This window comes from Xiphophorus hellerii, chromosome 13 (genome assembly GCF_003331165.1).
Source record: "Xiphophorus hellerii strain 12219 chromosome 13, Xiphophorus_hellerii-4.1, whole genome shotgun sequence".
NCBI classification, from domain to species: domain Eukaryota; kingdom Metazoa; phylum Chordata; class Actinopteri; order Cyprinodontiformes; family Poeciliidae; genus Xiphophorus; species Xiphophorus hellerii.
The window spans coordinates 16,891,680-17,034,987 of record NC_045684.1 but is presented as its reverse complement, the minus strand read 5'-3'; the positions used below and the strand labels follow the sequence as shown (position 1 = coordinate 17,034,987).

The window sequence follows — 143,308 nt, the reverse complement described above, 5'->3', positions numbered from 1 at the left end:
CTCTGAACAACAACACACATACAAAACCATACAAGGGATTTCCTTCTGAGTTTACTGTGGTTTTATCCAATTAGGCTGGATTCTGTCAGGAAAGGTTCTGCCTTCGCCCGCAGCTACAGATTAGAAATAAATTTGTGCTTTATACAAGTCCATTCATCTCAGAAAGAGAAGCCAGTGTAGAGTGAAATATTTCAAGTCTTTATGGGTTGTATGATTATGATGGCTGATGGATAATGAAAACAATAAATTTGGTGTTTCAAAAAATGAAAGTATTATTTTTTTTAAATCTAAAACCGCTGGTGTCTAATCAGCTAATTAATAAAACGCTGTAAAAGATTTCCAATCATGAAGACTGCTGACTTGACAAGTGTCTAGAAGTCCATTGACGCCCTCAACAAGAAAGGTAATCGGCAGATGGTTATCGCTAAGAAAGCTGGTTGTTCACCGCGTACTGAAACAAGCATGTGTGGAAGGAAAATGGGCATATTCACAGCCTTGAAGGGATTATCAAGTAAAATCCATTCATGAGTTTACAGGAGTTTATTTGAAGGAGTATATTTGAATCTTATAGGTCAACCAAGAGGACTTCCAGACAAATTCAAAGCACATGAACTTGTTGCAGGATTTGAGTCTATCTTACCTTGGATTACAATAACAAAAATGTTGAATGGATTAACTATGTTTATTACAACCAACAGAGAATGGTGAACTTCACTGTTGAAAGATTTATGGCCCTAGGAGATGAACTCCATGAAACGAGTAGAATCAGAAGACAAAACAGACAAGCATTAGATTGGATTTTGGCCAACATGTTTGCAAAGCAGTGCTGCTCGTACATTCCTATGCATATCTCACCAAAAGGCACATTTGGAGCAGTAATGACCAAGCAAAGTAAACTGAAAGGGGAAGTAAAAGAAAATGCGGGAAAGAACACCCAGTCATGGAAAGGCCTGGAGGACATTTTATGTGAATAGAGGGAGCCTTTGCAGTCAAGACAAGTTTAACTCTAGTAGTAAAACTAATTGTTATTTTACTGCTTGTGTGTTGTGTGGTCCCTATCATGAAGAGATGAACCTTGGGACTACATACAGATGGACAACCAAGGACGGTGGACATCAAATGGACTAACCACATGGCCTTTTAGATGTGTTCATTCTCCAACACATCCGAATCAAATGACTGAATTACCTCACCAGCAGTCAGCTCTGCAGATGCCTGCTAACGAGCTAGCCATTTGATTCAGCTGTTATTGTTCAGACATTTATTTAAATCTGCCTGAGTATAAGCCCATTTTATTAAATTGAAAGGCACCCTTATTTGAAATCCTTGGGCTGACAGTAAATCTACCAGTTTATTTTATAACTATTTCATTAAAGTGCTCTCTGCAAACCTGTGTTTCTGTTCATATGCCATGTTTATCATTTGATGGATCTGCAAGCTGGTGGCTTGCTAGCACTAGCAGAGACTGGTGAGAAGTGATTTATGCCCTCTTGGTGATTTCTTATGTTTTTGTATGCTTGTCACATGTGAAAGTTTCAAATCATCAAACTAATTTGAATAAACCAGACAAAGGACGTCTGAAATGCTGAACTAATTTATTTCACATTTGCAACTGGTGAGAGGAAACCTCTTACAATGAAACCTCTGCAGGAGGACACAGAAACTCTGTAGGGAAAGAGTCCAGTTTGGTGCAGACATATGTTGTGGAAGAATTATTTTTTTTTTTGCATCTGAGCATGTTCTTGCCAGACGGAAAATTAATTGAATCATTTTGTCCAAGTTCTCTAATAACTTAGATCTGGCAAATGTTAAAAGATTAATTATTGTTTGAAACAGTCACATAGACCTATATGGTATACTGCAGATGTGGTGTTGCATAATTCTGGGACTCTTTGGAAAAATTCAGTGTTAGTTTGGCACAGGATTGTGTATGTCACAGTCAGATTGAGTTGGTTAGAAATTTTCAAACACACACCAATGTTATTAATCACTAAAATGCCTGGTATGGGCAGCAAATGGACACAGCTCTGGAAAACAAATACAAGCCATTTCTGCAGAGCAGCCATACTCCCACACAGAGAAAAATGTTCATCTAAGGCAAGGGTGTCAAACCCCAGTCCTCAAGGGCCACTGCCCTGCAACTTTTAGACAGTGCAAAGATGTTCCCCCTGGCTCTGATTGGTTGTTTCTGACAGGAAAAAGGCAGAGGAGCTTCAATTTTTATTTATTTATCTCAAATAATCTGTCTCATACTGTATGTGACAGATTGATTACTTGTCTCATACTGTGAACAAAAATATTTGATTTTGAATTCTTCAACTAGCGTGCTTTTATTTTGAAGGCGCAACCCAGCGTCACGTCACTGCGCTCCCGCTTTGAACGACCGGAGACAACTCACGCGCTTGAAAGAGGCTGTAGGGACGAATATAACGTGCCTATGAGGTCTTGTTGTTAGCTTACTTTCATAATATAGAAAGAAACTAAACATTTTTGGTCCAGTCACCCTAATCCTCGGGTGGTGACACGTTCATGCTGACTTTGTCTAAAAGTTAGCTACACTAGCCAAAATGTTTTATTTCGTTTCACGCGCACCTCCGTCCTCCCTCCATCGTTGACACAGGTGTTTCTGCAGGTAATACACACAACACACGAGAAGACAGCAACAATATTTATTCTTTTTTTTTTTTTTTTTACTAAGGAAAATGACATAAAATAAATAGCGACTCGGACGAGTATCTTCAATCTGAGTTAGATGACTCGCTACTGAAAAAGGCGGTCTTCTTGACGTCACTGTTTTTCACAAGCTAATTACAGATCTGTTAGGTTTCAGATGTGTACCCGCCCCAATATTAAACTCATTCCTACCATACTGTGGATAGAGAGGATTTTAACTAATAAAAAAGGTAAAAGTTACACACTGCTGCTTTAGCTTTGAACGAGTGATAACAGAACAACACAACCTGGCAGCCATAGTTTGGTTTGCTGTCTTTTGTTGTTGTTGTTGTTGTTAACAATCCTCGCTGTAATCTAACTTGTCCTGCAGCTACATGAATGCTTGATGAAATCATAATTAATTTCACCTGTGTCGCAATCTGCTCATGTCTATTTATTGCAGTTGCGTCCTCACTTTTTTCTTTCTGTCCTTGAATTTGGTGTTATCAGGACTTCATTTTGCACCTGGCTAAGCTAGTTTCTGACTTTTTCATTTAGACTCCTGCAGGCGTTAGTTTTTCAGATATTGGCAGAGAATAATAAAAAACAAAAAAAACAACTTTCTTTGTTTACCTTTATATTTACCGATTTTGTCGCAGTGTAATTCCAGAATTGAATTGTGGGGCCGAGCTGACTGCATACTATGTGGCGAGAAGGTGAGGATTGTTTTTTTGTTTATGTTTAGCATTAGATCAGGGCAATGCAGGAAGAGTAAGATCTTGTTTAAAAATGAAAAATTATACATATTATTACTCTTTGGCCATTGATTGCTACCTTGTGCTGTTTGATTAATCTACCCTCAGCAGGTTAGCTTCAGATTCCTGTTTGACAATGTCCCACAAATCGTGTTCTTGATGTAACCGAGGCTTTTGTCAAGCTGATATTTGAGTGATAATGGTGCAACAGTCCAAGGTTTTTATTCACCTGAAGACTGATTCTTTTTTTTTAACCCAGTCTCTTTCGTAATACTGTTCATAGATTGAACACCTGTCATGATCCTTCATGAAAGCTTCCCCCCCTCTTTCTTTAATCCATTTTATCTTTTTTTATATATATTGGTTTTTAGACTGATTTGCCTTAGTATTTGCTCTGATTCCAGAGTCTACTGAAGCCTAACGGGCTACTCTGACTATGCCCTGTCTGCTGTGATTTTTCTGTCTGATTTATTTATTTTTCTCTAAAATTGCAGTCAATCTGAATATTCTGAACTCTGACACTCTATTTCTGTCCTGTCTCTTCAAAACGGTCGCTTTGCCTAATCACCAGGGTAGATTTACATCTTTTCACTTGTTATATTCTTTGTTTTATTCCTTTCACTGAAGGACATTTCAGCTGTCTGGTTATTTAGGCGTGCTTGGAAAATAAAAAGAAATTGCATTATCCTGGATTTAGTGTAGTTATAACCCGTTCAGTGTATATTTCCTCATTTCCATTTTTTCATTTTATTTATTTATTCAGGTATGCTTTTATTTCTATTCCATCCGACATCTTTTAAGTTATTTCCTGTGCATGTCGGTGCCTATTTTTGTGCAGTTTTACTTTCGCACCTTCAGAGTTTTATGCAGACTATTCCTCAGCTCATACCTACTGAGGGAGCACTTTCACAATCACCTTTTTTTCTTTGTGCCCATTGTGTACTGTAAGGAAATGAATTTACATTATTTCAATAAATATTGACTGTCATCAATACTTTGCATAGTAGTTTTGCATTACACTCAAAATATTGTCATATTTTCTTCAGCTTGCCTATATGGAGACAGGAATCAGAAAGACTAGAAATGGGGATTAGTACAATTTTTCTTTTTTATAATAATGACTGGGAAAAAATTATAATTTTTATCCACAATCTATTGAAATACTTGGCTAAGAGGAAAAAAGTGACCTGCAGTTGTTTGGGGGACATATGTCAAACTCCAGACTTGCATCCTGAAACTTTTAGATGAGTCTTTCTGTCAACACACCTGAAGCACATAATTGGTCATTACCAAGGCTCTGTGCAACCTGAACGCATGAGGAAATTCAGTCCTTTGAGTCAGGAGTGTTGGACTTGGACACGTCAAAGTTGTAGGACATCAGCCCTAATGGACTGGAGTTTGGCCCCCTTTGTTTAGGGCAGGGGTCTCAAACTCCAGTCCTCGAGGGCCACAGTCCTGTAGTTTTTAGATGTGCCACAGGTACAAAACACTGGAATGAAATGGCTTAATTACCTCCTGCTTGTGTAGATCAGTTCTCCCAGCCTTGCTAATGATCTAATTATTCTTTTCAGGTGTGGTGCAGCAGAGGCACATCTAAAAGTTGCAGGACATCAGCCCTAATGGACTGGAGTTTGGCCCCCTTTGTTTAGGGCCTTGTCTAAGAAATGGTTTGTCTTCCGAAAAGATACCATGGAAATGTGGGGTTGCAAATTGAAGGGCTAAATTAACATGGAACCTGTTGTATTTAAACACTGCATGTCTCAATGCAACTATTTTCCCTTAAAACAGGTTGAAACCAATCCAGAGCATCCAACACATGTCCAAGATGACGAAACGTAAAACTACTCAAATCTTGTTTTCATTAAATGAAGATGGAATGGTGCCTTTGAAAGCATCACAGACTAACTCTAAACAGAACCAGGTTTCTATCTTAAAAAAGTAAGTAGCTTCCACATTTTGGTTGGCAGTCTCGTTTACATAGGCCACTTTCACCCCACTGACGAAAACCTCTCCATTCCCAGGACTGCCAATCATAACCCAGCAGTTGCAAAACCTGCAGCAAAGTCCACAGTCTTGAAAAGCGATGGAACTGTTTCTAAAAAGCCTTTGTCAAGTCGTGCAGCAGGATCCAAAGTGTTGCGTAAAGTGTGCCTCGGTATCAGAACTAGTTCTACAACTGCAAGTGGTTCTGGATGCAGTGAAGTGAAATCCAGTGCCGTCAAAGCATTACCCAAGACTAAGGTGACGTGTTTAGCCTCTGCTAGCACCCCGGGACAACCAGTTAAACCTACGAGTAAAGCTAGTTCTGCTATGACTGGGCCTGTTGAGAAGTTGGCTGGAGTAAACACTGAAGTGTGCCCCCATCAGAGAAATTTACCACTTTCTACCCAACCGAGCACCATATCTGAAAACAAGATGCTACTGAAAGAGCCCTCCAACCTTCCTGTAAGCGGAGTGACGCAAAGCAGAAACCTTCCTAAAATCGGCGAGTATTAACTTTTTTGATTAAGTTTATCTGTGTGAGGCTGCTTTTGATTAACATGCATCTTCTCTTGTGTTAGGATTAAATCAGCTGATTATTGTGTCATGTCAAGAAAAACAGCAAGTCTATTGTCGGGTTTGTTCAGTCAGGCTGAGAACATCCACTCACTCCACCAACTTCACTCACTGCTGGAACTATGTGGTAAGTGACTGAGTTGGTCTTTCAGAGATTAAAGGTTAACCTTTCCAATGAAACAACATTCTTTCTCTGACTAGGAAAATGTTTTTGTGTCCAAACTTGTAGCCATTATGCAGGTTTAAGTAGTCTGCAGAAAACCCAGGGCCTGTCTTCTCAAAGATTCTCAGAGCTCCTATCTTAGCCTGACCATTCCTACACAACTTAATTTCAGTCTTATTTTAAGAACGATTCAGTCAGATGCTGAGTGACTCTGAAACATTACTCCCACCAACTGGGTGTTGGCCAAATGTTGTCAAAAACGTCTTGTATCACATCATGCCAATTAAATTCTTAAAAATAGAATATGGCCTGGTAGCTTTTACTTTGTCTTTCTGAAATAAATCATGTCTAGTTTTGACTGAGATCGATTGATGCGTGAAACAAAAAGATACAAATATGCCTCCAATAACACTGGGTTAAAAAACTTTGGAAGTTGTCTGTTTTGTTTTTTTTCCCCCCCAATTGAATTGGGACCATTTTGCACCGCTGAATCCAAAAATGACATACATTGTTCTCAATCAGTTCAGGTTGTTCTAATTTGATTAAGAGAAATCTGATCTTCTGACTAGATGACATCATCAGTTTATTTCCGTTAATATTTCCCATCCAAAAAGTTTTAGGAGAAAAAAATATGTTTTCTAGCAGAATGAATTAATTAATTGTTACTAGGCCTGTCGCGATAAACGATAAATCGATTAATCGTACGATAAATTAAAACTATCGACGTCATTTCAATTATCGGCATTATCGTCTCTCCCGACCTTTTTTTCTTTCTGTTGATGACACCGAATGAAAAAAGGCTTAACTCCGGTGCTCTCCACTGACTCCTTCCTTCCTCATTTCCTTAGTGTAAAGCCCAGCGCACACTACACAATCTTAGAGCTGGCGGCCGATTGTCGGCCCATTTTCAAAACCTGACAGACCACACATGAGCCGACAGAAATCCTAGGTATATCGGTTCGATCGGGTTCATTCCTGCCGTGTGGTGTCCAACAATGGGCACAAAATAATGGCTACAAGTCCAGTGAACTAATTCAATGCTTTACTACAATCTACCTGCAATGCATGTGGCTAGTGTCAGCGTAAAGTCCTGACTGAATGAAAATCATTAGAACCTATTTACGTCACCTTAACGAAGAACAACTGAAAAGTTACCGGGTTTATCAACTGCGGTAGCAATTTCGCTCCAACTCCTCCTCTTGTCATTTCTATATTCTTTGCATGTTGAATAAACATTAATGTTGTTTCCAAGGCGGCTGGACTTCGGGTTGCGCCGTGTCAGCTGTTTGGGATTCCCCGACGTAATTTCCCCTCAGAAAACACGGAGGAGAATCCTCGCTTTCTGATTGGCTACCTGTCACTTTCAATAGGCTGCGTTAAGATCCCAGTCGGGGAAAACCCCTGATTTAGATCGGAGCGGCAACGAGGATCTACCATAACACACCACACAATCTTAGAAAGACCAAAGGTCTAAGATTGTTGTATGGGGAAAAATAGGAGCAAAAAATCATGTAGTGTGAACTATTGCATCAGGTAGTCGATGTGCCCATCTTCTCTATTTAAATCTAATTATTACTGAAGGGCAACATGGTATACAGACTTCATAATCTGCACTCTTTGGGTTGAATGCAGTATTTATTTCCACTTTGGCTTTATGTTGTTTAGTTTTTATCAAGTACATTTTTTGTTAATGGAGACTGAGAATCCATTTTGTTTTTGGTTGCTTTGTTTATTTTGTTTATCAGCTCCAGTGTTAAATATTCTCTTGAAAATAAAGTGTATCTATCTTTGGCAGGAAATCACATGCATTATTACGTCATTTCCATTAAATCAGTGTAAAAAGGTCTTCAGACAATATTATCGTTTATCGCAATAATTTTTTGAGACAATTAATCGCTCAGCAAAATTTGCTATCGTGACAGGCCTAAATGTTACAAACTTGGATTTCTGTAAATTGAATAATAAACACTAATAAGGGTAAGTACATGTAAATTGAACATTACGTCTTCCTTGTGCATAATTCTCCATCTCTTTTCGGTCCTGATGGCGTCTCTCCTCCTGCTCATCACTCATTGATCCCAGATTCTCAGGAAACCAATAAGTGAGAACAAGTAATTCCCTTTGACTCTGGTTGCATTCATAGTTCAGAAAGTTGACTTGATTGATCAAAACAATGTGATTTTTGGATTCTGCACATCAAAATTTCCCTAAAACAGTTGGAAAACCCCAGACAATTGTTATTTTTTTGCTGTTGACCAGTGTTATCAGTTGATAGAAATGTATTTATCATAGAATCTAGACAGGATTAAATGTGTTGTCACGAAGATGAAACTATGCTAAATTAATTTGACACACAGAATCGATATGTTTGCTCGCACATTATTTCCATCCTCGTCATGATTGATTTGCCATGACTTCTTGCCATGTTGGTCATTTTACTAAGTTATCTAGCGTATTACTGTGGATGCTCAGATGTAAGATATTCACTGGGAATACCGAGGAAGGGGAATAATTATGTTTGAACTTTCAGTCTTTGGAAATTTCCAGGCCATAATGACGTTGGGGAAAAAAACCAACTTGCATGACACTGCAAATCACTCTGACCTGGAGAGTCAGGAAGGAATTCAGATTTGGAGAGATATGGACAATAACGACTGCAAAAGTGCTGTCTAAGTCACGTAGGTTAGGCTTGAAATATCCCAGCTGTTTACGTTTCCTGGAAATGTTTGAACTAAACGGGCCAAGAAATTTATGTAATCTGAAGAAAAGGACCTTATTGGTTAAAACACCCAGATAGACACCCATTGATATGAAATCCTATACAGGCTATTGTAATCATTAAAAAAGGGGGATATTTTCTGATTGTTGAAAGTGTAATGTGTAAGCAGATATGCTGAATAAGTTTCCTTCCTCTTGGCATGATTGGAGTAGTGACATGGATGTGAAAACCAAACTGGCCTGGAGGAGTGCCAGCTGTTGGCACAGCTCTGTCCATTTTATGGACACTCATTTCCTTTGACTCTTTTGGCCATCTTCCCTACTGAAGACACTTTTAGGCTCAATGAAAGTCCTCTCTACTCCTAACATTTTGTCATAATGTCAGGAGCCCCCTTTGGGTGATTTTGTAGTTTTTTTTGTTTTGTTTGTTTTTTTTAAATCTTGTCGAAGTAAAATTCTAAGAAAAATTGTAGAATTCCAGATATTTTGAGTTTTCATAATTTACATCACAGTGTATCTTATTTCTGCCCCAACAGTCCTGTAGCTCAAAGAATATTGATCATTTTAATCCATTAGAACAAAGGTGCCCAAGTCCAGTCCTACAATCTTGCAACCTTTAGATGCGTCTTTAACACACCTGAGTCAAATGAACTGCTCGTTACCAGGTGAATGACTGCTGAAGAAAATTCTTTCATTTGATTCATTTGAAAGTTGCAGGATGGGACTGAACTTGGGCATGCCTGTAATAGAAGTTAAGTTGGTTAACCTAAACTTTGAATCTTTGCCTATAACATTTTACCCTTCCTAGCATTTCAACTAATATGATTTCCCAGGTATTATTCTGTTATTGTGCTTTTCTTTTTCTCTAGACAATGACGTATCCTGGATGGACTGCAAATTTATCAAAGATTGGGGACAAATTCAAAGACATTGTGGCCCATTTAGCTGAGATTGAGAAAAGCATAGGATCACAGAAGCCACAGGTGACAAGCTCTTGCACAGTTACCATTGTTTCTGATATTGTTTAAGTCCTACAATTTTGATGTTACCTGTCCTGTTTTTATGTGTAACCATTTACAAATGCTTCTAATCATTTGTAAATGGTTGGACACATCAAAGAAACTAAAGTCAAAGAGTGCAGGTTGGAGACCATAAGTCACTCCTGCAGAAGGAAGCCATGCAAGTAGGAGACTATTCCCAAGGGCTTGCATACTTAGCAAAATTGTGTTTATATTAATGTTGTGTAAGCTGCTATTATTCAGTGAGCTTGTGAAGTGGGAAACATCCAAGACCCAAAAGTCAAAGGTAGAGAACAAAACGGCTTTAATTCACCTGCAGGTGGAGAGCAACTGTCAGAGAGGCTCTGACTACAGCATACAGGATGTTAGATTTTATGCACATCTTGTCACACACCATAGGTGGAGCGAACAATTCCTAGAAGCTTAAACACATCTAAGAAAAGAACATCTGGTTTCTGTCAAATAGGTGACGAGGCAGAACATTGTGACACAGTTTCCAATTGCAACCCATTCTATGCACGTCAGCACTAAATTAATTGTAAGAACTTTGATCGTGAATTTGTTTCCTCGAGCCCAGGGGTCAAAAAGTTAAACCACGTGGTGCGAAAACTATTTGTCTGTTGCCAGGTTTCTGACGTGCAGAGAAGAGCTGTAGAAGGAACAATCGCTTCTGCAGGCAGTCTGAGCTAAACACTGGTTAAGCACATCTTGTCAGGCTGATTTCCGTTCCTAGCCGAGACATGCAGCTTCAACAGAAAAACATCTTTTACTCATGCAATCATATATGACACTTTTGTATTAACATAATAAAAGAATAAAACAACTTCAAATAAGCATTTTGATTATTTTTACTTCACAAGCTGATTACAAAAAATGTGATGTGGTTGTAAGCCTTTTTCCATGTAGTTTTACCTTTGTAAAACAAATTGTAGAAAAAATTTGCATCTTATTATTATAGATGGTTAATTACAGGCTAGATTGGGCAATGCAGCAAGTAACGTTTCTAGCACCAACACATTCAACCAAGCAGTTGGGTGTTTAAAATTTTAGGACTTAACGTAGTCTGTTAACTTGCACACCTTGTTTAGAGAATCTATTTTAAATGCATTTTTTTCATTTATTTCTTTTCCCTAGAGAATAGAGGTGAAGAAGGCGTTCTACCTAAAGCTTGCTGCTCTTTCAGAAAGAGAAGGTAGTAAAAAATTAAATATTTAAAATATTTAAATTTCAGAAAGCCACATAGTCAGTCCTTTTTTTTTTTTAATTTTTTTTTTTTTAACCTAAACTAGTTTTTTTTGTTTCCACTGTAACATATCATCTCTTACTGCCTGGTGAAGCTGGCACCCTGACATTTCCTATTATTGTCTGTAGTAATCCTTGACCAGTTGGCCTGTCTACAGTAAAGTTTGGGTAGGAATAAATGATGTAATTGGTTAAAATTAGCCTTGATACCCAAAATGTACTTAATGGAGAATTTAAACTTGGTTCAATTAAGATGGCTGAATTAGCAGTTTAATAATGCAACATAGCATGAATTTTTCATTTTAAAATTTAAAAGTGTGTTCTACTGATAAATAACTGGGAAATAATTCATTAAAATGTTGCATGCATATTTGGAACTGCCTTTCTGACTTGTTTCTTGTTTCTCAGCTATTGAGGAACTAAAAACAATGGAACGACAAGACCCTCGAGACTCGTCCTCTGTAGCTGGAACTCTGCAAATGTCCCGACAGGAAGCTCAAAGCCCATGTGAAGTTTCAAGCTCAAATGATGGTAACTTGTAAACAAACATTTTAAGAGCTTATGACTTTTTGCACGATTGAAGACAGAATTTTTTCTTCAGATTTATTACTGTTTATTTTAGCTTGCTCCGACTTGATTAGGATTTATTTTTCAATATTTTATCCAAGGTGAAGATTGTAAAGCTGGTAATCCAACTCAGGACCATCTCCAGACATCTGCACGTTGCAACAAAATGGATCCAGATCATGTTCCAAGCAGCGAAACTAAAGATGCTTCTGGTTTGACTTTATTTATTTGTCAGGTTTTACCAAGAAAATTGCCATTTTACAACTTCTTTCAGCATATATACTTTTTATTTCAGAAACTGTTAAACAGGATCCATTTATGCCAGCTATTGATGCTCAGCCTCAAAGTCTCATGGGTAGTTCCAGTAAGTAATTTATTTAATTTACTGATATCCGCGTTTAACTATCGGCAAGTTGGTGCATTCCTTAGATAAGGAATAAGATGGTAAATCTTTCAATTGCACAAATTCTTCACTCAAATTTGGCAGGAGTGAAAGTGGACTCCATTTTACCTCCAGAAAGAATACTTTCAAAGAGTCTGTCACCATCACAAGATGCACCACAAGCTGGTAATTGTCGACCAAAAGTCAAAATCTGCAAGCCCCAGACAAGAGTAGAGCCGCTTCAAATAAGAAGGACTGGACTGAGCCACAAAGTGAGAGAAGCTCCAATGCATGACAGACCACCTAAAGGACATGATGAATTACCAGCACCCATAACTTGCTTTGGTTAGTGTTCAGCTTTCAAGTTGAACTTTTTATCATTTACGAGTTGACGTATAATAATGGATGGCTGTTACAGGGAGAAAAGCTCCAGGCTGCAGTAATTTGGTCCTTTTCTTGCATGCAAGACAAGTGGACATTAAACAGGTTATTGGTGAGTACCCCTCTCACATCTGTCAGCGTTTTCCTGCCACTTTACAGAAACTTGCAGCCTAGCTGAATAGTTTGCCCTTATCAGGTATGGAGTTTTTGTGGGAGTGCAGAGGGATTTGTCTGGACACTTTCTATCTGTGTGAAAGCTGTGAGGAAACCGTCCCAAACGGTGACATCTGTCTACATATGACCAGTCACAATCACCAACTCAAATACATGGTGAGTGTTTGGTTAAATGGATGACCATAGGCCTGCATGTATGTATTCTATGCTGAGGAAGAGAAGTATTTTTATGAAAGGAATTTTCAAGTTTCTTCACTTTTTTTAATCATAAGTACACCTCAACCGTGACAGTAAAATCCCAATAAAAATCCAGAGAATCGCATGATTTTTAAATAATTAGCATTTTTTGCATGAAATAAGTATTTGAAACAATAGAAAAATAGAACTTAATGTTTGGTACAGAAATCTTTGTTTACAATTACAGATGTTGGATGTTTCCTGTAGTTGCAGCAGAGATTTTGTCCCACTCCTATTTGTAGATCTTTTCCAGATCTTTTGGGTTTTTTGGTTTATCACCGGCAACAGAGTTTTGTCTCCAAAGATTTTCTATAGGGTTCAGGTCTGTAGCCTGGCTAGGACACTCCAGGACTTTGACATGATTCTTATGGACCCACTCTTTAGTTGACCTGGCTGTCTGTTTAAGGTCATGGTCATCCTGGAAAACCCAGCCACAGCCCATCTTCAATTATCTTAAGGGGAACCTCTAATTTTTCCACTCTTTGAGTGGAACAAGCTTACTTATCGGAGCTGTGCCAAATACTTACTATCCCCACTTTGTTTCAGTGGAAAAGGCACCCCGAGTTTCTGAAGATATTCTGGCAGGAGGAAGACTTGCCTCAATCCTTGAAAATCTACATTTTGCGAGAAGTTATCAGGAGGCTGGCAGAACGTGACCGTTTCCAAAAAATCGACGCAAAGGTAATTATCCACTAATAATTGGATCAAACATGATTATTAAAATTATATGTACATGAGCTCACTACTGATTTAATAACAGTTTTTCTTTTTTCTCTCAGTGCGTAATACTTAAACAAAAATTGCATCAGTTTGTCAGGATGGCTCAATTCAGTGAAGGTAACATCTTTCTTTAAGCTTACAAACGGGTTGTATACCACAGTTTGTATAATTTTTAAAAAATATATATTTTTTAAGCTTTAAAAATTGTGCAGAACATCCTTAATGAAGAAGAGAAATCAACCGTCCATCTGCTGTGCAGTGCTGCATGCCAGCGGAGTAAGTCTGTAGTTTTTATTTTTATTCTCTTCAGGCTAGCACCCCTTGTTGCTAGCCTGGTCATTTCATCTCTTCATTTCAAATTATTGTATGTGTGAATGTCTGGAATCTGACTTCTGCATTAGCAAGTGGAGGGGGACTTCTTTCAACTTTCAAAGATGACTTCGTTAAAAAAAAAAAAATCTTGTTTCTCAAAGCAAGAGCCATGCATGACCTTCAGGGCTGCTTTTGAGTCTGTCGTACAAAACAGTTTCATGAATGTTAATACTGTCTTCTTGTTTAAGACATGTAAGAGGAAGAAAGTAAAATTGAACATGCAAACTTCTGATTGCAATACAACTTCTCTACCCACCTCAAATTGAAGATTTATCACAACATCAGTCTGGCAAGTTTGTTCTGGCTTTGTGATTGAGTTCAGTTAAGATTCCTGGTTGGACAAAGTTTAAAATAAAAGATACTTTCTTCCTGTGACAGCCAAAGTTTAAAAGGTTAGTCTCAGAGCAGTAATATCCATCCTTTACACTATCCTTTTTATTTTTACCTGCTAAATAAAAATAAACAAAACACACTATTTTAATGTGCAGAGCCGTCACATTTCTGTAGACGAGATGTGTAATTTATTGATTTAAAATAAAAAAGGTTTGCCAGATTTTTTTTTTTTAATCTGCAAAACATACAATAAATTTAATCTCCAGGACTTTTTTGATTTTTCTTTAGTAACAAGAACATGGTGTGGCTCTGTCTAGCTTCATTTTGACATGTTTTTAGCTTCATGTGGTTTTTTTGTCTTCTTTTACTACTAAAAGAAGTTAAATTCAAAGCAAAAACATGGATGAGTACTTTGTCAGTGAAAACTTCACCTTCATTTAAAAAAAAACAAACAAACTCCATCAACTGGCTGGACTGTGACCAAAGGCCGGTCAGAATTGGTCCAAGGGCCGCAGATGGCCCCCAGGCCGCGCTTTGGACACCTCTTATCCTTGTAGGGTCCCAGGGGGCTGGTGCCCATGTCCAACGGTCAATGGGCGAGAGGCGGTGTACACCCTACACAGGTCGCCAGTTCATCACAGGGCAACATGAAGATGCACAGGAAAAACATACCTACACACGCATAACGACAGTTTAGAGAGACCATTTAACCTAACGGTCATATTTTGGGACTGTGGGAGGAAGCTGGAATCAACTCATTCACAAAGAGAACATGCAAACTTCCAGCAGAAAGACCCCAAGCCAGGATTCAAACCATGTATTTCGTCTTAATTGAAATGGATAAAAAAGAAATTACACGATGGCAGCCTGGAAGGTCAGACTGTTAAGTTTTGAGGGAGCTTCTTTTTTTTGGGTGTGTTTTGGTTCTTATCTCAAGTAGCAGACAAACGGTTGGTAGAATGTTTTGGCATTGATTGGTGAAGGGGTAGTTGAATATGGTGGGGAGGAGATGCTTTTTTTAATCTGTATTAGATATGAGCAACTGCTTTTCCTAGTTTGTCTGCAGTTCAAGTACTTTTGGGTTTTTTGGTGCATGCACTTGTTAAGGTATTACTGATTCTCTCTCCTTTTCATGTAGGCCTGTAGCACCCCCTATCTGTCACTGGAGCATACTGACTGGTTCAATGCTATCAGACCCCATAGATTGACTAAAGTGCCCCACACCCTAATATTTTCTAACACCCCCAACACTTCCCTATCTTTAAATTTTTTTTTTTCCTGTTTTCATTTCAGATGATGAAGAAATTACAAAAAGCACAGTTTTAGAAAAAATGTCCAATGTAGGAACATCAGATGTAATAACAAAAATGGACTTCAGTCCTGTGGATTTGAACTGCTCTTCATCAAAGACTGATTTGGTGGGCTCTTGTGTCCTTAATCGAAGAGCAGATTTAGCTAAAGATGCCAAACCTGATCTTTTTCAAAAGCCAGTGTTAACATCAGCTCTTGCTTTTCCTCAAAGCTCTGGTCAGAAACTACTTCCAGAAGAGACATCTTGCACATCTGTCAGAACAAAACTGCACGTGTCGGTCAGTGGCCCACTTAAAAAAAGATCAGCTGTTAAAACCCTGCACAAAACCAGCAGCCCATCGACAGACCCTCTGCCAGCTAAACGTACACTCTTCATGCAGAAGATGAAGAGTGAGCCCACTTCTCCAAATTCAGTGTCTTCTCCAGTCAACCTTCCTGCAGGCCCTTCTTTACTTGGTATCAAAGATGAAGACTCTGGACCCAAGCAACTTAAATCCACCGTGGATCAGGATTTGTTTTCAAAACCAACTTCTCATTTGAAACAGATCACCCCCAAGTTGATTAAGGATAATATTACAACCATTAACTCCTGTGCAACCAGTGCTCCGGCGATGCCTCAAACTACTTGGGATTCAAAAATTGATGACTCTGGAAGTGTGTCGTACAACTGGGACTCAAAGTGTCACCTGATTGAAGCTCCTTGGAGGAAGAATCCACCCACCAACTCGTTAGAAGGGACTAAGATGGTGACGTCTGATTTGGGGTGTAAGAATGAACTTGTCACCATAGGTCATGACTCTGCTCCTAAAATCGTCTCGTCCTTTGAAAACCCACAGAGGAGCGTTGCAGATAATGTCACTGAAGACGAGCCTGTTACTGCTCTAGCTCCTACTGCTGACCTCTTTAAACTACAGGATCAGCAATTCTTCAGTGTTCAAAACATCTGTAGAAATGAGAGTAGACTTCCATTTGGTTGTGCTGCTACCAACCCTGACTCAGAACAAGTACCAGAGCCAAAATGTGACCCAGAACCTGACAGGACTGTGATTGGTTCATCGCTCTTTAGCACTACTGGAGCTGACCAGCCAGAGCCCATAAAGCACATGTTTCAGTGCAGCTCCACTGAACAGGCTCACCCTGACATTAACAAAAAGAATCAAATCAGCTTCCACGTTGATCCACCACTAAGACCCGCTTGCACTGTGGCAGCTTCAGGAGGCTGTGATCCACATGTCCAAGCTGCCTGCGGCCAAATGGGGAATTCAGGTTATCCTTCTTATCAGGCTGCTGCTGGTCAAAAACGGGCGGATGCTTCATTTAGAACTGAAAGCTCACATCAACCGTTCATCTATTCAAGCTTGATCTACCCACAGCAGATGGTAAACCCCTTCAGCCTTTCTCCTTTCAGTTATCATTTAACATCCCAACTACCTCCAGGGACGGGGTCTTTCAACACGCTCTATTACCCATGGCCGGCAAGGATGGGAATGTGATCCACGAATCTTCTCTGGACTTGTATTCATAGTTGTTGTTTTTTTTTCTGCCTTCTTGCATTTTTGTCCTAGAATTGTTCAAACAATTTTACATACGTTATTCTTGTGAAGTGATTTGTTTGCAAGCTGTTATGTTTTCCATGTTTAACGTACACAGGACTTGAGGGGGGAAAATGTTAAAATATAAAAGGTTCTTGTTTGGTTTGTTTTTAATCAAATTCTACATTGCATGGATTTTAGCTGTGGAACTGTTTATGAATGTAAGTTTAGTTTTTAGTAAAAATGTTTGTTTAAAAGAAGCCAAATGTATCCTAATTGTTCAATTGTCTTTGTTCTGTGAGTTGGAATACAGATTTGCTAATGATTGTCTATCAGATGTGATAGTTAGACCCCACTAGCATTATCTTAGTTTTAAAGTTTTTATTGTTTTGTTGTTGTAACATGGCAATACAACTTTGCTATCCTCTGTTGGCCTAACGATGCTCATTCTTTAAATGAACCATCTATAGTGTCTTGCAAGATGTGACTACACAATTATATAAACTATAAAAAGATGAATAAATATACTTAGTTATACTTGTATACCTGGCATGGATAGAAGGATATTTGTAATTGGTCATTTAGTTCTTCAATTCTTCTTGTAAAGAAATCTGTTATTGTTGGAAAACCTGTTTCAAATTAAAAGTTCTCACATTTGTGAATAACTTTTTGTTGAGAATGTAGGTTGCCCCTATAAAAACTAACCCAAATCCTCTCTGATATTGATAAACAGCTGATTCTACTATTAAGTGTCGTTTTGTGTGATTATTGGGCTGGATGCTTAAAGTTTAAATAAAAAAAAAAAAGACATATTGCCAGTTAAATTTCAGTCCCAAATGTGATTCCTAAACTTTCCTCTGCTTTTGAATGGACTCCCTCACTGTAAAGTTGAGTCTGCACAAGGTAAGAAACTGATTTAAATGAACGTTAGTAGATTGTCTTTTTTTTCTTTTTTGGGGGTCATGACCCTGAAGTTTAAGAAAAGGTCAGCCATTTTAAATAAACATCTCGGCCTGTCCCACTATTTCCTTTGACAGACAAACACCAGTTTGATCTTTGTGGTTAAATTTCTTTATTTCGCCATAAAACAAACTTGAACATGAAAACCACTTCTTATTCCCCGAGAAAAGAATTCAACACATAACCATGGCAACAGCAGAAAAGGGAGGCTAGCATAAACAACTTGGCCATGTTTCATTTCACGGCCAAGTTGTGGCTGGCTGTGAATGTTATGCTCCCTCACAGCACTCAGGGTCTTGCGATAACTCGATGATATGAGATCAAGACATTCTTTTGAAGGTTATCACAGGCGCCGTTCAAGGCAAAATCAGAGATAGATGGCCTACAAATGTTTGTTTCAAGGAGTTTTACTTGCACATTGCGAACGTACATTGCGTTATCGGATCTGCAGGATCAAGGACATTCTCTGTCTGCATAGAAAGATCTTGCAGACCTCCAAAGACATCTGCAAAAGCATTAGACCTACAACACAGGAAATGATTTTCTGCAAATGCTGTGTCAAAAAGGTCACAGCTGGTGAAAAGTTATGTATCCTGCTTAGATACAAAGAAGTATAAAAAGATGAACAAAGAATGAACTCAGAAAAGCAGAAGAGAAACAGGGTTTTTGCATTTCTATCCTCTGCAGTTTCACACTGTGACCCTGGGTGCCTCCGTCTTGCACTTTATGCTTGACACATGCCTGCATGTACGAACTGAGTAAAGGAAGCTAAACAGACACATTCAATATTTTCCACTAGTCATCGAAAGGTTACAGAGACAAAAGTTATCTTTTCAACAATCGATCGATCAAGTTTATTTGCATAGCAAATTTCAGTGTCAAGGCAGTTCAAAGTGCTTATAAAAACACAAATATACATAAAACCATCATACAATTGGGAAACCAGTAGCAAATATTACATTTTGTTGAGTTCCATGATCAATGCATATCAGATATGTTGGTCAATGTTCCAGTGATTATGGGTCAAAAGCAGCTGTAGACAGGTGGATTTTTAAACTAGATTTAAAGGAATTCAGTGTTTCAGATGTTTTGCAGTTTTCTGGAAGTTTGTTCTGGATTTGTGGTGTATAGAAGCTGAATGCTGCCTTAGTTCTGGTTCTGAGGAAGCAGAGCAGATAGATCTGGAAGGTTGGTACATTTGGTAACTGATCAAATTATTTATAATTTAATATTTAAAAATTATATAATCAGATGGACCAAAAATATAAAGTGAAGTGGAATGTTTTGGTATTTTAAAGATGAAAATGACAATAACACATATGAATTAAAAAAAAAGTTTACAAATTAGTTTGTTTCAATAAATGAAACTTCCCGCCCCCCAAAAAAAAACAAAAACGCAGGTGTGTGTCTGGTGAATTTTTGGCTTAAACACGTTTGTTCTTCATATAGAAATTACTCACAGTGGGTAGAGAATACAGACATTTTTACTCAAGTAAGAACAGCAATACTTAATAAGAAATTACTCAAGTAAAAGTTAAAAGTACAGCGTAATAAAAATATATATATTTTAAGTTACTCAAGTAAATGCAACAGAGTCAATGTAAGTAGTTACTGTGTGACCTTAACTTAAACCTAACCTGAACTCAACAAGTCCTAACTGTTTCTTATGGGGCCCCGGTTTTGGGTCCAATAAGGAGCAGTAGGTCCTCACGGCGTAGTAATTGCTGGAAACATTAGCCTTACAAGGCTAGAAACACTGAAACACACACACACACCAACACACACACATGAACACACGAGGGCTTGCCTGATGGGGGCGTTCCTCAGAACAACTTAGCGCTACACGAAAGACATTGGTTGCTAAACTTTCAGAGCGCCATTGTTATCTCTTCTTCCCGTTTCCCGCGGTTGCTACACGACAACTACAAGCTGTGCTACAAACGACTGCTCCTGGTCCAGGTGAGAACAGGTATGTTTCAGGGAGCCAAAAATGTCTGGAGGACTGAGTCGGGTTAGCCGAGGGTCACATGCCGCTGTTGCAGACACCTGGACGGTTAGGATTTTCTACACTGAAAATGGCTGTTGAACAAAGTTACCGTCGCTTTACTGAAACTGCTCCCGCCTTCACTTACTTCGGGGAATATATTTATTTATTTTTTTGTGCTGTTGCTGAATGTGAGTTTGAATCGCTGTTTTGTACGATACTTAACGTATTCACAGTGACGGATATCCGGAGGAGAATCGGTCAAATTGAGCCATTTATGGATGGGGAGAAATGCTACAATTTACGCTGGATGTTGTTAGAGAATATTTATGATGTCAGTAGGGCTCGACTACAGGAAATACCAAGACCGCTGGGTGTTTCCTGGTCCACAAAAGTCGTTTCTATGAGAGTTGTTGGTCTACATTCCTCCGCAAATTGTCAGCATTTCATGACGAGAGGCCAAAAAACGATGTTAAACCAGAAACTGTATGTTTGTTAGATTTAAAATGGCTTCAGAATGTTGTCAATGAAAGCAAATCAAAAATAATTTAGCATTTTAGTTCTGTTTTCAGTTGCTAAAGTTTGAAACTGCTGCGCCATCTCGTGGTTACATTTGAAACAACAGATACCTGAACCCTGGCTTAGCCAGACACCGAAATAGTAAAAACTTATTTAAGCAAATTTCTGCCTGAATCATATTTCAGCTAAACTGTTAGGAATTAATTTATGTATCCTATGTTAGAAGAGATGCAAAAGTTAACCTTTTTTTTGTCTGTTTTTATTTATTTTAATTTTATTCTACTTTTACACTTTATTTCAATGTAAGCTTTTTCAAATGTTGGCACATCTACAAATGACATTGTGTTTCAGGATTATGGAATTTTATATGAAACACCTGCACAAAGTACTATTTTGAAGTGGGAAGAAAACAGGATACATGATTTTCAAAATACTTTTTTTTTTTTTTTTTTAGCAATTAAGCTCTTTACAACCACATGTGATATTTTTTAGTCATCCCTTCAAAGTCAGTGTTTTATAGTTTCTTCTCGTGTCCTTTGCAAACTCCAACAAGGTTTTTTTTTAAAAGATTAATCTGCTTGTTGTTCCATTCTTCTTTCGACTGACTATGACCAAAAAGCATCCCCACTGCATAATAATGCCACGTTATTTTTATATGTTCACATCTTCACATCTATCTGTTTCAGATGGTAAATAATGTGTATACAATAAGCTTGTGCTATATATGGTGGATTTTTTTGCTGATTCTTCTGAGGTAAGCTTTAAAAAGTATAATTACTAATCTTCCGCACACAGGTGGTGTTACGTTGAACCTTCAGGATGGATCCAGGTGGGGTTCAAAAAGACATGCTGCACCATCTGTTCTGTAAAACACATTTATTCTGCCTTTGTTTTTTTGACACACATTTTTCACACCATCAAGTACATTTTAATATCAGATATGACCAGAGTAAATATAAAAACTAAGTTTTCAAATGGTGATTTAATTTATTTAGTGGAAAAAAAGCTACAAACAGCAACTCAGCCAGACATTGTGTATGGACAGGAAGGGCTTTTCCTATTATTATGGTTTATTACTTCCACATAAGGTCAGGTTGGTTTGTATAGCTTTCTTCCCCATGAAAGGAAACACTTTTAAATTATTTTTGTTATTAAAATGAGTTTGATTATTTGAAACATGGAAAAAGGCACAAACAGAAGAAATTTTAAGGATCCAAATACTTATATTCTATACACATGAGTTTCGGTGTAAAATGTTTTTGGAAAAATATGTTATTTTGATGCTTTCAGGCAAGAGCGAGCTGCTGAACTCTCTGGAGGCGTATCTGAACAACAAAGCCAGACTACAACCCATCATAGGTTTGTAGAAACAAGTCAAAGTTTGTTGAAGTGTGGCCTTTTCTTGTTTTTCCTTCCATAATTCTGCTGTTTTGTGCATATTTAGGCCTGGGCACCATTATAGAGTGTGTGAATGTGACTTCACGGGTCAGAGAGACATTGTACCTGTGTGAGGTGTGTGCATGCAGACTCACCAAAGCTGATATGCGGAACCACATAATGGGGAGCCACCACCGATTCAACTACATTGTAAGTTCTGCTGAAGAAAAGTCATGTTGCGTATTTGTGATCTGCTCGGGGTTGTTGTTTGTTTAGCATGTGCTATTCTGCTCATCAGAAAGCCTGTCACCCCCACTCTGTGTCTAAGTGGCTGGGCAGCCCTGACCTGTCTAAGATGGCTTGGCCTTTAATGGAGTTGGCTAAAGTGTTGGAGAAGAAAGAAGGACCAGGAAATGTTCAAGTATGCTATTTTACTCTGTTTGTTTTTAGTTTTTAGCTACATGTGTTTTGACGTGTTCATATCTTCTTGTCTTTTATATAAAGTTGTTTGAAGTTCAAGATGAGCTTTACCAGATGATGGTGACACAGAGTGAAAATCATGGTTAGTTTTTTTTTTCTGAATTTACACTCTTATGTTATTCTTGTACATACAGGGTTTCCCCCAGTGTATCATAAGCCTGGCGGGCCACCAGGCTTTGCTTGTGCCTCCACCAGGCTAAGCATTGTTTATCTGTGTTATGGAAATGTCATTTATCAAAGAATGAGAAGCTGTTTCAATAATAAGAGAAAGATTAGTCTTTAAGTTTCTTTATTCGAAGGCAAAAGCGTTCAAAGACCCGTCTCACTGAACGCAGTCAGGAGAACAGCCCTGAACGACACGCATCACATCATTATATAGTCACAGCAAGGCAGAGACCCACCCAAAGTCTGATCTTATCTCTATTGCCAGATGGACCACAGAGACAATCCTTACCCCCACCTCATGAACTAACCCTCACCTCTTGGGGGGGATGTTTTATGGCAGGAAAGAGAGCAGGAGAAACTTCTAGTTCTTCTTTGTCAGTTACTCATGGGTGCAGGGTCAAACAAGGGTACAAACTACATTCCACACGTCAGTCCTTTAAGACAATTGCCAGGTTAAGCATTTTACCCAAGATGTCTTCAGGTCTCTTATACTATTACAGCTACGGAAACATCTAACATTATCTGGAAACTTCTTTAATGGAAAACACATCTTGCAGAAATATAAAAACACAGCAGATATAATCAGTAAATAAATGGTAAAAACGTATCATCAGTTCCATCAAAGATGAAATGAGGCAAAAGATGAAATTTTCTATTACATCTGTTTTAGTTTTTTTTTTTTTTAATGATTGCTTTTTTTAAAGACTTTATAGTTGGTGTTTAGGTATTTATCTCCCAGTCTACCAATAACACGCAATTATCAAGTGATATTTTCAAATTTCCTGTCAACTCTAAACATTTTCTAACCCAAAAACAATGCGGACCACTGGATGACTGCCCCAGGCATCGGGCTTAGCAAGTTTTCTGGGGGAAACCTTGACATGTATACGTATTGTCAACGAGACATGCCTCTCTCTTCAACACCACAGCAGTGACTCTGATGAAGACCTTAAAACAAAAGCAGGCTGAGGTGGAGAGCTTTTCCGAAACAAAACCTTTGCATTATCCGGTCGCGTCTCAGAGGGTCGTTTTGCCTGCACGCAACCAGTGGGAACATCCAGAGACATCCGACAGGGGTGACATGAAATTATTTCAAGTCTCACAACAAACAGAGCAGCAGACACCCTTACAAAACGTATCAGCCCCACAGCTGGAGAGGGTCCAGATGTCGGCTGAGGCCTCTGTGGTATCGGAGAGCGGCGACGGGTTTCTGGAGGATTTCCCTAGAGCCAAGCCTGTCATTGGTAAGCACAGATTAACTGTCGCAACAAAGCAGTAATTACAAAGCTAACCTTGTGTAAATGGCAGCATGATTTCAGTACACAGTCATATTTTAGCATGTGATTAATTATACATGAATATAATCACTGATATTGGCTGAGAAGAAGTTCTGGTACATGGAAATGTACACATCCAGCTCCATGTTTATGTTCACATGTCATGGGCTTGGATCAAATAAATTTAGGTTTTTTGTGATATATTTGTTTTGTTTTTTTTGTAGTTTAAGATCTAGAATTAGGTGTAAATGTCTGAATCCACAGTTGTCTTTCTCACCGATGGTTAAAATGGCAATTAAATGCTTAATTTACATATATACACCCCCTCCTGGTTTCATGTTCCTAGCCTTTCACATATTGTTGTTGCAGAACTGCAGGCTTTTTATTGCCATCACAAAGGCCTTAGTTTAATTCCATATGAATATTTAAACTCTACTGTTAGAGTTTACTGAAGTCACTTTGCTTGAGCATCTCGACTCATTCCAAAACCAGTTAAATGTTCAAATGTGTTGTTGATGATTTGATTTGAGGTTGAAAAATGTGACAATGTTCCATTTTCAGTGTCACTGCGAGCAAAACAGACCCTCAGCATGATAATGCCACAGTTCACAGGGACACTGTTTCTACATCATTTTTGTTTCATGGTGGTTCCTGAGTCCTGAATCCATTCAAATGACTGAAACTTGGACACAGCTGGTTGTTGCAACAGGACCATCATCCTAAACACAAAGAAAAACAAGTTTGGAAGGACTTGCTTTAAGCTTCCTGAGTGGTCTCTCCAAAAAGCCCTGTGTTTAATTTTATAAAAAGTTTGTAAACTGTATTTAAAATTCAAGTCTGTGCCATAAAGTCTGCTCATTTAAGAGTTTACTAAAAAGTATGTGGTTGAGGAGCAACTTGCTAAGAGACATTTAGCCTGATCTTAATGGGGGTGCAGGTATAGATTTGAACATTAATGGATTGAAGAAAATCCTTTAGAAATTCGAACTAGCGAACCAATACAAACAGCTCTAAAGCATCTTTAAAAGTCCAAAATTTGTGCCCTTGATCAATATATTTAAACTTCTTCACTTATTATTCATCTCTTGACCTCCCAAAAATCAACTTTAATGAAAGCAAATCTTCTCCTCTTCAGAGTTTTTGTATATTCTAAGTGAAGTGAGTATATTTCCATGTGTATATTTACAAATCGAATTGTTTTCCTAACCTAAAATGTTAAGCTAGTTAGTTAAAAACAACTCCATCTCATGTTTTTCTCAGGTCTCATCCGTGTGGTTGAGTTTAGAAGTGAAGATGGCTGCTCATGTTGTTTCTTATGCCACTGCTGTCGCATAAGATCCACCAAAAATGACCTGATTGATCACCTCACCAGCTCCTCCCATCTAGTTAACTACCTGGTAGGTTTGCTTCAGACTCTTAACATTCCTCACATATGTATGATTACATGTGTATGTATTATTCCAGGAGGTAAAATAAATATTTGATTGTGTAGATGGAAATTTATCCTGACCAAATACAAGCTTTGGGGGAAGTTAGTGAAGATGACTTCCAGCTTCAGTCACTGGCTGCCAAAGTGGAGGAGGAGGAGGGCAGAGGAGAGATGAAGGTATTTTTGCTTCTTCAAAGTGCAGGTTATTCTGTTGGGGGGTTTTTTTGCTCTATGTTGAAAACTTTTAAGAAATGAACTTGTACTAAGATAGTAGATTTTAACAATAGTTGTCAAAGTGGATAAGGACAACAAAACAAGTGAGATAAGAAAAACTACCGATCTTTAAGTCTGTTTGTTTGTATGTAAAATATCTGTGAGTAGCAAAATCTGTGAAGCTTAAGCACAAAAGAAATAAATCTTTAAGATGACATTTTAGTTTCAGAAGTGTTTTAAAAATATAGTTTTTTGCAATGTATGTATTTAATGAAAAATGCACGTATCTTTAAAGTTTAGGTTCCACCAATCTCAAAAATTAGGCTTTGAAAAGAATAATGAAATGACTTATTATTATTATCAGCCTTTCTAAAGTCTCTGACTTAGATAAGGTGTACCATAGAAAGTCAGTACAGAGAGAAAATGTTCTGTTATTATTCTAGTTTTCCTTCATGAGACAAGTGTCAGGTGAAAGCTGAACACCAATGTTGTTACAAAAGCTCTTTCCTATAAGGCAAAAAGCCTTAAAAGAATGATACGGTTGAAGGCGGGTTCTCCAAATACTGAAAGAAAAGGCTCACATATTTGTGGCACTCATAGATAATCTAATACTGATTCTTTTTTTTTTTAATGACAAGTTAAAGTGATTATTCTTCACTGGTTGAAAGGTATTCTATATATCTACTTGTACGAATTTGATATTGTTTAAAAAAAAAAGAGAAAAGAAAATGGCCTCATGTAATGCACTGAAGTTGTGATTGCACTCAACCAATATCTCATGTTCCCAGATAGTAAATGTACCAGAGTCCATCTGTAGTCAACTCACTGGCAAAAGTTACCACTGGTGTAAGTAAAGATGACTTTCATTTCTTTGCTGGGCCATAAACCTTCCATCTCTTTCGCTCCATCCTTGCTCTCAAAGTCTGACTTGTAAGTATCAGTCTGTCTTTTTGTCTAGGATGCGAAAATGTGCTTTGTCATAACCCTGTGCGCTTACAGGTTTACAAAATGGATGCCATGCAGCATGTTTTTTTTACATCCAGGGTGAAACTGACCTTCTCCATAGAATAGTTTGCAGGGCCAGGAGGCATTTTTGATTACAGTGATGTTTTTATACAAACATTTCTATTTTCTTTTCTTTATTTGTGAAGCCGTTGCTCTTCTTTTGTAGCTTCCAGTTTTATTTTTTTTTACACAAGTCAGAGCTCTTTACAAAACTATCATATATGCAGTTATAGGCAGTGCCTTTCAAAAATATTCATACCTCTCTAACTTAAAAGTAAAACTGCAGGCTTCCTTGTAATCCCTCTGGATTTTACGTGTTTGATCAACAAAAAGTAGCTCAAAACAGAAATGGAAGCGACATTAAGAATGTTTAGTGTTACGGGTTGAAAAGCAAACAAATTCAGTGAAATCATCTGAGTTCAAAAGTCACTCATTTATTATACTGTGATTTAAGTTCAGTTTAAGTGCATCTGTTCTCTGAATTTCTCAGAGGTTTGTTAGAGAACAAACGGCTTCAGAAAGACCAAGGAGCGCAGCAGACAGGTCTGGTAACTATGGATGACATGCCAAGATTCTCAACTTAGGTGGAATTACCTGTTGATAGGACAGCTATTAGTCATGCACTCTGCAATTCTTCTATTGTTCAAAGTAACCCTTAAGAAGTTGCATTTTGCTATAAAGTGTTGATAAGGAGATTTATTAATTAATCTTAGTTTTATATGAGACACTGTTCCAATTAACAGCGAATCAAGAATAACAGAATGCACTCTGTCATTATTTTACTCAAGGGTCAAAGAAAAGAAAATGACCGCTGAGACTCTCGGCAAATCCAAGAGTAAAGAGACAAATAGATACACTGCTTATTAATATCCACCACTTCCGTAAAGCACGGGACTTCCCATCAGCTTAACAAAGAAGACAGTCTTTCCCCATCTCCAACGCAACAGCTGAGTGACCTTGGACAATGGTTCATCAGTTCAAAAAGAAAACTAACAACTTCTCAGAAAACTTCTGTTATCAGCTTCTGCTTGCCCAGTGAATAAGCCAAAGTTTTTTGTCGCCACACCACGCATGTAAGAATGACCTAGTCAAAGGCCCGATTCCACAAAATGTGGAATCTTGTTGCAAGACTTGGGATAAATTAACGATCTCAAATGTTCTTCTTCCAATCTTACTAAGCTCAAACTGCAACAGAGAAGATTTGAGCTTTTAAAGACATACTCCAGAAGTTTTGGAGATGTAATTGAAGTAAGTGGTGGTTCTACAAGTTGTGGACTCAGAGGAGCTGAATACGAATGTACAGTACAGACCAAAAGTTTGGACACCACTGTGTGTCCAAACTTTTGGTCTGTATTAAGTACAGACCAAAAGTTTGGACACACAGTGGTGTCCAAACTTTTGGTCTGTATTGAGTACAGACCAAAAGTTTGGACACACAGTGGTGTCCAAACTTTTGGTCTGTACTGTATATCAGGGTGTTTTTATTTGTGAGAGAAATTGGGGGGGAAACTCATCGCTTTTTTTCTTCCGCTTCACTATTAGGCACTACATGTGCCCTGTGCCGATGTAGGTAATGTGACAAAATGTGGAAAACTTCCAAGGGGTGTGAATATTTTTACAAGGCACTTAGCCATCTGAGAACAAATTAAGTGAATCCATCGTTATGCAGTTTGAACATTTTGTTTGTAAAGTTTTGAATGAATTTTGAATTACAATTTCTTTTTCAGGCTTTTTGTAGTTTTCTCTCATTTTGCTAACTCACTATTTTTCTTTTTAAAAGTCTTTTTATGTGCATTTTTTTCCTGTATATCCTTGGTGTTTTTCTCATTTTCAAGGTTTAAAGATGCTTTCAAGAGGAGGGGAACATTCCAACCTTCAACAAAAAAGACAAGCTGTCATAGGCGAGTCTTTCCTCTGATATTTTGAAAGGAAAAAACAAAACAAAACGTCTGTTCCCTCTTACATAATTCGCATTGCCCGTTTCAGGTCTGAACAAGATTACACCTCGACATTTGCCCAAAAAAGGCTTTGTAGCGATGCCAGAACAAGCAAAAAGAATGAAACCGATGAAGAAGAAAAGGAAAAGGACTAATACCATGTTTAATGTGAGCCTGCCTATAGGTGAAGGTGAACTTCTGCTGGAGAGAAGATCCTTTGACACGGATCATCTTTATGAGTCACCTGCATCACCTTCATCTAAATCGGATGTAGCTACATCACCCTCTGAGGTTTTAGAGACCAAGTCTCCTATAGATAGCCCTGTAGACATTATTGATATACAGTTAGAGCTTCAAACATCTCAACTAGAGCAACAGCTCTACCAAGAAGATACAGATTCTGGTGATTATATGTCAGAAAAGCACATCACAGTCACAGTATTTCAGGGCGAAGATGGTTATGTTGGTGACAACCTGCCTGGACTAAATAAGTTAAGGGGATCTCAGGAATGTTCAAGTAAAGATTGGACATATGACGATTTGCAGGCCCAGAATGGGGGACATTTTGCTGCTGGAGCCCACTCTGAGGAGTTTTCACCTTTTGACTCCTACTACAGAGAGGGGAGCTGTGGCACCAATATTTGGTACAGTTCAGCATCAGCTGGAGCAGAAAGGGAAGCATTGAGGCTAGAGAGAGAAAGCAATGAGATAATCTCAAGTTATGAAAAGCAGCGTCAAAACCAGCAGCCATCATGGAGCGATGCAGGTTTTCACACAGGTAGGGTGTGGGAACAACAAGTCCCCTATTTAAAGGATGCCAGGATAAACGTGGAAACTCACTCAGGAGATATTCCTGTGTACAGGGGCAGCTTTCTATTGGATCCTAGAGGACAAGTTCATGAGACTGAACAGAGACAAGCCCAGACATACACAAAATTCACTACTGACTATCACCAAACAGCTTCACAGCTTTACACGCCTCCGTCTACAGCGTTAGAATTCAATCCAATACAACAGAGGCTGATGTTTCATGCCTGTTACGATGCTTCATCCAGAGCCAGCCAGGGTCCTTTACTCCGCACCACCCAGGGGGCTTTACTCCGCACCAACCCAAACTTTATGTATCCAGTCACAGATGGAGCTGGTTGGGGATGGACTCAGGCTGATGCCTTCATTCAGCCAGGACAATCTGCGTGCTATACTCCCAGTCCTGAAGTTTATTTCAGCGCTGGCATTCCAAACTGAATAAAAACAAACTTCATGACTCACATGGTTAAGTGTTAAAAATTAGACTAGCTCAAAAATATGCCCTACCATTAATACAAGTTGGAGTCTCCTAATGTAAAATGAAATAATTTGGCTGTTGTATTTGTTTTTTCTTATGTTTTTTTTCTTTTCAAATAATTCCTGAATTTGAAATGAATGTTGAAGGAATTAAGGGATCACATTATGAAAGATGCCATTGGATGTGACTAGGTGTAAACAAACACCAGAACATGAGCAAAATCTTACATGAAGTGTAAGACCGAGTCCAAACCAACATGAAATTTTATTCTTTCAAGCTCTACTTTTATTTTGCCAAACTGATGCATTGTTGTTGTTGTTTTTGTTTTGTTTTTTTAAAATGCTGCTGTTTATATTTGTTCAGACGTATTAAAGTCCCGTAAGGCTAGGGATTGTTCTTCTAGATTAGTTCTTTGCATTGTCTGAGCCATTGTTTTTTCTTTCTTTTCTTTTCTTTTTTTTTTTACGGTTAAAGCACAACTGCATTTATTATGTGTAGCTTTGCAAATCTAACCCTGCAACAATATGCTGAGATTTGTTGCATTTTGTTTTTAGGGCTGTCAGATTAAGTTTGTTCTGTCAATGCTACTGTCATTCACTTCAATTTAAAGGGAAATGAAAGACCAATTCTCATGGTCTGTGTTACAATGCTGCATCTCAAGAAGCCTCTGACTAACACACACTCTGGAGAAGATCATACTCTGGTTTGTCCATTATGTTTTTCACATTATCAGGCAACCGTTTTTGCACAGTCGTCTCTAGATTTGGTTTTATCAAAGAAGATGGTCGTGATCCCAGTTTTTTGCATTTGAATTTCCACCACTGTATATTTTGAATGTGCATCAGTGGAGTTATTCTTAATCAAACTTTACTTATAGATTATTTTTCATACTGTCAGATGTAACAAAAGCGTCTTTTATAGGTGCTGAAATCCTAGAGTTTCAGATCCATAAAGCAAAAATAACTAGATTAATTAAAATTGAGAAGTGGCTTGTTTTTCCAGAAACAGGAATTGAACAGATCTACTATGTCAGTTCTTGTTTTGGATCTGTTGTGTTTCACTCAAACTTATGACTTTCCTAAACCTTTGTAATGAAAGTACTAATTGAACTATTGGAAAATGTGTTCACCTTATGTAGTGTGGTATGAATTGATGAAATACTCTGGTATGGAATATAAAATGTTACGTTTCAGTTTTGAATAAATTGCGGTGCCTTCTGAACCTTACATTGAAACGTTAAGGTTTTCTAATAATAAAACACATTTGAATAGTTTTTTGTTTTTGTCTTTGTAATATAAAGTCATTATTAAGTGGGTTCTGATCAGGTTTGGGGACCTCAGAATTGGAGAAATAGTTTCCCCCCCAGTACTCTGCAATCCGATCCTGCTTCTCTGAGAGAAGTTGCTGTTTTTGATGCAACGCAAGCCTGCAAACATCTCCACCTCACTATCCATGCAGAAACACTCAAACCTTCCTGCCGCTTTACAAAGCTTTACACGAATGGCAACCTGATCCTATAGATGCAACATCTTTTGAAGGTAGTCCTAGCACTTACATTTGACTCTTTTGGGCTTTTTCTTTTGAAACTGGAGCTCTTTCTTTCAAAATTGTGTCAAATAATTAGTTTTTATCTTCTCGTCTATGAAGCTCTTTTGATGTAAAGCAGAAATTACAGCATGTGTCCTCAGATAACCAATGGTGAACAAAGAAGAATGACTACAAGCACAACTTTCCCGATTAAAAGCTGCCAATCTTCTATGAGAATATCACCTGCCCTGTCAAAACACCAAGTTTCTTTAAAATCAAGGCTAAAATCTCTTTTTCAGTTGCCTTCGATAACTTGAACATCACTAACTGCAGTCTGTAATCCAACTCTTCACTTTTTTTAGCTACTGCAGTTTAATATTTTATATTTTTTGCTAAATATACACTCACCTGTCTTCATGAACAATTAGCAATTAAAATCTGAACTGATTCTATAAAGCAATATTTTCATTTCTTTAGCTATCTGATGGTATTTAAAGTGTTTAGCTGAATCATTTTTCTGCAAGAGGGCAACTACTTTTTCCACAACATTGTAGGTCTACGTGTGTTATTACCAAATTTTCATAATTTGCAACTAGTATTTAATTTGGTGTCTTTTAGAAACCAAAACAATGTGAATTGCCACGATATGAACTGAAGCTGCATTTGTATAACGTCACTTTCCTAAAATAATGGCCTGACTTTTTTTTTTTTGTTGTTGCCAAAAGTAACTTTTTTTTTTTTTTTTGCCTAAAACATCTTTTGAAAAGAAAAATGTGTGATTTTTTTTAAAAAAAAGTATTAAAACTAAAATCACTGGCAAAAAAAAAAAAAAACTTACTTATTTTAGGAAGATGACGGCAGAAGATTCATGAAAAAAAGTGTAATTTCCTCTAGACTTCAACGCAACATTTAAACAACTCGGAAGCGTGTCTGCAGAGCCTCCCCGCCCCCCACCGGAGGCAGTAACCCCAGAGAGCTCCGTCAAGAGGGCGGCGGTGACTGGCTAGCATGAACAACTGCTCAGATAGTCACCGCAGCGCATAAGCTTTCATGTGCATGGCAACAACTCACAAACTGGCCTCCTAATTTGCAGCAGAAGACCTTTTCCAGTGGACCCTGAAGCTGCCTCCTGCAGTGGTCTCGACTCGCTCCTGTTTACCTCGTCGAGATGTCTGCTTTCTCCGAGGCGGCATTAGAGAAAAAACTATCCGAGCTTAGCAACTCTCAGCAAAGTGTGCAAACGCTGTCGCTGTGGCTCATCCACCACAGAAAACACTCGAAGACTATTGTCACGGTGTGGTTCACCGAACTGAAGAAAGGTAAGGTCGACACGGGGCTCGAAGTAAACAACAGCAGACCACGCTTCACGTCCTCAACACTTTACATGTGGCTGCAGGGAGCAGGCTAGCTCAGGCTAACTCTTAGCTGGACTATTTAAACTACTTTAGCTTCCTATGTTCATATCAAAAGGCAGATTTAATAGTTAGCCTTGTTGCTACTAGCAGGCCAATTTTCAAGCAAAGTGCAGTTAGTTTTCTGAGTTAGCTTTGCATGTTGAAGCTAGTCAGGATACTTTGTCTGTAAATCTTAATTCAGTAAATATTTAGTTGAATGCATTTCTTTATATGTTAAAGAAGATTCCCGAATTAGCCAAAAACCTACTAATCTATCCTCATAGATCCTCATCTATTCTTTTTAACTAACATATAATCAAATAATATACGTTTTTGTTAATGAATACACTTTCTGCCTGATATTTAGGTGCACTGTTACCAAGAGTTGTTGTGCAAATACCACAGTAATTAGAATAATTGGTAGTAATAAACCAATACATGTATTTTTATATACACATAAAAGGTGTAGTTGTTTTGTTTCCAATAATAATGTATTTTATTTATCAACAAATATGGTTTCCTACTAGATTAATGTGTGAAATGTTGCTACCATAAGTAATATTACACGTAAAAATACAATATTAATGGTAATAATAAGAAATGTGTAACTCCAATTATTATTTTTTTATTGCTAATAGTTAAAAAAAAATAATGTGATCATTTTTAATCTAATCTGTTTTCCCCTGTGATCAAACTATGCTACATTGTTATCATGTGTACTAACAATAGTAATAACAATATTTATTAAGTTGCACTGCAACAGCCCTGGTAACAATTATGAGGACAAAAAAATCACCTCAAAAGATAAGATTTCAAAAACAAAACAGAGAAAAGGTTCCAATCAAGATTTGAAAACATAAAATACAATTTTATATATTTATATGTAATACACATACTAAAATTTATGTGTAAACAAGTCACTTCATGTCTTTACAAAATTTACTTGTATAAGTAAATGTGATTTAAAATAATTTGAGCAGAAAATATAAGTAGAAGTCAATTTTCAGGCACAGAAAATAGGCCTCCTTTTTTGGTTTTAAGAGGATAATCAGCTGGAATTTGCCTGCTACTTGTGGAAGATTCGTAGTTGATGAATTAAATTCATCCAATTACCTTGAAAAACTTCAGTAAAAGCAACAAGGCTACAGAATCTTCAATATCATTTCTAATAATAACTAATTGTGTCACTGATGAAAGCAAACTACTTCTAGTTTTATGGAGTAATTTGGTTGTCATGGTGTCTAAATCAAGACAAAGAAAGGGTTGCAGACATGTTAGGCGCTGCTATTAATGGCGGACTTATTAGCAGGGGACTAGTCGAGCATCCTAATGACATCTCAGGTGGATGTTTTAGTTTAGGGTTCTGCGTCTGGGGGAAACAGACAGCTGTGTCTGGAAAGCTCTGGGGGATAAAGGTGGTTTTCTCTCAAGATTTATGCTCACCTCAGTCCAACAACACCCAAAACATCATTAGTCCAGAAATAGAAACCCTTTGCCCCTTTTAATCGTTCAAGTTGTCTGAATTTAAGAAAAAAAAAAGAAATATAACCAAAATACAAGATTTAAAATAGTAATGAAATTAGTCAACATCTTGTCCTTGTGATTTATGATTTAATTGATAATATGTGCTACTCAAAAATAATGCTAAGACATTATATAGGGTTTTACTATTCTTTATTTGAATAGGAATTAAATCTGGTATTTATACTAGAGTGAACAGATCCATAAGATGCATTTAGATTGTATTTTATTCTAATTGTAACACATTTCTTTTACTTTTTTCTATTGTTTAGTTGAAAAAGTCAAAATACTTAATTCCCCCTTTTTGAATTGGCTGTTACTGTTTTGTCTCACTCTCAACCTGTTTCCAATATGTACCAAAAACCAAGTAATAAATCAGAAGATTTTACGCTGCACGTCATTTCCCTCGATTGTGGTTACGATCCCCATTTGGGCCAACCGACTTCGGAAGATTAGGTTAGGAGCCGCGATTCAATCAAAATCACTGAGTGGTCTTTCGCTGGTGGATAATAATTGGAGGCGGATGATCAGTAAGAAATCTCCTTGCTGACTGCGAAGCGATAAACAGCGAGAGTAGCAAATGTCAAAGGAGCGAAAGTGATCAGCCCTTCTGTCGGTTTTGTTCGTCACATCCACATTCTCCACTGTGTGTGTTGTGTGCAGCTCAGGTATCGCGCAAGCTGACCTTCCTCTACTTGGCCAACGACGTCATTCAGAACAGCAAGAGAAAAGGACCGGAGTTCACTCAGGACTTTGCGCCGGTCATCGTTGAAGCATTCAAACATGTCAACAGGTCAGGTTTGATTTTTACGAAGCAGAATTAGCAGAATATTGAAGGCTTATCGGTCCTGTATTGTGCTGTGTTTAAAAGCGAATGTGCGTGTTTCGGGTGTTTTCCCCGTTCAGGGAAGGCGAGGAGGGCTGCAAGAAACAGCTAGGGCGGGTTTTATCCATCTGGCAGGAGAGAGCGGTGTATGAGAACAACCTGCTGGAGCAGCTCTCAGAGGTCCTCTGTAAGTTCAACACCAACCTGTTTGGGTTCAGCAGCAACGTAGGTTTTAAATCGCAACATTATCTAGACACGTTCTTGCGGGATAGTGTGATGCTACAACGTTCAGGTGTAGTTGAATACGGAGCAACCGCGGAGTATGATATTTTCTGTCTTTCTTGTCTAAAAATTCTAGATGGAGAAAAGAAACCGAAGAAAAGATCTTATGAGGAGATCCACCCTGATGATGAGGGCTTCGCCTCCCGTAGCTCCCCAGCTGATCCTCCACAGGTGATGTCTTTGAAAATCGCAGCATTAAATACAGGAGGTTGACAAAACTAAACTGTATATGTACTACTGTTTGTTTATAAATCTGACTTTCATTATTTCTCATCATTGTCTCTTAAATAGCCCATTCATGCTCCTTTTCCCTCACTTTTTTCCTGATTTGTATCGTTCTTCACCCACAGACAGCAGATTTAATTCGAGCCCTGCAGGAACTCGAAAACGCCGCCTCCAGCGACTCGGTGCTGCGGCAGCGCATCTCCTCTCTTCCTGCCGAGGTCCAGGACACGTCCCTCCTTCACAGGATCACAGGTAGACATGGAGACATAAAGTTTGGCTCTGCTTTTACAGTGGGGGAAATAATTATTTGATTGATATTTGCCCTCCAGCGCTGTGCGCATGTGCAAAATTTCTAGACGTAATAATAACGATGCAATATAGATACGGACATCCATTTCACAAATATGCACCACTTTGTGTCGTTCTGTCACATGAAATCCAAATAAAAATAGATTTAAGTTTGTGTGGAAAAGCACCATAATGTTTCTGATTTTCATAATGATGAATTGCAGCATACATAGAAATTTAAACTCCTGATAGTTCAGGAGACTGACTTTACCCACCATAAAATTATAAGACTGAATGACTGCCTGCCTGCTGAACTTTGTGTCTTTGTTTCTGAATGTTTTGTTTGATTCAGACAAAGAGTCGGGCGAGCGGCTCTCCCGGATGGTCGAGGAAGCCTGCATGCTTTTAGCCGACTACAGCGGTCGCTTGGCCGCGGAGATTGACGACAGGAGGCAGCTCACACGTACGCTAACGACCTTCCTGCAGAGCCAGAAGGACGGCTTGACCCAGAACGAGCAGAAACTCGAAGTGCGTACATCACTTTTCTGTTTTCCTTGTAAATAATTCACCATTTATGTCTTGTCTGAGTCACAGTTGTGTTCCTCTTATTCGGCTTTAGGCTTCATCTGTCCTAACAGTGAGATCAAAGTTTTACATCTTAAAGGAAACTAATATATTTCTGCTATTTATTTAAAGCAAGGATATGTCTAAGTTATCAAGTAATGCTAGCAAGGCTCTTGGCTGATGGGAAACCAAAATAAGGTTGACCATGACATTTTACCTCTAAAAAAAACTTTTCTTTTAGCTCAGATTCCGAATCCATACGGTAAGTATTTAACATTCGGTGATCTCTAAAAATAAAGACTGACGGTTTTCCCATGAACATGGTCCTTTGTGTAGTGACAGCTGTGTGCAGCCTTTATCCACAGGAATCCAGGAGAAAACCAAAGCATATCAAGTGTCTTCACTGAGGTGTTTAATAAAAAAATAAAATTAAAGACTGAAATGGTTGTTGTGTGCTTTTATTTTGCCCTGAGGCTTTCCGCTCCTGATAAACCTGCATTCTTACATGACGAACATTTTCTAACTCTATGGCAGAGTTAAGGTATTGCAAATAACTTTTTAGTAACAAAATGTAAATTAGGTTGAGTTCAGTTCAAATGTGAATTCTGAGTTGACTAAGAACAATAAAAGCATTTATTTTAGGGATGAGTTATGAAAAGATGCATGTTATTTGATGGGACAAACCAGTTGTTCATAATGATCTAAAAATTCATGTACACAACAAAAACAGCAGAGATTAAAACATTTGTAAAGACCTACGATAACCTGAAATGGTGCATTTGCAAGTTTATTCAAATGTTTCCTATTTATTTAATCCCATGTAAGCTGGCAAGCCAACTTCACTTCATAAATATTTAAATTAAGACTTTATTTTGCCGAAGTATTCCTCCACAAGCACTACAACTGGTGGATTTTGTGTACACAAAGTATATAATGTAAGGCACTAGTGAAGTCAAAGCAAATGGTGACATTTTAAAATGCTGGTGCAGAGATTAGTAATTGCTGAAGTTGAAGCAACTATAAACCATCACATCACAAAACCTGAGATAAATAAACTTGTTTCACAGAATTTAAATGCAACACATTTGTACAAATTTGTTTCATGCAGAACGTGGTACTTGTGGCGCTTATGAGCTTCAAATAAGTTCAGACTAAAAACAACTCAAATGTACAATATTATTCCAGAAAAAAACTCTTATTTTATCTTCTTTCGGGACACTTTTCAGGAATACAAGAGGAAACTGACGATGGTGTCGCAGGTCCGGAAAGAACTGCGGTCGCGCCTCAGTAACCTTTCAGAAGGACATCGCAACTCTTCCAAATGACGGCCAATACTCGCCTTCTCACCAGTTCCCAACACAGACCGAAGCAGCATCTGTTCTCACCTGTCTTCACTGAACTATTTATCCATGTCTCTTGAGCCCCAAGTGTCCACATCTCCATTTACAAGCTCATGTTTTTAATTTAAGGATACGTTAAGATTGTATCACAGGACTTTCATGTGGTGACACCTGCAGACTGACTTTTAAAGCTTTAAAGTGGTGTGACTGGTATGATTTTTTTTTTTTTTGGCAACTTGAGGCATCAGAGTGTAGGTCCTTTTAAGTGTTGATGATTCAGGAGTTCCAGTATTGGGATGTTTTTGTAATATGCCTCGCATTGTTTCGACATATTCACGTAGCTTTTTTGCTAGAGATCACTGTGGCAGTCACTCGAGCTGGAATCACTGATTTTATAAAGTGTATTGGGAAAAAAAATGTATATTTTGAGATTGTCAGAAAACGTTGGAAACCCAGGTTCCATAAAGCAAACTACGTGTTTACTCTTTTCGTGAACCCTGTTTTGTGAAAGGATTGTCTGAAAACCTTGCTCAGTGTACACACATTTGCATGTAAACCAGATGGAAATCATAAGTGTTTATGATTTGTATACATCATCCAGATCAAGAAACAAGTAGGACAAGTGTTTGTTTTTTTACTTATGGTGTGCTTACACAGTGAGTGACTTTTGTGTTGTGTTGTTTACTGTGATGCTTTATAGTTTCCAATCAAATGCGTCATGCAGCCTGAAAAGTGCCCCGGTTTCCAAAGTTAGAATAAAACCAGCTTTGTTTTTGTCACTTTCAAGCAAATGCTTTACAAAACAGAATAAACAGAATATATACAAAATGTCTGAAGGATATATGATCAACAGAGGGCGCAAAAGGGAACGTTTTCCTGCGTGTGGGCTCATTTTTAACACGGGCGCACCGCTTTTGTAGCAGTAGCGCTCGATGTCAATTAACCCGCCCCTCCGGACCGTTCCGTAGAAGCCCCACAAACATACAGGAAGTAGTTACATTTCAAAAGGATTGTTTCTTTAACTGCAGTTGTTGCTTTATTACAAGTCCTTTGTAACGTAAAGTTCAGTTTTCAGGAGCAACTCAACATTAATAAATTCGTCTTAAACAAGAAAAACGTCGTCACTTCTTGTTAAAGTGCCATACAAATTATTGCATCTATCGTTGCAGGAAAAACTAGCTAGGGTAAACCGTTGCTAAGCTAACATTAGCTTGTTGGTGGCACGTAAAAAAGTAAAGAAAATGGATAACTTGGAAACACCATACGATGAGGACGATGGTTTCATCGAATGCACGGTAAGTTGGCCAGCATGGATTAGCCGCTGAATGTAAAATCTTGAAGGAATCGGAAACAGCGTGGGTCATGCAGGGGTAGCCAGGCAAGGCTAGCTTTAGTCCATTTACTGCAGTGTAAGGTTGGCGCCGTTTATCTACGTTTATACAACATATTACTCTTCCCGCATACAATATGTTATAAAATGTATATTACACTAGAGGTATACCAATGATTAATATAATGTATGCATTTCTACGTTTATTATTCCGTCATTATGGTGACACTTCGATCATGCAAACATGCAATATATGATTTATTAGATGACTGAGGTATTACCGTTAGAATTTGCGTTTTATGATGCATTGATTAAATATCGTTGCTAACCAGATATATTTTTCTTATATCGAAAAGTGTAAATATATGCTGAACGATAGGGATTTATAAGAATTTTATTACATGACTTTGACATCAAATCAGTATTAAACTCATTATTAAACAGACTAGGATATTTCACAGTTACATTCAGTAATGCATCAACTAACCTTACTATATACTCCATCTTGAAACGTGAATACATCAATTAATGAGGCGCTAATGTGACCAAGTATATAATAAATGGTATTAACAGTTACCGGTTTCAATTTGGTACTTGTTTTGTGGTTTACACACATCGTCAATTGGAGTAAATTGTTATTCTCACAAGTTAGCTAATTATTCTAATTGTATTTTCATCATGATGGTGATAAATGATATGATAATTACCCATCCAATTTAAAAGACTTTTGGATAAGCCACATTTTTATTCGATTTAGATGTTTATTTTTTCATCCATTTAGAATTGATGCATTTTTATTTTCGTTGTTTTTTCACTTAGAACTCAATTTTAAAAATCTACGTAGAGCGCATTAGTTGTATATTGACTTCCAGCATTTGAATGTTTGTGTAAGGAATAAGGAAAGCATTCAAATGAGTGTTTGGGTTGAAAAGCAACAAAAATCTCTGTAAAGTTTGCTCTGTAATACTGTTTATACTCACTGACTTTTCTATTTAACCCAGGTCTGTGAAAAATCTCTTAGAGGTAACACCCTCTACAAGATACACCTGACCACACCGGGACATTTAAAGGTACAGTTTACTTGGGAAAGGTTTTGTAGTCATGGAAATGTGCCTTGAGTGTAGATAATTGTCAAACTACAACATTGTTTTTGTTGTTTCACAACACTTTTTTTTTTTCAAAAGAACAACAACAACAGTCTTGTTGTTCCTGCAGACCAGAGAATAGGTGCTATTTTGTTTGAAAAAAGAAAAAAAAAAAAGAAGCTCTTCAACACCGATATAAAATTTAGGTGCTTTATTGTTGATAATGGATTTCCTGTGATCTGTTTTTCCTTATTTGGCTTGATTGATCTTTGGTTTTGCCACAAGAACTTAGCTGGAAGACTGGACGGATTCCTGCTTGGTCTGGAGAATCCTGTTGCCTCTATCTTTTAAAGCCCTCAACAGGACGCCACTCAGTAATGCAGCTGGCTCTGATAATGAGCCAGTCATTTCATTCAGGTGTGTTGGATGCATCTAAAAGTTGCAGAATAATAGCCTTTGAGGACTGGACTTGGCTTCCTCTTTTCTAAATTCACTGTGGTTTTTCCAAGACAAAAAACCCCCCGGAAAAAGTGGGTTCCATCTCTTGAGTCACTTTTACTTTCTAGATGTGATTGCAACACTGGAAATATTTCTTCTTGCGGAGCACATTCAACCGGAGCAGAGTAAGACTTTTGTCTCAACAGTGCTTGCAGGTTTGTTTTGTTCCAGGCATGAAGGTATTATTTGGATACATTTAGGTAAGACTGGCACTTTAAACCTGAAATGTTTCTTCCTTGTGATTCAATGGGACTTAAAGAAAAATCAACCTAAAGAGGTAATTTGTGATGGCCTCTAACTTCAGATGAAATTAGATTCATCCTGTTCCTCAATATGGACTCCAGCAGGAAACCATGTGTTTCACTTGTCATTCGTCTGGCGGTCACCTATCTGATGCCGGGGTTATTGGTTAATCCCAAACATCTTTTACACCGTAGTCCCCACAAGAGAACAATCTCTCTTTATCAGTTTGTTGAACCTTTGTAAGTCCCTCGCTCTGGTGCTGCCTCCACAACTGATGATTGCAGAAGATGGTATAATCTCAACAATAGACTTACAGAAGATATACAGCATCTTTTTCCAAACCTAGAAGGTCCTAAACTTCCTCAAGAAGGAAAGTCTGCTCCATTTCTTTTTGTAAACAAATTCATTGTTGCGTCTCCAGGTGAACACTAAGGTATTTATATTCCTCAACCACCTTCACTTCTTCACCCACGATAGAAATAGTGTTTGACCTGATCCTGTTTCAAGGTCCATCTTATCGGCTATGACCAAGACTGTTGAGGAGCCGGTCTAAATGACATCAAAAGGATTTTTGGTTGTTATAATTTCCTTAGCTATCTTTTAAGCAAGCTTAATTAATTTTCACCTGGAAGTCTTTTTCTGACAGGTGATCACAATTTTCATGGTGGGTATTCAGCTAAGTAAGGATTATCCAACCACCCTTTGTCTTGTGGCAATATCAGTGACTTGTCAGCATCTTCAGCTACACTTTTGGCTACAGTGGATGTTTTGGATTGCTCTTCTGCTGCTTTTTGAAGTTGTTTGGAATTTACATGTTCCTCTTGAGCTATAGAAATCTAATTACAGCTTCTCAGGAAATGGATTTGCCTTGGTACGGCAGATTTGATGTCTTGTGGCTTAATACATCTTGTAAAAGAAAAGCCAACTACATTTCTTCAAAACAACACTTGCATTTTTGACAGTGCCTGAAGAATGAAGGACATCTGCACATCTCTTACCCGAACATTTAATTTGTAGGTATAGGGGTGGAAATCGTCGACCCCAAAGGAGATGGATCTTTAGTCGGGCCACTGAGTGTTGGAGAAAGCGATCTTGAATCAACATGTCTTTTTTACTGCGAGCTGACACAGTGGAACCCTATATCAAGTACTCTTGCTTGGCGGAGATATTTCATCAGGAATTAATTGATTCTACAACTACACTGCTGCTGTTTGTATGACAGAAATCTTCTCATCAGTTTATAGAAAAACCTGTGTGCAGGTTCTTCTGTAATGAAGAAAAATTTCTTAATTATAGAATTTATTCACTCTTCATTTCTTCTTGTCCACAAACCTGATTTGACCTGAGCATGTAGGGTGTACATGTTTCCACAGACTTGAATCTGCTGCAACAAATACTGGCCGGTGAGTATAATTGGGCTCTGCATGACTAGGCAAGAGTACATGAGTCCTCCTCTGGTAAGCTTGATTCTGAATATTTGTAATTACTTAATTTCCTTGTTTTTTTGTTGTTGTTTTTTGAGAGAAGTTGGAGTTGTGCTGTTTATTCAGCATCAGTTCACCTAACATTTATTGTTCTCCTTTTATTCCTGGCAGAAAGAGGATGCCCTTGTTGCTGAGGGTAAGTAGGCCTAATCTTCAAACAAATCTCTAAACTTTAAACCACATTAAATATAATTTTGAAGAAAGGGCATCGAGTTTTAATTTAAGGACAGAATTTAAGCCTAAAGATGTCGGTAGCGTTGTACAGCCAAACAAAACTTCTGCCTTATACACTGTGTGCACAATTATTAGGCAAGTTGTATTGTTAAGAATTTTATTACTGAACAAATGCAGTACTAAAATGTTAATTTTCAGACTACTTAACTCTACTGCGACACTTAGAAGGAGCGTGGCTGATGTCACAGTCAGGAATCGGGGAAGGTATCCGGTCAGACCGTCAGTTCCCAAAACCATACCCACCCCGTCACGCCCCCACCGTTTTTTCTTTTTTTTTTAAAGTTTACACGGGGTCAATATGACACCACTGCACTGCACAGAGGGTAAAATGTTTGTGGGACGGTTAAGAAAGTGATGTTTCAGCGTTCTTAGGACATATTGGTGTGTCCACAATTATTGGGTAACCACTGTGCAGTAACATCATGCATCTAAGTGAAACAATTCCCAAGAACACATTTATGACAATAAAAATTACTAACATAGTAACCCTTTTTAAATAACTGTCACAACCTTTCCATTCACAGAATCTGTTGGTTTTTTGATCTGCTGATGGTAAACCTTTGGTGCAGCAGCAACCACAGACTCTAAAGCCTCTTGTCCATTGCCAAGTCTCACTCTAGCTGGTTTGGTTCTAGCCAAGTTGTGTGTCTCCGTTAGTGGTATATTCCTCACTATTATGGGTACAGATGGAACCTGGGTGGGCCTTGAGCGCGCAGGAGCTGTGGTCGACGCTAAAATGACGCCATTTTCAGTGACTCAGCAGTGGAGAACCTTGGGTTTCTGGTTTTGATGGACTCAGCTTTTTGGATGTAGGTAATGCAGTCAAAAGATGTACACCACTTTACTGAGAGGAAAGGCATGTTGTGCACTCCATAAAAAAAATCCAAACAAAGAATAATATTCAAGTCATGCCAAACTAATGTTATGTAGTTGCGGTGATTCACACCAGCTGGCATAAAACTGTAAGTAGCCCTGACAGAACGTGGAGCAGACCGTTACTTGCTTCTTCATTGCATGCCTGTTCTACGGAGAGATGTGCTGCTTGCAGGGTTGTGAAATCTTGCACCTTATACAGCGAGGGGCGGCTTGTGCCACCCCTGAGGTGGTTTTGAAAAACAGGGAGGACGCACGCAAGATCTGTAAATGGAGATGAATATGGCCGGGGTGGACTGTGGAAGAATCGGTTGAAGAATGGGCTTAAGAATGGTCGACTGTTTTCCTTCACCGTAAAGCTCGTGTTTAAGAAGGACCCACAAGTTCTCAATAAGGTTTAGATCATGTCAGGAGCTCGCCTATGTTGTTATTTCTACTCTAAGGACTTAACTGGCTTGCCACATACTTGAATGCAAGTGATGAAGCTCTGTTTTCTCCTAAAAAATCCTGGTTTTCCTAAAAGATGGAGACTTTCTTGTCTTATGGGTGGATGAATGTCTCCTAAAAACTGTCTGTAGATTTTGGAATCGATTTAAGACTCCATTATCAACCTGAAAAAGGTCCAATTAGTCATCTTTAATAAAAGCTGTACAGGTACTCTATTCCACCCTGCTTGTGTCTGGGTTGAAGTGAAGCTCTGTTCCTGTTCCTGATCCAGCCATGGTCTCGTCCATAGGGACCATCAAGGGTCACTCTGATCACATCAGCTCATAAAATCTGTGAAAAACACATATTTCTTCAGTGGTGGTCGGGTTTCAGCTTTCGTTACCTTGGCTTTGTATCTGTACTCCAGGTAGGTTGCACATTCGGACTATGAAGACACTGGAGGAGAAAGAAATTCTGGAAGCTGATTATCCTAAACTCTTTGGCTGTTATTTTGTGTTTGCTTTCCTCTTTTTCTCAGTAAGTTACTCGCGAGATTGTTGCAGCAGAATATTTAATCCCCCGAGCCTGTTTTGCAATTTGTTTTATAATTCAGAGTAAATCTTTTTGGCCCATTTTTCCTGAAGGATAAAAACTGCCCAATATTTATGCACACTGTGATATATGCAGTTTTCCTTTAGCCGCATCTCCTCTTATTACAAAAGAGACAAACCTGTACACATGAAAAATTGTGCTCGTTTGCCTAATACTTGCGCACACAATGTTTATTTCAATTGTTTGTCAGATTCATCAGAACTCGTGGTAAGCAACCGAAGCAGCAACTTTGCAGCAGCTTCAACCAAGTGCTGTACTCAATCTGCTTTGGCTTTCAAAGCGGCACTGATACTACTAACCGGTTTTCAGTTGATTTTCAGCACCATAACAACAACTTTTTATTTATGAGGCACAAACCGGTTTCACAAGCATCTTTCAAAAATACGAGCCAAGACTTGAACGCTTTTTCTCCTTCGGTCAGTTTGTCCAGAATGACCGAAGGCGTCACACTCCAACAATATGATTAAACCTTTACAATGGGAGATATGTGATGCATATTTTATATGCGAGGCCCTAAATTAACTGTCCTTTGGCCCGAAGCCACTGTAGCTGACTTGTGAAGTAAAAACAATCAGATGCATCTCATTGAAAATACTTTAACTGTAGCAACTGTATGATGTAAAATTGTAACCACTCTTAAGTTATTCTCGTTATTTTTTTAATCAACCTAATACTGTCGCCACTAAAGACCAAGCTTACTATTAAGCTTGTACGGGTACTTGCAAGTACCTGTACCTGTACACCTTCTCCTTAGGAGGAGAAGGTGAATCACCTTAATGTTAATGAGAGAAGATATATTTTCTAGTTGCAGAAATAGTTTGGCATGTTTCTGCAATTATACATTTTTTTTCTGGTATGTTGCTTCATTTTAAGTTTTAAAAATGTCAGTCTTATGATTGCAGAAACCACTGCAACTGATTTTTTTCCTTTTACTTCAATGACAATTACCCCACAGGACTTTTTTTTTTCCATCGACTTTCTGTCAAAAGCTGCCTCTAGCATCTGTGGAAGTCCCCTAATTTGTTCCCTGTGTGTTAATACAGGCAACCTGATTTTAAATCTCAAAAAAGGCCAAATCCCCCCACTTGTTTCTCTCAAGAACCATATTTTCATTGGATTTCATATTTTAAAGGTATTGTGGACTTAGAGCTTTGGTCTGTGGACTGGATAGCTAGAGACTGCACAACATTTTGCAATCCGGCCTCATCTGGTCCGGCCAATCCGGCCTCCTTACAAAGACGAGTGAGGAGCTGAGCAGCGAAGATCTTAAGGAAGAGGAAGCAATATTAAACATTTATTTGTCAGTCAAAGCCTGAAATCGGATGGTGGTGTAAGAATTTTACGGTTGTACCTTTTAGGTGTGTTGGTTAAACAAAGAAAATATAGTAACAGCTGATGGAACTTAAGCTGCAATGTCCCAGGAAATAAATGGACTCGCACTCTGCTGCTCTTCCAGGATTACATGACTAGATGGAAATCGGAAAATATTGCTACAGAGCAACTTGTCTGTTTTTTGTCTCTATTTACCTGAAGTAAGGCCTTGCAATAACAGCTCCGAGGGGAAAATCTGTACTTCGTCTTTGTTGCTCATTCCAACATGGTCCCAGGCTCGAAGCCTGAACTACCTTATTTGACCTCTGGCGATGTGGAGAAGCAGATGGGAGATGACATGGTAGGACATGGATTTACAGAAATCATCTGCATGACTTTAGTGTGTCATGGCACAGAAAGGACTGGGCTGAAAGGTGAAGCTCTCGATTTATCAGTCCATTTACATTCTGACCTTTGCCTCTGGTCATGACATGGATCATCACCATAAGTACAAATCATTGGATACAAGTGATCTCAATGGTAATCTTCCACAAGGTGGAAGCTCAACCCTCTAAAAAAGAAAATGTGTCCATTATCTATCGTTTCGTTCGCAACAAACTAAAACGGCTCCAGAAGGTGAGACATGACACCTGTGCACGTTTGCTAACCTGCACCAGGTAGAGGACAGATTCCAGCTTCCTAATGGATCCGTTTAACCGAATGTTTGGTTAAATGGTAAGCATTTTAATCGCTTAAAAAAAATTTCTGCACGCGTTTCTAATACTCAAATAATTAGCTGAATCCATCAACCAACACAGAATTTATTGCGTGGTTTTTGGTTTAAAGGTTTTTGGAACCAAAGAATAAGTCTAAAACAATATTCCAAACTCAACCTTAGTCTAAACCAGCTGGCTCAAAACTAAAAAAAATACTTCAAACAAAAAAACGTGTTAGCTGCGACAATGGTTTGTACATAGGTTAAAATGTGATACTGTGCCCAGTTTTGAGCTGTAATTGAACAAAGCATTTGGACGACTAAACCGCTTCTCCTTCTGTGATTTCTTTGCCTAATTGTTTGTGTTTGGTTTCTCAGGGAAGGCTGTCAGAGAACATATCATGCCAAAGTTTAAGGACATTTTGCACTATCTGGAATACCTGAATCTCGATGAGCCCATCATTGGTAATTACATTGGTACAAACATTTTCTGTTGTTGTGGTATTGCGTAAAAAAAGATTAATAGGTTTTTTTTCTGCTTTTATCTTAGGTTTGAATTTTTTGGAAGAAGTGGCCAATTTTGAGCCACAGTTGGGTGCTAGATACACCTGCAAGTTATGCAGTCAGACATCCAACCTTGCAGAAATGGTCTGCCATGTGATTGGGCGTAAACACCGGCAAAAATATGTGGTAAAGCATCACCGCTGTATTCAAAAAAACTTTGATGATTTGTTTTGCTTTTTCCCTACACACGAACAAATCGTTTGCATTCATAGGAGTTAAAACGGCCGGACTTGGTTACCTGGGACAGTCACACCATAAATACCCAAGGAGGGAAGATAATGCGAGCCAAAGCGGAGATAGTTGAAAGACAAAATGGACGAGGAGTTCCAGAAGTTAGACATTCATATATATATCTTTCTTTTTTCTTTTAAAATCATATTTCTTTTGTAACTTCTGTCCTCACATTTGTATTTCAGCCATTGTTGAGAAAGGGGGTTGAAGGAAGACTGAACATCACAAGAGGTACAGTCAAATTAGCTGTTGTGGGAAATCCTTTATTGAATAATTTTGTCTACTAATCATGTACTTTTTAAAAAAAATATAGCTCATGAAGTGAGTTGAGTAATAGTTCATATAAAATTAAAAGCTCCAGAACTTGATAGTTTATATTATTCTAACACTTTATCTAAAACTTATTTGGACTTATTTCTTTCAGGAGGTTTCTGAAATGCTGCGCTAAATCTAGCTCACATCCTGTCGTTTTAATACGACATAATCAATTTTTGTTACTCTTGCAGTTCCAGCTGATTGTGTGTTTTTTTTTTTCTGAACTTAGTCATTTTTAATGAATAGTGATTTAGTGGGGTCCTATGTTGTGTTGCATTTTAAAGTGGATTAGGTTTTAGCATTCAGATTCTGCATTCGGTGTGTTTTCTAGAGATCATATGGTTATGGATAGATTGTACCATGATTTCTCTGCTTCTGTAGATCGTTAACTTGTTTTATTCCTCACAGTCTAATATCATGCCACCCTTCCTAGATGTCAGTATACATATTACATATTTAACACAAAGCCTCTACTGTTGTCAAGGGAATTTAATTTAATATTCTTCTCTTTGATGATCAGACTTGCCAGTGTTAGTCACATTTGATTAAGTAATTTTCTATTCCCCAAAAATAAAGGAGTGTGTTTTGTTTTTATAGTTCCAAAGCACAGACAAAGATTCGTACCTGATGTGCCTCCCCTCTTACCTGAATTGCGGGAGTATCGCCAAAATAAGGATTTTTCTGGGATCTATCCAGACCATCTCAGCCGCGGTCGCTTTGAAGAGGGACGGAGAGGAGCGGATTACATGGAAGGTCCAACTTACCGAGAGGATCGCATGAACCTTGATTGCTACACCAGGCCACTTCTGGAATATGCCGACGATCCACTGCAGTCAGCAATGCTTGACCCACGAGACGTTTCCAGGTACGATCACAGGCCCACTGTGCCGCAGTCGCTGGATTATCTACCTGAAGCTTCTGCTCATAAAAGACCCTACTCAGAACGAGACCCACTGGAGGAGTTCTACTCTGAGGAAATTCGCCGTGGTCAAGTTCGTTCTCAAGGATACCAGCCTTCCCCGAAGATGATGTATACAGAAGACGAAAAGCTGCGAAGGTCTCTGGAGAGGGAACCTGGTAGACTTGACAATATGAGAAGACATGGGTCAAGTGAACCAGAGGCTAAGAGGAGAAACCTGTCCGCTCCTTTCGAAGGTGATCGCTCACGCGAGTCTTCGTTTGACATACTTAAAGATTATCATCATGAAAGGAAAGACCCGTATCAAGAGGAGGTGTTTAAGAGGGGGAGACCCACTTTAGCTCAGACACACGGAGAAGGTCCCAGTGCCATGTCTAACATACCAGAGCCGTTCAGGCGCTTCCTTAAAGGTAATAGAGCTGAGGAAGGTATGAGCAGGCGAAAAAGCCGCTTTTCTGATGCCACACCAGACGAAGTAAAGATGGCAAAGGAGATGTGAGTGTAAAAGCTGATCAGATTTCCGTCCATGAAAGTCCCTGCACGACACTTGTTTCTATTTTTTTGGGGACAAAAATTCTTATGTTTTTTTTAAATTCTGCTTTAGGTACAGAGATGATTATGGACTTCCATACACTCAAACTGGTGCAAATGTTCGACCAGGTGATGCACCAATGAGGCCGGACATCCACTACGGAGAACCTCAGGTAAGCTGATTGTTTAGGTATTGCAGATCTATATCTTCTTAATTAAGGTCCAAGATTTACTGAAGTGAATCAATGTGACTCATTGTCTCATTTTGATACTTTATTTTTTTTTAAGCCTCCACATCATGGAGCAGGGGAAGGCTACAGTAGAGGAGGCTTTGATGGGCCAAGCATTTTTGACCTTCTGGTAAGATTACACATCCCTGGCACATGCACAACAACCTCTGTTCCATTTACTAACCTGGAACATCATGGATGTAATCATGAAATTGGTGTTTAATTTTTGCTTTTTTATCTTTTCCCATAGAAAAATGTTGAAATTGATAATGCAGAAGAGGCCAACTTCCTGAAGAGCAAAATTTCCAAACTTTTGGAAGAATTTAAGAGCAAAAAGATGGAGAAAGCTGGGGTATGTTTTCACCTGAAGCTGTACTTTATGCCTAAGAGATCATAACAAACACTGATCTGGTAGAAAGAATGAGTTGTGTTGTTCCTATTCATCATTTAAATTAAAGAGTTGAAGTATCTCTAGAAAAAAGTAAACATTATTTCCAAACTTTGTTCACTATTTCATCTATCTGTCCATTTGTTTTTTTCTGTCTATCCATGTGTTTCTGTTCATCATCCATCCGTCCACTGTTTGTCTCTCCATCCATCGATAATCCATTGTTCTGTTTGTCCATTTTTCAATCTGTCTGTTTGTGTTCATCAATAGATCCATTTGTGCATCCACCCATCATTAGTTTAACTGTCCAGCCTTACTCATCTCCTTAATTACTGTGTAATTTTTGCCATCTTCATATTTAAAGGCTGACCAGTGTAAAAATATTTGCTATAAATTCAGAACTTTGTATCTTAAAAACTGGCTAAAAAATTACTGAGGAGTTTTGGACAATATGTAGAGAAATTTAAAATTGTATAGGAAACTGGAACTAACAGAGCATATTTATTTCGTTATAGCAGTATGACCCCGGTCAAGCCGAAGTCCCCAAAAATTACAGTGACCTAAACCCGAACCCACAGCTTCCTCAGGTGTACCTGTATGATAGACCCGCAAGAGAGGAGTCTGACCTCAGACGATCCGAAGAGCTCGGTTTCAACAATGGTAACAGACTTGGTTGGGAGCAGCGTGATCAGACACCTGCACAGCGGTTCCATGAATACAACCATGGGGAACCCAGACACTCCAGCAGGAGTCGTTTTGAAGGTATGTCATTGACACGAAACTTGATGCAGACCATGATTTAAAGAGATGCTTCAAGTAGAAGTAGGATTCATAAGAAACACCACACATTTGCAGCTATCTGGCACAAGTTTAACCTGTTTTTAGTTTAGCGGGTTATCCCTAAGATCATTTTTAAAGGTGGAAAATATGACACTGCAGTCAATTTAGAGCTTGAAAATGTGGCCATTTAATTGGTGACATGGCCTTCATCCAGCTGCCAGATCAGAGGCAGCAGTTTTATGAGCTGAAGCCATCTTGAGCTCATAAAACCGCTAAACATGTTAAGTGAATCTGGAACTAAAGGAAATGTTGGAAAGATTAACATGCAACCCTTTTCATAACGCAAGTAATTATTAAGTAGCAAAGAGGAAACAAAATATTGAGTCAATTTAAAAACATGTTTATCTACTTTGAATCAGCTTATCATGGTGTGTTTGTAAGACCAAAAGCTGATTGTTTTATGCTGCCAATGTGTAATTACCCTGCAATAATGAGTACAAACCACGGTTTTATTCATATGGTAATAGAACAATAACAAAGACACTGACTGTGCACCCAATGAATGAAAACCAAAATCTTGACAAAAATTAACTTAAATGTAAAGAATTGAAGCAGTTTTGAAGATTAACTGAACTGTCTATCCCCAAATGTGACTCTTTCTTCTTTTATCTGAGTTGATTTGATTAGACTGCTGATGATGTTCTCCAGGCCTTGATGAGTGTGGAAAAAGAAAATGGAGTCTGGCAGATGTGTTTTTCCAAACTTTGTTCCTTATCCCATTATGTAAATGTTGAATGGATATTCATCCATCTGCTTGTCCACCCACCTCTTTGTCCATGAGTCTTCAATAAACAAAAAACATCTGTGGTGAATTTATAGTGATCTTTTGGATTTATACATGGGACTGAGAACTTTAATGATATGGATTTAAGGAATTGTTACAAAAATTTGTAGGCACCCGAACATTGAACAGGGGAGCAGCTCTTATATCATACTTAATATCTCAATTTATTTTTTCACAGGCTAATATGACATCCATCTGACAAGACAAATATTTTGATTTGTGAAATGTTTTAATGGCTACTTTTCACCTGTGAAACAAGAACATTTAGGCTATGTTGTTAATAATAGTAATAATCCACATTTTGTCTTGTCTAGATAACCAACCTCAATATCCTGAGTCCATGCGTCCTCATGACTACAAAGCTCCTTCTGAGAACTATTTTGACCCTCACTCCTCTGCACCGCCGCTCCAAATGGAACAAGACAGCAGGATGCATCGTGATCCTCGCTACTCTTCCAATATGGATAAAATCACCTGTGCCCTCATGGATCTTGTCGCAAGAAAATAGCCTAAAATGTTTGAATCTGATTTAGATTTTTTTTTGTACTTTAGATACCCAAGTTCAGTTCTTGAAATGTTAGAATCTTACCATTTTGTGTAAACAATAAAGAGTTTCTCTGTTGCTGTACTTATTTTTTCTTTCATTGACAAAAGAAAGTGTAATGATTGAATTAATGTTATCCATTTAATGTTTAGTGCAGGTTTTAATTGGTTTACAACTCAGTATTCAGATTATAGGTTTAGATCAACCCAGTCTCAATTTTGTGTTAATTTGCAAAGGACTTTTTTTATTCCACATCTATGAAGAAATTCCATGTGTAGATTAAATTAATTTACATGATTTTTAAATAAAATTCCTTTTTTTTTTGCAACTGTTAGCGAATTTTTTTAGAACTGCTTCAAAACATAGTGTAGAAAAAAAATCTAATTGATCTTCTTGTAGTTGTAAAGAATGCTTCTCTCAGCTTTGGTTTATAATAGAATAGTTTCTTTTGTCTGGAAATTAGGTGTACCAGCAGCAAACCGACAGTCAAAGCATGTAGATTTACATAAATACGGAAAACAGAACTAACAAAAACATGCTTTACAGAAAGGACAAATTCACAATAGAAATAAATCTTGTGCAATTATTAAAAACTGCGTACTCCGATCCAAAGAAATGTACAACTGAGTCGGATAATATAAAAGAAATGGCAGTTTTTTTTTTACATTTGTGTTCTGTTTTATCATCACAATAATTATAATTTAGTGAGTACTCTTATCAAAAACAAAAGTTATTTTATATCTCAATGAATATTCTTTTTCTTATAAAACCACCTTGAAGAAATAAGTATTCAAAAGATAGTTTTAATTTTTGTAGGCATAAATGATGTGAATGATGCGAACAACCCGTATTAAACTCCGCCGGTCTTTTTGTACGTAGCTCCTACGTCATCGCGTAAATGTCTTTCCGGTTAGAGTCAGCAGCCATCTTGTTTCCCTTTGCTAGCTAAATAAAATAAATAATACGCTGAGCCGGACTTCACTTCGAACGAACCCGTAAAAGAAAGTGAGTAAGAACCTGAAATAAATTTACGTGTGTAGTGATATCACGAAAGCTGTCTGTGATGTACGAAAGTGGGGGCAATTACTTGGCTTAATTTCATTTGCTGTTCTTGACCAATAGACGATTGTTTTGGAAGATGAACACAGGCGCCATTTCCCTCCCCGCTCTCTGAGGCGCTTATTGGTGGCCCGCTCAAAGGATCACGGGCGGTCACGAAACTGATGTTCTGTGTGCGCCATTTTGGTTCTCGCAACAGGCATTAATGAACGCAGTGGCCAGCTCAAGGAGAGCTCGAATGGCGTCAGTTGCAGAACGAACTTAGCCTTAAAAACCTTGATTGGTGGAATCTAGTCCGAGGTTTGATTGGTCTGAAGGACAGATCCAAACGTTGTCTTTATTGGTTAGGCTGTTTCTTCCAAGCTTTGCAAACTTTCATATGGTGGCAGGACTCGTTCGTAATTAGTGACTATAATCGCACAGTCGGCGAATAGATATTTGTGCTGCACAACCAACCAGTGAACATCTCCAGCAAACTAACGTAAACTTCAGTAATATATTGTACAATAGCACCGAAACTGACCACCCGAGGTTAACCACTAGCGGAAAATGTACCCTGTATTGGTTGGTGTTTAGCATATAAGTTGACTAAGTTAAACACCGCACTTTGATTTGATATTTGTGGAATCAAACTGCTAGCGTTTGCTACCGTGCTTGCTGCTCCTGTGTGCTGATTTAGCATTGTTTACAGTGTCATTGATGCTAAAAATGTACACAGCATTCAGATAATGTATCAAATTAAAGCGAGAACTTCAATATGCTTATACAATAGGCCTGGTTTTCTTCTTTTAAGTAGCATTTATTTTTAAAACTTATTTCTTAATTGATAAAAAAAAAAAATTGCACGTTTCATATTAATGTGCCAAGTCAACAACCTTGTTTCTGCTTTTACCTCATAATACATTGTTGCAGTTGGAGGAACAATGCAATCTCTTGTCTCATAAACTAGGATACAGTATTACATGAACAATGCCTTTATACAGTAAATATTTCTAAAACCCAACAGCTAACATATTCAACCTTCAGGATACAACAAAGTTCAGGTACTAATACAAAAAACTGAAATCAGATTGTCAAAAATATTGTGTTGTGTGTGATATTTTCTGGTTATTTTTCACTGAACAAATTTGTTTACTTTTTTACTACTCTTACATAGCAGTTTTATGCTGAATTTTGTGAATTTGATGAAAGTGGCACCTGTTTCGTGGATTCCTGTGAATGTTCCCTGTAGATCTAAAGAACTTGAGTTTCTATAGTTTCCACTGACATTGTTCAGAAAACCTTCAGTCCTGCAGACTTTCCCACAACTTATCTTACCTAGGAGCTGGTTTCCTATTTCTATTGTGCTTGTGAAGGAGTTCATACCCTTTGCACAACAAATGTCAGCGTATTTACTTGGGATTTTATGTACTACACTTTAGAGAAAGACAGATTCCTACATAGTTAAGCTTAGAATGTAAAAATGGAAGGAAAATAAAATGCATTTCCATTCCTTTTCTTCTTCAAATAACTATTGTGAACGATGGCACCCATGCATATTCATCCGCCCACCACCTCCGAATCAATGCTTTGTAAAAGTACCTTTTGTTGCCATTACAGCTGCAAGTCTTGCGGGGTGTGTCAACATACCTGTCTGCAGCCTCTAGCGTGTTTTCTTTCAGGTTTTCTTTGTATTTACTTTCATGCGTCCTCACAACATCTCTGATTACCTTCTCTGTCCCTCTCGAGGAGAAACATCCCCACTTTCCCCACAGCATTGTGCAGCCACCACTGTGTTTCACAATAGGGATGGAGTATTCAGGGCATTAGTAAAATTCTGGTCTGGTTTGACCAGAGCGCCTTCTAGCAGATGCTAGCTGTGTCAAAGTGCAAACCTAATTTTTTATGCTTTTCTTTCAAAAATGGCTTTCTTCTTGCCACTCGTCCATAAAAGCCAGATTTGTGGACTGTATGATAAATAGTTGCTGTTGTGTTATCCCCAAATATTTGAATGTACTAACCTCCCATATTGCTCACGCTGGGAGTATTCCTTTAGTAGAGGAGATGGTAGTGATCATAGAGCAGTAGGGACAGTGTTTAATAGCAAATAAAGTCATCTGAAGACATTGTTATCCTATTTTTCAGCAATTTTATCACATTTAAATATTTTCCTCTGTTTTGCCATAAAAAGCATTTGAGCTTGTACTAAGTTTAAACTTCACATTGTGAGAGTATATTTTCTCATTAGGAGACTTCTGAAAACAATTTGTGACACTTAATTTTGTTTAAAGGTTCTACAATAAAAGTCACATACAAATGCATTCCAAATGTAACACTTTTCATTTGCAAAAAAGTTTTGAATACCATGACTCATTTTTCTTCCACATAACATTTATGTGCTACTTTGTGTTGATCTGTCACATAAAATTATGAAAACAAATGTTGAAGGTTTGTGGTTGTAGTGTGACAAAATGATTACATGTGCAAGCTACTGCATATTTAATCCAAACACTCACAATCTCTTGATGTGAATAACCTTTGAGCAAATCAGCCTGCTAACCATTTAATTCTGCAGGTGGTTCTGTGTTTGTACGTTTGTGGTGAACGCATGGCTTGCCTCGGCACCCTGAGGGTTCTGCGTGTTTATGAAACCTAACGTCTAACGTCTTTACTGACTCTGTTTAGCTCTAAACAGAGTCAGTACAAACAAACACGGCCATGCTACGGGCAGAATGGGTCATGGGAAGGTTTCGTTGGTATGGTGACCTTGTTAGGTGTCATTACTGAGGCCTTTTGGGTAGCCCAGCGCTCGGGTCAGCTGAAAAGCGCTGTAGCATGTCGTCCACGGTTGGGAGAGATTGATTTTTATGCAGCTCCGATGCAATCATTAACCTGATGCCTGCAGTACCTGTTCCAGTCCCCATGTTCCCTGCAAAAATAGAAAAGGGAACATTTAGCTTTGTGTCTCTTGAGTTTCTATTTTGTTCCCTCTCCCTCCCTTCACTTGTTCTACCCCTCCCATCCCATAACAGCTCTCCTCTCTGTCCTTCTCCATCCTTCCGGTTCCCCTCCCCCCCAGGCTGTTCATTGATGGGACAGGTTAGCTTTCTTTTTTCTCTATCCTCACCTTTCTGTGCTTCACATTTCTGTCTAGATTTGCAGTCACATGTAGCTGCTTCCCAAAACTTTACTGTCTGACATGTCTCTCTCTCTCTCTCTCTCTCTCTCTCATTAAGTTTACATATGACTTATCTCATTGGTGGTTTCAAAATTCATTACTAGTTGTGCACATGAGCAGGAATACCCTGCTTTGGTACATCAAACTTAAGTCCTCTCCATAGAAAGTTTGCACATCAAAGCAGTGATTGTTTAGCAAAAAGGGCATTGTGTGTGACATTGCTGATGTGGCTTTTCTGATGACGTTTTAATTGTGGAAGTTGCCTTGGGCAAAGGTCTTTGGGGTCAAAACAATAATGTCTTTGTTTACAGGGTTTCACCCGTGTCTTTTGAGTCTTGTTTAACCACAAATAAAACGAGAATCATATTCTGTCTTATCCCCTCCATCTCCCACAACTGCTGTCCAGTCAGCTGATTTATCTCCAGGACTTTTTTGTGCAAAGCTCCTTAAATGATCGGTTTTAGAGAAAATCTTTTCCGTTGATAAAATTACTGTATGAGTCTTCATCCATGTAGACAAATATTCTTTTATATATTATCATCAGTGCATGCCATTACAACAAACAGGCTGGTTTTAGGGTAAACGATTGCAGTATGTACCTGCGCCTCTGAGCAAGGATAAATGAGGAGGCAAGGACAAAATGTGCATTTGTGTGGATGTGCATGTGAGCCTGTGTACACGCATGAGACGGGGAGGCTGGTTTTAGTATGCTTTTGTACTTTAAATCATGTGGATGCAACATGCGGCATCAGTTCTGGCATTTCTCTCGGCCAATGAGGGGCGAGCTCCTCCGCCTGCATCACCGACGTGCCGACCTGTAACGTCGGACCGGAGGCGGGGCCGACGGAGACATTTAGTTTGACATTGTAAATAAGCAGAAAGCAGTTGTCAGAGAGCAGCCCGCGAAGCCTTTCTCATCCGACCAGCAGCTGGAGGGACGGAGACCGCCAGAGAAAAGACGATGCCAAGGCAAGCGGCCACGACACACACCCTCACACACTCCCCACGGAGTTTCCCGCAACTTTATTTGCTGTTTTCCACCGTCGCTCAGCTGCACTCTCTTCTTCTTTTCTTTTCCCTGACCCCTATCCTGCAGCTCAAGGTAACTTAGAGCAGGAAGTTGGCTGTCAGTGAAAGGGGGTTGGGCAGAGGAAAGCAGTGGAGCGGGGGGGGGGGACGTGTCACAGCTGATGGGTGCGTGCACCGACCAATGGCGTGTGAGCACCCGGCCCTCCCATTGGCCGGTTTCACCAGAGTGAGGTGGGAGCAGCGTTGGGGGCGGGGCTTGAGTGTCATGTAGCATGCTAGATTGATTACGCTTGAATGTTAAAGGGGAAGGAGGCTGGAGATTTTTGCCTGTGTGTCAGAAGTGCCGATCTACTGTTTGCGTGCCGCCGCGCCGCTTTTCTGTTTTCTTTTCGTCCTTTTTCTGAACCGAGCCGGTGGGGTCAGCTCAAAGACAAACTCATGGGTCACTGACCAAACGGAGGGAGAAAGGTTAAAAAGAACAAAGACAGAGGGAGGGGGGTGGAGGGGAGGAGATGGTCAGCAAGTTGAGGAGACTTGGTAAGAAGAGAATTAGAGATTTTTAGAAGGACCTTGGGGACCGCTGAAGGAGACGGAGCAATGTGTAAAAGAAAAGGGGGAGGGGGAGGAGATACAGAGGGGGTCCTTGCTCCTTACTCTGTGTCCGGGTTTAGAGCTTTTCAAAGCTGTCCCGTGGAGCCAGAGTGCCTTTTGTCTGCTGATACGATCAGGGAGCTGCAGGAAGTGGAGGAGCATGAGAGAGTTTTTCTGTCAGCCTCGGCGCTCGGTGCTGCTCCCCTCAAGGAGACTTGAGCTGGGCTATTTGTTTCCATCTCTTCTGCTGCACTCCAACAGGCCAGGCTGTTCACCATGAAGGGCACGGGGGTAAGTCCTAGTCTTACAGGCTAACATGCTCACAGAGAGAGATCCGTCAGCTGAAGTTGCTTTAAGTTTCTCAGTAAATTCTTTATCTTAAGTGACTTCAGTCTGTCTCCATCACTCTGTAGGGAAGAGAGTGAGTCTGTCCTTTACAGCTGTCCTCAGTCCCCCTCCCTCCTCCCTCCTTCTCCTGATTTCCTAGATTAGTATTATGGTTCTCATCCATGCCCTTCACCTGTCACTTTGCTGCACCACTGATGGTTTTACTAAATTATGTCAGGCTGGAGTAATTTAAATCATTTTAATAAGTGAAATGTCATCTTTGCGCGTCACTAGCTTTGACTTTGGGCCGCTGTGTACACAAACATGCACTCTGTGTCCTGATATTGACTGAACTGAAGAGTTGCTGCTGCCAAAATCGGACTTAGTGTTCAGATGGACTTCTCTGTCTTATTGGCGCTGATATTGAGGGTGCCTCCTAAAGTGCTGCTTTGCTTTCTCACTCTGACCTTCTTGTTAACTTGTTATTGCCAGACTGTGCTGCTGCAAGGAAGGCATCTCCAAGGAGAGGAGGTTTGCTTTAAGTTAGTTGAATCCAACTTAAAATTAGAGATTTTTATGATTATTTCCAATTTATGTATCACATTTCCCTCATCTCTTATCTTGTATCAGATTTTGTTTTTATTAAACTCAAAAAAAAGTGCAGTGGATCATGCTGTTGCTCTTGTTTAATATTCGGGAGAAATTCCGATTTTTCAGAAAATCCTCCGATTCTGATCTGTTGCCAATTGATTGGCAAAACTCTACTTTAACTGGACACCTCTCAGTGTTGTCACATTGTGAGAGGTCCCCAGGGGTGGAGGTGCAGCTGGTCGCAGTGACCTCAGGACCCCCGGGCCCCCCTCCCCGACAGTGCCAGACACACAGATGGGACAGACTGTGTGTCTGTCAGCTTGTCAGCTTCAGGGGCGAAGCAGGCTAATAGTTTGATCTGATCCTTTCTGATGGAGTCTTCGGAGGATGCGTCTTCTCTCACTCGCCTCCGACTCTTTCTTGCCTCCTCTCGTGCTCTCGGATTCAAAGTTCCCCATTGGTGCCTTTGACAAAACAGAGTCCTGTCGGGGTGTGTGTGGGGAGGGGGTGGGGGGGGGGGGGGGGGGGGGGATTGAGAGAGGCAGTCTAAAAATAACTCTTAAGTTGGAGCCCTTGTTGCCAAATCCCAGGGTTGGCTGCTGTCTGAATAAGATTTGAATATTGTTTGTAGCCCTACACTAAACTACAGGCCTACAGAGTGCAGAAAACCCAAACAAACCTTGTTAATGAAACGTTAAGATGGCCACGGCCGCTGCAACCTTACGGCACTCTTTTGCCCTTGCCCTGTCCATGTGTACACCATCACTAAAGACGGTGTGTGGGTTTGTTGCATGCAGGTACGTTAAGCCCTGCCTTCTTCGATGCCAGAGACCAGGCCTAGCGATTGGATGAAGGTCACTGGAATGTGAGACGGACTCCTGCGGTATCTCTGTCTGCAAGCGAGCGGTAGACATGTGGAGACAGATGAGAAGAAGAAGTGAAATTCACAGAGAAATGCCAAACGCAGCTAATGCGTGCGGTATGCTATGTTTTCATTAAGCTTCTTAGAAAGTGGAAAGCCTGAACTGCTGGGGTCACTAAGCCACTGCAGCGAAAGTTGGAAAAACCTGTCCTTTTTTCCACCCCCACCCCCCCTTCTCCATTTCATCTCCCTTTTCTCCCTCCTCCCTCTCTGGTTTCTCTCGCTCCTCTGGTGAATGACCTTGGGAGATCACTGACTAGCACTTCCTGGAGTTCGCATGAAGCAGAACCAAGGGCAAAGTTTGCAGGGCCGTTCGGTCAGCTAGTTTGATCAGAAGAGGTCGAATGGATCAGGTGGACGGACACTGTATGTGTTCATCATTAATACCCTAACTCTTTTTTTTTTTTTTTTTTTTTTGTAATCAACAAACATTTGCACCAGTATATGAGTCGTTAATATGTAACTCCTGGCTGAAAACTTCTTGTTTTTGTTTTTTCTGTTTTTTCTGACCAGGTAGATTATTTACCCTGCAGGTTGTACCCATGCCAGTTTTCTTTTGTGTGCTGTTTGTGGTGGTGGTTGGGGGGTAGAGGGTGCATAAGTGGAAGTGCTTTGATAGTTCATAGTTTGCATGCTCAACCCTCCTTTATTCAGGGCTATGCTTCAAAATAAATGTCAGCTTGACACTCGATATTTACACTGTGCTTCATTCATCAGAGTAAAGCTGTCTTATAAAACGTTAGGTTGTTTCTCAGCTAAACTGTGAGATAAAACACAGTTGTATTTTTTTCTGTTCAGCAAGTTGGCTAGTTAAAGCTTCATTTTTTTTGTAAACCTGCTTCGTCTTCATCAGTTTGTTAGGATTTGACCTCTTGCTCAAGACGTGCCAGCGGAGCTTGTAATCCCACAGGAGGCGGTGTCACATTAGAGAGAAAATGTCTTTCAAGTGATTTAATCATTTACAGTAAAATGGGCAGCGCTCTGTTATTGTGGCGGCTTTATATTTACTCTTTGATTACTTGTGTTTGATCACCTTACTTTCCAAGAAGAAAAACCGTCCAGAGCTTCAGTAAGTTTTACTTTGAGAGAATCTAAACTTATTAGAGATGCACCAATCAGTTGGCGAACTGGGTTTTTCCTTGACCAGCCAGACTGGTCAAAAACTATGAAGTACCAAAATAATTTGGTCTATGAATGCATCATCCAAACTATTTTGAACTTAATAATTTCTAACAAGTCGGAGTTTAGTAGTAGTTTAGATATGTTTTGCTGCAAAAATGTGAATTGTTTTGTAATTGCTTTATTTTATAACCTGTCATAGAACACAGACTTTTTTTTTAAACTTGTGTGGAGTTTAGTCTTTGGGAAACAAATAATCTGAATCAATCAAAATTAGAATGGACAAGTTGTAACAAAGAAAATGGAAAGTCGGTGCAACATATTATACTTTTAAAAAGGAAGGCCTCTGCTTGTCAGTGTCTGGGGTTTTATGGTGTTACAATGATCAGATATTTAAGATATTTATGAGGTTTATTAGACTGGGCTTAAAGTTTCATTTAAAACATTGACATGTCAGGTTTGAAGTGAGTCGACAACTTTCCCATGAGCGGCCACTTAAAGGGAAGTTCCAGAAAGCGAGAGTAAAAAAGAGAGATGAGGTTGAGGTGGAAAGAGGAGGGATGCAGGTACTGGGGCTGGAAGACCAACGTTAGCGCTGATTCAGCTGCTGCAAGCAGAGCAGCATTGACTTTCTCTGAGAGGATGGAGGAGGGCGATCAGGTGAACGAAAGTAAGACGGAGGAAGCGAGGAACACTTAGCTGCGGGTCGAGGCGTGCCAGAGAAGAAATGGGAGTAGAGATCTGGAAGACACAAGGGAGGAAGATCAAGTTGCTGCGTCGAACAAAGTTTGTAACGGGACAAACGTTTTGCACTCAAAAACTCAGACCCGGGGCTTTGCTTTTCAGGAAACCAAACAGTCATTTTTCTCTCCCTGTGACCTGAAGAAGGACAACAACATTGCAGGGAAGAGTTCAGCATTTTCTGTCCTAATGTAGCATAAGGTAGCAGCCTAGAACAAAGCAGTGCAGATCAGTGTGTCTGTTCTGTCCCTGTACAGTGGAATAATGGCGGCGCATCTGGAGGGAGAAGTTTAAAATAAGTTAAATGTGCTGAAAGATTTCTCTAAGGGTGATTTTCATTAGCAATATAAGGGATGAGTGACTATGATTAATAAGCTTTGTCATTTCTATAATACAAGCTTCCATCCAAGTAATACTAGAGTCATCAATCAGTCGACAAAAGATTTCTTTATAGACTGTACTATGTGATTGGCAGATCAGATACTCAAATTAAAGTAGTTTTTCTCCTGATTCATTAAAAAGCTCTTGTAAACTTGTAATTGCATCCTATGGTTAAGTATTGCAACGATGATATCAGCTACGATTAACTGATAAGTCTAACGTTTTTTTTAACGTTAGAATCATCAGTACGTTTTGTTCTTGTACTTCATCATCCTCAGCATTTTGAAAATGCTCATGGGAAAAACACACAGGAGGCAGGAATTGAACCCGTGACAGATGTGTCAAGAACTATCGCCTCCATATATGGTGCGCCTGCACCACCGCTGAGCCACAAAACCCATATATGCATTTTCACTTGAATGTGTTTAGAGTTCTTAAGAAATTGAACCACAGACTCAGACATTCAAGAAACCGGAGATCTATATGTGCAAGGAAAATTTTTAATTGATTCACCTGTACTTTGGAAAAAAAAACCTTAAATTTAAAGTGCTAATTGCTGGAAAGAAAATATTTTTCTTTTCCTGTAACTGTTTGCATCAACCTCCGACCTACTACAGTATGACACACTGGCTCCCACGTAAAATTTCCATTGATGCAAAACATAAGAAAATCATGTTAATAATCGTTTACTGCGGGAGGAATCCACTAACTAGAAAAGCTAAATGCTAAAAGGGCATGTTGATACTTTGCTCCGCTCCTCTTTCTCTCACGTTTTAGCCTTCCTCTCGTCACACTTGCTTTCTCCTCTCTTCTCGCATGTTGACTTGACTTCGCCCTCCTGCAGCTGTGGTTAGTGTGTGGTTGTTTATTTACATTGAAGGTTATACAGTTAGAAAAAGGTCGGGGGAGGTCGCTTCTGGGTGCTTTTTAGTTCATGTTTTACTCTTGAAGTTTTTAAAAGAGAACTTTAGAGGATCTGCAGATTAAAGAGAACAGAAAAGCGAACTGGGAAGATGCGCGTTTAGTGGCGCGGTGTTATCATGGTTGACAGCCTGACGGTCATCTTTATTGTTAAACAAATAGTCTAATTATTGTTCCTTATCAGGCTACCAGCTGGAGAAAGCCACACAAGCTGACAGACTGTACATGTGTGGAAACACAAGAATGTGTTGTTTACCATTATCACCATATCGAGTGCTGCTACGGACAGCGCAAAGAACCTTTGGAGGTCAGTCCATTCACCTGTTGTGAGCATGATCGCAAAATAAAACTACAATTCCCATTAGTCATCCTTGTCCCGTGGAATGCTGGGATTGTTCTGGAGACTGCGGGTCTTCAATCAACCTTGAAATGCAACTGGACACTAGAGCGTCAGCGAGGGAAGGGGAGACACTGCCAAGGTCAATCACTAGCCTGGCTTGCATAGCTTCAAGCGGCCCGATTGATTTATATAAACCCTCCCCCTCCTCACCCGCCGTTATGTCGTATTGATTTAGGCTACTGTCTGTTGAAAAACTGAATGACAGAGCAGGATGCAGCAGTGCTTCTTCTGTATTATTCAGTAACCTGTACTACTGCCAGAGAGACTCATCTCTCCTGTCAGAAATCAACCAGCTGAAGGGCCCACGTTTTCAATCAGTGACATATTAGTGTAAAATATTTACAGCTGCTCTTAGGTAAGCATGAAGAAAGAAGCTGATGCAGAACTCGGGTCACTGAGTGAAAGGGTGGATTTTGTATCGTATCCTGTTTGCTGGACCAGGAATAGAGTCTCATGTTTGTTGACCTGCAATAAAAATGTAGTGAGCCTATAGCCAAATTTAGTAAGTACATTGAGACTGTTGTGCTTTTACTAGCAAAGAGGATATTATTGCAAGTTAATTTTGAATATGTTGAGGTGCAGTGTATTGTGAAGGGCTGAAGTAAGTTGTAATCTGCTGTATTAGTAGCAAACATACTAATTTCCTTAAGTAACAATTTTTTTTATAGTTTGGCAACTAATTAGTCAAAGCAGACCAGTCTGTTTTGACTAATTAGTCAAAGCAGACCAGTCTGAAGAGCGCAGACATTCAGCTAAATGTTAACTTAGCAAAACAAAATTTTTGCGATGTCTTAAAAAGTCTTCTCAATCTAATCATCGCATTTTGCCTGAATTTTAGCCTCTCAAATACATCCAAATTTGAAGAGTTTGTATCATTTCTTCAGATTTCAGATTTGTAAGTTTATTCATTCATTTCTTTCTCCATATTTTTTGCCCATAGAATAAATTGTTTTCTTCTGAAACTGGTGTTCTGTATCCTAAGTCAAATACTTGTTACATAATCCTCTACTTGTTCATGAGAATGTTTACATTTGACAGGTTTTTACTTGAAAATGGGAGCTTTGGGGGTAAAACCCGCTATCAGTCTTGCTGCATGAGGGTGTTGATGTTGCTTAACCAGGGTGCAAAAGTACAAGATTTCTTCTGAAAAACATCAGCTTAAGTTGACAGTTATAATTAACTATTAATTTACCTAGTACAGCTATTGAGTTGATGTATTTTCTGTAATTTATGTCTTTAATTCAACATATTACATTTTAAGTTACTGATGCTTCCAAAAACTCTAAGCTAGCCTCTGAAGCAGTTGGAGGCAGCAGACAGCGCTCTTGTTTCTTTTTGCAAGAAGTGAGAATAAAAAATGTCTTCAAACGCCAAAATGCTCTTGTGTTTAAGACTTGTTGATCTTTTAAATATGTCTGTTTTACCTTAACACCATCTGCATACATCTATTTGTCAAATAACCCAAAATTAATAAAATTTTAAAATGGTAATGCTAATAAAATGCCTCGTAGTAAATATCACGATCTATCTGCTTTGGTAGATTGCTGATATGTTGTAATCCTTCATGATCTAATATCGTTATATCCCCCACGTCTAGCGCAGGCTTTCCTTTGTTGCGTCATGTCCCTCTGTCTCTCCCAATTTGTCCCGCTTTCTGTCTCATTTGACCCACAATTCTTGCTTGCGCAGCATTTCATCTGTGGCCCTGTATGTCTCTCACCTCCCTTAGTTAAAACTGCTGGCACTTTGTCTTTAATGCTAGATTAATACTGAACTTTTGACAAGACTTGACAAGACGCCTTTTCTCCCTTATAGACTCTAAAACACGTCTTAATACCTCCATAATCGTCTCTTCATTTCCATGATTTCTCCCCCTGAGCCGAGTCTTTTCATAAAGTTAAAGAGAAAAGGGAGAGTGTCTCTGATCAACGCACTCTAAGCTCTACAAGCTCAGACAGGCACGCCAGTATTCCCAAACCAGATTCCTGGCATGCCATAGTAACCTGCTGGATCCTCTTTCAAACTGGCCGACCCCTTTTCAAGACTTTCTTTATGCAAGAGGCTGAATCATGAATTTCTCCTCTCTGGATTTGTTTAAATTGCTCCTTTTTGTCACAAAGAGGTTTTTCTATCCCCCAAACGCTCTTACATCAGAGGTTTAGCGTCATCCCTGCTGCTGAGGTCATAAGCTGCATTTAATTGCACATGAAATGTTCGTGTTTGTTGAGGAGCCTCAGTTGAGTGGCGAAGTCGAAAGAGCCATTGACAGTCCGGGTGCGCACAGCTGCTCTGTTTGTGTGTTGTTGTTTTTTTTCTTTATCATTTATCATGTCACCATCTTAAAACCACAAGAATAGAAGCCTGTTACGGCTCTCTTTTGATTTCAATATGTTGTAATTACAGGTTGTGATAAGATATAATGTGTTGACAAAGTCTGAGAACTCTCTGCAGCTCAAGACTGGTTTGGACTGACATGTCTTGTGTCCTCTGTCGTCACCATTTGTTTTTCTCATATTGTTAGCGTTTCTTTTCCTCAATGGTGATTTGCTCAAATCAGTCTCATTTTCCCTCTGCGCAGCCAATTAGAAGATGTCGGTAGATGCGTTTGGAGCTGGACCCTGCGATGCCCAGCAGACCCTGCAGTCCTTTTGGCCTCGAGTCATGGAGGAGATCAGGAACCTGACCATAGTACGTTGAAGCTGCTTACAGACTAACACATCTTATGTGGTCAACTGTTTCTGAAATGTGTAGTAACCAAGTAACTATTGGGGATTTTTTCCAGAAGGATTTTCGTGTGCAGGAGCTTCCCCTGGCTCGAATCAAGAAAATCATGAAGCTGGATGAGGATGTCAAGGTAACAGGAGAAGCTAAGTGATGAGCTGTTTGGAGGAAATAACTATAATTTGCAGAAGTTTGTTACAGTTACTGGACTTTGAAGGGATTTAGTGAAACTATAATATATGTTGTGTAAATGCTATTATAATCCTTTTGAAAACATAGCATTAAGTACCTCAGTAAAGTTTATTTATGTAGCACTTTTCACAGATGGCGACAAACAGCTTTGCAGGAACACAAAGAATAAAATGACATATAGATGAATAAAAATATAAAATCTCAGATGTACAGAATGAGCATTTTTTTAAATTTAGCATGTTGTGAGACACACAAAATACATTAATTAATCCGAGCCTCCAATTCATTAAATGTGAAATATCTTGTGTATTTTATTTATATGATCTGCCAAACCGTCCAGCTTCGACACCTTTTGCCATTAGGACAGATTCTTCATGAGCTTAAAAAGCTTCCAAGAGTATATTGGATTATTGGATTGATTACAGTTTTAACAAATTGTTTTGAATGAGACAAAATGTGATACTAAATCATCTTTAGGGTTAACCAATCCATTCAAAACAATAGAAGAACTGGACCAAACAACCCTCAGGGGTCTCTATGGGTGTGTATGTTAACCACAGAAGAACAAATATTAAAGGACAGTTTCTCTGCTTGTTTTGCTATCACAGATGGAAACCCTAAAGTGACTCGGTAGATTTCCATCTGATCAGTTCGTCACATCGTAATCTCCCATAACCAAGATACTACTATGCACCAGTTATTGTTGTCCATAACTTTCTTAATTTTAATATGCAAAGAAGGAATCCTCATAAATTCAAGAAAGTTATGGATAACCCTGACCAGCCTCTACACGAGACTGTCTTGAGAAAACAGAGTATCTTCAGTCAGAGGCTTCTTCAGATTTGCTGTAATACAGACCGCTACAAGAGATCATTCCTGCCAACAGCCATCATCATCTTCAATAACTCTTTGAAGAATCTGAATTAATGAGCTAAAACATCATTTAATTTCCCTTTGGGATTAATAATTAAATTTAATTTTAATCAATCTGCCAGAAATAAAAATGAGTTCTTTGTAGTAGAGAATTACATTTTCTACCTCTGTTAATCAAATCCATAAAACTTCCACAAACCTGACGAACCACAATGACACTAGAAAAGTTTGATCATTAAACCTTTTGCTACCTATTCTCCTGTATAAGTAGTCATGGGTGTGTTTTTGTTTTTCCCCAGTTGTGACCAATAGATGTAAAATGTTTTTGAACTGACCTTCTGTGTTTTTGTGCTCTCGCTATGCATTCCTCTAAAAACGAAAACTGCCCAATATAATCAAATTACAGCCCTTTTAAAATCACAATATTGCGATTTTAAAGGGCTGCACGAGTCCAATATCTGAAAGGATAATATATTTCAAGTGTAAAACATTAACTCTCTTCATATAAGTGATATTTTTAGCTAGCTAAATGAACCTGAGCAGCCCTTAATCGATCACACCTCATGGAGACTTCAGAGGCGGATGCTGAAGCTCACAGAAAATGGTGAAGACGTTTTGTTACGAAAGTAAAGAGACAGAAATGGGGGTAATCATGTTCAGTACTCTCATTGCAATTTTCAGCAATGCTATGGCTAGTATTTATTTTCCTAATTCGGTGCAGCGCTACTGACGACTCATCCATTGACAGCTGGAGGTAGACACAGCCTCCCATGACCCTGCAAGGATTAAGCGGATATAGACGATGGATGGATGAATTAAAGTGTCTAGAAACAAAGCAGTATACAAAAGGGCAAACTTCATTAAGTGGCTAACAAAGTTTCTACAGTCCTCTAATCTTGATACCATTACCTCACTCCTTGGATCTGCTTAGGTCATCTCTAACTCTATTGGCTATGGCAGACATATTAGATCTTCTGACGTCTTCAGTTGTATTCAGTCATGACTCATGAAAGTGAGATTATTTTGCTCCCGTAACAAAAAGTTTGGTCTCCTGCAGAAAGCTTAGAAAACATGCATGTGCTTTCAATGTGCCGTGTCAAGAGTGGCGTCCTATCCTCTTAGTAAAGCAGGAGCTTAAAGCAGTAAAGAGATCAGCAGATGACTAACATATCTGGGAGAGACCCTTCTGTCTGCTCTGACACAGCAGCTTTTATTGCATTTATGCAGCGCGTGTGATTAATATAGCACATGATCTACATTAAGACTATATGTGAATGTCCATTAGTTTGATTTCCCTGACTTACTCAAATGAAATGCATGCTTTTAATAAGAAGCAATCTGTTAGGAAATATCTCTCAGCTTTAATGAGAGTACATAGATGTTCTCTTTCAGTATATTGTAGTAGTGTTCCATCTCTGTGCATTTGGTATTTCCTCCTTAACTCGGGGTTATTCACGTTGGGGTGTACAGGCATGTTTAATCAGGTGTGACACTGTCCTCTCTACAGATGATCAGCGCCGAAGCTCCGGTCCTGTTTGCCAAAGCCGCTCAGATCTTTATCACGGAGCTCACCCTGAGAGCGTGGATCCACACCGAGGACAACAAGAGGCGTACACTACAGGTCAGACGCTCATTGAGTGGCGTGACATCTGCTTTCCTGTTTTTACTTCCTCTTCCTCTTGATAACCAGAGCTTTGAAAGTTTTAGTCCCAGGAACAAATTTAACCCTTTGACTACTTCTTAATTTATGTTTTTACCTTTTTTTTTTTTTTATAAATGATTATTGTTTGAAGATATTTTCTGTTGTCGCTTTCTGTTCACTTAGTGCCTTTGTCACTCCATACCAATCTCCACTTAAAGACTGTCTCTGTTAAGTTCTTTCATCCTCCATTGAGATAAAGAGTGTGGGGATGGTAACTCATTGTTTCTGATCTGCTTTATGAAAACTTTAGAACATGAATGAACACAAGAGAAAAACGGAGTTAGAGTAAAATCAGCCTGTATCTTCTCATCTGGTTGTCGTGCATTATATCCCTTCCACTCGTCCATTACATCAATCCCAATAAAACACGTTTAAAGTTGTGGTTGTTATCAAAACCTTTTGATCTTTTTCAAGTGGTTTAACGTCTTTGTTTTTATAAATCTGCATAGTTTACATTTAATTAAACCCCCAAACAACAAAAAATCTAATCTACTGTGTCTATATACTTGTCAATAGGCCTGTTATGGCCATTTTTACTGGACGATAAATTGTCCCAATAATTATTGTGATAAACGATAATATTGCTTCTTTTGAGACCATTTTGAAGTAATATATCGATAATGACATAATAATACAAGTTTGTCTTCTCAAAGACTATTAAACATTAATTTTGTAAAGAACATTTAACACTGGAACTGGAAGATATTTTAAATATCCAAAATAAAACAGAACAACCAAAACCATGAAGAAAATGGATTACTCAGTCTCTGTAAACAAAGTTGCCCTTCAAAAAAATATTAATCATCAGAATGGGAATTGTCAAGCTCATTTTAATTTATCATGTGATTAATTGCCCTATTGCGATAAACTTGCATGTCAATGCAATTTTACAATGAATATGAGGCGTTAGCTGGGTCGTACTCATGAATCTGTTATCGGACTTTGACTTAACTGAGGAAAAAAAGCAATGTCCTCCATTTACTCACACATATGCAGATTCCTGGTGTGCGGAGAGGCCACGCCAACTGGGTCACCATAACAACTCTCATCAATAGAGCAAGTGTAGATGTGACCTGATGTTACCAGATATTAATCAAGGTACTATAAATAGCCTGCATTACAAGGAAGGCCACAATGGGGGGGTCCTGACAGCCAATATCCTGTGGAAAATTCCACAGAGATAAAACACCGCTGTGGATGTAGGAAAGGGTATATAAGCTGAGCATGTGCCCTGGAGGAAAATGTCATTCCTGTTCTTTCCCACTTATCTCGGACACATTTCTGGCAGGACTGTTATAGTGACTGGCTGGCCTTTATTCACTAAAAGTTGAACGTTCATCTCACTGATCTAGGCTAGCAGTAGTTATACATTTGTTCTTGTTTTTAGTCTGTTCTCGTATGCTACAATTACAACCAACACTTACTAATTGAAGCTTTAACAAGTTTTTTTTTTCTCAAGTCTCGTTAATGATTAATATATGAATAAAATTATTTGTATTTAAACTCATGTTCACTCTTCTTCTACCTCAGTTAGTAAAGTAAACGACTGTTCCACTGCTGCTGAAAATGGCATTGTTATTTTGGGAGTGATGCACTCAGACCATAAGGCATGCTTATATATATATATATATGAGATGCATATATAGATATAGGATAATTACACTTGACCTTCTGTGTCTCTTATTTTTTTACAGAGGAACGACATTGCTATGGCAATAACAAAGTTTGACCAGTTTGACTTCCTCATTGACATCGTGCCCCGGGATGACCTCAAGCCCCCTAAACGACAGGTAGGAACACATACGCTGCTGTCACCAGTCACAGGGAAAACTGAGAGGTTTTTAACAAAACATTACACATTTAGGTGTCACTACAGTGTGTGCTTTTAAGGATTTTTTACTTATCTATAAATGAGGATTTATCTCACACTGCTAAAGAAAAACACGCACATTTTTTAGTTAAAAGATAAATATTTCAGAAGCATGATTAATTTAGAGCACAGCTGTGAAGCAACTTCCTCACCGAAGAGTGTTGTTTTCACCTGGTTTCTCTTAACCTTGGTGTGTTCACCAATGGAGAGGAAAATATCCAGTGTTGATTTTTACACCAGCTAGGCGCCGGTGAGGCCCTAAAATTTAGAAATTCAGATTTTAACCACCTTTTGTTAGTGCATCCAAACTGAGCACATAACACTTTAATAATTAGAGTGAACAGTAATAACAGTATAGATAGCAGTGCAAGAGATTGCAGGAAAGCGTGGAAATGTGATGTGCATGTCATTTCCTTGCTGCTATTTTTATGTAGCTGATTAAAGCTACGATGGCAACACAACAAGATCTCAATTGTGTCAAATATGTTTGCCTATGCAATCAAGCATAAACCGGCTCTACCTGCTGCTTACACATTCAGGTTTTCACATCTAGATGAGCCAGTCACTGGAGCGGTCATCTGTCGGCACCGCGGTGCTGTAAACATCCTTGACTGGAAGCTGGACTTTTGACAGCGAGGGCTTTCAGTCGGATGTTTGCAGCTTCTTACTGCCACAAACGGCCAGCGCTAACTCCAGAAATAAAACTAATGAATGCTCCTGAGTGGTTCATAGTGCTGTTGACTATTTGCAAAACAACCTGTTTGCTCCCAGGATCATTTCAGTGTCTGTAACAGGATCTAAAGACATATATATATATGTAATGCGGGAGCAGGCAAATGATGTCTGTATGTCATTCTAGTGTGCCAGATGGGAAAGTGAGATATTTAAATTTGTTGTCAAGTGGACTGTCTCCAGGCTTGTAAACATCCTACACTCTCAGCTGTGTTGTCATGGAGCTGGGAGAGGGGTGTTTACACTTCTGGGGGTGGAGGAACATCGTCCTGATGAAGCCCTGCTCATTACTCACTTATGAAACAGGGCGGCACGGGTCACTTTTTATTAATTATTAAAATGAATAATTTTACCACCATGCGGGCGAGACGCTAATTTGCTGAATAAACTGAATGCAAACAAACTCTGATGTTGCAGGAAGAGGGCAGAGAGGGTGGATGGTTCCTGACATTATTCAGTAGTTATGTTAATCATCCTACAAGTAATATAATAAAGTGGATTATATTCATCAATTATATTCATCAAGTAAGTCTCCAAACTACCAAAGTATTATCACCCAGTGTGATGCCTGCAGATTACGTTACTCTTCCCCAGCCACATCCCATCAGTTATTTATCAGCCCTGCTCCACTCTAGCATTACACTTGCAAAAATAATTCATGGAGATGTAGTGGACTGATTCAATACGTGTGTGTGTGTGTGTGTTACAGGAGGAGATGCGTCAGTCAGTAGCGCCTGCAGAGCCGGTGCAGTACTACTTCACCTTGGCCCAGCAGCCCGGAGCCGTGCAGGTGCAAGGCACGCAGCAGGGTCAGCAGGCTGGAGCGCAGACCGCCACCACCATCCAGCCCGGACAGATCATAATCACCCAGCCGCAGCAAGGACAGGTACAGTCAAGTCCACGACTAAAGAGTTTTGTGCATTACACAAAAGAAAAGAAAATCATCCAACAGTGGATTATGTGTCTGAAACTATGTACAGTTCTCTACATTACTGTTCATACAGTAAACTTTCCTGTCTTTCCTGCCATGTTAAGACTTTAGTGTAATTTATTGGTGTTAAACTACAGCATGATGGTGAAGTGGCAGAGAAATTATTTTTGCAAATTAAAATCTGAGAAGTGTGGTGCGGTTCATCTTCAGTCCTCTTGAGTCAGTACTTTCTAGAAAAGCCTTTAATTCACTTTTATGGCTACAAGTTTTATGAGGCATCTCTCCCGGCCTTGCACAACTAGAGATTGAACTATTGTCCCACTTTTCATTGCTAAACCTCTCAAGGTCAGTCAGATTGTATGAGAATGCAAATTTTTAAGCCTATCTAAATATTCTAATTTTGATTAGACTTTGACTGGGCCATTATAACACTAGAATACACTTTGATTGAACCAGTTTATTGTATCTCTGGCTCTATGTTTATGGCTCTGCTAGAAGGTGAACCTTTGCCCCAATCTACAGTCGTTTCCTGCCTCAACAGATCTTCCTCCAGAACTGAACTCCATGTAGTGTCATACTGTATATCGTCCCATCAACTCTGTTCACCTTCCCTATCTCTGCTGAACACCAGTATCACTAAAGCATCATACTGCCACCACCATGTTTCACAGAGGAAATGGTGTGTTGAGGATCACCATCAATTGCAGCAAACTCAAAACAAGACTGAGCTTTACTAAGTTCAATTCAGTATTACTTTATTAATTCTAAAGGAAATTTTGATCTTTTAATTCCTCATTATCTGAAACTCTTTCTGCCACTTTTCCTTAAAGGAAACACTTGTGCCAACACAACTAATATTTGTTTCCACTGGATTTTATTTAAGGGTATCAGACTAAAAGGGGGGTGATAAAATGGTGCAGGTGTGAAAGTTGAAACACTTTGAATAGTCTTACAAGGCACTGTAAATGTCTCAAAATTTAGCTGCTTTTTACTGTAGATATTTTGACACTGACCTCTCTCCCAGAAGAAAATAGAACAGCAGAAACCTTTCTCTAAAGTCCTCCACAGAAAACCCTCCATCCTTATGCTACCTATAAACCTGCACAGTTGGTGAATAATAAACCAGGTCTTGGGTCACATCAGGCAGATGTTTTCCTATTCTGTATTTTAACCATGTGCCTCGTGTTGTTAAGTTCTTCATACTTGGGTAATGTCGAAAATCAACTCAGAGGCTTCAAAAACTGTAACTGTTTCTTCTCTAAACTGAAAACAATACACACTCAGTCTCTCACAGGCTATTGGCAAATATACACTCCTCCTCTGGTTCATATTGCCCTCGTCACCCGACAGAACAGTTTATCAGTCATCCAGTTGTTTCTCTGTCTAATTATTCATTCCTGGCACTTTTTCTGCCTAGTACCTCTTTCTCTCCAGTTTGGTCGCTGCATTTTATGTCGCGTTGCTGCTTCATGCTGCTTCAGCAGACTGCCTTTAGCTGAGCTGTCATACAAGTTTAGGCCTTGTGTGATTCACAGTCCTGCTCCTGCTGCAGCCCCTGGTCACACTTTGATCTCGCTCGATGTAAACTCAGTCGATGGCTGTTTAGTGGGAATTACATTAACAGGTGAACTAAGATAACACAAAGGGCTTTCTTTTAAAAAGAAGAAGGTAATCTGTGAAGCATCAATGAAAGTACTTTTTTTTAGTGCCCAATTTCTTTTAACTGTTATTCCTTTTGAAAGCAAATATTTTTTAGAGATGTGCCAGTCAGAATTTTGTTGTCCAGTTTTCGTAAAGCTTTGGCCTACTATTTTTAGGTGCTTGAGATATTTTGAAGAAAATTGATGTAAGAAAATAAAAAACTGTATTTAAATAGTTTTTCTAGCCACCGTGTGAGAGAGCAATCACAGTAACATGTTTTACTACTTTAAAACAAAGAAAGTAATTACGTTGTTGATATTTGAAACTCTATCGTCTTACATTACCATATATTGTGTTTAGCATAACTTTGTTTATGCTCTAGAACAGGGGTGTCAAACTCCGGTCCTCGAGGGCCGGTGTCCTGCAACTTTTAGATGAGCCTCTGCTGCACCACACCTGAATAGAATAATTAGGTCATTAAGGCTCTGGAGAACTGATCTACACAAGGAGGAGGTAATTAAGCCATTTCATTCCACTGTTTTGTACCTGTGGCACATCTAAAAACTGCAGGACAGCGACCCTCGAGGACTGGAGTTTGACACCTGTGCTCTAGAAAATGTTGACCCTTGCCTTTAATTCTGAGATTTCCTAAAGGATGCAAACATCTCCAAATCCATCTTGTAAATTTTAAAAACTCAAAAAGCATAAAACAGCAACTTTGTCGCTCTGGTGGAGGTCTGACTGATATATTGTATACTGGAGGCGTACTGGTTTCAGAAGCTCGTCTGAAACTCCTTTTGCCAGAGTTGTTTGTTCTCTCGATCAATCACCTTACAGGCAGCCCTAAAGCAGCAACCAGAGTTGAATTTGTCCAAATATCCGCTGTCCTTCAGCATACTTGGTGTTTTTTAGCAGAAAAAAAGAAATACTTTGGACCTAGTATAGGAAGGAAGTCTAATCTTATAAAAATAATAAACTTCTAACTTGCTCAAACTCCACTGACCTTTTTTCAAATTTCAAATCTTTTGAGCTGCTTTCTTGCTTACTATGTATTCATTTTTTTTTCTTTTTACCATTTGCTTTTTTGTTTCCAGAAATATAACCTAAACACGCTTTAAATGTAGCTTATTTTTTGCTTGGGGCTTTTACTTCCATTCTAAAACTTTAAGCTTTCTGTGCATACACGTCACCCATGCTTACATTTTGTGAGTTGAGTTGCTGCAGTCGCTGCCCCTCTCACTGTGTGTCTTTCTCTCATTTTCTCATTCTGTTCTGTCGGCCATCAGATGTTGCAAGGTGCCACCATGCAGCAGTTACAGCAAGTGCAGGTGCAATCACAAGGCACACCCATCACGGTAAACACACATGCTTTCATTTGTGCAATTATCACACTTCTGGAGACCACTTCTCAAAACCACCGCCCACAAACGGTCCTCCTAGGCTGACTGAGGCCTGTAAGTGTGAGCTGAGCGCAGGATGAGCTCAGCCTCTGCGACAGACGCAGAAAGATAGCACTTCAAAACCTCAGATGTCACTTCATTTTCCTCCCTTTTTTGCTTAGTTTTCTCTTTTTTTTAAAAAAATTGCATTTTAGAATTTTTTGTGCTTCGCTGCAAGCAGTAATGGACGTGTTTGGTTTTTGTTTCTCTTTCTGTTTGCTCCTCTTCTCTCCACAAGAGCGCGCCCGTCGCCATGCAGGTGGGCGAGGGCCAGCAGGTGCAGATTGTTCAAGCTGCCGCAGCCCAGGGTCAAGCTCAGACGGCTCAAGCTCAAGGCCAAACCATGCAGGTCATGCAGCAGATCATCACCAACACAGGAGAGATCCAGCAAATCCCGGTAAGAAGCTGCACCAACCCGAAAAGGACAGCGAGATAATGAAGTGTAGTTGGGTTGAATCTCACAGCTGGAAGTGAAGCATTCTGCGTTGTCCAGAGCAGGAAAATGGCTGTGTCCTTCCTGTCTGAATGACCTCTGTTCTGAGCCAAAGTCTGTCTCCCTCTTGTGGCTGTTCCCTGCAGGTGCAGCTAAATACAGGCCAACTACAGTACATCCGTCTAGCACAGCCCGTCTCTGGAGCCCAGGTGGTGCAGGGACAGATTCAAACTCTGGCAAACACGCAGCAGGTAACGAGTTCAGTGAAAATGGTTACATGGCATGTCTTATTAATTTGGGGCCTTTACTGATACATTTCAACCATTCTGTTTTTTAACAGGTGGTATAATGTTGAAAAAATAACTTTTATAAATGTTTAACTCATGAAATAGGTGCCCAAGTTTGAATTTAGTTGGCCTTCAAATTCAAATATTGTCAAATGTATGCACAAAGTCTCAAATATTTTCGTGAATAAAATATGCATGAGAATTTGTAGTCTAAACCCAGATGTAGTTGGTTAGTTTAACTCTACTTTTTCTGATCAGAAGAAAAAATAGATATCTAGCAAGAAATAAGCACAGAGCTTGTACATGGCTATATTACTGTTTATCGTATATCCATACTAAAGATTCAATTGCATCAATAAAAGCCCAAAATCAATAACATTCTATACTGATAATGTGTTTGTAAACGGGTTGTAAACCCGTTACTGGAACTGTACACATCAAAGATGTGACTAAAGTGAAGCTTACTGCGTATTTATTAATTATTCTGTGACATTTTCAGATCACGCAGACTGAGGTGCAGCAAGGACAACAGCAATTCAACCAGTTCACTGATGGACAGGTAATAAATTGATAAAATCAACTAAGATTTCAAAGTTTTATCACCTCTCAGCCTAGAGTGGAGGCTAAAACCAGAAGGAAGTTGAATATTGTGGACAGAGTAGGCACTGGTAGAGGATTTGATTCAATTTTAGGTTGGAGCATCTAGATGGGCGCAGAAAGTTCTTCCTCTACAAATTAAGCTCTTTTTTACATTGATTTATACTGAGACAATTAACTTTATTTTGCTTTGCCACTCATACTTCTTGTTTAACTCACTGATCATTTTGATTTTGAGTTACCAAGAGATAAACACACTCATTTACTAAATGCAAGGTTCTGTAACTGGATTAGGTTAGATGTTAAACAGCTTCAAAATTGTCTTTGATTAATTACTGGTCACAAATTGTGATTTAAAAAAAATCTCTTGATTTGATTTAAAGCAAAATGTCAGAATAAGGGGTGTAGATTTTAACTGAGATTTTAAAGTTCAGATGGCGTAAAATTGGGAAACAAGCTTTTACCTTTTATGATTTGTAGAGGTGAGTATTTTTAACTTGTATAGAGTTTTTCGAAATTAGAAAGTAGTTATACGCATGCAGCAGTTACAGCAAGTGCAGATTTCTTTTTGGTAGCAGATTTCGACCAATAGCAGGTTTATGGGTACGATGCGATGAAACAGACAAAAAGATGCACAATCATCTAAGATGTGTTGTTCTTCCTGGGCAGCCTTTGACCTCTGCCTCATCCCCCTTTCACAGCAGCTGTATCAGATACAACAGGTGACGATGCCGGCGGGACAGGAACTGACCCAGCCCATGTTCATCCAGTCCACCAGTCAGACAGGAGAAACGCAGGTCACGCAGGTCAGCACCGACTGAGTCCAACCCGGAGCCTTTCTCTGCAACAAGTAACAGCACGCTCACCAGCCTGTCTGATGCCGACAGACGTCATCAACTTCAACAAGAGATGCTCTGATATGATATTTGGAAGAACCGCAGATTTGAAATGAGGGACCGGGGAAGTTGCAACAAAGCTCATGTTTTCTAATAAATTTAGTTCATTGGATTGAAAACCAAAGGGACGCTGTTAGACTCCTATCAAAAATGGCATTTTATTCAGACTTTGAGCAGTTCTCTTTTTGTACTTTTGTCTCTGACATCACATTGGGGAAAAAATAAATAAATTAAAACCGAAGGCCTGATTTCTGCATTTTCTGGACTGCAAGAATTGTGTGATGTAAATTTGGTCACTTGTGTAAGCCCATAGTGGACCTTCAGTCCAGAAGCTGATTTGATGCACTTAGAGTTTACAAGAGCCATGCTGTCATTGTAAAACGGGGGAAAAGTGACTGTGACGTATAAGTAGTGTACACAAAAATACATGCATGTTGGCAAGGTCCCAGACGGTTTGTGTGTAGGGGAACCAAGCAGCAGCCTCAGTTTCTTTCCATCATAACATATCTGAATTTTGAAGAAACAGGGAAGTTTTGCTGCCTTTTCATTTTCACCTGGAAGTTAACTGGGAAAAAAAATCTCTGTATTTGTAATGTATTTTTGGCTAGACATATCCCTTCACTCTGTGTTTTCTTTCAAGTAGTTGGATGAATTGAAGCCATATACCTCAGATAAGGTTTAATTATTTACTCTGTTGGTTTATTTCTCACATTGATGGAGCACTGCTTTCTTTTGTAAGGGCTTCAAACTGTGTAGGCTAGTAGTGTGTGTATGCCCAGGTGAGTGTATGCGTTTTGTGTTTTGAGCATCCACACTCAATGTTGCTCTTCCAGACTTTTTCCTCATCTGGTCTGTAGAGCAGAGAACCTCCACTCTGCCTTTTTATGCATTTTTACCCAGTCCACTCCTACTGGGAGCTTTTCCCTCTTTTGTCTTGTGCCCTGCTTGATGTCTCATGTACAGACACATGACTCCATCTGGAGAAAATAAAACTTTTCAAGGTTTGCCCTCATAACTTCCCCTTTATCATTTTTCTTTTGTACAGTATAAATAATGTTTTTATCCTTGTTGTTTTTGCATGTAGTTTAAATTGCCAGCATGGCATGCAATAGCGCGGTACCATTTTATTTTTGATGTTAATTTTTGTAAAACAATTCTGTTTGTGAAATAAAAAAACTATTGAAAAACATCTTGGAGTACTTATTTTTGTTCTCACTTTTTTTTTAGGTGAGTTTAGCATCTTGCTAGCGCGTGGGCAACAGACAGCGAGACATTTCAGTACAGCAGAATAGGATTAGAACCAAACTAGGCGCCCGGGCCGACTCATCGTATCACCAGATCCTAGACTATACAGGCCCATCTCTGTAAATTAGAATATTATTGACATGTTAATTTATTTCCATAATTTATTTAAAAAGAGGCATCAAGTGTTTTATGGCTGTGGCTTAATGTTAAATTGCGTAGCTATTAAAGGACCAAAAGTTCAACAGAACTACATCAGGACCCTGTTATGCCGCATTCAATCATGAGGAAGACTTGACAGCATTCCAGCTGTAATTTAAATCCAAAGGTCATTGTAGAGAAAGTTGGCTTTGTCTGAGCACATAATGTAATTGGAAAGTTGAGTGGAAGGCAAAGTTATTACAAAAAAGTGTTGAAGCCAAAGGGAGAAGTGCAACCTTGAAAGGAACGTAAAGGAAACACAAGCTTGTCGTCTCCAACACAACCCTGCAAGAAGGATGGTCATTTGTGAAAAAGGAACAAATATGACACATGTATTTACAGATGACCGAGCAACAGTCCAGTCTTTTCTCCTCTGCTCAGGATGTTTTCTGTTTTGGGATTGGAGCAGTTTTTGTTTGAAGCTCTGACTGTAGCTGCGGTCCACATCATGTGAATCTCCCCCAAAAAACCCTGAGCAGGCATTTCTTCTCGATCACAAGATTCGGTTATTCCAGTTCATGTTTTTGGGTTTTCCTTTGTGTTTTTTTTTGCACGCAACTTTTCAGTTCTCTCTGAACAGCTAGCTTCTTTAGCAATGACCTCTTGAACTTTTACCTTCTTTTTGGAGCGTATCAGTGTCTGCTGGACAAATGCACAACATAATATATATTTCTTTAAATTGATGTTTCTGTAATATTCAGATTCTCTAAAATAAATAATTGGGATTTTTGTTATCTGTATACTATAATTAACACAAATAAAATCTTCATTGTTGCCACTATGGTAATTAGACATTGCTGGTAAAAAAAAAAAGATCGCTGGCACTTAAGTAAATTCAAAGTTGTTACATTAAACTGTCTGTTGTTTTCCCAAGTGACCATTGGAGGGCAGCACTGATCCAACAACCTAAAAATACTGCATTCATACTTTCTCTGGTACACATTTCTTCACTTCTTCCTAAACACACAAGGTGTTTTTACTGAGCACGTTGTTGAAGGAACGTTACTCTATCTGCTCACGTTCCCCCAAACCAATCCAGCATATATGAACAGCACTAATCTTATTATTACCGGAGGAGGTGAAAAGTTTGATATGGCACAATAGAGTCACGGGTTATTATGCTGCGGGCTGCTTAGCTTTTCTGAGATCAGACTGCATTCTTTATTCGACCTAAATCTTAAAAGGAAGAGGTAATTATGATCTGACAGGAAACTAGGCAGGCAGAGATGAAGGAGGCTCAGAATGCTCTACTTTGCTAATTTAAATGTGTCGTTGTCAGCATGGGCTCAGTACTGAAAGCAACGTTTAAAAAGGACGAGCATTGCAGTGCAGAACTTTGCTTCGTTGCATAGATGCACCTTTAGCTGTGTTGATTTCCGGTAAAAGCGTTTTTGTCAAACTGGGAGGCCCTTTCCTAATCGACTTAAATCGCTGAACAATAACAGCATTAATGAGTGCAGACTCAGGCTCGGCTCTTTATAATAAGAAGAACGCGGATTGTGAGAACATTTGTGCTTAAGTCAAGCGTGAAAGGGATTGTCTGGTGGTATGTTCCTTGGCTCGCCCACCTGGTCAGATCAAGGCAGCTTTGGCCATATGACTTGGTTGCTGAACGCTCTGGCTGTGGTTTAGACCTTGTGATTGGGCCTTCACACCAGCTGGTCTCTCCCTGAGCTTTGAAAATTAAAAAAAAAAAAATCATAACAGGAGTGAACTTTTCCTCAGGTGATCTTTGGTGTGCTTGTTCCTCTGAAACAGCAAGAGATTTGCTTTTAATCATCATCATCAAAGTGAAAACTTTTCCAGGTTCCTGGAATTTCAGGACACAAGGGCAGTTTTATTGTTTCATTTAGCTCTGAATTCATTTTGCTCCTTTGAAGGAGCTGTCGGGGTCAGACAGCATCTGCTGCAACCGATCCATCCTGTGCAGAACTCGAAAACAAACAAACAAACCAAAAAAAAACCCTCATTAGTTAGAAAATACAACATTCACAGAACCTAAATCTCTTTATGTGTTAGAAGTTTTTTTAAAAACCATAACTAAAAAAAAAAACTGTGTACCAGGAGATGAACATACGGATTGAATATGACCATAATCCCCTCTTTCCCATTCAAGCTAACTGGAAGCAATGGGGAAATGTATGAGGCCTTTTCAGTAATATGTATTATTGTAAGAAAAGGCCACGGGTGGCAATATGTTGGTTGTTTTGGAACACACTTCCAACTTGATTGTTTGAAAAATATATGCCATTTATTTCTTGCATAAACATTAAAAGATAATTTCTTACAATTCAGACATAAACAACACTTACCCTTATCTGATTCCATTATTCAGAAAGTGTTGGGATCCTGAATTGTTTTGAGGTTTATTTATTATTTTGTATTCCTTAGTCTCTTTCTTTGATCTGTCTTGTTTCTGTTATTTTTAGTTCAGTCCTTCTTAGTGATTCTAGTTTATTTCTTGTCTCTAGTTATTCTTTGCTACTCTAGTTTAATTATGTTTCCTAGGTCTAGTTATTCTTTATTATTAGATATGTTTGTGTACTTTCCCTTGCCCCCTGTGCCACTTTCTCTCTCTCTCTCTCTTTCTCCTGACACCTGCAATCAATTAGCCAATCAGCTCAGGTCTATTGTTCCACATTCAGTCTCCCAGTACTTAAGCGCTTCTGCTCCTCTCACTCTTTGCTGTTTACTCTCTGTTATTTTTTTCTCTGTGTTCCCTGCTGGCTTTTTCCATGGATTTGTGGTTTTTGCTCTGCTCTGACTCCCTGTGGGGTTTTGTAAGTTTTTAACATCTTTTTTCATTACAACTCTCAACATGATCCATGATCCCAGCTCCTGTCTGCATTTTGGTCCATCCATATGCAGAGAGTGGTCAAAAAATCATTTTAGAATAAATTTTTAATTGTTGGGAAGCCCTGTGCAACAAGAACTATCTATGGCCAAACAAAATTGCAATATTAGTATTAACTTTAACAGTCTTAAACATTCAATGGCTTCTCTTCACTTTTCCTATATTAATTCAATTAAACATCAACTCATACACCAACCCATGTTATGAAGAGAACATGCATTGATAGTCCATGCATGTCTTCTTAAAGAACCACAACAAAAACAAAAAAGGTTCATGATTCCTGATTTGAAGTGATTATTTTTTGGCATGTGTTTAGACTGTTTGTGTTCAAAAAGTTGTATGACAACAAGCACAACATCACTGGTGACAAAGTTCCTGCAAATCCTGTTTGACTTTTATAACTCCTGCAACATAGAGAGGTACGGTCCACAATTTACTTGACCTTCGAATATACAAGTCCTCCTTTTTGCATTGGGTGTTTTCGGTTTTCCACCACACTTTTCAATTTATAGGCAAAAACCAGCTGTGGATCTCTGCAGCTCCTCCAGAGTTACCTTATCCAACTCATTCTCTGATAAATGCTCTGCTACCCTTGCCTGTTGGTTTAGGTGAACAAGTAACAATAGTTTGAAGAGTGAGATATTCAAAGCTTGTTTTATAATCTGCACAGCTTGGTCCCTGACTTGTCTGCTGTGTCCCTTTGTCTTCATGATGCTCACTGTTCTCTAAGGCTCTCTAGCAAACCTGAGACCTTCAAATAACATCTGTGTTTCTACTGAGGTCAAATTACATACAGGTGGATCCTTTTTACTAAATAGGTGACCTCTGATGGCAACGGATCTTATTTTAGGGGTCGAAATCCCTAAAATAAAATGTTTGCAGGCGACTTTTAAAAAATATTTTATTTGTAAAACAATTACGAAACTCAAGTTTCATTTTCTTCCACTTCACAACCTGCACTACTATTATTAGCATAAAATCCTAATATATTACATAAAAGTTTGCAGATGTAGCATGTTAATTTATTTTTTAAAAAGTTTATAACTATATGGACACATTTTCAAAGCATGTAGGTTAGTATGTCAGTGTATCCAGAAAGCAGTACAGTTATCCAACATTTATTTTGCTTCCTGTTGTTGTTTTTTTGTTTTTTTTGCAGTCTAATTATAGCTCTATGTTGTTTTTTTCCTATTTTATTTTCACAGATGGAAACAACTGAGTGTTTATTGTACAATACCCTCGATGGTTGGAAATGTTAGCTGGAAAATATTCCTGTGAGGCCCTTTGGAGACCAAACCATCATTCTGGTAGTAAGTACAACGGTGCTCTTGACTGGCCATGAATGGGCTAGTGAGCGAGTCCTCTGGCCCAACAAGCCGTCATTTCCTGACTCAGTCTGCGTTTGTTGTTGTTCACGCTTACATATTCATGTTTCTGAACTGCAGATTGCTGGATCGAATGGCAGAGTGAGACAGTTTGAGTTTTCTGCAGAGTGAGCAGCTCGCCCCTGGTTTCTGTCCCCAAACGTCATTTTGATCCCTCCAAAGACTTTAATCAGACTTTATCCCAACATTCACACTACACAACAAACACAGTATCAACAATCCATCTGCCCCCTCCCACACTCCTCCTTTTCCCTGAGCCCCCGCGGATCGGTGTTAAAGATGTCTGAAACATGAAAGACAGAGGAGAGAAAAGATTAAACAAAAACTCAAAAGAACTGCGGTCTGGGAAAGACATTAACTGGAGTAAGTAAACGTCCGAGTGCGCAACGGAAGTAGAAGGGTTGGGGCTGGAGGGCGGTGGGGTGAGTTTTTGTGCTGTGTGTAAGAGGCACAGCTGATATGAGTATTTTTAAGTTGAGTCCATGATGGGCTGTAAACCTCACAGCTTACAGGAACCTTTTCCTCACACCAGGCTCCTGATGCCCTCTCTGGGCAATCCTCAACTTCTGGGGCCTCATAAAGCGTGCCTGCGCACAAAAAATGTGCGGCGCCATATTTTACGCACAAGTAGGCATGCATAAAAATTAACTTTGCGTCAAAGTTTTGCGTAAATATACGCACACTTCTTCGCCGGCGTGAAAATGTGCTGCAACCACGCAAACGTTTTCTGTGGGACAATATCAAACTACAAAGCATCGAAACTCACATAAATACACTCTGACTACATTCGATGTTATTTAGACCAAGATCCATAACTTCAAAAACAGCACTTTCTTTTTTACTTCATAATTAAAAATAATAATAAATACTAATTAAGAGAGGCTTCTTTATCTGTTGTGTTGAGGCTTGTACCTGATGAGGCCAAGAGACGGGACAGATTTCTCTTCTTTTCTTATTGGAAATTTATTAGTATAACAAAAAATCTGTGGCAAATTAAGTTGTACTAATAAAGTTACATAGGTTGCCATCTTGAATCCTGTTCAAGCTGTATGAAGCCATTTGACCGACTTGTTTTACACTAAAGGGTCTGCATTAACACAGCTGTGCAGCTGTCAGCAGGTGATTCAGTTTCCAAGGTAACAACCTAATCAGTCACTAGTGAAGTTAGCCTAAGATTAGTGATGTGTTATGTAAGGGCGCTCAGGCGCATAATGTCTAGATTTTCTACTTGTGAAACACTCCAGCTGCATTCTCTCACGCCATTCCAGGGACTCCATGTTCCATAAACTGGTGGTATAGAATAAGATGGATGCATGTAGCAGGGAGGAGAGTTTCCCTGTTCAATACCGGCAGGAAAATAAGGATTTCAGGAAAGAGAGCAAAAATGTTAATTGTTTTTGAGCTAAAGGAAATTAATTTACTCTAAACTGTTTTGTGAAAATACTGTATTAGTACTCCTTGAACATTTTTGCATTTTATCACATCACAACAACACACTTGAAGTATTTTTATTTAGGCTTTATCTGACAGAAAATATGATTTTTAAAAAATTTTTTTATTACAAAGTATGTGAAATGTGTGCTTGGTAGTACTTTGGACAACCCAGTTACAGAAAACATTTTGCTATTTAGCCTCAAAAGCAGCTCAAACTCAGATTGGATGAAGAGCATCGTAAAAATTGAGCCTTGCCACAAATTCTCAATTAGATTTGGATCTGGACTTTGACTGGACCATTGTAACATAGTCTTCTGCAGCCACTGACAGAATTTCTCCCAGTTAGCATGAGGCTGCAAGCTGCTTCTAGCCCTTTCCAAGCCTGTCAGTGCAAATGAGCTGTCATACTATTTCTGTTTTCAGATGACAAATTGTGCTTTTACAGATTTTTAAAACATGGTTATATGACTTTGTCCTGCGTTGAACTTCTAGACAACTTTATCTCTGACCTCTCTGCTGTGTCTTGGTCTTCATGATGCTTTCAAACCTCTGAGTGTTAGGATCTTGGGATGGTTTGGGTTTGCTTATTATTTCTGTGTGTGTGTTTCTTTTCTTTGATTAGGTCAGTAGTGTTTCTGTTTCACCCTAATTCAGTTCATTAGTAACTTTTGTTTTCTTACGTTCCTCATGCCTAGTTATTAGCGACACATTCATTTTCCTAGTTACCCAGTTTGTGTTCTCTCTCTCATCCCATGTGCCATTTTCTCTCTCTCTCCTCACACCTGAAACCCGTTTCTAATTAGCTATCTGTTCCTTGTTCTTTAACCAAATGTACAACTCATTCTCAGTCATTCATTGCTGGTTCCTCACATCAAATCCCATTATTTTCCCTGTTATCTGTCTGTTATTTTCCCTAAACCTCCCTGTCGTCTCTGGTTTCTGGATTCCTGTTATTTTTTTTTCCCTTTTTTTTGCTCTGTCTCGGCTCCCTCTTTTCCCCGTGATTTTTTTACGTTTTGCTCTTCATTTTTCTGTTTTTCATCATCAATTCTCCGCTGCTGCCGCTCCTGCATCTGGGTCCCACTTTAAGCAACACGCCATGACACTGAGGTTTTCACAGATCAGCTGAATTTATAGTCGATTACAAACTGATGGACTCTGGATTTTTGTTTGTTCTGTCGCCGTAAACAGTGCTAAGAAAACACGCAAAATATTTCATATTTTTAGTTGTGTACATTTTTTTGGTTTTTACATGGAATTAAGTTAACAAAAGGAAACATAAAGTCTTTTTTTGGTTAGTGCCTGAGTTGTTGTGGCCAGCAGGGCGTTGGGAAGGCACCTCTCCATGCATTCTTCAGAGGCCCTGAGACAGGTGATCCATATACCATCACGTTTGTGTCATAACCACAAGTCCCTGTGTGTGTCACAGTCATAGATTTAGAAAAGAGGTGTGTGTTGAGGATGCGGTACAGGCTGACGGTGTCGCTATGTCCCTCAGCACCTGTTTCTACTGTTTCAAATGGCTGTAGCCATGGATCCAGCCCCCTTCTAACAATAAACACGAGTGACATTTACATTTCAGGGGAAAACAATCCCACTGTTTGACAACTTGAACATATGACCATCTGAAAGGCTTTAAGGTGCATCTCAGTAAGTTTACATCATTATCGGCATCATTGAAAAGTTTATTTTTGTAGTTCAATTCACAAAAGTTAATTCATGTATTTTTAAAAAAAAAGATTTTATTGGCTCTAGTGACTTTTATTTGACAGTAAAGAGGGTAATGAGAGAAGGGGAAGACATGCAGCAAAGGTCACCAGGCCAGGAATCGAACCTGCGACAGCCGCGTCGAGGACTAGGGCCTCTATATGTGGGTTGTGCTTAACCCCTGCGCCACCACAGCACACCCCCAATTCATGTATTTTTATATTACTTTTAATGATTATAGTTTACAGTCAATGAAAACAAATAATTCAGCTCTCTCTTGAAGTGAATTTTAAAAACGACATTATTTAATTCAAAAGTGTAATTTGATGGTCTTCACTATCATGGAGAAAATTGCAGTTGTCCAGTAGAGAGTTACTGACACCCTCCACATGGAGGACAAGCAACAAAAAGCATCGATAACGGAGCTGGGCAATCACAAAATGACTGTATTAAAAAAAAGTTTAGTGGAAAGAAAGTGTAGCAGAGAAAAAACACAAGAAACAGGGGTGACAATAGCTTCGTGAAGACTGTCAAACAAGGCTCATTCCAGCTGGACTCAGTCATTTAGGAGTCACACATCTTGCCATGTGCTACAGACGTTACATTCCTCGACTGAAGCCAGGCCTAAATCAGAGACAATGTCAGAAGCATCTAACCTGGGATAAGGAGATAAAGAACTGGACTGCTCTTAGTGGTCCAAAGTCCAAAGGTAATGTTTGCAACTCTTATGTAATTTTCTACTTGTCTGAGAAACTGAATTTTAGGTTTTTCTTCCACTCAACTTTCTATCATTATTCTCTATGAGCAGACGGCATCATTAGCAATGACTGCGTGTGGTTTAACATGTTTGTGCATGGTGTCACCGACACCTCTGGATAACTGTCAAGTGTTCATTAGCTGTAATTAGGAAAACTGACAGAAATAAACATTTAATATATGGAACTCTGTGTGTGTGCAATTAATGTATATTATATATTGATTCTTTTTTATTTTAACGGAACACATTTTCCATTCCATTGGGATGCTTTTGTGTTTTGTACGATCAGATTAAAAAAAATCCTGCTAAATCGGAGGCTTATGTGCATTGTTGTCGTCCAACTTTTAAGATGAACTGATCCTGGATCAGTTCAAGCAACGCTTACAGCTTTTGTTCAACACAACAAACAAACTGATCCTGGATCAGTTCATCTTCCAGGAAATCTTCCTAAACCATGGGTTTGTTAGCGCTGTCTCATTCGTCCCGCTGCTCTCCATCCCGGCGCTCCGACTTCTCCGCCTCTTCAGTTTCTCCCCACACAGCAGGTCACCTCAGAGAGACCAGCTTCTCTCACCAGGCATTCAGACATATCTTTCGGCTTCCTGAACCTCTCTTTGGAGTTGTTTTTTTTGTTGTTGTTGTTGTTGATTTTGTTTCTCAGATGCAGTTTCTGGTCATCACTCTGATGTGTCTGACTCCTGCGCGCTCCACCCCGCCTGCCGGAGCGGAGGAGCGCTGGACCGGAGGGGCGCACCAGGAGGAGAGCTGATGTGGCGCGGCAACATAGAAACAGCTAAGAGTAACTCAATTACAGCAGACTTTATTCACGGAAATGACCGTAGACGACGTGGAGCAAGTGCACCGCTGTCACTCTCGCTTGTTGTGTTGAACAAAAGCTGTAAAGCGTTGCTTGACTCGACTGTTTGCGCGCTGCTTTCAAAGTGATGCCAGGTCGTTTTGCAGCGTTACTGGAGTTAATGCATGTGTGATTACCTCTCCGCACCCCGCTGATCAACCTCTTACACCTGACTCTTGAGCAATGGTCACTGAGGGTCACGTTTCAGCGCGACGCACTTATCAAACTATTGCGCTTTCTGGCTTTTACGACCGTGTCTTGATTTACAGATAACTTTTGAAGCTTGGCCAAGCTACCGAGACCGTAAAAAACGAACCCGAAGGCATGGTTTCATCCTGCACGGCGAGGCTTGCGGGACTTTACAAGTTGTAGTCCACTTTGAGGCAGAGATCCAGAGCATGATCCAGTGAGAGGTGGCAGGAGAAACAGTCGTGACAGGGGGGGGAAAAAAATGCTCGGAAGTCCATCCAACAACGGCGGCCTCAGAATGCTCGCTCCCCCGGCCCCGAACGACGACAGGCGGGTAGACTTCGTGGCGCTCACCGCCGTCCAGACCGAGCGGAGCGAGCCGTCCACCCCGGAGCGCGGACACCCGTCTCACCGCACGGGGCTCCTGGGCACCCCGCTGCCCGGACCGCCCGGACCCCGAGCCAACGCATCCGCTTCAAGTAAGCGCTTCAGAAAGTTGCAAAACTGCCTTTACAACGTTCTGGAGAGACCGAGAGGTTGGGCGTTCATCTATCATGCATTCATGTAAGTATTGCTCTTATCAACGGCATTACGATTAAACCTATGATGCAACTTTTAGAAACTTGAAAAAAGTTTTTCAATAGCCACCTGTTTTTTAATTTTATTTTATTTTTTAATTTTACTTCCCAGTCCAGTTTTTTGACACAGAACAACTATTTGATAGATTTTCCAATTAGGTCTCCTGAGTTGCCTATGCTGCAATTAACCGGATCATACTCCATACATCATCTCCACATGAGGTCTACTGTTCAATTTCCCCTTGTCTCCGTCTTAGTAAATTAGGAGAACAACTTTGGATATTTAGTTTAAACCCACAGGAGGGGCAGGTTTTGAGTCAAACCCCACTTTGTCTTTTTTTTTTTTCTTTCAACTTAACACACTCAGTTATGTTCATGTGAATGATTTTCTTGAAAAACGTTTTGATGAAATTAGAAAATATAAAATGTGAGAGGGTAGGTGATAAAAGCTTGCCTTTTTTGTGACTTTTGAGAATTTCTCTCTGAATTTCATGTGGATTTATTGCAGGAAGGGAGAAAAAGGCTGAACAATTTTCACACTTTAACAAAACACATCTCTGACTTGAGCAACTTCTCCACATCTGGGAGCGTACAGTCAGGATTCTGACGTACCCACATGCCAAATACGCTGTAATTTATATATCTTGTAAACTGTGGAAAAGTTTGAGCGCATGAGTACAAAGGAGCGGTCTTCTTCATTGCATTTTGACATTAACATGTGGATTATTAGTCACTTTTTAAATCCAGATACAGCACATATGACAGATTTTACTTGTAATCTTATTAGAAATGAAACAAGTATTGTTGTGTGACTTATGGAGCTAAAGTATTTGCTAAAAGTTCACTCTGCTCACATTGAGGTGTCTCGATATATGTCAACATCTTCTCCAGTGAATCCCTGGACTGTTTTGCCTGCAAGCAGCTGCCTTCCAGCTGTTTCTGCTTCTGGAACATGATGGACGAAGCGTTATGTGTGGGAGCTCCTTGGACGGGGTCGTGCTTTGCGTGTCATTGTTTATACAAGTACAGCTGTCTGCCTGCCAATGCCATCATGTGTTTGTTGCAGAGGGAAATCCCACTGCAGGCCTGTGACTCTTGCATGTGTTCTCACCCTCTACAGTCCGCGCATTTGTGAGAGCAGAAACCTCCTTTAGCGTATTTTGAGCATACATGACAATACCTGGTATCGCTTTCAGCAGCTCTCCTTTGAATTTTCAGGCTCTTTTGGGGGGATTTTGTGCCCGCATGAAGGAATGCACAATTGTGAAGTGGAGAGAATATGATGCATGCTTTCAGAAGTCACCGAAGTACTAAGCGGAGTCCAAGGAAGACAGCAGACAGGTCAGGGATAAAGTTGAGGGGAGATTTGAAGAATGGTTAGGTCATAAATCAACTGTTCAAACCTTTATGTAATATTAGGAAGACTATGGGCTGCAAATTTACAAAACATGACCACGTAAATAAACTAAAGGACAACCACGTGTCCCTTGGTAACTCTGGAGGAGCTGTAGAGAATCTATTACTTGTGCAGTCCTCAATTCTAGTCTTTTTGGAAGTCAGAGAAAGTTTATTTCTCAGTTTGCCATAGTTAATGTAAGGGGCACAGGAAAACATGTGGCAGAAGGTTGTTCTGATCAAATAAGACCAAATTTAGCTTTTAGGGAAACAAACAAATTGCCATGATTAGCAGGAAGCTATCGCTCCACATCATGCTGAAAACTGTGGTTGCTTCTTTAGCTGGAACATAACTGTTAACGTTTAGTAGAGGGCGGATTGAGCTAATAAAAAATAACAACAACAAAAAAGATAAATTCAGTCTATGTTTGAAGCTGGTAGAGACGTAACCCAAAAGACTAGAAGCTGTAATTTCAGTGACATGTGGTTCAACAAAGTACTGACTCCAGGAGGCAAAATACAAATGCACTCCACACCTTTCAGTTTTTATTTTAAAAACTTTACCTAGCTATTCACTATATCACCCACCCTGTGGTTTTCCCACAAAGTCCCACTAAACTAGATTAAAATTTATTTGTATTTTAGTGTGAAAAAGAAGTAAAGATGTTCATATGTACAGCTCTGGAAAAAATTGAGACAACTGCAAATTGATCAGTTTCTCTGATTTAACTTTTTATATTTATATGTGTGAGTAAAATGAACATTGTTATTTTATTCTATGAACTACTGACAACATGTCTCCAAAACTCCAAGCAAAAATTTTGTATTTAATTGAAGAAAATGAGAAATGGTCAAAATAATGAAAAAGACACGGTGCTTTCAGACCTCAAATGTTGCAAAGAAAACAAGTTCATATTCATTTAAAAACAACAGTACTAAATGTTTTAATTCAGGAAGAGTTCAGAAATCAATATTTGGTGGAATAACCAAATGGAATGGAATAACTTTTTTTTTTTTCAGAGTTCTTTGATTATGGTCTGTGGGATTTTCAGGATAGTTCTGTGACATTTTCCAACGAAATGTTAGATTGGATAGCAGCTCAGCCATTGTTGTTATTTCTCCATTAAGGAGGCCCGTGGAGGTGTCCGTATCGTGTTTCAGATGCCGCGGACTCACAAATGAAGCTTGACTCATCTTGGGAGAGAAGTTCTCCTGTGACGGCCTGCTTCGTGTTGCTGTCTTAACCAACTCCATCACACACACTTGCTGAGACTGATACATAGCGGGATCTTTAAAGACCGCACCGAGACGTCCATTTTTGTTTCGTGCACATCTGTCTACCGGAGAGCATTCTTCCCATGGTACCGCATCACTCCGAGCGCTGCATTCCGTTTGATTAATTACATGCTCACGGTAAGCGAGGAAAATACGGTGTACCGTGAAGCTCAATTAAAGGTACGTTGATCTTATAATTGAATTGAACCATACACTGCTGTGTTGGGTGCTGTGCCAACTTCAGTTGATCCTTTAATTAGTCCTACATTGTAGCAGGGGACCCTGGAACAGATGTGTTGCTTCTTCACAGCCTCTCATCGCAGAGAATTGTGGGAGTTTTTGTGGGGAAAAAAAAGGAGTAAAGAGCCTCTCTTCTTATCTAACTAAGCTGATCATAGTACGCCATGGATAACTTTCGCACCCTCCCTTCTAAACATTCCCCTTTACATAATTTTAAATATCTGTATCTCCCATGAGGTAAAAAGCTTTTTTTTCTAAGTATCAGCCTTATGCTCATTCAGAGCTGGCACAAAGTGTATCCTCCTTAAAATTCTTCATCTCCCACACCTACTGAACTCATATTGCCTACCAAGCACAGAGGAGGGGTTAAAAGGCAGAAACCTGCTCAAAAAACACAATGGAGTTCCCGGAAAGTTTTATGGAAGGCATCCTGGTGCAAGGAATCTCTTTGTGCATGAACCCGATTGGTTGCTTGGACAACCTGATGGGGGTTTGATTCAAGTGGTGCATTTACCATCTGAAATGTTAAGTCCCACTTGTGTTGTTATGGTTCTTTGACTCATTCACATCAAATACTCTTCATAACCTCTTTAAATCTATTTGCTCTATATGCAGGTTTAACCTGATTCTATTCACATCCCACCAAGATGGTTTTGGTTAAAGTTTGGTATAGAGATGTTTCATATCTTTCAGTTCATAACTGAGTGAAAGCGGTATGTAATGTTTAGTCAGTCGCAGTATGCCCTACACTGGAGGTTCTGTTTCATTTTAGAGCATTTTCTTTGTTTATCAGGCTCCGGTTCTGTGAAAAAGTAGACATTGTGGTTGGAATTATTATTTTTTTAACATTTTGTGATAACGTTTGAAGTCCGTACAACTCATTCCATATTTGGTATTACCATCAGAGCCGCACTACAGCAATACAGGCGTCACAATATCAGTGTGTGTGAAATATTACAATTGCAAAGATCTGCGGCCACATGCAATATTTGAAAGAAAACAAATAAGAAAATCTAAGTAATTATTCCTCTTTTATTATGTTATTATTCTTATTTATTTATTTACATTTTTTATGACCTATTCGCACGGGATAAGCATTATCTGGGACCTCAATGTAATAAATAAATTACTCCCCAATGTCTGCTTTTATGTGGTGCTTTTGCACAGGATAACAAAACCTGAGATTTTGCTGAAATTTGCTGGATATGATGTTGACACACTGCTTTTTTATAAGCGGGTATAGGCAATGCATAAGCTAAATTTAGCAAAGCAAGCTTTTCTCCACTGGTTTATCTCTATAGCTAATAAGTCAAATTGATAGTCATCTGTTATTTTTTTCTATATCATCACACTTATGAAATACTGTAATAGTTCTGGATAGTTGTTGTATCAGATTTTCTTGGAATGGGAGTCATATGCGGGTTGTTTGCACTGTTATTCTTGTCTAGGTTACGCATGTGTAAACGTGACACATGAGCCTGCCAGAGGACCAAAAACATTCAGACAAGGCTCAGCTACAGTGCTTCCCCTCACCTCTGACCTTCCACCCTTTTCCACCATTGGCGGTGCCACATATAGATGTTCACATGGGGCCATCTGTTTTGGCCACATTATTGTATCCCAGTGGAGGGTTTTCCAGGGTCGTGGGTCTCCAGTGTAGAATCCTGCTACTGATTTGCGACCAGGCCTTTACAGCGCTGCACGGAGCCAACTAAATCCAGGCCTGCTGGTGTCCAAGACCGCATGTCATGTCTTGGTCTCGGCCTTGGCTGGGTGAACCGCTGCAGAGTCTGGCTGAGTGCAACATTCCACTGGACTTCAGCCTGAAAATACAGTGAAAAGTACACAAGAGAGGACAGGGAAATGATTAAAGGCTGAGCACTGGCCAGTCAGAGAGATTGATTGGTTCGGAGGAGGGTGAAGATTTACTGGCTGTCCATTATTGATGTCTAATTGAGGAGGAGCACAGATGTGGTATAAGATTTTAATGCAAGGGTTTAAGAATGATCTTGTGCAGCTTCGTCAGCATGAGTGGAATAGAAACATATTTCTTCTTCTTTTATAAGGCACTTTAAGAAGAAATCTTCAGAACATGGCTGATTCATCATTTCAAATATTTCTTCACTATCTGAATAATTTTCTTGGCAGCAACTTAGATAAGGTGTAAAAGATTTTTTTTTAGGTGCTTAAGAGATAACATTAATTAACATTGAAACATTTTTGATATACTATAATCCAGTTGTAACATGGCAATAATGATATTTCACTTGGTTACACATTGTGTTTGGGTTTCTCATAGTTTATTAATAGCTCTGATCCCTCCAACACATTTTTGAAAATCTGCCTTTAGTTTTAGTGATGCATGAATTTGTAATGTGATAAGAAAATAATGCCTTCCCACACATCGGACACATGTATGGTTTAATCACCAGATAAGCAAGCAATAACCCAAATAAAAACAGCACTTATTCACTTGAAACACTAATCAAGTGCTCTGTCTGTGCTGTTGAAGTTTCCTTCACCTTGACATGCAGGATGATGGAAACTGGACTAAAGTGATGACTTGCCATAAACGTGATTATTCTCAATCTGAGCTTCTTCTTTCTCCAATAGAATTTAACTTGTCGATTTTCTGTCTTAGAATTGTAGCCAATCTGTAGTTTGACAATGTAAGCAGAGGAAGTGAAAGTCTGAATGCAGTCATTCAGTTCGTCTTGGCCACAATTCCAAACATTGAATTAATGTTATTCGACTGGAGACTTCTCTTTTCACAGTGGAGGACGGTTGTTTACAGGCAATTTCCGACAGGCTTCTTAGCATTGAACTGGCGCTTCCTCAACAGCTGAGGGTCCAGACTCTCTGCACGAAGCAAAGCGTAGAGCAGGGGGCTAGGTAAAACCCAACTGGGTAAGACATGCATGGCTTATGGTTCAACATGGAAAGATTTACACATGAAAATAATGTGTGATTTTCTCAAATCTGGCAATGGAAACTGCAGCCTCATGGCTGTCCGAGTTATGGCTGACATTAAATACAGCGACAGGTATTAAATGTCAACGAGTGCAATGCCTTGATTAGTTTTCTGACCATCTTAAACCTTTAGAATCTGTTCAGGACTTACATGAACCAGCTTACATACTGTTTTTGAATCTGTTTTTTAAACAGATTTAAAAAAGACAATAAATATTTCCTCATTTATACCTTTAATGGGACAAACACACTTTTTCATGAAAGGTGGACCCAAAGTCTCATTATCTATCAACACAAAAATAAATTATGACAATGTCTGACTCTCAGCCGACTGCTTTCCAGTCTGCAGTGACAGTTTCCAGAGAATTGATGACGGTAATTTTTTATATGTTCTTTTCATTAACAGTGCTGTACACATAAAACCTCTCAAACTATTCTCCAAAGGTATATTGCCTTTTCATCTCTGAAATGAACAAACTAATTTGGCGCTGACAGCTTGCTTATTGAATGCCTTTTTGTGCAGTTTTCACTCTCTCTGAACCCAGTTTCAGACAGCTAATCTACTTTTTTCTGGAGTCACTGAAGCAGCCTGGTCTCCGTTTTGACCACGCCAAATAAAACCCTCTACAGGCAGACACCACCCTCTGGCTTCATCCAAAAACTACTGACGCATTTGGTCTTAGCCCTGCTTTTTTTTATTTTTATTATTCATCATTTGAGTACTGCCAGAAAATAGCTTTTTGTTTTGTTGTTTGCCTTTTAGTCAGCACACAAATGTGTTTTTATTGATGACTAAGTAGAAGGAGAAAGAAAGGTGGGGCACAGCAGAAAGTGGCACCATAAAATTGCAGGAGAAAGCTACTCTGCACTTTGTGTGGGTTTTCCAACCTTCTCATGATGAGACGATTGCTTGCTCTTCATTCACAGCTGCTGTTGTTTTATCTGCCCTCCTCAGCACATAGTACGAATTCTGCTTTATTCATATTATGTTGTGCGCTTTTCCTTCATTCACTTTTTCCCTATTGCTCCAAAAGCAGGAGTGTCATCGCTCAGTTTCCGTCCAATTCACTCGTCATCTCCTCAAGTTGGAAAAAGCTTAAATTATCAAAGAAAAAATATCTTTAATCTTCTGAGGCTTCGGGTTTTACAGTTGTTTTTCATATTGTGATGAGGGTTTTGAATTTTGAAAACATTTTAAAACTTAAATCAGTAAAAATGTCAGAAGTTAGTTAATGATGCTGTCATTTTTAAATCTTGATCACAAGCACTACTTCCTTTTCATGGAGTCACCTCAGAGCTGAGATTAGCGTTTCATGAGTAATTTGTAAAAAAGCTTGGAAAAGTAATTATAGTCCTTGAAATTTTGTCATATTACATGTACAAATGTCAATTTTTCTAACTTATTGCATCTTTATCTGATAGATCTACATATATAGAGAATAATATGCATATTTATAGATATGAATCTCAAAAAATGTTGAGCCAAGTCTGTTCCCCTCTTTAAGATTTTCTACTTTTTCTTCATAACCAGAGCGCCAGCTGTCTAGCAAGTGTCAAAACCCAATTCTTTGCGAAAAAATGAACAAAACATTGAAGATTTTATTTGTTTATGTTGTTGAAGATTCACTTAAAGGTGGAAAAAAATGCAAAATTGTCTTATTTTTAAACATCTCAAAAACCTGGATTTTAACTTGCCTTGTTGATTTTTTATTTTATATCCACCAGATTTTGCTCAGTTACACAAATAAGAGTCTGCGCATGTGTGTATCTTTTAATTTAGCCTTTTCCTCATTTTTTATGATTGTGACTTCCTTTTTTTTTTTACTGCTGCATCATGCCTGTCTCGTCTCATTTGTTCTTCTGTCTTGTTTGATGTTTTTGTCACACTCTGCAGCGAACTGTTTTATCTCCCCTGGCTGCCACGAGGGTTCATTTTTCTCTAGAGTGGCTTGATGCCCTTTAACACCAGAGTGTGACAGAGGAAAATCAGAAGACGCGCGAGCGAGAAGAGCTCAACTTAAGCTGCTAACATTTGACTAATTAGTGATTATTTGAATCTTCATTGATCACTTTCTGCCAGGGAGGAAACACCTTTCTAAAGGACACATGAGATTCTTCTAATTAGTGACTCGTGCATGTATTTGGAGGAACGTTGAGTGTGTCCAAAAACAGAAACTTTTAATTAAAAGAAGATTCTACATTTGAAAGATTAAAAGCTTTTATTATCCTTTTATTTAAAGCACAAAAGTGTTGCAGTGTCGCACGACTAGTCCATATATGAAGTAAGAGATTGAAATAGAGAACCGGAGTGTGCCGGGGAGATCGGAGAGTCGAGGTTAGCTGCTGTATTAATTTCTCCTTTCGAGGCAAAATGCGGTCTCACCGGGGAAAGGACTGTCTGTCCTGGGATGGCCGACCCAGGGGAGTCAGGTTTCCCCCCCCCCGATATCCAGGCCTCACTTTTGTGGTCACACTCACCCAGGAAGTCGACACGCACGTATTCATGCAACTATGCAGCATCAGGGGGAAAGGAAACGACGTGTCGTTAATTATCGTCCCATTCCAGGAGACGGGGAAAATGCTGAAGGTGAAATTTATCCACACAGACACACAGCAGTGACACTGATGGCAGGGAGCGTTTTTATCCTCCTGCAGATGGGTTGGTCGGGTGGGGCTTGACATTCTATAACCTGCTGTAATCGGTGTTTATGTGATGGCATTGTCGTGGAGGCGGGCCAGGAATAGTGAGGTGTTTGGCAACAGGGATTCAAAGGAAATGCCAGGAGATCATGTTGAATTGTCAGGACCTTCAAAACTCTTCAGATCTGCTTCCACAGAACAAGAAAATTCAGTTTCTCTCTATTCTGTCTGTGCAATATGCAATACAGAGACCAACACATAACTATGAGATGGAAGGAAGAGAATATAAAGTTTTCTGAGTCCACTTTATAATATGGCTCTCCTTATTGATGGCTAATAAATAGCTTATAGATATATTATCCAGTTATGTCTAAACACTTTATAGAACATTAATAATATAGAACATTAATGCAGTAATTAAGGGTGAGAATGAGACAATATGCCAAAAAAATTGCATTTACAAATTCTTGTGCTCACAAGTTAGCCTGAAATGTTTATTATAACAACTCTAGATGAGATATATAGGTGAACAATCACTATTTGGCAAGGAACTGGTAGATTTGCATCCTTCTCACCCTTAATTAAAACAAAAATAAATGGTTATTAATGATTTATAAAGTGTTTAGTGAAAAATTAATAATATATCTAGTATTAACTATTTATTAGCCATCTATAAGGGGAGCGTTATTGTAAGGTGGTACCAAAGGTTTTAAGTTTGGTCAAATATTCTCCATTGGAGTGAGGCCTGGACTTTAACTAGACCGTTCTAGCACACGAGAATGCCTTAATATTAACTTACTGTGACTCGTTCATTTTTCAACAATCGCCAGATTCTTTCATTTCTCTTAAAGAAAACCATCCCAACAACATGATCCTGCCACCCACATGTTTAACTGTGTTGTGCAGTGGAAGTTTTCTTTCACATTTTGTCTCATTTGACCAGAGCTGGTCGAATAGTTCTCTGCTCCATCATCTCCAGCATGGCTTCTGGCAACAGGATATCCTGACGATTGTCGTCTTGTGAAATTGTAGTCCTTTCTGACAAATTTTATCACTTCAGCTGTGGATCTCTACAGCTCCCCCAGAGTTACCTTTGTCTGCTTGCCTGAAATAATCTCTCCTCTCCTGATTTAGGTGTTTATTAGAGTAAAAGAGGTTGAATAAAAAAACATGACACATTTTTAGTTTTTTTTGTCAAGATTTTGAAAGTTTTTTCACCTCAGAGTTATGCTCTGTTACCCAAGCACAGTCCTAAATTTATCCAAAGTGTATAATTGGTTCAGAAAGACATCAGTTCAATCAGTTCATGTGGTTGAAACTAGTCTTTGATGCATGTATGAATATTAAACTGAATTGAATACAAATTGTGCTTTTATCTGTTAAACTGTAACATTTCTCCTCCACCTCTCTGCCTCCTCTGCTCTTGGAGCGTTTGTTTTTGCCGTCGCTGGTTCTGGTTCTCAGATTACCCCGTGCAGTCAAAACTTTGCAGCCCAGCAGTGTAGCTGCAAGTCAAACGGAGCAGCTGCCAGCACGGCCCTTCCTGTGAAACGCAGCTTTTGTTTGAGTGGAAATGTATCGGTGGCCATGTCAGAGCTGCCGGGGCATCATCTTCTGTAGGTGTAGCACATTTGTTGTCTTCTTTTTGTATGCTAACTGTATATCGTGTTTGCATACAAAGACTTAGCGCTGCCCAGTGTTTGGGCCCACAGTGCAAACTGTGTAACCACATCCAGATGCTTAGCAGCTGAATTTTGATGCCAAGTTTGGATGATTTCCTCAAGTGACAGAAAGTACTCATGATTTGCAGGTTGTGTGTGAGGGCTAGTATGCTTAGTAATCTCAGGAACCACGGTCTGTGTGTGGCCAGCAGTTGCTGAGACCATAAAGCATCTAGAAAATAAATCAATAGTTTCAGCCATTATCTCTCTGCAACGCACTTCAGGCTTATCGTAATTGGTGTCTGCACAAAAGCACACAGATCATCTTCACATGCTGCATAATGTAGAGATAAACGGTAAACAGAAGCTAACTGCTGAAATTAATTTAACATGTTGGTTTTTACGTTGGATTAATTTGGCAGATGCTTTTACCCAAAGTGATTTTTAAAAGGAATCTCTTACTTACTGCTGTAAACTTTATAAGAAGTGCAGCAAAATGCAGCGGCACCTGTCGCAAATTTAAATTTGTAAGACTCCAAAGATGGCTCCTGGACTTCTTTTATTATTTTTCAGTAAATTTTGGACATGTAGAAAAAAGAAATACTCAACAAGTCGTCTGTATATGAAAAGGGGAATACATACAGCCAAGCAGGCAGAACTTAGCATGCATGTATTTTACCATGTAAGGAAAAAACGGAATCTTTGTGTCTGACCTATGCAACCCCAACCACAACATTTCAATCTAAAATATTGATAAACCTGATTTTTTTATTTTCTCTTTGGATTTTTTTTTTTTTTTAATTAACACTTTAGACATCTAAGTATTTAAGTAACAGTTCTTAATTGTCTGCATAGAATGAGGAGATCCAGACCGGGAGTTGTGGAAAAATGTTTGTTTGACACCATCCGCATTAAAATGCCAAATGGTAGTCAAAACATTAATGTCTAAGTCGATATATAATGATATAAACACAGGCCTAGCATACAGAACTAACAGCATTCTCTGCTGTAATTAATAATTGTAGTTATGTGTTGCATTTCCCCAGTCCAGCTGCTCCTGTTTTTCTTTCAGTCCGTCATCAGTCAGACGCACTAAAAGGATTAAAACAACAAAAAACTAACTTTTATTACAGAGAAATGATTATTAAATTTACTAAATGGTTGCTTTTAGAACGTTTAACATAATAAAAAAAGACAAAGATTAAAGTGTGTCTAGTATGTTAATTTATTATCTGTTTATTCTGAAACTGAATAAAATTGATTGTACTTTAAACAAGTATAAGGATATTTAAATTGAACAAATATCCACTGTTTGCTCTTCAAACCTTTTAATTTAAAACCCTAACCCACATTTTATGACTGGGCTTTAATGAAATGATGTGCAAACGAGGATCAGATAACAAAAATAAGTTGATTTCAATCCAACAGACCAATGGATAGAAAAATGCTTCAGCTACTTCAGCTTTGTGCATCAGAACGTCCTGACAGCACAACCCTTCACCTCCGTCCTCATTGTCATTAGATATGCATAAAATTTTTGTCAACACCCATAAGGGAAGAAAAGCAGGTCAAACTATTTCTATTTTAAAATATAATTTCCTTCCCTTCCTGTGATAAATCATATTTTTGGTTGGTTTAGCTAGCCATACCCAGCCTTATTAATAACAGACACTTTGAAATCACTCCGATGAAACCAAGCCAACAAAATCAAGTAGGTAATAAGAGCTCAAAACTAACTCATCACATGCTGAATAAATGTAGGACCGGATGAAAAATAAAGTCATTAATACGTATTCATATGGAAAGGGTTTCAAAAAGCTTTTGAAAGCCGCACTCAACATGGAGACAGAACCTAAAAACAAAATCTAAGTCTCTGTAGGCCTCGCTTGCCTTATGATAGGTTAGTGTTGATGATTCAACAATAAAAAAGAGAGATTGGGCAAATATTGCATCCATGATCGTGTTTCAAAGCAAAGCCAGAAAGATTCTCACCAGAAAGAATACAAAGGCCCATCTTACTGATAGCTGAACACTTCTGGAAAAACATTCAAACTTTTTGAAAAGTGTGCTTGTCTCAGAGTTAAAATATGAAATGAAGGTTTTGGCGTTGCCTAGTCAAAGTTTGGCCTTAAACTGGATAGTGAAGCTATGGATTGTAACGTCAAACAGTCCAATCATGCGTATAAAACCTCCAATGTGGCTGAAATAACATTTTCTGCAATGAAGAAAACTCAGAGTCTGCCTAGAAAATGCCAGACTGTAGTTTATGGCACGTAGGAAGCATAACCACCTACAAATTAGCTGCAAGAACATAATTTAAACACGTATATGGGTGTCTGAACTGAAATTAAAATTTTCATTTTTATTGATGAAACTCTTTTAAACAGACATCAGTGAACCATAACAAGAAAAACCACAAACATTTAAAGCAGAAAACCACACCCTGTGATTTTCACACCATGACTGATCCACCGGCTCTCTGTCGGTCGGTTTGACGTTGCTCCATTTGTGTTGATAAAAGGTAAATGATGAGGACAGGCTGTTTACAGACGAAAAGATGTTACCAGCTTCATGACTGCACACAAACACGAGCCATCTTTCCTTCTCAAGATAACTTATTGAGATTTTATTTTATTTTTTTTACCGTGTTCACTAAGGATTAATCCTGTTCTACATCTTTGTTGTTCAACTATTTTCCTGCCTCGTGTTTCTCTGCGCCCTGGGACAGTGTAGCCCTGCGTGTGTCTCTCTCCTGTTGTCGCTGCCTGGTCACACCAGCATGAACAACCCATCTTAAGTGTTGTTAAGATCGTTTTAATTTATAACGGCAGCCACTATAAACATTTGAGGAAGCAGCACCATGGAGATGGAGCTCAAACAAAATCACAACGTGGGCCAGTGTTTAAAAGGTCTGCCTCGCATGCAGCAGGCACTTTGCACAAATTGTGTGTGCGGGTGTGTGTGTGTGTTTATTGCTTATGTGGCTGAGAGTGCTTGCTGCCAGAAAAGATCTTGATTGGCGGGTGTGCATTTGCAAAATGTGTGAGCATTCATGCATACGTTTATTAATGGACTTCATGGTCGTATTTGTGTGTGTGTGCAAACGCCCGACCAGTGGCTTTGCAGGCAGACCATAAGCAATAATCAAATGCTAACGAGGAAGCCTTGATTACGCAGGCTGCCTGTCAGTCTCGGGAGATTGCTTTCGTCTTGTGTTACATCTCCTGCTCAAAAATGCTTCGCTTGCTTTCAGTATCGTTTCCTCTTTTTTTCTGTCGGTTGCTTTCTCAGTTCCTGTTATTGCAATGTACTTTTTCTCTTTTTTAACCACGCTGCTTCCCACACTGCTAGGAAGTTTATGTCTTTAAGATCCATTTGTTTGTGTCTCCTTTTCTTGTCGTTGCTGAAATCTGTTTCAATCAACAGGTGCCTTTTTATGGACTTGGAAACATTCCTTTTGGGAAATGTTTGTCCCTTGTAGGCCACGTCACATCTTTCTCTCAACTTCTGCAATGCCTTGCAAAGGTATTCACCCCCCCCAAATCCATTTCATGTTTTGTAATGATGCAGCCAGAACCCACAATGTATTTTGTTGAGAAAAAGCAACGCAAAGCGGCTTGTGATTGTTAAACGGATCAAAAATGATGAATGTTGTTCAAATATGTAGTCCGTCATTGATTGAGCTGATCCCCTTATTGAAACATGATGGTGGCAGCATCATGCTGTGTTGATGGATGAAGCTAAATACAGGATGATACCTGAAGGAAACTTGCTAGATGACACACAAGACTTGCAGTTTCACCTTCCAGCAAGATCCTAAACATACAGTTGGAGATCAAACAGTCCATATTCATTTGTTAGAATGACTTAGTTAAAGTCCAGAGTTAAATTTAGTTGGGAATTGGTGACAATAATCCAAAAATATATATTCATAGATATCCTCCATTTAACCTTAGTAGTTGTCATCTATTTTTTTTAAAAAGATGAGTGTGGAGTTTCTTTTTGCTGCTGAAGACAAACCACAAAAGACTTGCAACTGGAAATACAGAAAATATACATGCAAGCCGCACTTTTCAGATTATTTGTAGAAACTTTGAAAACTATTAACCATTTTTGTTCAGCTATGCAGTACTCTGTGCATACAATTTCAATAAAATACGTTAATGTGTTTATTTTTGTTACAAAATGTGAAAAAAATCAAGTGGTGTGAATGATTTTTGCAATTCTTTGTACATTTTCTGCAGCTGAGGCCTTGAGCACAGAGATTTAGTGTCACTTTCACAACACTGACTGAATACAATGAATGGCTATCAGTGAAGAAAAAAAATTTCATTTGGTGCCAATACGCGTTTTCACATTAAAAGCACAGAAAAGAGCTATTGTAAGGCATAAAACACAGACATAAACCTGCCAAATGAAACCGTCCTCATTTTTGGATGTTATGATTTCATCCAGAAGTTCTGCTGGACTCCGTTTTCTTCTCCTTCTCCTTTTACAAAGAGCAGATGCTGATGCTGCTTCACACAAACAGAAACATGCAGCGTAAATCTGCTGCTAGATGCCGGCAGCCATGTTCACCCTGCAACTGTGTGTGTCTGGGTGCATGTGTGTGTGTGGATCCTCTGCTCTCCTCTTGGCCCCAAGATTAAAGCAATGTCAGCGAGTGTGTGATGAGACCTCACAGACGATGCTTTTTTTTTTTTTTTTCCATTCTGGCTCTCCTTGTCTCGCTGTCTCTCGTCTGTCCAATCCATTATTCAACCTCCTCTTTCTGTCTCTTGTCCACTATTTTTTCCTCATTATCTCTCCCAGACTGATACTAACTCTTTGTGGTCATCGCTACCGCTCACCCCTCCTGTTCCTGTCTGAATATATATTACCGTACTATATATGTTCTATCCCTCTTCCTCTCTCCCTCGTTTCAGACGTCGTTTCTCAATCAATCATTTTACACCCCGCCTCGAGCTGCTAGGTCCTGTAACGTCCGAGCTGTGCCTCGTAGTGAGCGTTATCAAGGGGAGTCGTGCAAGTCTTTGAATTAATGGTAATATCTTGTTTTATTGTTCTTACTTCATCTCATGTCTGACTTTAAAATCACAGAGAGACTTTTAATCACTTCCATACACGCACAGTTCCTCCACTGGATTTTCCGACTCTCCTGGTCTAGTGAAAGAAAAAAATAATCAATCCATCCATTTGGCGAATTTGTTATATTTGGCAACTTTTCAGACAAAAATTGTCACCAAAAATTGGCAGTTGAAACGTATTGAATTCTGGTGATCGGCTAGACGACTACAATCAGTACACACCTAATAATTACCATTTATTATTAAACTGATACATGATAAATAAGCCTCCAGTTCAGATATCCTACACTAGAGGTGCCAAAGTCTAGTCCTCGAAAGCTAGTGACCTGCAACTTTTAGATGCCTAAACCAAAAGATAAAGGTTTGCAGGCTGGATCTCCTGAAAGGCTTTGTGACGACACAACAACGGACAGAACGAAAACAAGAGGAAGATCTCAGACGTCTTAACTCAGAAGGCATTAATTATGGCATAAATTATGTAGCTGGCCTTCCTCTCTCTGTCCAATCACCTAATTGACTGAAGTGAGTTAAAAAGAGTACAAAGAGAGAGTTATGACAAGAAGAACTTGTTGTTATAACTAAGAGTTATAATAACTTAAAAGATGAAGGAAAAGATTATAGGTTTTTCAATATTTTACGAATAAAAAGAGTGGCTTGTATTTTTATTTACTTACTAATCCTACTCTGCTGCACCCAAATAAAGAAAGATTACTCAATTAGTAAATAGACTCCACCTGTGTGTAATTTAGGCTCATTATAACTCCAGCGGTTTGTTGCAGCTGTATCTTCAGTGATGCAACACGCCACAATTTTCATTTCTTCTTAAAAGAAATTTAAAACATGCATCGATTTCTTATAATTCAGACGTGCTCTAGTTTGTGTTAACTCAACAAGTGAAACGCATTGTAGTTTTAAGTTTTGACACAATAGGAAGCTTTTTCTAGGCATTATATGTTTCATGGACTTGGACAGTAAACTTGATGCATTCTCTTCATGTTTTTGTTTCATCCTCAGGGAGATGTTTGTCAGAGAGGGGAAAAAAAAAACGACACTATGCCTTAAAATCAAGCAGCAGAGATTAAAAGTTGTTAAAATTATTAGTTTTTGTTCATCTATGTGGGCCCGACTAAACTGAGAACTAATCTCAAAATTTGGAGAACTAGATGGCCACTTCTTCACGCTGTAACGCACCACTTTGATGTTGTGCTTGGTTGTGGCTCAAAGGACTTTGCAGCATGCACAGTTTTTTTTTTTTTTTTTGGATTGAATGGACTTCAGCCAGAAAAAATATTTATTGTACTTGTGTTTACTGTTAGTAGGAATAAAAACGCGTGATGAGCAGTGTTCCTTATTCCACCAGGAAAAACAAAACAAAAACATAATCCCACTCTGCCTGCGCTCTTTTACCCACTCTTATGGATTGTGCTATTAACTTACTAAAATGTGGTTTCCTTTGACATGTTTTGCAGCTAAGAAGTGGCTGATGACACAGGCAAAGTGACACTGAACGTGTTGCATGTTTACATGAAAAGTGTCTTCGCTTGGAGGCGGGAGGTGATGTAAGCCTTTTTCACACAGTTCTGGAAAGTGTCTTTCACTTAAACACTGACAGATACACGGAGATAGGCAGAGACAGACGGAGAAGTCAAACGGTGTTGAAACTTGGCCTGAGGAGGAACGCAGCCCGTGTGGTGTGACCCGGGTTGTGGTGCTGAACCCTAATTGCAGCACGGATAACGTTAGCTGTGTTTGTTTTCTGCGTGGATCCCGTCACACCTGTTGGCACCTGGCATACATACGCTGGTGGATTAGTGATCTACGCTGCAGTCCAAAGCCAACAAGTGAGGCTGTCTTTGGATAAATTAAGTGAGGTGACACAGAAGAAATGTGGAGGTGTTCCTCCTTTAACTCCCTTTGTATCATTTATAGCTTTAATTCCTATAAATGTTTTACTTTTTCTGTCACAAGAAAGCATGCACACCATAACAATTTTTTTTACTGAGCCTCCTTATTTATGTTTCAACCCTGTCCATACTTCAGTAGAAAAAAATTTCTTTTGACATTGTTTGTGGCAGCTTAGGTAATATATTGGGATAATCTGAGCAGCCATGACATCAACCGTCCCTAAAGGACAACAAATTTTGTGATCTATATTCCTATCATTCATTTTCCTTCTAAAGCAGCTAAATCCAGTCCTTGAGAGCTACTATGATGCAACCTTTATGAGGGGTGCCCAAAGTCGGTCCTTGAGGGCCGGCATCCTGCACGTTTTAGTTCTCTCCCTGGTGGTAGCAACGACCTTTTCAGCATGTCAGTGTTGTTCTTAGGCCATCTAACAAGCCGTCGTTTGATCCAGGTGCGTTAAACCAGGGAGAGAACTAAAACTTGCAGGATGCCGGCCCTCGAGGACCGACTTTGGGCACCACTTAGATGAATACCTGCTCTACCGCACCTGAATGAAATGCATGGCTTGTTATCGGGCTGCTGCAGAGCTAAATGACATGTTGATGATGGGATTTATCCATTTGATTCAGGGAATCATAGTGAAGTTGAAGGATGAAGGTCTTGAAGACTGGACTTGGCACCTCTGCTCCAAGGACTTCTGGTTCTCTGGCTGTGTTTTCCTACCAAAAGTGCTTCCAGGGTTCCAGTGCTTCTCAAAGTCTGGCTCAGTAATGGTTTCTATAATAAGAGAGACAGCTGAGTGTCCCCTCATTACAGCTCTGTAAATGTCTAATTCATGCTTGATCCAATATCAGTTTTATTTAATTTTATCGCAATGCAGTATCTCAGTATTCCTGCATATCCCCACCCTAGAATCTGAGTCCACAAAAGTAGTCCTTTCCTCTTGACCTGGAATGCTCTAGTTTGATATGGGCAGAAACAGAGTTAGTGGCAGATGAAACTTAGAAAACTGGTACTCCACAAGCACTAGCAGCAGTTCAGTACTGGAGCTAGTTTGGAGAAAAAGCCCCCTGAGACGGTCTTATCAGAAAGAGCCCAAGCCAGGATTCAACCCGCAACGCTCTTGCAAAGCTACGATGCCAACCGATGCATCACTCTGCGGCTATTTTCTGAACGTTTAGCTAAGTAACTGATGTTCTATTGATTCTACTCTTTTACCTCTGTTATTTGTCTAACTGTCAATTGATTATTACTCAAAATTAAAAATAGGTTTTAGGACCGTCTGCCTTTCAGGCATCAGTAATTTATTTTTCCACAATGAAAGGCAATCTTTAAAGAAGTCCCTTGACGAAATTTAATAAGTGAGTCGATTGTTAGCCTCTGAAATCGTTATTGCAACCTGTGTTAAAAGTCTTGACCAAATATGCTTTTAGAACTTGGCTAAATCTGTCAGAGTTGATATACTCTCCTACCTAAATTTCCACTGAATTTCTATGTCTTCTTTCACCTTAATGCCTAAATAATCTCACAATTTCCCTTAACATATGAAAGATGAAGCTATTTTTATGTCACTACATAAAGTTTCTAAGCTAGTGATCAATTCCTCAAATATCGCATCTTTTCATTCATGTGTCTTTTGGCACTTTTCCTTCTTACCCTCATCTGCAAATGGTTAAAGTACATAAAGTTAAAATAAACTTGTTTAGACAGGAAGAAGAACATTCATGACAAAGATAAGGTACACCCTATTTTAAATCTTTGAGTTTAGTGCAACATTATTTTAAAGCAAACTTGCACCAACTTTCAACTCCCATCAACCCTAGAAAAATGCAAAATTCCCTGAATGAAAATAGACACATTGTAAGATATTTGGTAGAAAGAGACTAAAGGTTTTGTTAATTCTTTGTAGTAGCTGCCAATTTTAGACCTGGTCAATCCCAAGTGAGGGATTATGAAGCCCAGTCGTTTTGATTTTATTAACAGTGACATTTTCTACGCTGTCACATTTCTGTCAGTGACGTAGAAAAATGTGCTGCTCCAAGAAAATATTCTCTCAGCATTGCCCATCTTTGATTGATTTTGTGGCATGCAGAATTTAATCACCGGATTCGCCAGGCGACCGAAGGTCTTTGAACATCTCTAAAATAAATTAAAAAAAACCTGTGGCATAAAGATCACAACTCTGAGACTCAATATGTAACACAAACATGCAAAGATGCATAAAAAACTGAAATGCTACAACAACCAACAGCAACTACCTCACTTATGCAGCTGCTCAGTTTGCACTGAAGAAGATTTAAAGATGGAGTATGTTGCTTTTATAAAAATGTATTTGTTAGAACCGTTACTATGTTCTAATATGAGACGGATAGTTGAGAGCACAGAAGAAGGTTTTGGTTGCTGTCAATCATGCGCGTGTACACACTGCTTAAACAAGTCCCTCTGCAGAGTTAGTACTGTTCATCCCAATACACCAACGCCATACAAAGCGGAGTCGGTCAAAGACATCACACATACTTCGTAGATGTGGACGACATGATGTTTGACAAAATCCACTCAATGTCTTGCATACATAGCAATGTGTAAACAATTTGCATTCTTTGTGCTCTTTGGGAACCCTGTCAGTTTCTCCTCCACAACTGCTGACTACCAAGTTTGGTGGTGGCTTCTGCTCACTTTCTCACACCTCTGTAACCTCAAAGTTGTTACAGGGCCAATCCCATTAGTGAGTTCAGATGTCACCGCCACCACTTTCTTGTGTTTTGCTTCTCAATCCAGAAGAGCTGCGTAATACATCACCTGAGGTCCCTGCTGCCAATGAAACCAGATTAGACGTGTCACAGAGTAATGATGATTGGCTTTAAATCCAGTCATAGGTTCGGTAGAGTGGGCTGGGGGTGTGTAGGGTGTACATGTGTTTTGGGTCGTGGGGTGGTGTTCATTTCAGTAAACCTGTGAGACATTACATGACTGTTTCCCATCTTCTGTTAGAACATCAACATCATTTGAGTGAAATCTGAAGTTCTTTGGTGTAAATCACGTAAGATATGGCAAACCTGTTCATCCTTCTCTTACGCTTGTTCCCTCTCGATAATAAGAAGAGACTCTGACGGCCTTTGAGAAAATATTCTGGCTATTATTTTGAAGCTTCTTAGGACGCTTTGTATTCTGTATCATTTGTCATGAAACTACCAGTTGCAGAAACAGGACATTATAATGACAGTAAAACATGGTGGTGGTATTGTGATGGTCTGAGGCACTTTTACTTATTCATGAAATCAAATGTTTTGCTCTCTGAGAAAATCCTGAAGAAGAATGTCTCTTCATCAGTTCAGGATCTTAAGATCTAAAACACTTGTGTTATGCAGCAGGACAATCTGAAGCAAACTGTTCAAAATCCAAAATAAATGTGTTTGAGAGCTCTACTCACAGTGTGAGCTTTTAATCATAAATCATCTCCTGGTAGCCTCAAACGTTGGCACAACCTGTTATAAGGTTTATGTGGCAATTGCTTTTTCACATTTAATTTACTCCAGGTATCTTTTCCCTGATAGTAAAATTTGTTTGATCTGAAACATTTAACATATGAAAACAAAATAAATATTTGAAGTTTTCCAGCTCAGTAATTAATTTATATAAATAAAGTGAATAAAACCTTCTTTCCGACACTCTCATACTTCATTAAAACCTCGAGCTAAACAAAATGTGCGATGCAGACGCTCTTGTGGTCTTTTTTTTTTTATATCCCTATTATAAATCCAACTGCATCCAGACTTGCATCTGAAGATCACTCAATGCAACATGAGCTGCAAGAAGTCTGAGCTGCAATTAGAGAACATCTTACAAGCTCCTTTACAAGTTGTGTAAAGAAGCTGTCTGGGCGGCAAATAAAAATGTATGTAGGCTAATTGGTAGGCAACAGGTAACTGTAGCTGGAATCTCCCGCTCTGAATCTCTCGCTGCTGAATCTCCCAGTCTGTGTTGTGTTTTTCTCTGACTGCAGCCCCAAACCTGAGAATATCATACGCTGGACACCGTAAACTGGGCTGCAATAAGAAATCATTTTCTATTTCCTGTTGATGAACCCAAAAGCGCACCTCATTATCAGCTCATTGGGGTTTTCATTATGGTCATTACTCCAGCTTTGTGGGCAACTGATGTAAATAATGTGGGTAAGGCCACTTTTTTTTCTGCAGCCACATAAATTATGAAACTTTATGAGAACAATTTCACACTGAATCATCCTAAAGTTGTAAAATACACACACGTCTGAATCTCGCTAGTCAAAGCGTCGCCAATTACGAAGAAATTACCGTGAATCAACAGTCCTGTTAGATAACACACAAAGTCTGAAACATGTGCAAGCAGCCTCCAATGAAACCGTTCTCACGTCACAAATTTATGCTCCCTCTGCGGTTACGTTTTAATTTCACTCCATTTACTACTTAAATATGTGGTCATTCTGCACATTTTTCTTCAGCCTCCAGCCAGCCGTGCACCCTGTTTTTGCATAATTACTCCTCAGAACAACCAGACACCACCAGCTTTAAGTGCAAAAGAGAAAAGAAAAATAACTGCGGCTTGCTTCCACATGTCTAAAAATGCTCTGTTTGAATTTACGCTTAATACAAAAAACTACATCTACTTGGGATACTGCATAATTATGATTAATAAAACATTTTTCATATTGAATATTGTTGAGATTTTGGCAGGTGTAAAATCTTGAGTGTGCATCACTGTCGAAAGTCTTTGTAACATCGGGTGATTGCTTTCGAAATTAATATTCTCACCAAACGAGTGGCAAAAATGTGATTCGGAAATATTCTATATGCAGTAATTAGTCTTTATAAGCATTTAAAATGGAGGGCTTTCTCTGCTCGGCTACAGTCTCGGATATTCAAGGATCACACCTGAGCAGCATACACCATAGTTTTAATTCCATCCTGTTAGAGAAAAAGTGCATTCTCTGTTTATTTTTCCCCAGAAATTAATCAAATCTATTGAAAGTAAAGACATGCTCTTGTTTTTACCCAGTAATGACAGGAAACACTTTACTTTTCATGATGTCTGTAGGCTGATTTAGCTATAGATTTTACATGTAAAGTAATTTTTTGGTCTGACTCCATGACGACATTGATGTTTGCTGCCTCTTATGGCCTTATTGCATCTCATTGAGTGCTGATTTTCTTTCATTTTCAGGATGATAAAAAAAACCTGCTAGTTTTCCATCTATTAAGCTGAAATAATCTGATTTAATGGACACGGTGAGTGACTATAATCTTGCCTGGGAATGTAATGACAGAAATACGGTGAGGGACGTTTTAATACCACATATTCTGAGTTAAAAGGGAAGAAATAGTTTCTCAAAAAAAGTGGCCTAGTGTAAAGCCTTGCACCCCACCTTATATAATCTTTATTCGCAGATTATCAAATTACACAATGACATGATCAAAAAAGTTAGTTTCTACTGATTCTAACTCAAGAGTCTCTATTCTGACTGTCCAGTCTGATTTGTTTGTCCTGTTAACTTGAACTGTAAAGATTGTGTAAACATTTCCTCGTTATACTCAAGATGCACACCCATAAGTTGAGTTATTTATGTAGATTCCTGCTTTGGTTGTGCATCAGACGATCACAAAAATGCATAAAACTGATTCAGAAATACAAGTGGTGGTGAAAGACAAATTCCTTTCCACAAGAATGCAAAGCTAAATTAGAATTACAAACATTTTCTGCATCTTGAGTGTTAAGTTTTCTTTTAAGCACTACATTAAAAGCTGACGTATTTCACTCTGATTTGTGCCCATAGTTCTCAGCATCAGACTATTTTTCTTGTTTGCGTAATACGTCAGCATTCTGGATACACTTGTGAGGATATTTTTTGCATTCCAGTAAGAAATGATACTAGTCTGCCATGTTTTGACACATGAGAACCACAGCCAAGGTCACAATTTCCACTTGGAGAAACAATGGTCTCTGGGAATGCATTATATGGTCTGTGAGAAGCCAGGTGTGTCCTCCCTTTATATCACAAGCAGCTTTCCAAAAACCCTGACAATGAAGTTGTAACCATAACTGAACAGATAGCTGGAGCTTAGCAGTAAAACTGTTTGGATTGATTGCTGCAATACCATGTGAGTACAGGTTAATGTCCTTGCTTGTATCTGGGAAAGAGTGTGCTGAACAATGTGTTGTCCCAAATAGATCTTAAGGAATAACGACAAAAAAAAAAACAACAAAAAAAAACATTTGTGAAAATGTGGTTTTGAGACTTAAGAGTTTGGTTAAGTGTAATGTTTAACTAGCGGGGTAAATTAAACAAGAGAGCGTCAGAGCGTTCTGTTCTTCAGCGATAGTGTTTGGGATTGTGGTTTGGAAACAATTTTTAGAGAAACAGTTAAAACACTGAAAATGTCACTTGGATTTTTGGGATTATTTCTGCTTCATTAAACCTCATGCTTCAGGGAACCGACACTAAAATGTTGCTTTTTTTTATGGATAGCACATAAAACCTGGAAAAAGCATTTAACATTTAACTGTGCAGCCCTTTTTAAAATAATCTCTTTTACTATTTATCTCACAACAGCGCCTTGCATAAACATTCACACCCTTTGAACTGTTTGACATTTTGTAACCTCACAGCAAAAAAAACAAAAAAACAACTCTGCACATTTCCTTTGTGACCAACATCCGGCCAGCCGTGTGCAGCCATGTGTCTCCACAAAATTTTAATTTTTCCAAGCAGTTTTCAAGAGGTGGCCATGGGGGGGCGCCACTGGTCATGTCCTCCTTCTATCAAATTTTCAGTTTTCGTTCCACGATTCCTTTTTATTCAGCTCGATTCATCTTTCCATAACATCTGACCATCTCTGCAGTTCATGCGAAAGAAAAGAATCCCCACACCATAATGCTGCCACTACCATGGTTCACAGTAGGGATTATGGGTTGTTGGTGATGTACTGTTAGTTTACTACCCACAATACCACGTTTTCTGAATTACCTTCATTGTAGAAAAGAGTTGTTTCTTTTAATAATTCACAAGTTTCCCCCAGGGTATTACAAGCCTGGCGGGCCACCAGGCTTTACTTGTGCCCCCATCAGGCTAAGCATTACTTATTCTTTTAAGGCTTTTTAAAATGTTGGCATTTTTAGACTTTTTTTGGTGTTCATGTATTAATTTTCCAATCTTTTAATTACACATAATTATCAAGTGATATTTTCAAATTTTCTGTCGAACATTTTTTAACTCAAAAACACGACGGGCCGCTGGATGAATGACTGCCCTAGCAAGTTTTCTCGGGGAAACCCATGTTAAAAGCTTGGGTTGTTGTTTTTAAATCCAACTCTTTGTTTGTTAAACTTAGTTGACGGATGTTCCCTTAAGCCTCCGAGGCTTTCACTGAACAGCTGGGTTCATACTGAGTTTAAGCAGCACAGAAGGAGACTGTGTTGACTAATTTGGTATCCACTAAAAGCAACTGGCTGGACTGGATTTTATTTAGTGGTAAAAAGAAGAAAAGGCGCTAATTTATACACACATAAAGCTCATTGTCAGATTTTTTTTTTGGGATGCACGATATTATCGGCATGGTATTGGTATCGACCGATATTAGCTGTAAAATTTAATATCAGACAAAATAACTCACCGATATAAAAGGCTTAGTTTTTACATAACAAACCAGTGACAATGATGCCTGCAGCACAGCACAACATTAAATTTGCACTGTTTGAGTGTTGTCATTGTCTGAGAGAGAGCAAATGTCATGAATAAATTTGACATTAAACATGAAAGTTTCAGCCTCCTTTTTATCATTTGTCTTTGCTGCCATGCTAAATTGACAAGGATAATGCAGTATTTTAATTCCTCAGTAGAGAAAGCAATATAGTGTCAGTAAGAAGGTTTAGCCAAGAAAATATCTGTATCGATTATCGGCCAAATGAGTTTTAGTATATTGGCATATCAAATATCGATCAAAAATCCAATATCGTGTATCTCTAGATTTCTTTTTAGTCATGAAGGTCTTTTAAAACCATGTGCAACTATTTTAACTTCACAAGGATGTATTACTTTTTGCTGATCCTGAGAAAGTACACTGAGGGCTATGGTTGCTAAGTGACAAAACGAAAAAGTTCAAGACTTATGGATACCTTTGCATGTATAGTGTTATTTTAAGGGCTGTAAAACCAGAGGTGAGAATCTCCAGCAGGTAAATGTGTCGATCTATTTGGCAGTGTGTTATAAAAGCGTCATCTTTGGTCGGTGAGGTGGCAGCGCCAGCAGTCAGTGGCTGCGTTTGATCCTTCAGCTGAGCAGCACTACGCTCGTCGTAAAACTACTAATCTGTGCTGAAGTGTCCAGGAGTGGACGTAAGCAGCTCGGCTTGCTGGTTCTCTCATGACCTCCAAAGATGTGAATAATTGATCTGATCGCGTTACATTCTGAAGGTCACGGCCTTCAAAGCAAAAACAAACAGGTTTCTCTTCTTCTGTTCAACACTTTCATGTCAGGTGATCACACACACAAAAAACACACCCACGCTGTGGCGCATGCATCGTCACTATAGCCCATGAATTGCTCAGTCAGCTTTTTTTATTCCTTTCAGAAATTGCACATTTCGTCTCTTATTTGTTTGCGTGTGTATTTTTTTAGTTGTTGCCTTAAAAAAGTTTGCTGTCCCAGAAAGAGGAGTAGGAGGGGGTCTTACTCAGACGCCTGCAGCAATGCCCGTTCTAAGCTCTGCTTGCGCTTGTACTCTGCAGCCTACCTGAGCACATTTCGTCTGCAGTCACTATTTAAAGAGACTGAAATGCTATTAATATCTTTCTACTGTTTCCACCTTATTCTGCTTTTTTCCCCCCTCTTTTCTCGTCCCCTGCTGACGACAGTTGCCCTCCTCTTTTTCACTCACTGCTTTTCCACTCCCCCCTCATCCTTTGGATAGAAAATGCTGTTGTTCTAGTACTTATTGCTTGTTCCTCAACCCAGCTGTTATACAATTTGGAGAGCTGCATGTAATTGTATACCCAAAGTGCTGGGTTTGACATTGTTACTGATATATCCGAGATAGAGCCCCCTAAAAATAAATATTATGTTCTACTAGATGTGTTCAAGTGCATATTTACATCTGTATGTGCACTGTGACTCGCAAACGTATTCAAACATCAATGTGTTTTGTTGGGATTAGATGTGTTTGACCAACACAAAACAACGTTTTTTGCATTTTTGTAAAGTAAAAGTGATAGTAATTTGTGGTTTTAAAATCGAAAATGAAAATCAGAGGTTTATTTTGGCATTTTCATTTGTAATGGAAAATACTAGACAGTATTTTTACCTTTTCCTTCCCTTTAACATTTATTGACTACTTTGTGTGTCACATTAAATCACAGGTTGTAACTTGACATGTAATGTAGAGTAGAAAGGAAATAATGCTTTTAAAGGTGCCACATGTTTTCCAGTGGATGTCCTTGTGGCAGACTTTTCCTCTGTGATTGAACCTTCTAGTTTCTTGTGTTTCCACTGGTTCAGACTGTGGGTGAGGACCTTTTCCACACTTCTTCTTTCATTTTGAGATGCTACTTCTTTCACCTCGTGTCTGTGTGCCTCTGGTTTGTCCTCCCGCTCTGCCTTCATCAGTGCCCTCTCCTCTCCCTCCAGCTGCTGTTTGTACGTAACCGATAGCCGTTTTACTGAGGTGATTGAATCAAGGCTGCATTTTCTCACAATCCACTAGGTCTGCTTCTCTTTGCTGTACTTGCTGGCACACAGCAGCGAGTGCTAACATACACAAACACACGCCCGCAGTGTAATGCAGCTGCACACATTGTCATACATGTTTATTAGAGCTTTGGCTTGTCAGTATCCTGGGAGGCCACGCAAAGTAACATGAGAGCCCAGTTTTTATTTGTATATGGTTACAGGAGAACGGCAGTAACAGCACCTTGCCTTGTGTCCATTAGAAGCAGCCTGGTTGCCATGTAGGCTGCTGAACATGTATTTGTTGTCTGCTTCTGCAGCCGTCCGACGTCCCTCGGGAGTTTTACATCCCTGAATTCAAAGTGCGCACACTTTAAACATATGTGCAGCAGCTTGTGGAGCGTAGCGGCATTCAGTTTGAGTTTCAGCGGAGAGTTATGGTGTGCTTTTTTTCCAATCCTTCTCTCTTTTACCTGTTTCCCTGGGTTTGCATTTTTTTTTGGATTCTCTCCGGTGTCCATGAGACAAATTACTCCTGGCTAGATTTAGCAGAAAATTAGACATTGTCTCTATAAAGCAGAACATGCATTATTCTCTTTTGGTAGTTCTGGGGCAATTACTAATACAGACAGCCTTTCAGAGAACCACCTGAGTGACTCGGTGTTAGTTATTTCCTCCATGGCATTTTGCCAATCCCCTTTGAACCCACTGCTCAAAAATGCTCATTTTATTAATGTTGTGTTTATTAAATATTTCCTTTTTTATTCCTTCCATATTGGTGGTAGTAAATAAGGTCTTCTTTGATGAAGGGTTCCTAGGCAGTTTTAAAAGACTGGAAAGTGAAGAATTTATGGAAAGAGGAAAATGGAGGTTGTTTTCCTTCTTCCACTTTCTAAAAGTCAAAAGTTTAATAATACTGAATAAATGCAGTTATTCATAATTTCACATGGTTTTGTCTTTGACTTGTCAAATCAATCCTGATTTTATTTGATTTTTTTTACCCATCACTCATTTGACCAAATAACTGACTTTAAACCCATTAGAAAATCCAAAATGATCCGTTTCAATACCTGTCAGACAATAATTTTTAGGAAATTCACAAACTATCTTTTATAATAAGCCTTCTTTATTAGACCAGTGGAAAATTATACGAGAGTATCTTTAATTGAGTGTTCAAGTTTAAAACTTTCTCTTCAAATCAGAATGATATAAAAAAGTGCCAAAAAAAATATTTTGAATTTGAGTCTGGAGAAGACTAGAATTTTGTAACAACAAGCATTTAGGAGTTAAGGACATAATGGTTCACGTATTCCTACTGAACATTTTTGGCAAAGGCTTTTTGGTTTGGCACGCGCGTTTATTGAACTAATAAACCGTTCTTTTAAATCTGTACACATGTGGAACGTTTATGTGTGAAACTGAAGAATGCATTTGTGCAACTTTAAAAAGTGGAACCAAAACTCGAGCAGTAAAAATCTGCATTTTGGGAACATTGCAGTTAATTATTCAGCCATGGTGACGACGGAGTGCAGTTAGGCTTTCAGACAGCACCAAAGCGTAACTGCACAATTTTTCACCATCAAAACTGTCAATTTAATTACACATTTGAAACGACATCATTCCACATCGCTGGTTCTGACAAAAGCAGGCTAAACCGCCCGCAGCGTTCACCTGATCCCACTCTGGTACCACTGTCTCAAACAGGTGCCCTGCAATGCTGCATTCAAGTGAGACTCACTGGATTCTTTAGACATCAAAATGACCGTCACTATTTTAAAAATAAAAATAGTGAAGGACAAAACCTTTTAGCGAGGCTCGTCTTCTTGTCAAAGTTTGCTGCATTTGTTCTGACATACTTTTAAATGAATTAACTTTTTTTATATAGTGAGATGTTGGGTCTAGTTAAGTCAAAGCCATGCAGACTTCCCTCTCTGCTGTTCTGGTGGAACTGATCCTTTGGTCCTAATTGACGTTTCCTTGAAAGAGGGATTGATGGTGGACGGCCATCCTGGCTGGTGGATAGGAAATGTTCCCTCAGCAGAAATATGACTCCCTCTTCATAAGCATCACATGGATGGATTTAGTGTCTCATCTATCTCTTTTTCTTAGTGTTTATTTATTTCTATACACTATCTTTTTTTTTTTTTACCCCTCCAGGGGGTCTTTTTGTGGGCTCTAGTGTCCCTTATGTAACAGGAGGCTGACAGGAAATGGGGAAGGAGAGGGGGGAAGACATGCGGCAAATATCGTCGGGTCCGGGAGTCGAACCCGCGACGGCCGCGTCGAGGACTCAAGGCCTCCAAATATGGGTCTCGCTAACCACTACGCCACCATGGCACGCCCCTCTATACACTATCTTTGCTTACATAAAGCAGGCTTGTGATGGGGTTAGGTTTAAAAGATGACACATTCCTGGACAGAAGTCCCAAACTCTCATCCATTTACATGAAGCCGCACCTCAATTTTTACACCTACTTTCTGGTCCTTCTCAGCCTCTGATTCACAAGGCAAATAGTAATGATAAAGTTATCACAAAGTTCTCGCTTTTCAAACTTAATATTAACTTTTCACTTAAACAGCTGGCTGAAAATCGGCTCTACACATTGACGCACAAGTCCTCCATTGTGTGACTTTGTGAATTAATGTACCGAGTCTGCTCTCAGCTTTAGCGAATGAGCCTGCTGGGGTGATTTAGTGGATGCAGCCTTGAGGGAGACACCTTAAACTTAAGATGCTCACAATTCAGTTAAAGTAATTATATTGACATCAAATCACCCAATTGGCATTCAGGCTGAATGCAAACGTGGCTTGAACAAAAGGAAGGGCAGACTGACTTCACTATTCACTGGTAAATCACCGACTTGTATCCTTCAAATATAATTTCTTGACACTTCTCACTAAAATCTCCAAAATGATTTACTTGTATTCAGAAGTCTCAGAAGTCAGCTGTGTACACTTTTAGAGAGATAAATCAAATTTGCCTCATCTTTCCCTGAATGAAGATCTAAATATACTGAGGCCGTCCCGTTTGAAATAAGATTTAGGGGTTTTGTTACCCCACACACCGCAAACTGGATATATTAAGATGATTAGTTTGTGGACTGTACCTTTTTTGTATTATTGTTTGTAAAGTCCTCTATTACTTTTTATGTTATTTGTCTGCATTTTGATGTCATAATTATTAGTATGTTTTACTTTCATTGCTACGATAGCAGAACATACTTGTCCAAAAATGGCAGAAAAAGCTCCATATTAGATTCTTTAAATCTTTATGCCTTAATCAATGATGAAAAAGCCATCAGCCGCACTCCAGGCACTGCAGGCAAAAGCATCCTGGGAAAAAGAAGCCACCTTTCTAGGTCCTCAGAGGCTCTGCTGGTGTCGCTGAAGATGACTCTGCCTTTTCTATAAATGTCTCCAGTCCTGTCTTTGCTGGCTTTACTATTGCTTTACTAGGGGCAGTGCTCTTCATGCATCTTATTCACTGAGGAAGAGCCTTGTAGGTTGTAAAAATAAAAAATTTTCATATGTGTGTATTTCCTGGAAACTTCAAATATGAAAAATGTTGGTACACAGATTCCTTTTAGGAAATCCATCACTGCAGATTAAAACTTTTGCTAAAAAGAGAAATCAGGTTATTTCTTCATCTTTTTAACTCTGGGAATCCTTCGTCTATATTTTATAAAAGCCACGCTGTGCTGCACTTTGTTTCCTGTCCTAAAGAAGGGGTCAATAAAAGAAACCATTTGAGATGCTGCCCCACCTAATCTCCTCGTTGTGGACGTGCATACGCTGCGCTTTGAGTTAATTGAGGGGAAAAAAGTCAGACAGTTTAGTCAGCATATTACTCAGCTGATGAATGACCAAAATGCATTATTTCCACAGCGTCATCAAAGTTGTTTTTTTTTCTTCTTTTTAAAAAAAACCTAACTATTCCGTTTATGAAGCATAAACCGCTGTGTGCGCTTCGCCACACCGAGAAAAGAAAACATGCAGTGGTAATCTGGGGTTTTTTCATGCTTGGTGTCCGGTCTCTTCCTAGCTGTCGAAGGTCCACTTTGTCCTTCTATTTGTGGCGTCTCACCGGCTGCAAACTGTGGTTATGCAGGCAGACGGCACAACAGCCTTAGAAGTTGCTTACTGAGTCGTCGTCCTCCTTGTTTGTGATGAAAGTGGCGGTTCTGAGGAAGATGTGGAAAACAAAAGCAGAAACAAAACTGAATGTTTTTAACTCACAGATCTAAACTTGAAGCCTCCAAGTTATTCACTGTTAGATTCGTCAGGATGGTGTGATTCCCCACATAGACATAGTTGAGATCTATCCATTTAAAAAAAGAGTAAGAATTTATTCTTTTACATTTTTTTAATTTATTAGGAGTTTTTTATTATTATTATTATTAGGTTTCTGATAAATAATTTACCTAAAACATGAGAGAAGAAAAAGCAAACCTAAATTGATCAGAAATGATCCATTTATTAAAATAAATCTAAAATAATAACCTTCATGTTTAAATAAAATGAAAAAATATAAAGTATGCATCATCAAATTTCTGTTTATTCTTTCTCTTTACCGATATGAAAGATGCATTGATTTTTCTGTCGGAGCATATTTCTCTTTAAGATCTTTTCAAGTATAATCACTTTCCTTATGAGAATTTATGAGCCTTATAGGGGGGTATTTTTTATCTCTATTTCATGTTATAATGTAATTTCCTCATCAAATACTAGAATGTTGCTTTGATTCATACATGTGTGTTTGAGGAATCCTTGAATCTTTAATTTAATCTAAACGATGTTGCCGTTTTAAGTAACAGAATATATCTTTTTCTTTTCACAAACCTAACATAACTTGTTCCTAAATATTTTTCCTCAACAGTCGTGTTTTGCTGAATGAAATAATTGCCAAGCTTCCTTACATCTGAAATAACTCTGGAAAAAATGAGTTGTTTATACCAGCGTGAGAGCAGCTTAAACACAAGGCACAGTTATTCAATATTTATGTGGTTTCATTTCAGTGCAGCGCTGAAGCAGGAGTGGGACTGTAATTTTTGTTCAAACTTAAGTCGTCGCCTTGCTTTAAAAAAATTACCATTTCACACCAGTAACATTTTCTAAAGGTTTGTTTTGAGATGCAACAACAGTATGTCATAACTAAATGATACGTTAACTGAAATATTCTCAAAAACCTTTTGGCTTGTTGTTCTAATTCAGTTTTCTGAGTTCATCAGCAGGAATTCATGTAGCCTGCTTTTCTGTCATGATGATGAATATTATTAGCCACATCTGTTCACTCTCTGGCCACCAGATAGTGGCAAAATGTGACCTTTAATAAGGACGGCAAATATATTAATCACCATGAAACTTTGCTGCAGTTTCAATAAATGTCACAATGTTTTGATTCTTTATCGTTCTCTATAACTACATTTTGTGTTTGTGTAAAGTTATGGATCAATAATTTCTTTAACTCATTAGTGTTATGTCCTGTGTGTTTTTTGTGACACTTTTTCTATGTACATAAACATATTATACATAGTTGGACAACTATGATTCTTGAGAGTCCATTAATGCATGCCAATCTAGAATTCAATCATGACCAGGGACACAGCAAATGCTTTTGTCAAACTTCCTGGAAATGCAAAATAATGTCCAAGTTTCCATCTAAAGCCTAATATCATTTACAGAGAGCAAAATTGGTCTTTTTACATCCACAGTTAGTGCAGCCCAATGAAATAATTGGTTATCTGCTGCTGAAAACCTTCAAAATTTCTTTCAGATGTGTCCATTTCTCATAAAGTTTTGCTAATATCTGTTAGCACGCTCTCTCTCTCTCTTTTTATTATTTTGTATAAAAACTTCAGGGCATTTAAGAGGTTTGACTGTGTGGTATTTTTTTTATTGGTCACTGACAGAATGTGAAGCCTGAATATTTTAGTAAGTTTTATTCAGCTCATTTGACCTGAGAGCCCTATTGTTTATGTGTTCAAACGTGTAACTCATGCCTGTTTATGAATCAAAGTGCTGCTTAAAAAATATCAGAAACTTAATTAGCAAAATATGTGTTTCAGTTTCCTGCTGGTGTTCAGCTGCTTGGTGTTGTCTGTGTTTTCGACCATTCCTGAGTACCAAAAGATGGCCAATCAAGGCCTCTTCATCCTGGTAAGATCTCCTCTTCATCTCTCCAACACATATAAGTGACATATAGCACGCATTTTCAGAGTCTCCTTTATATATATATTTGTATTTGTATTGTTTTTGATCATAGAAGTAGTTGTGTAAGCAATTGAGCGGATTCAGGTGATGTTGACTTTGCAGGAAATCAGACATGATGCTCTAATCCTAAAAGTTGTCCCTTAATCATCTCTCTTCTTCTGTGCTATACATTACAGACAGTTTGGATACAGTATAAAGTTTGGACACACCTTCTAATTAAAATGGGTTTTCTTTATTTTCATGACTATTTATAAGGCAAGAAATCCCACTTATTAACCTGACAGGGCACACCTATGGAGTGAAAACCATTTCAGGTGACTACCTCTTGAAGCTCATCAAGAAAATGCAGAGTGTGTGCAAAGCAGTAATCACAGCAAAAGGTTGCTACTTTGAAGAAACTAGAATATAAGGGGTATTTTCAGTTGTTTTACACTTTTTTGTTTAGTGCATATTTCCACGTGTGTTATTCATAGTTTTGATGCCTTCAGTGTGAATCTACAATGTCAATAGTCATGAAAATAAAGGAAACTCATTGAATTAAAAGGTGTGTCCAAACTTTTGGTCTGTACTGTATATATATAAAATCACTACAGCATTGAGAGAGCTTTTCAGATCTGCAAATCACATTTTATGGGATGTATTAAATCAATGCATTCACAATTTTTCTATAAAAATCATGACATCTTCTTTTTAAAAGCCCATTCTGCTTTGACTGGTGAATTTCAATAGTAGCAGCCATGACCTCGTCTTTTGCACTTTTCCATTGGGATTTTCTGGAATTTATTTTTATTTTATTGTTTTTTGAAAGCTGTGAAATAATGAAGCTCTCCAGTTGGAAGGTTGGCAATCCAGTCCTCAGCTCTGCTTCATGTTCCAAGTGTTCTTGGGTAAAATGCTGCACCTACAGTTGCCATAAATACTCTGACTGGTCTGCGATGTCAGAACAAAAAGCGTTGAGAATGCAAATATAGAAAACGCTGTGTGAATTGGTCAATTTGTAACCTATTGTGTATGCATACACCTAGAGAAAGTTTGTGATGAATGGATCAAAATGCAGCGGATACGTTTGTGTGTGATTTGCAGGAGTTTGTAATGATCGTGGTGTTCGGCTTGGAGTACTTCATCAGGATCTGGGCAGCTGGATGTTGTTGCAGATACCGGGGATGGCAGGGACGCCTGAGGTTTGCCAGGAAGCCCTTCTGTGTCATAGGTCAGAGTCTGTGTGTGAACAGTCAATCAAACCCAGCAGTTCTGTGTCTTCCTGTGGACAACATTTTTCAAACATCATCTCGTAACGACCTTTTCCTATCTTTCTGTTGCTGTTTTGTTCGAACGCCTTTGCTGTAGATTTCATCGTGTTTATCGCATCGCTAGCGGTGATCGCCGCAGGGACGCAGGGCAACATCTTCGCCACGTCAGCCCTGCGCAGCATGCGTTTCCTGCAGATCCTGCGCATGGTTCGCATGGACCGACGCGGAGGCACCTGGAAACTACTTGGCTCCGTGGTTTATGCTCACAGCAAGGTGGAAATGACAAAACTGCTACACTTGTTCTGATAAAACAAACCTGACTGCTCAAATTTCTATTCGAGGAATATGAAGTTTTATCCAAGCTTACTTCTACTTGGGTGGCATGATGAGCGCTGTACATGATGGTTACTGTTTGGATGAATGGGTTATTAACAGGGGACATGAAAGGAAACATGCTAATGCTAATTAATTAACGCTTCCCGCCTTGAAACATGCATCTCACCTTGAAAGCTGTTCGCTTTGAGGGGCTTCTTTTGCTGACAGGAGCGATGCACATCCTACAGTCAGCATTATGTAGTGAGCTACAATGATGATGATGAATTGATGTAAACGCTCTCCGAGCGCAGTGACGCAACCAAGTCAAAGTGCAAGCCAAATGCAATTATGAGGCAAAGCTTAACCAATAATGGTTAAGCTTTAGTAGTAGTGACATGGTAACGACAGCAGGGATCTGGGTGTTAAAGAAGCTGCTGACGACTAATGTGATCGATGTCCATTCTCTGCCTGACAGGAGCTGATTACAGCCTGGTACATCGGTTTCCTGGTGCTCATCTTTGCCTCCTTCCTGGTCTACCTGGCTGAGAAAGACATCAACTCAGATTTTGGCACCTATGCAGACTCCCTCTGGTGGGGGACTGTGAGTACTGCACAACCCCCCCCCTGCTGCACAGGCTCCTCATTGTTTTTCCAGCGAGTGGTGACAGTAAATTTTTATGGTGGCAAAGCTTTCAAGAGCAATTTAAGCTTTTAAATGTCTCTTCTCAACTATAAAAACTGAAGAAAAAAAACAACTTTATAGGTGATTAAGCAACGTTGCTTAAAACCACATGAAGGCGTAGCAGGGTTATGGCGGTGTGCTGACTATTTTATTTCATTTATTGTATTGTTTATTTGTCCAGAAGGACCTTTTACAGCTGATTAAATTGAAAAGTTAAGATCAACTGTAAAGACAATAAAATGATGAAAAAGAGATATGAAACAACACACTTAAACCTACTGAATCAAAAATAATTAGTACGGTTCTGGTTCATTTTTAGCCAATTCTTTATTCAATTCTGAATCTTGTAATCTCAGTTATGGTCTTAAAATCAGATTTTTATTTTATTTTTTCATTTCAAACAGGTTTCTAAAAAACAAGAAATCAGTAGGACAAATAAAACATGTTGAGACATAACCAAGAACAAAATAGTTTGTTTAGTACTACATTTCTGTTTGAAAAGGAGTAGGAAGAAGTGAACACTTATTTAATCCAATCCATTATCTCAATTTAATGAGATATATTACTAATGGACTCAATAATGATCAAATATTTGTCATTTAAACCATATTGTAATATTTATGTGCCTGTTCAAATGGTAAATTGTTCCAAAGGTTCCTGCAAAATGGTATTAGTACTATTATTATACAATGAAGCTTACTTTAGGATGTAGGATTGATTCTTCTTCTTAGTTATTAAAGCCACATTTTCTTCTTTTGAAGTAAAATTTCTTGCAAAAGTAGCAACAGCCCTTGAGCTTTGTCACATTTTATCATGTTCCACCCACAAACCTTTGTGCGTATTTACTGGGATTTTACGTGATAGACCTACATGAAGTAGCTACAACTTTTCTACAAATAAAAATCTAAAAGCTTTGACTTACAATTCTGTTCTGCTCCGCTGGGTCAGTACTTTGTCGAAGCTTCAACTATTTGGTGTCTGTTTCCAGCATCTTTCAAATCTATAGACTCAAATTGTTTGTTCAATAACTTTTGCAAAAAATAATCCAAGTTCATTTATATTGAATAAGGATCCCCTGTAAACAGCAGTTTCAAAGGCTTGGAGTCACAGATGCTAAATCAGATTGTCTCATTGGCAGGCGAACATTTAACTCGGTGTCAGTTTTTCTTTAAAGGTTAACTTTACCAGCATCCCACAGCATTATGCTGCCACCACCATTTTTCATAATGTGATTCTGATATGGACAAAGTTGGAATTTAGAATGAACTCCATATGATTTTTCCTGACCTGCTGCCTTCGCTGGTCTTCATGCATAATGCTGATTGTTCACTAATGTTCTCCAACGAACCTCTGAGGCTTTCACATGACAGCTGGATTTATACTTAGATGAAATAACACACAGGCAGACTTTTTAGATCATATAATTGGGTGTCTTTTAACCCTATAAGTCCTAAACTTATCCAGCCAAATTTGCAGTACCTTAATTCCGCCACACGTTGCGCTATCTGAAAAATTCCAAACGTTTCTGAACAGGGAGACGTTGCGCTTTCCCGCCAGTATCGGGTTATTACGGTAATTTCACCCTCGCTGTAGGAGTGAGTGAAATTAATCTGAGGGGCGCTCTTTTAATAGACCGTAAATTGCGAAAATAACTTGCTAGATATCAAAAGTTCTAGTTGTTATGGATATATGGGCAAATATATTTACACACAAGATATTTAAAGAACTGCGTGCAATTAAAATAAGCAAAAATATCCAGGTGGAGATTTGAAACTTAGGTCATAAAGGGTTAAGGCATCACTAGATATTACTTTGAAGTATCAGAGCAAAGGGAGCCGAATACTTATTAGATCTCCTTTCGCAATAATCAAAAAAAGCTGGAGAAAGTTGAAGGGGAAATGCTCTATGTACTGGGTTGTCTGCTGCATACAGTTTACATGTTCTGAGGATCACAGCTTGTCTTTGAGACCTGAATTTTTCATACATTCAGATAACTTTGACCACCATTGGCTATGGGGACAAGACGCCTCGTACGTGGCAGGGACGACTTCTGGCGGCTGGCTTTGCCCTCCTGGGTGTCTCTTTTTTCGCCCTGCCTGCTGTAAGTTCACTGTATTTCCAAACATCCTCATCTGTGACCTTTTTTTTTTTTTTTTTTTTTGACAAAAAACAAAATTAGCAGCTTTTTTTCTTTGTTCTTTAATCTTTAGGGAATCTTGGGTTCAGGCTTTGCCTTGAAGGTTCAGGAGCAGCACCGGCAGAAGCACTTTGAGAAGAGGAGGATGCCTGCTGCAAATCTCATACAGGTGATCGACTCAGTGTAAGCTGATGTTATGTTCTGCTCACACGTCACCTGGGCAGTGTTGACTCTGACCTGTTCATCCCTCTAGGCTGCATGGCGTCTCTATTCTACAGATGCCAAACACTCGTATCTAACAGCAACATGGTATTTCTACGACAGCATGTTGCCTTCGTTCAGGTAGGTGTTGCCATCAGGCCACCTGGTCTGCAGTGAGCCGAATCAACAAGAACCACAAACCGCGTCTTACTTAAAATACTGACAGCTTCTCTCTAAAGGTGAAGAAAAGTAATAAAAAACGTTGGAGCTGATTATTATTCAGATTATACAATTAATTCAGTGGGATAAAACAGCATTTTGTCACTCGAACGCTCCTCAGTTTTAATCACAGATATTTCACAACCATTATGTAGTTACACATAATAACATTTTTATGCATTTTATGTTTTTTTTTTTTATTTATTTATCTACTTTAGTTAATTTTGCATTTGTGCTCTAACTTTTATTTTTGTGATTTTTTAAAAAATGTCCCCATCTCAAATTTTTAATTTCTTTTTTTTTTAAATTTTTTTATTAATGGAAAAATATTTATTTTTTGAGCAACTTGTAATCTAACTTTTTTACATCCAAGCCAAATACATGAGGTAATAATTCAATTGGGACTTTAAAAAAAATAAAAAATAAAATCTTTGAGGTTTAACGAATGTGACCAAAAATGTACATTCATCAATTTTGTGAAAGAGATGCGTTTTAGCTTAGTTTGCTAAAATGTATCTGGATTATCTTTACATGTATCCAACGAAATAAAACACAATTTAAAACATCACGGTTATTTCACGCAGACTTTTACTTTTATGAGTCAAAAAATAGCTGCTAAGAGGATATCAGCTCAAAAACAGTAAAAATGTAAATTATTGGGGCGTGCCGTGGTGGCGTAGGGGTTAGCGCGACCCACATTTGGAGGCCTCAAGTCCTCGACGCGGCGGTCGCGGGTTCGACTCCCGGACCCGGCGACATTTACCGCATGTCTTCCCCCCTCTCCCTCCCCCTTTCCTGTCAGCCTACTTCATAAAAAGGGACACTAGAGCCCACAAAAAGACCCCCTGGAGGGGTTACAAAAAAAAAAAAAAAAAAAAAAAAAAAATGTAAATTATTTCGATAAATTTTAATTATCCAATGGATTTGCTGATATATATATAGTTGTTTAATAATATACTGATGATGCATCAAGTCATTTTATGAAATTTATTGGAAGCAGGATTTCCAGTTGCTCTCCATAACAGTCGGAAAGTTTGCTTAGTAACAGGAATAAATAAATAAATAAATAAATATGAACATGCAAACTTTACATTTGGAGCCTGTGTCTGTTAAAATAACCTCAGGACACTTTTCAAACAATACTACTAACTTTATCAATAATAAATTGTTGATTACTTTTGAATTTACTTTTTGTTAGATGTGTTGGAGTATTATGGCCACTTGATTGACACTTTTTGTAGCTTTTGAAAATATATCAAGAATAAGGTCTGCCTCTTAAGAATAATATTGAAATGCTTCAGAATATGTCTAAGAAATAAACATATTCTTGCCTTTTTCGTTCAGAAACTAAAGCAACATCTATGTAAAATTACTTAAGTTTAAAGAAAAACGGCTAAATACTCAACGACGATAAACTATGCAAACATATTGGTTGCTGGTTTCAAGCAGAAATGTCCTCCTGGTAGACCAATAGCTAAACTTATAGAAAGGTTATAATCATGCAACATGCACTATATTTGGTCTTATAGTCTCAAACTCCAGTAGTTGTGCAGTGTCTGACATCAGTGTCTTGCTTGGCATATTGGTTCTAATAACACCTTTTGATGCTTAAGGCTTTGTTGATGGATTTAGTCATTATGTTGTGTGGAGAGTAATGTTAGGTTAACTTTAGAAAGGCTGTTTCTGTCAATATATTGAGGCTGTGTATCTTGCGTCACAGAATCTATCGACAGTAGGGGGGAGTAAACACTCTTCAGGCTTAAATGGTTTCAGCAAGAAGCAAAGAAATATTCACAGTCGTTAAATTTGCCATCTTAGTTACACGGTCAGTGGTTCAAATAATACAAGCAATAAGCTAAACCTTTGTTTCCATTGTTTCCTGAACAAGACAAACCAAACCAAAGGACGAAACACGTTGACGCAACCCAAAAGGAAAGTGCAAACCGGGCATTGCTGTAGGATTTGTGGCTATTGCATTTTGTATGTCTTTCATAAAGCAAAGTTTTGTTTATACCAACATAGATCTAAATGGAAACCGAGAACAATACGGGTGCCTCTGACTGGTGCTACCACTTGCTGCCCAAGATGGCAAACTAAGTTGACTCTGCTGATGGTGGCAGCTCACAAATCATCCTTTGCGCTTGAGTCAAACAAACTTAAATATAATTGTTTTTGTATTTCAACATTATTCTTGATACTTTGACTTTATTCTTTCGATAAGTAAATGCAAAAAGGTAGTCTTTTTTTCCCCCCAAAATGACCCTAGTGCTCTTTTGTACTTTACATGCAAAGTCATTTTCATGTATTAATTTGACAAATTTTTGTTTACTTAAAAGGAGGGCATAATGAGAAACTTAAATCCAAACAGCAATCTCCACACATATTGTGTAGAAAACATGAACAGTAAAAAACCCCATCATTCATGTCAAAGTCATACAACCGCAAATTAAAAACAACTAAACGCAAATAAAAGTCGTCCCTCCACAAAAAGGAAAAACATTTCTTGTAGGCCGGTTTAGTTTTATGGTTTGGATCGTGAATCTATATAATTTCTATCATGTATCCCTTTTCTTTTGAGTGTTTGGACCATTAAATTGTCTTTTTGTGGCTCTCCATTGTTTGGTGTTTTTGTTATTTTGTTCATTTGTCATGTTTTGTTTGTTTTTGTTCATTTGTGCACGTGGGTGTCAGAGAACTGACGCTACTGTTCAGTCACCTCCAGCGACAACGTAACACCAAGAAGGTTCTGCAGAACTCCTACAACACGCTGCTGTCTGGGCTCCGGCCCTACAGCTCCCCCTATCTGTCGAGGGACAGGTAGGCACCTCTTTCAGGGTCCCAGTGCGTCCAAACAGGAGGCCCAAAAACACAGTCACACACACTGATCATCAGACACAAGTTAAATCAGGACTGACTGACACAAAGCCAAATCCATGGAGGTGTGGTTCCTCTACACGTCCTTTACTAACCTGAGTTCTTACCGTTTTACCGTCTTTGTCTGCAAAGTGCAAAGCTCATGCCCCAGCCATCTCTGCCATCTCTCGCCCCTCACTCATCAGTTTCCTCTTCCTCTCTTCCTTTCCTTTATGTCCATTCTGTCCTTTTCATGGCATCCATCCTCCATCTGTTCGTAGGAAGGCAGAAGCTCCATGCAGGTTTGTTCTTCACGTCACGAGCTTGCAAACTAAAGGTTATTGTTAGTCAAAGGATTACGATTGGGGATGAATTTATTGCATATCTGAAATATTGACAAGTGTAAACAAAGGGTTGGTTATTTAATTGGTTATTTACAGGCCGTATGCATGCACCGGATGAAAGAAGCATGTCAGGGTTCTTGGAGAATCAAGGCTTCTGGAAGATTTCTCTTGTTTTGAGGTGCTGCTGTCACATCATGATGGTTATACTCAGGTGAAACCCTTAACTGCTATATCCTCTTTTAAATAACACTCATCTCCCCCTACTGAGTGGGTGTATCTCAATAATCCAAAATTGCCTTCATAATTCACACGTTTTGCTTTGACATGGTGTGAAATAAGCAAAACTTTGAAATGGCTATTCGGATCATTGAGAAGCAACACTTCACTTTGAGATGCACCGGTTGTCTTGCTTTGTGTTGTAAACTAGAACTTAAATGTATTGCAGAATACTATATAGATCACAGTTTTTTCACTAATTTTAAATCAGTTCTTGTAAAGAAGCTTCCCATATCAACTTTGGCCATTTTTTAAAGAATTATAATTCTTTAAAAAAAAAAAGAAAAGAATTTGAAATATAGCTATTTTAGATATTCTTCCATACAAATTCATTAATCATTCACAATATGAGTAGAGGTCAGTTAATACCAATAGGAGCCACTGTAAAACAAGGTTTTGCTGAAATTTTAATGCAAATTAAAATTTCTTAATGATTAGCATGATTAGCTAGGATCTGAAATCTCTAGCCAGGCTGCTAATCCGTCATATTACATAATACACAGATTTGGAAAGACAAAAAGCATAAAACAGATCAACTTTAGGTTCTGTCTTCCTATTTGTCTGTTAAAAGTTTAGTTCCCACTTATTCTTTCTGCCTGAGTGAATAAGTCAAATTGTGATTAAAAAAAAAAAAAGTTTTCTTCCAAATTCATTCTTAAATTTCAGCCAACTTCTGACTTTATTTTTAAACATCTCACTGAAAGGGCTGCATTGGGTCACCTTCAACATGCTAGTACTATGGTGTATTCATCCGTTGGAAAAAAAAGTGGTTTTATTTAGTTTCACTATTAAATGTAAATATCCACCAGTTCAGGCCACCATCTAATTTCTCGGTGCATCTCTAGCTTCACACCTTCCACTCTCCATCCCTTAATCTTCACTACACCTCATTCTCATGGGTTCACCATGTACCCAGGCTGCATCCGAGGACTTCTTATCCTCCTCCACCCACACTCCCTCCACTCCCTCTCGGCCCCTCACCGTCTTTCCCTCTGCCTTGTGTGTCTCCCCAGTCAGCTCCTTTCTAAAAAGCGAGGTCTCTTCCGGATTCATGCTGGGCGCAAGCAGAGGTACCCACAGCAACAATCCTGTGCACGGGGCACGCTAAAACGTCGCAGATCGATAACTCTTACTTCTTCAGCAACACATCCTGCCTACCTTGCCTGTAGCACTCAAAGATTTGTGGGCCGGATGCAGTGGCTTTCTAAATGTTTTCTTACAGTTAATGCAAAAACACCATTCACAGCATGCGAGTTCCAGAAAGATGTTGCATTAATATTGCATATAAGAAGCAAGAATATTTATGTGTGCAACCATAGCTGGCCTTAAACAGGCACTGCATTCTGGTCCACAAATACTTGTGTAAAGATTTTAATATATGAATAGACTTTAAGATTTGTCTTTTTTTGTAAATGCTTGAAAAATTAGGACTGAATTTGGTTGCTAAATTCATGTCAAAAGTCCCAGTTGGCTTATGACTGGCTACAGGCCCTTAGAAAGGTATTCGTAGCCCCAGACTTTCACATTACAACCACAAACCTCAGTGTATTTTATTGGGATCTTATAAGAAAGAACAAATTTAAGTAGAAGAAGGATTTTGACAAATAAATCTGAAAGTATAGAATAGATTCAGATTCAGCCCTCAAAATTATTCTTCACTTTCTCTGCAAGTCTTTATGGGATCTGCCTCTGCAGGCATCTAGATCCTAAAATATTTGCACATGTTTCTTTTTAAAATAACACACACCAATCCGGCATTGGTCTAGGCTTAGGTTTATTGTCTCTTTAACAAGTTTTTTTCCCCAGAATTAATCTGCATTTAGCTCCATTCATCATCCGGTCAACTCTGACTGGCTTTCTGGTTCCTGCAAAAGAAAAGCTTAACGCCATAAAGGACAGTGGTGATATAAAGCACACAAAGCCAATTGCCGTTAGGCAAGAATGTTCAATTTTTGTGTGCAGTTGTGCTTTAGTTGAAAATACATAGTCTACTACAATAATTGGGAAGTTTGGTTAATAACCATTCTCAAAATATTGTATATTAAATAAAAATGCCAATTGGTCTATCACAAACAAAGCCAATGATATACATTTAAAGTTGTGGTTGCAATGGGGTGTGGATACGTTTGCAGTAAAAACATCCATTTTCTGCTCATCAAAGGTCTTTGATATTGTGGAAAACATTCCAAATAAAGCCTTCCTGCTTTAATTGGTAGTTTTTCGTGAATAAAAGGGTTCACAGCTCTGTGCATGCTCTTCGGTTTCAAACCGATCAAACCTCTGTATCAAATCAACATGCTTGTGTTGTATTTTTTTTATACGGAGCTTAAGTGCTACTCTTTGCATGCAATGTTCTGGAAAGCATTTACTTCCTTTCCCTACAGCATGCAAAGGTCTATTGACCCCCCCCCTCCTCCATTTCCTGCCAAAAGCCTTTTCATATGAAATGCTGTCCCCCTCTAAGCCTACTCCTGCTATTTAAATGTAATTTTAAATAGCTGGGTTATGTGTATCACACACAAGACAAAGAGTATATCATCTGAAAAGATGTGGGAGTGAACGACTTGGCTGGAGCTGCTCTGCGGTGCATGACAGTTGCGCTGCCTATGGATCCGTGATAGTACGTAACCTCTAAGTGGCTGCAGAGTGGGAGATCTCCACAAGAGCATGCTCTACCAGCAGCATTAGGGAGTCGATCTTTTGTAGAGCCTGCCTTCCAAATAGCTTTTCTCCTGTAAGCAGTTGACCCCACATAGCTCCCTGACTCGGCTTGTGGTACCGAGTGCTCAGTGAAATGCCTTTTGTATTGCTGCCCTTTGAAGCTAATGTTTTGATGCCCTTAAGGTCTGCTGAAGGGATTAAGGTGGTTTCTGTGATTTTTGCAGGACAATCTTTTTGCTGCTCCTGCACTGTAGCAAGTCTTCAGTTTTATTTTGCTGATTCAGGTGCAAAGACAGGAACAACAGGCCACTCCTTAGGGCAGAATCAGTAAATATTGCACACAGTTCCTCTGTATTTCAACTACTCTGTCCTTCCCTGACAAAATGTAAATCTTTGTTGCTTTCTCGTTTTTTTTCTGTTTCTTCATGCGATGCCTGATACTTCAAGAGGCCAAGTTTTTTTATTACCTCTTTTTCTACTAACTCTTTTCTAACAAAGTTAGGTTTCCATTCTGCTCTTTTCCATATCCCTCCCAATAACATGGTGTATTAATACTTTAATGATGGTTTGTGGCAATGCAACCAAAACCAGAAATTTACGTGCTTGAATAAAAGAAAACTGAAATTGTTTGTTTCTTGAAGAAGTCTCACCTCTCATCCAAATGTTTCTGTGATTCTGGTCATTAATACGAAATCCTAACTTTTCAGAGATGGGATTGCTGATGGGTTTATCGTTTTTTATCAATGATCAGAAATGTGGAAACCTTTCAGGTGAGAGGCAAAACATATTTTAGAAATGAGAAAAGAAAATCCAGTTGTCTTCTAATCAAGCACCAAGAACCCCCATTTCCTGGATGGCTGAGAATCTACACCAAAAAGCTAAAAATTTGATGGCTATCATTTTCCAAAAATACCAGTGCGTCTCCATGGATTTAACTATTTTAACTTCACTGTTAGCAGTAAAATGGGCTTCCGGGATCGGATCCGGATGAACAACTCCCGTTCATCCCAAACCATCCGGAACAAGGCTTCACCGCTGCCGCCCGGCTCCGGCGTCCGGCGCTCCCCGAGCCAGGAGAACGTCCCTGAAGCCACCAGCCCTGGAAAGGTCCAAAAGAGCTGGAGCTTTAACGACCGCACGCGCTTCCGCACCTCCCTTCGCCTCAAGCCACGCCCACCTGTTGATGGTAAGCAGAAATTACATATTTCATCAGAGCTCACAAGAATGTTGCTAATCGTCTTCTTTACTTCTTGGACTGCAGTGGAGGGGGTTGGAGAGGAAAGCGTGGAAGACAAGTCATATTGCGATGTGGCCATGGAGGAGGTGATTCCAGCTGTGAAGACGCTTATACGAGCTGTAAGGTGGGTTCTTTCACCAGGGTACCACCTGTTGTTCTCCAGGAATCATATTCCTGATGAAAGATGATCTAATCTGAGAGTTACAGTAGAATAGACTAGACCAGAAATAGCCCTTACCATCCTTTAGCTGGGAAATTAAGGTTGAACACCAGCAAAGTGAAAGGCAATCAAAGCATATATAGATAATATAGATTTACACAAAAATAAAAAATATATAAACAGAAGTATAACATACTGTACAACACTTATTAACGAAGCACTTATTAAAAATACATACTTTGATCCAAAGAAATGTGCATTAAAATTCAAAACCACTTTTATCCCAAATGGAAATTAAATGTTGTTGTAACTCATTTAATTAAAGTTATTGTGTATTTCTGTATTAAAAACACCAACAGATTGCTTACAAGGAGGGAAAATAAAAACTGTGCAAACAGAGATGCACTATGACAGCAGGAATGTTACTTGAAACATGAAAAACTGGAAATAGCAGCAGTGATTTAAACACTTCTAGAGTTTGTTGGGAGTGGTTATAAAGTTATAACAGCTTTTGGGAGGAAGGATCTGTGATACTACTGCTTTGTGCACCTAGGATGTAGCAGTCTGTCATTGAAGGAGCTCTCCAGTTCAGTAACAGCTTCAAGCATGTTGGGTGGAGGCTGTAGAAAGTTTGGGGGAACAAGTGTTGATCATGCATGACAACGCAAATGCTTAGTCATGTTTTACTCATGGAGAGAATAAAGCTGCCCACATTAGACGACATGTGCTTGTGTGCACAGGCCAGGAGAGCACAGTGCATACTGTAGTTGACATTAAAAGGCAAGCTATGCTAAATCATGCAGATTTGACTGATCAAGCAGAAATATCCACTTTTGGATACATCCACTTAGTGCGAGCACGGTTAGATTCCCCATGTGACCTTGTCACTCAGGTAGCTTGGCTGGTCATGTGTGAGGTTCTGCGATACGGTGGCCTATAAGGAAAATTTACGTGACTACACACAGACACGGGTAAAAACCCAATCTAGGTGGATCATAATACAATATGACTAAACTGAGGCACATTATTTTGTACAGTTCTGACAAGGACAACTCTAATAAAATGTGATTAAGGGCTTTTGTGATATTTAAGTCAGTTTCTGACATTGTGTTATCTCTTCCTGTAATGGAAGCACTACTGGACAAACTCTGATGTTCTCTAAGAATATTATTTCACTGGAGGATGTTCTTACAAAACATGTGCTGTCGCTCTGGAGTGTTGGTGGATTTTTTTTCTTTTAGGCCACTTTGAAATTTTTCCAGCATGTTCCAGAGAATCTGCATACAAAGCCAATACAGAAAGCATTAATGTCTGCTTGCTCAGCATGTGCACTCACATGTGAATGCTGCAGCAAGTCCTTCAAAGCATTTATACGAAACATTCATGAATATAAGAGCAGCTTCACATGCTCTTCTGAAGGACCCTTTTCTTCACAACGTATTTGCGATATTGACACAAAAACAATCACCTGGGAAACATTGTGTGCCATTTTACTAACGTGTCACAAGTTGGACTCTGTAATTGTACCTTTAGTATCATGTTGTGAGCTTAGTTTGTCTGATTGTGGAGTATATGAGTCAACAATTTTCTGAGATTTCCTTTTGAGAATCTTTTTTTTTTCTTTAATGCCACTCTCACATTTATACAGGATTTTTAAATGAAAATTGGCACACATTGCTACTGACTTACGAGTCATGTTTTTTCCCCTCATATTAAACAATTTTCCCAGAAAAAAATAAATTCATATCCTTATCTTGTCCTAATCTGTAGCTGATTATGTATTTTTTTTATTATTATTTTTTCAGTTCCATGAAACAGAAAATTCCAAGAAGTTCTCAAGCAGCACTGCGGGCACGGCGTCCATCCCTACACACACACACACACACCCGCACACACTCAGATTACCTGTATGAAGTTTTTTCACTGATGGTGGCAGAAAAACTACAATTGCTAGCAAACATCTGGTGCTGGGGCCGGGCCGTACTCCTGGGGGGGTTGATGAAAGCAGTTTATAATACCTCTGTTTCCTGGTCCCTGATGTCAGCACTGGAGCCTGACTGCATTTCTCAAGGCTGCGTGATGCTGTCTATGGAGTTCTATATTTGCAACATGATGATGCCCTTGGGAGAAATGACCTTGTGCATGAATATTTTTATGAGGATATTTTCTTATATTGGATCTGATCACGGCATTTAGTTTTTTCTCATTTAAAACATTCTTGTAAGAATTTGGTTTTGTAAAAGCTTCTTTAAGAGCTGCAGTTCACTTTTTTCTATTTTATCATGCTACATCTATGAACATAAATGTATGTCATTGGGATTTTATGTGACTGAATAATATAACGGAGCACATTTGTGAAGTGGAATTTAGTTGGCAAATGTGTTTCCATCTCCACTTTTTCAAAAAAGCCGAATGTAATTTCTTTTTATTTTTTTTTATTTTATTTTTGCCAAATTGAAGAAATTATTTCAAACTTTACCATTTCTATTAACTGTGCCAGGATTTGATCTCAGGATCTTCTTGCTGCAAGGGAACAGTGGAACAAATTGTGCCTCCATGCACCTCTGTATTCTACCCCGTTTACTCTAATAACCTTCAATAAAATTAAGAGGAACCTCCCTGCTAAGATATTCATAAGTAACCTAATTAACAAATGGTGTCTACCTGTGTCTAATTTAATCTCGGTATGAAGCTGTGAAGATCTTACAGGTTTTTTAGAGGACATTAGTGAGCCAGAGCTACAGTGGAAGGATTTGGATTTGGACCGTGATTGGATTTGACCGTCCAGTCAAAGTAAAAATGTAAATTTGATTTAGAGTCATTGGCAAGATTTTAATAACCTGACTTGGGCATGGCTTGGGTTTGCAGCTTTAGCTGATTTGAGAGCTGGTTCTACAAAGTTTTGACTCAGGAGAATGAATACAAAGGTCTGCCACACGTTTCAGATTTTCAGTAATTAGACGTGTGGAAAATGTGCATCTTTCCCCCACTGTGGACCATGAACCTGTCAGTGCGGTACTTTGCGTCTTGCTCGTTATAGGTAAGAGATGCTAAGTGTGCATTTTACTTCCCTTCATGGTCTACTTTTTATTGCTTTTTCACATGAGATTGAATAAGATTGAAACAATGAAGGGACGATCATGTGACAACATACAGAGTAGTTCATGGGTTTTGAGCTCTCCATGCTTGATTTGACATGTTTTGGCGCTAAATTCAAACTGATGTTATAGCCGCCACGTTTGGCTAAGCTGTCCTTCAGATGTGTCATTCCTATTTCAGGCGTGCGCCATCGAGTGTTTCTGTGTGACAGTCTGATGCCACTGATAGGCCATTTTTACTGACCTATCAGGTTTGTGCTTGACTCAGCAGATAACTCTGACCTCAGCTGCTCTGTGCTGCAGACAATAGAAGGGGGGGGAGTTCCTAAAGATAGTGCAGGTGTGTAAACAGCAGGTGTTTTCACTGTGTTAGCACACAGGTACATGTGCAACATCTCAGCACGGCTCATGATTGATGTCCGGGAAACACAGAAAGGCTTTAGTGCTGAGACTTCACTTTAGATGCATGTGGTTTATCAGTGCCAGGCTGCCTGAATAAATGTGTATGGTGCTGGGTTTATGTATGGAGAGAGGAGCGGAGAAAACAAAGCCTGTGTGCGTCTCTTCTGTAACTCCCCACGTGCAAAAATGTGATACTGCATAACAACATTCTTGCAAGCTTGCAGTCTTTGATGAAGTGCCTGCTTTAATAGATAAATAATTTAGACATGGTTTCCATTTATAGTGATCTGATGTCATTTGTTGTGGCTTTCAGGTGTAATATTTTTAAGGCCTTATTATTTTTATGCTTTATATTAATCTGTTATACATATACTTCACCTCGTGGGCTGGGTTTTGTCACTTAGCAGGCGCATAGTTATAATCCAGAAAGATTCAGGCCTACTCCTGCAGTGGCTCATCCGTCTTGGCCCACCTTGGGTTCATGTCAGCAAAACAGTCATTTTTAATTCCCAGATAAAACCTGCCATTGGAGACTATATGGGAATCACCTTTGCTGAATTGCAGAAATGTTTGCAGTGGCTTTGCAAGCATTTTGGGCCACAGCTGACACTTCCTCTCTCCCCAGTCATCACCGTGTTTCTACATCTCAACTTCCTAGCACCGAGAAGCGATAATATCTTTTAGTTAGCCGTGCCAACTGTGCCGCGCAGTGACTGGAAATTGTCTGGATGAGGGTGGGGGCGCTGAAACCTGACTCCGTGTTATTAAAGCCATTTTAGTGACCAGGAAGGAGAAGTCAGCATTTTGAGGAAACCCTCGGAGGATACAAAAACCCCCTCATTCTCTTTCAACCTTTTCCTTAACCCACACCTGAGGCCCGCCCTGGCAAGGAAAAAAAAAAACTGTGCCTACTTGCAAATTAAGAAAAGACTGCTTGCAAAAATACTCCAAACGCATAAGTCTTCAAGAAGCTGAGTGCTGCGTGAGGAGAAGGGGGACTGCGCTGACGGCTATTAAGGCACCGGGTCACCATCTAGTCCTTCTCCTTTCCACTCACTTCCCTGCTTTACTCAAACATTCTTCTCATCTTCACTAGTCATCCTGATTCAAACATCTAAAATGTGTTCACACATTGTGACTCAATAATATCGAGATCTTGACTGCATCATCCTTGTCAGTTTAGGTGGACAGCCTGGTCTTGTTAGGTTCGCAACTTTCCTTTTATTTCAAAATAATGCACCGCTTTCACATAAAGTTGTTGACATATTTATATGTCTGTATGATTTCATTGTGTTTTATTGTTTGTATGTTGCAGCTCAGAGACAGGAGTTCCTGCTGATAAATAAACCTTTATCCTTTTTCATGCTGAAAATCTTTTCTTTCCATCACTTACATAACCAACCACTGGAAGAAGAAACCACTGCTTATTGTGTTTATTGCGTCATTTAAAGCTTCTTTTGACACATTGTGTTACACAGCCAGCCTTCCTGGCAAAGAGAACAAAAGGGAGCAGAGGTAACAGGCAACACACAAAGCCAGGTGCAGACATCTTTAAACTTTTCTCCACATTTTTTCCCGTTTTTATCTCTGTTACAGGCTCTACTCCCTCATGCATGACCTTTAAGCAAAACCCCACTGCCAGGGGATGTTGTCAGTGGATGTGTTCACCTGGTATAGTGGTGTAGGGTTAACAATCCTGGGTCTGACTCCCCCACACTCGGGTGTGGGTGGTGATTATGAGCTGTGTGCACCCGGGAGCGGGAGCAGCTGTGGTCCACCAGTGGTTCCAACACAGCTGTCACAATGACAAAAGAGCAGAAACTGGGGATAGAATAGAGGTGTGTGTTATCCTATCCATGGAACTGTGCTAATTGCTGAAACAGCAAATCCCGATAAGAAAATGTCTTTGGGAGAGGCGCTGAGCATCTCAATATATCCACATGGTTTAGTAGGTTTGTGACTGCTTGCTTTATGGGCCTGCTTGTGAAAGATAAGGTCATGCGGACTTTAATTAATCTTGTTATTGTCGGGGTGAGCTGCATTGTTTGATAGCCTCCTGCTTATGCATTTTTCCAGAGGTTTACGGTGCTTCTGTGCATTTTCCTGTGCGGTTTTAAACTCTACGCAGAAAGGTAATAACAGGAAGAGTGTTGTGTTTGTGTGTGTAGGATTCTGAAGTTTCTAGTGGCGAAGAGGAAGTTTAAGGAGATGCTGCGTCCATATGACGTGAAAGACGTCATAGAGCAGTACTCTGCAGGACACCTGGACATGCTGGGCCGCATCAAGAGCTTGCAGATGAGGTACCTTAATCTTTATAACATACACTCATCTGCTTCTGTAGAATCTGTAAAAAAAACAAGACATTAATCTCATGATACGTTTTCTGCCATTGTAAATAATAAGCATAATATATTTCCTATTTTTGCATGCCAGGATTTACTAAATCCTTTGTTTTTCACAAACTCCTAAAATATGTCAAAGCAACTGCAGATGAAATATAACATCTTAATTGTTACATTATATATATGCATTTAGCAAAAACAAACCCAGAACGCGGACGTATACTACTTGCAATGCAAAAGTATTCATACCCCCAAGCCTTTTAGCATTTTGTGATGTTGCAAACTTCAATGCATTTTATTGGGATTTTATGAGAATGACCAAACAAATAAAAATTAAAAAGTGGTACGTGCACATGTAATCAGGAAGCTTCACTCTGGTACCCCCAATAAAATCCAGAGCAAACCACTGGAAATGGCATGTGAAAAGCTAGAGGAAGGCCAGTTAGTTGGAGGTCTGATTACATCAGACCAAAATGTAGCTTTTTGGTCTTAATGCAAACAGCTTTAAGACTTTTCTGGTCTTAACCCTCTGCCTACTGGGAGGGGCAGAGGGTGAACAATGTGCATCATCCACACCAGGAGTGGCTAAGGGAAGGCCTGGGGGCCATTTGCAGCACCTAGGCTTATTTTGTGCGTCCCCGGCTTTAATTCAGAAATTATGAAAAATTGGCCTGCCAAAGGGCTGAGAGCCAAATTTTTTAGTATATTTTTAATCAATTGGGCCCAAATAATTGCCAAACTGGATGCCTTTAATGAAAATGTGGGGAACGTCTTTAAATTTTACAGCTGCATTGACTAAGACATATTGCTTTATTTCTTTTATAAAAATATTTCATTCTTAGTTTATTGTCAAATAGATAAAATTTATTGTCTATTATTTATTTATTCTTTTGGCCCATGTGAAGTGACGTTTAAACGCCTCTGCCCTAAACAAACAGTCATTACTTCAAAGCATGGTGGCGGCTCCATCATGCTGTGGGGATGCTTTTCTTTTGCCAGGACAGAAAAGCTGGTCAATTTAATAGGAAGAAGGATGGAAAAAAATCTTAATTTTAATAAACAGTCTTATATTTTGTTATATTCTCTGCATTTCTACCAACTGATCAACCTAATTTTCAAAAACTTACATTTTTTTAAATTTTAAGTTTAACTCTTTAACCCTATCTACTCTTTATTGCTTTCAGCAAGGGTAAAACTAATTAAGTATGACTGAAATTTTTAATATTTAGTCATTTTGTTTCTTATTCTGCATAACTGCAGCACATTTTATTATTCTGTGTAAAAAAAATAGATAAAGTTAGGAGTTAGGATTAAATTGGTCTGATGGTCAAGATTGCTGGTTATTAGACAAGGCACTGAAAAATATTTACATTATGCAGAGAACATTGTAGGGAGTAGTCCATTGTAGTCCATAAGTTTGGACTTTAGGAATTGTAACTTTGGTGAGAACTAAAGCATACGATAAAGTAAGAAATTGAAAAAGAAGTGCAATATGAAATGTTTAATATTCATAATACTTACTGGACCCTGTTTCCTCTGTGTAATAGGGTGGATCAGATAATTGGGCGAGGAGGTGTTCAGCCTGATAAAAAACTGCGACCCGAAAAAGGAGAGAAGACGCCTCCAGAACTGGACTCCCTGGACGAGCTCAGCATGATGGGCCGTGTGGTCAAAGTGGAGAAACAGGTACCAGAAGACAACGATATTTGAAGAGTGTAGCTGCGTTTACATTACAAATGTTTGCAAAGCCTTGTCGATTTTCCGATAATGTAGAAAGAAACACTATTAATCTGCAATTGTGGTATACTAATTTTGAAACGGTCAAAAGCTTTTAGCAAAAAACTGGTTTTATTTGTCTTTGGTGTGTTTCCATTACGTAAAGTTTTTTTTTTTTTCCATAATTCCAATTTGTGCAGTTATATGGACTAATGGAAACAGCTAACGGAGCTGTGTGAAAGGGTGACCAACTAACCAGATGGAAAGGTTATAAAGCAGCTGACATCTCACAGTCCAGTGTTGGTGTGTTTCTCTTTAGGTACAGTCTATAGAAAACAAGTTGGACCTCATGCTCAACTTCTACTCGCAGTGCTTGAAGAAAGGCTCCTCCCACGTCACGCTGTCCTCCCTCCTAGACCCCGACTTGACGTCTGACTACCACAGCCCCACGGACCAAAGAGACCTCTTCCCGTCCGCTAACACACTGAACATCTCCCAGTCTGACAGCGGGAACTTGGAATGACAATGGGACATAGACACTAACCCTTTACAATATGTCCTCCTTACACTGAGTCCTCTCTCTGAGCAGCCCAGCGTACCAAACTTCCCCTTTAATTCAGATCTGGTATGATTGCCCCTCCCATCTCAAGTCTCCATCCTCAGCCCTTTATCCTGGAGTGAATGTTTCTGGAGCTGGTCAGACATTGGCCAGTAGGTGGCTCCAGCTGACGAGGAGCCTCAGCCAAAGCTGCTTACCGCACACGCCTGTCAACTCACTGGATGAGGAAAGTACTTGACTACTGAAGCAATCTCACCCACTCACATCGTGCTGTATATCTAAACCTATTTTAAAACTTTAATTGTAGACAGACTGTGGAAGGACGTTTTGCAGATATCCGGAGGAATCGTCTCTTTCCTCTTTATTGTCTGGTTTTATTTTCCCTTGGGCACTTCAATCGACTGAAAGTCGTTTAGGAGCGTTCCCATTCCGACATTAGGGTGACAACACAGTTTTTCATGCTGTGATGAATGTAGCTGTTCCTTTGTTCAAGAGAAACTGCAATCCAAGAACAAGAGCGATTGACACCTGAAGGAAAAACACAGTTGGACCTGGATCAGCTGCACCGGCACAAGGTCCCACCCAGCAAGGGAAATTCTGTTTTCCAGATCAGACGTTAATCACCCAAACGTTTCGCATGAGAACAGAGTGGAAATAATGTGCTTGATTGACTGTGGATTTGGACTGTACCTTAGTGTAAATTGTTGTTTGTTTTCACTTGTATATCCTCTTTAGGAAGTCTGGTCTCTGACAAGCCCAACAGCAAAAAAAAGAAAAGAAAAAAAAGACACACTTTTTGTTTCCAGCTCAGCTGGCATTGTATTGAGGATTATGTAGGATTTAATAGAGCCGTGGTGGTCCGTTGTAATTCTCAGATCTCTCTTTTGCAATTTTTCCAGACTACTGTGTGAACTACGGCCATTTTAGTGATATACACTTTTATTTTTAAAACAAAACCTCTAAAAGTCTCTGTCTTGCAGCCCATAATCCTGCCATATTTATTCATCAGACTTGCTTTTAAAGGGATAGTCCAGAATTTTAGTGGAGGAGTTCTGTAAAAACATAATGAAAGGTTAATATATCTGTCGGATCCCAGTTCTCTTGGTGTCTTTGTTTTGTTTAAATCCAGAACTTTGGACCCAGAGGCTACATGTC

At 39.0% G+C, this 143,308-nt stretch overlaps 6 protein-coding genes across 22 annotated transcripts; all 6 read left to right on the top strand.

Moving 5' to 3' along the window:
* Positions 1 to 11,133: 11,133 nt before the first annotated feature.
* Positions 11,134 to 14,456, top strand: LOC116731809 (uncharacterized). The gene is made up of 8 exons (XM_032581658.1): positions 11,134 to 11,636; positions 11,774 to 11,884; positions 11,968 to 12,036; positions 12,160 to 12,399; positions 12,473 to 12,547; positions 12,632 to 12,765; positions 13,393 to 13,527; positions 13,626 to 14,456. Exons 1-8 carry the CDS (start codon positions 11,534 to 11,536, stop codon positions 13,698 to 13,700), a joined length of 942 nt encoding a protein of 313 aa, XP_032437549.1. The 5' UTR covers positions 11,134 to 11,533; the 3' UTR covers positions 13,701 to 14,456.
* A 5,428-nt stretch (positions 14,457 to 19,884) lies between these two features.
* On the top strand, positions 19,885 to 31,018 carry LOC116731136 (uncharacterized). 5 transcript variants are annotated; one of them, XM_032580666.1, is made up of 12 exons: positions 19,885 to 20,033; positions 21,373 to 21,442; positions 21,868 to 21,936; positions 22,022 to 22,164; positions 22,253 to 22,375; positions 22,459 to 22,516; positions 23,529 to 23,843; positions 25,137 to 25,273; positions 25,369 to 25,482; positions 26,307 to 26,364; positions 28,359 to 28,424; positions 28,510 to 31,018. In XM_032580666.1, exons 2-12 carry the CDS (start codon positions 21,397 to 21,399, stop codon positions 29,703 to 29,705), a joined length of 2,325 nt encoding a protein of 774 aa, XP_032436557.1. In that variant the 5' UTR covers positions 19,885 to 20,033; positions 21,373 to 21,396; the 3' UTR covers positions 29,706 to 31,018. The 5 variants fall into 5 exon arrangements, with proteins under 5 accessions (XP_032436557.1, XP_032436556.1, XP_032436559.1 ...); XM_032580665.1 differs by having other exon boundaries at positions 19,885 to 20,043; XM_032580668.1 differs by having other exon boundaries at positions 19,886 to 20,033; positions 21,373 to 21,406.
* A 1,193-nt stretch (positions 31,019 to 32,211) lies between these two features.
* Positions 32,212 to 38,540, top strand: LOC116731717 (regulation of nuclear pre-mRNA domain-containing protein 1A). Its single transcript, XM_032581544.1, has 7 exons — positions 32,212 to 32,591; positions 34,851 to 34,980; positions 35,094 to 35,200; positions 35,372 to 35,466; positions 35,646 to 35,772; positions 36,161 to 36,336; positions 37,599 to 38,540. Exons 1-7 carry the CDS (start codon positions 32,441 to 32,443, stop codon positions 37,695 to 37,697), a joined length of 885 nt encoding a protein of 294 aa, XP_032437435.1. The 5' UTR covers positions 32,212 to 32,440; the 3' UTR covers positions 37,698 to 38,540.
* Positions 38,541 to 38,676: 136 nt separating this feature from the next.
* Positions 38,677 to 51,953, top strand: LOC116731714 (uncharacterized). 3 transcript variants are annotated; one of them, XM_032581532.1, is made up of 13 exons: positions 38,677 to 39,007; positions 40,044 to 40,112; positions 42,464 to 42,488; positions 46,902 to 46,988; positions 47,074 to 47,213; positions 47,300 to 47,419; positions 47,504 to 47,549; positions 48,231 to 49,047; positions 49,157 to 49,256; positions 49,372 to 49,443; positions 49,564 to 49,665; positions 50,220 to 50,463; positions 51,640 to 51,953. In XM_032581532.1, exons 1-13 carry the CDS (start codon positions 38,954 to 38,956, stop codon positions 51,831 to 51,833), a joined length of 2,070 nt encoding a protein of 689 aa, XP_032437423.1. In that variant the 5' UTR covers positions 38,677 to 38,953; the 3' UTR covers positions 51,834 to 51,953. The 3 variants fall into 3 exon arrangements, with proteins under 3 accessions (XP_032437423.1, XP_032437422.1, XP_032437424.1); XM_032581531.1 differs by having other exon boundaries at positions 38,678 to 39,007; positions 50,217 to 50,463; XM_032581533.1 differs by lacking the exon at positions 42,464 to 42,488 and having other exon boundaries at positions 38,982 to 39,007; positions 50,217 to 50,463.
* A 794-nt stretch (positions 51,954 to 52,747) lies between these two features.
* On the top strand, positions 52,748 to 78,610 carry nfyc (nuclear transcription factor Y, gamma). Of its 9 annotated transcripts, none has more exons than XM_032581537.1 (11): positions 52,748 to 52,874; positions 65,686 to 65,795; positions 65,893 to 65,961; positions 68,401 to 68,514; positions 70,290 to 70,385; positions 71,907 to 72,083; positions 75,056 to 75,124; positions 75,447 to 75,605; positions 75,788 to 75,892; positions 76,428 to 76,487; positions 77,227 to 78,610. In XM_032581537.1, exons 2-11 carry the CDS (start codon positions 65,697 to 65,699, stop codon positions 77,344 to 77,346), a joined length of 1,068 nt encoding a protein of 355 aa, XP_032437428.1. In that variant the 5' UTR covers positions 52,748 to 52,874; positions 65,686 to 65,696; the 3' UTR covers positions 77,347 to 78,610. The 9 variants fall into 9 exon arrangements, with proteins under 9 accessions (XP_032437428.1, XP_032437430.1, XP_032437434.1 ...); XM_032581539.1 differs by having other exon boundaries at positions 65,890 to 65,961; positions 77,230 to 78,610; XM_032581534.1 differs by having other exon boundaries at positions 52,749 to 52,874; positions 65,890 to 65,961.
* An 8,416-nt stretch (positions 78,611 to 87,026) lies between these two features.
* kcnq4 (potassium voltage-gated channel subfamily Q member 4) lies at positions 87,027 to 142,925 on the top strand. 3 transcript variants are annotated; one of them, XM_032581673.1, is made up of 15 exons: positions 87,027 to 87,800; positions 88,127 to 88,610; positions 121,557 to 121,647; positions 122,785 to 122,911; positions 123,049 to 123,224; positions 123,742 to 123,867; positions 125,939 to 126,049; positions 126,159 to 126,254; positions 126,339 to 126,427; positions 129,197 to 129,322; positions 133,596 to 133,825; positions 133,901 to 134,000; positions 139,705 to 139,836; positions 141,426 to 141,564; positions 141,914 to 142,925. In XM_032581673.1, exons 2-15 carry the CDS (start codon positions 88,309 to 88,311, stop codon positions 142,115 to 142,117), a joined length of 2,049 nt encoding a protein of 682 aa, XP_032437564.1. In that variant the 5' UTR covers positions 87,027 to 87,800; positions 88,127 to 88,308; the 3' UTR covers positions 142,118 to 142,925. The 3 variants fall into 3 exon arrangements, with proteins under 3 accessions (XP_032437564.1, XP_032437565.1, XP_032437563.1); XM_032581674.1 differs by having other exon boundaries at positions 87,027 to 88,610; positions 133,599 to 133,825; XM_032581672.1 differs by having other exon boundaries at positions 87,027 to 88,610.
* Positions 142,926 to 143,308: the final 383 nt, after the last annotated feature.

Coding starts and splice junctions, on each gene's coding strand:
- LOC116731809 (XM_032581658.1), top strand. CDS start 11,534: ATGGAACGACAAGACCCTCGAGACTCGTCCTCTGTAGCTGGAACTCTG. Junction 11,637..11,773: donor AGTTTCAAGCTCAAATGATG/GTAACTTGTAAA, acceptor ATTTTATCCAAG/GTGAAGATTGTAAAGCTGGT. Junction 12,400..12,472: donor AGCACCCATAACTTGCTTTG/GTTAGTGTTCAG, acceptor TGGCTGTTACAG/GGAGAAAAGCTCCAGGCTGC.
- LOC116731136 (XM_032580666.1), top strand. CDS start 21,397: ATGGATCCAGGTGGGGTTCAAAAAGACATGCTGCACCATCTGTTCT. Junction 21,443..21,867: donor CATGCTGCACCATCTGTTCT/GTAAAACACATT, acceptor TGATGCTTTCAG/GCAAGAGCGAGCTGCTGAAC. Junction 26,365..28,358: donor TGGCAAAAGTTACCACTGGT/GTAAGTAAAGAT, acceptor CTCATTTTCAAG/GTTTAAAGATGCTTTCAAGA.
- LOC116731717 (XM_032581544.1), top strand. CDS start 32,441: ATGTCTGCTTTCTCCGAGGCGGCATTAGAGAAAAAACTATCCGAGCTT. Junction 35,467..35,645: donor CCCCAGCTGATCCTCCACAG/GTGATGTCTTTG, acceptor CTTCACCCACAG/ACAGCAGATTTAATTCGAGC. Junction 36,337..37,598: donor AGAACGAGCAGAAACTCGAA/GTGCGTACATCA, acceptor GACACTTTTCAG/GAATACAAGAGGAAACTGAC.
- LOC116731714 (XM_032581531.1), top strand. CDS start 38,954: ATGGATAACTTGGAAACACCATACGATGAGGACGATGGTTTCATCGAA. Junction 42,489..46,901: donor GGATGCCCTTGTTGCTGAGG/GTAAGTAGGCCT, acceptor TTGGTTTCTCAG/GGAAGGCTGTCAGAGAACAT. Junction 50,464..51,639: donor CAGCAGGAGTCGTTTTGAAG/GTATGTCATTGA, acceptor TGTCTTGTCTAG/ATAACCAACCTCAATATCCT.
- nfyc (XM_032581534.1), top strand. CDS start 65,697: ATGTCGGTAGATGCGTTTGGAGCTGGACCCTGCGATGCCCAGCAGACC. Junction 72,084..75,055: donor CCCAGCCGCAGCAAGGACAG/GTACAGTCAAGT, acceptor GTCGGCCATCAG/ATGTTGCAAGGTGCCACCAT. Junction 75,125..75,446: donor CACAAGGCACACCCATCACG/GTAAACACACAT, acceptor TCTCTCCACAAG/AGCGCGCCCGTCGCCATGCA.
- kcnq4 (XM_032581673.1), top strand. CDS start 88,309: ATGCTCGGAAGTCCATCCAACAACGGCGGCCTCAGAATGCTCGCTCCC. Junction 88,611..121,556: donor TTCATCTATCATGCATTCAT/GTAAGTATTGCT, acceptor TATGTGTTTCAG/TTTCCTGCTGGTGTTCAGCT. Junction 126,255..126,338: donor CTGCTGCAAATCTCATACAG/GTGATCGACTCA, acceptor TCATCCCTCTAG/GCTGCATGGCGTCTCTATTC.